The sequence below is a fragment of the Neofelis nebulosa genome, chromosome 6 (genome assembly GCF_028018385.1).
Source record: "Neofelis nebulosa isolate mNeoNeb1 chromosome 6, mNeoNeb1.pri, whole genome shotgun sequence".
NCBI classification, from domain to species: domain Eukaryota; kingdom Metazoa; phylum Chordata; class Mammalia; order Carnivora; family Felidae; genus Neofelis; species Neofelis nebulosa.
Window position 1 is genome coordinate 116,672,380 of NC_080787.1, and position 144,179 is coordinate 116,816,558.

Genomic DNA, 144,179 nt, shown 5'->3' on the forward strand with positions numbered 1-144,179 from the left:
TCTAACAACTCTGTGAAACCGGTATTAGGAGTCTCACTTTACAGATACAGAATCTGAGCTTTATGAAGGGTAAGTAATTTGCCTTCAATTATGCAGCTAGTAAAGAGCAGAACATGGGGGTTAACCCCAGATCCAGTCTTCTCCAATGCCTTCGTTCTCTACCAGCTAAGCTGCCTCTAAGGGTACTCATAATTCTACATTCCCTAACACAGCCAGGTGGCCGAGTCTGATGATTTTCTAAGGTCCCTTACGATGCCCAGCTCTTAGAAAGACATAAAAGTCATAAAAGCATGGGTATTTGTTTTCTGAAAACAATAAAGTATTGCAAAATATGTTAAATATATCAAAGTGAACATATGAAAATCTCCTCTAATTATTTTTATAAGACAGTTGGAAATATATTGAATCACAGAATCTTCACATTTCATAAGATGTTTAACATTCATCTTATTGTTTATTTCTCCTTATCAATTTTGTCCTTTGCAGGCAATTTTCCCTACAGGCAATTTTCCAGCAAAAATATCTCTCTTCACTTGGAATTATTTTGCTCATCTGTAATGCCTCAAGGGTAATGTTGGACATCTTTAATCAACACATCACTTCTCTTGAGGTTTTGAATGGTCACCGTTCAGGAGCAAGGGGGCCAGAGGTGGGGCCTCAGGGACCACCAGAAGAGTAGGAAATCTCACACAGAGGCTTGACCCGTGCTATTAGGCAACTTTGCGACCTTAGTGGTCATTGACATGTTAGCAAACATTGGGCTTGAGAGAAGGGATGACACCAAAGCTGTGTGGGAATGAGAGAGCTGTTGGCAAATGCAGGATCGCTTGGCAGGAAGAACATCAACTGAGATATTGATGGTGCCCCTACATATTTAATTGAATGCAGGGAATTTAATCCTGAGACATCTTGAGTCAGAGCTCACTCTCCTGTTTCCTGTCGGATTTGGCAGTGCCCTGGTCTGTTATTGAGACTGTGCCCCGGGGAAAGGAGAGGCTTCAGGGGGGAGGGGACACATCTGCCTTCACGTTCAGGAGTTGTCATTAGCCTGACAGAGGCCAGACCCAGAGTACGAAAAGCTTTTCTCCCAGTTACCGATGCATCCTCCAAGGCAGGCTTTTTCCTCTTTTTCCTTTCTTTTCCCGGTTTTTACTTTTGTTTTCTTTTTAACATTTGCTTTAGATATGCTACACCGTGTAGTGGTTTTAACCCTAGTCATGCATTAAAATCACTCTTCTGTATTGTTGGACTTTTTTAACCACATGAATTTATTATTTCAAAAAAATCAAGTCACGCCAGGGCACAGAAATTTTAATTTAATTGGTCTGGAATGGGGTCTCAGCACCAGGACTTTCAAGCTCTCCAGTTGGTCCCAATGTAAAGTCTAATGTGATTCTCAGCCTGGGACCCCCAGAGGTCCTCAGGAACTAGTTTGAATATTTCAAAGAGCCCAAAGACAGTCATCTATTTTACCCATAATAAACTTCCTCCAGTTAACACTGAATCTCTTTGCTCTTGGCTGGAACTAAATCAACACCTGATATAATAGCTTATCACTTTCTGATGCCAAACTTTGATAAGCAGAATTTTGTAAAATAAAACTGAAATGGGAAATTAATTATTACTTTATAAATACAGTTTTTATGTGGGTAAAATCTTTCAAAAATTGAGTATATCATGAGAGAAAGTAAATAAAAGGGTAATTTCAGGTGATAAAATTGGGAAGCAATCTGATAAAGTTATCTTTTAAGTTGGTATTAGCCTTCAAACACCCAACAACAAAATAAGTAAAAGGTGTACCAGAAAGGCACTGGCTGGCAGGCCGAAGCCAGCAAGGGGATTTTATATTTGTCCTGGATAATGAGCACTCAGCTATGGAGAGGATGACGTTGGTGATCTTTGTGAATTCACCTGCATTCTCCTGCCGTAGGCAACCTAAGTCTCACAGCATCTCCCAATCGCCCCATCTCGCTCCTATCAATCCCATTAGGACCAGACCCTTCAAGACCTGTCTGAGAAAAATCACAGAAGGAAGCACTAGAGATTATTTCTATTGTCTGCCAAGTTGGTCTCTTGCTATCATCCGGAAATGTTTAACATAAGTGAATCTTTAATTAACTTCAAAAAGTGCCTGTGCTTGGTTTCAGGTATGTAAACATGGCAGGACAAAAGTCACTAATGTTTGGCAAGGGGAGTTCTGAAAACATCAATTAGAACGAGTTGGTATGAACACCCGATGAACACCCACCTCGACAGTAGGAATGAAATTAGTGCTAATTATGAGTATCCCTCTTACTTCACCAAACATTTGTTCGTGATTATACACTGGGAAGTGAAATCAAGTACATTTTTTGCTTGTATTTTATTTATTCATACATTTAACAAATATTTAAAGAGAATATACCATGCACTAGATACTGCTCCCGGCACTAGAAATAAAGAAATGAGCAAAATAAACAAAACTTACTATCCCCATGAAGCTTAGATCTTGAAAGGGACTGTAGATGTTGGAAGTCACTACCAGTCAAGAAGAGTGCATGCAAAACAGCTGTTACTTAAAACTCTGTATTAAAACATTTGTAATTCAGACTTCTAAAAAAAATACCTCCTTTGCATACAGAAAACTAAAGTATTCCCTCCAACCCTTCACAAGAATAGTTTTAATTCACAGCTTCCCATTCCTCGAAATGATTAAATCGAAATCCAACTAAGAGCAAAACATAATTTTAGGTTCTTATGTTCTCCATCCCCAACAGTTTACAACTGAGCATTTACTAGCTGGGAGCTTGGGTCATTCAAGTAGACCTTGCTTCTTTAGCGATGATAAGCGAGACAATGCGCTGTGTTTATGGACTTAGAGGTGAGAAGAGAAAGAAAAGCTCTCTTAGGAAATCTGAAAAGGAGTTTGGAGACCAGTAAAGAAATTCAGAGGACATCAACATTCAAATCAGATACTGCCATGTAATAAATATTTGCTGAATATTTCGTTGGGCAGCTAGATTCCATAGATAGGGTGACATTGTGTCTCTTAAGACGTTAGCACTTTGCATGTACGATTGTACTGTATAGGATACATTTCAGCTCTCATTTCCAATTGGTAATCCCTTGAAAAAAAATCGTATAATGTGTCTGTGGCTGAGTGTAAAATTATCTTGGGTAGAGCCTCTGTGAGAGTATTGAGGCAAAGGCTAATTGTGCCACCTTCTTGGCTTGAGTGTTTTTCAAGGAACAGTTATAAAGCCTTTAAGGCAGAGAAAGTGATCGAGAGTCAGAAAGTATGCTAGCAGTTGAAACCCTACTCTTGAGATAAGAGCTACCTTGCCTAAAATACAGTGAATGGCAGCCTCAGGACAAAGGATTAATGTGAAGAGGTACAGCCACACGTCTTCTGACAGCCCTACACCACTGCCACATTGTTCTGAGTATTTATAAAAAGTAGTTTTCCAGGAGTGGGGACTTGTCAAAGGAAGTTAAATGTTCACTTCATAATGGGGGTTCCATGAAGAATTACCGAGGAAGTGAGAATGCTTTTTCTTAAACAAGCCTCCTTCTGTTTAAAATTTTATTTTAAAGTGAAGAAAAGTATATATGTCTTGATGCTTTAGAAACAGATGTAGTGTAAATAATACAAATTTTAGTCAGATAATAACAGAGGCTTACAAATTTGGCAAAAAATAGGAGACTATCTTTTCTTTGAAGTGTCTTCCCACAGAAATGTCAGACAAATGTAGCAATCAGTTTTACCTGGACACTTTAAAAACACTTAATCTCACTGTCCTTATATTAATTCCACACACGAACATTTAAGTTGGTGTCCTGCAGAATAACAAATTCATAGGATATAATCCCTTACACGAATAAAAAAAGTAGCATTGATCACATTGAAGCATGAAAAGGACTGCCAGAGAAAAAAACAGAACACCATTTTAAATTTTTTTTTTTTTTTTTTGAGAGAGAGACAGGGCGCAAGTGAGGGAGGGGCAGAGAGAGAGAGAGAGAGAGAGAGACAAGCAATGCTTACCTAAAGCGGGGCCCGTGCTCACCCAAGCAGAGCTTGAGCTCACTCCATGCAGAATTTGAACTCACAAACGGTGAGGTCATGATCTGAGCCGAAGTCAGATATTTACTGAGCCATCCAGATACCCCAAGAACACCAAATATTGTAAGAGACACTCTTACACTAACAATTTTTTGGTGTTTATCTGAAATTCAAATATAACTGAACATTCTGTATTTTTATCTTATTTTTTATTTTATTTTAATTTTTTTTAACATTCTCTGTTTTTATTTGCTAAATCTGGCAAGCCTAAAAGGGTACATCCAAATTAAAAAGCAAATTACTAGAACTCCAATTTTTTTAAACATTTGAAAAAAATATTCAACTAGACTCTCTCCTGAAATGCTCCCAAGGTGCTATGGACTGATGTCTGCCCCTCCCAACTTATATGTTGAAGCCTTAACCCCCAATGGGACTGTATTTGAAGATAAGGCTTTTAGGAGACAATTAGGTTAAATGAGGTGGTAAGAGTGTTCCTAATCCAACATAATTAGTGGCCTTATAAAAAGAGAAAAAACATCTCTCTATCGGCACACCTGCACCGAGAAAAGGCCACATGAGCACTGCACAGAAAGGTGGCCATTGAAAGCCAGGGAGAGAACCTTTCCCAGAATCTGACCGTGCTGGCACCCTGATCTCAGATTTCCACTCTCCGGACTGTGAGAAAATAAATTTCTGTTGTTTAGGCCACCAGTCTGTAATATTTTGTCGTGATCACCCAAGCTCACAAAGACACAAGACCCACTGCACTTCCCCTCGTAGTCATCATCACCCCTGGACCTGCTGTACTTCCCAGATTTATTTCCCCAGCAGATCCTGACCTCCATGGCAGCAGGGAGGGCAGAGAGTGGCCTGCCTGGTCTTTTGCTGTGTGCTTAGCTGACTGCACAGTGCCTCTGGCTTGTAATGGGGACTGAGTGAATACCTGTCAGCTAAAGGAATACTGTATGAATTAAGTGACTAGAAGGGCAGACAAAAAAAAAAATGTGTTCACCATTGCCTAATGTATAGAATTGTTGAATTATTATGTTGTACACTTGAAACTAATATAACATTGTATGTCAACTATACTTCAATTATTTAAAAATATGCCCACTGCAATGTTATTTATAATAATAGTTGAAACATTAAGAAAGATCTAAATGTCCAAAATTAGGAGAGTGTTCAAATATATTAATTACATTAATAAAAGTACAATCATATGACAATATATCATGTAGTTGTTAAAAAGAGTCTTACAAATATTACTTTTAATGGCATGATAAAGGTCACAACATAAAGTCACATTAAGAAAAAAATAGGATATATATGTACCTATACACACACACACACACACACACACACAGGAATATTTGGGAGTAAATGCAATTTTTTTTCTTTTCTTTTAGAGAGAGAGGGAGAGAGCCTGTGCCCGCACCTGCTCACCTTGGGAAAAGGCTCAGCCTGGTTGTCCAGAGATTTCCAAAGAGAAATAATATTGGGATTGTCTTCGGTGGAACATGGCAGGATAGGGAGTGAGCATTAATACTACCATTGTTTTGGACTGCCAGCTCACCATGATAATAAAGTGCATACTGACTTTTAGTTGTTCACTTTTAAAGCAATTTTTAAGTTTATTTATCTTGAGAGAAAGAGAAAGAGAAAGAGTGGGGGAGGGACAGAGATAAAGGGAGAGAGAGAATCCCAAGCAGGCTCCATGCTGTCAGCACAGAGCCCCACAGGGAGATATATTTCACAAACCGTGAGATCATGACCCGAGCCTAAATCAAGAGCTGGACACTTAGTCAACTGAGCCACCCAGGTGCTCTGGAGTAAATGTAATTGTTAACGATGGTTATATTCAGATAGTCAGATAAGATTATTTTTTCATTATGTTTTTCTTTACTTTTCAAATTTACTACAAGAATTATGGATGCTTTATAATCAGGAAGAAAATTAGTAGTCATTTGGCATGAGTCATATGGATTGAAAGATTATATTTGCAAAATTTTTATAGCAGGGAAAACAAAGATAAGTTGGTCAAGGTCATTATTCATGCAGGATTCAGAAAAACCTTATAAACTCCACTGAGAAAACACCTCAGTAGTGAGATTAAACTAAGTTACACCATAAAGAAAGCCTTTATGGTCAGGAATAGTCATGTGAACAGATAATGTCATTATTTGTAAGGACTAAGGCAAACCCATGTAGTAGGGATCTGGGGCAGAAAAGAAAGACCTTGAAGTGGATGCCATTGCTGCCCTGTCGATTCCCTTCTTCAGCCTGTTGTATCCAGCTTACAGCTGCTGTGAGTTTGGGCTGCTGGACGTTCACAGCTGCCTTCTTCCCTGGTGAATTTCCTTTCACAATATTGCAGCCTCCCCTCCTGGATGAGAGGGGCACCAGCATTGTCGAGAAGCTGCAGTGGCTGTCCCATGTAGGTGAGGATTAAAAGGATAGGAGATCCTCCTATAGAACTGTGCTCCCTGATAGCAATGGGGATGATAGGACCTCAGAATAGCACAGGCCAGATGGCCAGAAGCAAGGTGGGCATGATTATCAAAGTGCACAGCAGACGGACTAACAGGCTGTGTTCAAAGAGACCTATGGAGCTACCTAATGGAAAATGGTGTTCCCAGAATGAGATTGACGGACAAGTCAATAGGGGTCTTGCTTAATGTATATCAGCAATCAAGATATATCATGAATAGATGAACAGAACGCTAAGGTCTACCCACTCAGTGGAAAATCATGATCCCTTCATCAGTTTACAGACTTGAGCTAGTTCTTAGACCCATAACCTATTGCTTCCTAACTTGCAACACCATGGAAAGTGTATACAGTAGTGTTTCCCTCCTTCTACAATGGGGCCAATGGCCATTTACTCAAATAAAGATACACTGGGGAAAGTGGGCTGTTGAATCAGGAATCTGAGTTGACTATGATACCTAAGGACACAGAGTACCATCATGGATCCTCCTGTTAGAGAAGAGCCATATCTGGGTCCAGAGTTCTAGGCTGGGTCCATCTCATAGTGGGTGCACAGGGTCCATGAATCTACCCTGCGGTTATTTCCTGGCTTGCTAAATTTATAATCAGCATACGTGTACTTAACGTTTGTGAAAACCCTCACGATGATTTGTAGATAAAGAGCTGTTACAGTGGGAAAAACCAAAATGAATACCCCCTGTAATTTCTAAGGTAATACATCAAAAACAATATTATATTCCAGATGCAAAGGCAGAGATTGGTACCATCCTCAAAGACTTAAAAGGTAAATGGATCATGGTCTTCATCAGCTCCATTTAATTCATTAGTCATGAAATGACTGTGGACAGAATGACTCAGCCATTGATGTAAGTCAGCTGCTAACCACCACCTCTAAACATCATAACCAAAGAGCTTGGAAAATCTTTTCCAGGACGGAGTGAATTTCATGTGGGAAACAACTGGATATGAGTGGTGTAAGGGATAGAGTATCATAGATGCTGTTGGTGCCCTGGCAGGATCCCTTTTTTCCAGGCCAGTGCACTTATCCCACAGCTAGTGTGAGTTGATCTGCTAATGGCTCACAGGTACCCCTTTACCTGGAAAACTGCCCTTGATAAATGGAAATTATCACTCCTGAGAGGTATTTTTCAGTTAAGTGCAGTGAAATCTATTTTGTGGGATCATTTCTTAGCATGAAGAGAACAGAAAAGTGGTCATTTCTTTCGGTGAAATAAAAACTAATTCATTTCTCTATTTATTTAGCAATAACTTCCTAAACACAGAATTAGAGCCAATCATTTGTGTTACCTGTTCCAGATCCAAGAGGGAATCAGACTATCTCCTGTCTTCCAGAACTTACACTTTAGGGTCATGTCTGAGTCTCCCTCCATTTGTCTGGAAAGGTGAGAGCAGGGTATGCTTCTGGACACAGACGGGAGAAAACGGTAGCTTTCTGAAGGGAGGGTTAAAGAGTAGTTTTCCCTAGTATAAGCAACAAGTGGGTGCACCATCTGTAGAAAATTTCAAACAGTAATAAAAACCAACTAAAAGGGGGCGCCTGGGTGGCTTAGTCGGTTAAGCTTCCGACTCAGGTTATGATCTCACAGCTGGTGGGATAGAGCCCCATGTCAGGCTCCTCACTGAATAAATAAATAAACTTTAAAAATTGCTTAAAAAAAACAACTAAAAGTCAGTGTGCACTTTATTATCATGGTGAGCTGGCAATCCTAAACAATGGTAGTGTTAATGCTTACTCCCTACCCCCCATACACCACTGAAGAGAATCCTAGTATTATTCCTGTTTGGAAATCTCCGGACAACCAGGCTTAACCTTTCCCCAAGGTGAGAGGTCACAACAGCTTCCATCACCAAGGAAGGAGAGAAGTGGTTAGAAGGAGAGGTTTAGAGCCACCAGTCCCCAAATAACCTTAAGTCTCCACCCCTGAGTGTCTCCAGGAAAGCAGGGGCAGTTCATTATGATTAGACTCTAGCTTTTGTGTTGGGGCAGGGCAGGGAGTGAGGATCGTTGAGGCAGCACACAATGAATTTGCCTCATTATAAGCTTGTATATTTTATCTAGAGTAGGATGCTTGGGGAAAAGTAGAAGAGAATGAACGAAAAGGGAGAGCAGAATCAAACCCCTTCTGCGAGTCAGAGGAGTTTGACTTCAGTGAGCTCTGAGAGAAGAGTTGATCTCTTAACCTGTGCTGGCAAAGATTTAAAGTCACTTATTTTGGCAGGGAGAGTCAAAAGACCAACTGTTCATTCCTAGGGATTTGGAGGTAGTAACCTGCTTAGATTTTGTCAGTAAAAAGAGATAATTAAGGTTCTAAACAACTACAGACCTCTTCCTATTCAGCGAGCTTACAAAACAAGGCTACGAATTTTAAAACCTTTACAACTTACCTGAGGAATTAATATTCTCCCATCCACAATAGTCACCATAATGGGATAGAAAATGAAAAATGACCAAATGCATTACTTTTCAACCTTGAATTTCATCATGCTCTAATTTTGTAGAGTATTTATTATACTTGATTAAGGGAGATTTAAATAATATGGGTTATATTTTATGTGTTGGGTGAATTTTTCATAGATGAAACTTCTCTTCAGAGGCCTAGGAATAAGAACAAAGGAAAATAAAAAGGTTACTTGGCAAAACTTAGTATTGACCTGCATTATCCAATACTGTAGCCAGTGGCCACATTCAGCTATTTAAATTTATAAAAAGCAAACTAAACTAAAATTTCAGTTGATTGGTTGCTCTCGCCACATTTAAAAAATATTTTTGTTTTGAAATAATTTAGGGCTTACACAGAAGTTGCAGAAATAGTACAGAGAGTTCCCATGGATGTTTCTCCCAGTTTGCCTCAGTAATATCTTACATAACCATAGGATAATTATCAAAGCCATCAAATTGACGGTGGTGCGATACTATTAACTAAACTACAGACACTATTTGGGTTGTTACCAGTCTTAATATGCACATTTGGTGGGCGTGGGGGGTGTATGGTTCTATGACATTTTATCATGCATATAGATTTGTAGAACTATGATAATCATCAAGATCATCATCAACCATTTCACCATCCCTTCATAGTCCTGCCCTCCTGCCAACCCAAACCCTTAGCAAACGCTAATCTGTCATTCATCAGTATAATTCTGTCATTTTGAGAAGGTAACGTGAATATAATTGACTTTTCATTATGCAGCATAATGGATATCCAACATGCTGTTGCAGTTTGGTTCTTTTATCACTGAGTAGTATTCCATTGTATGGACATCTTAGTCCATTTGGGCTGCTGTAACAAAATGCCATAGACTGGATGGCTTATTAAAAAGCAGAAATATATTTCTTATAATTCTGGAGACTGGAAATTCTAAGATCAAAGTGTCTACAGATTGGGTGTCTGGCAAGAGCCCACTTCCTGGTCCATAGACAACCATCTTCTTGCCATGTCCTCACATGCTGCAAGGGGTAACAGAGTTCTATGGGTTCTCTTTTATAAGGGCATTACTCCTATTCATGAGAACTCCACCCTCATGACCTAATCACTTTCTAAAGTCTCCACCTTCAAATACCATCACATTGGACATTAGGATTTAACATATGAATTTGAAAGCTGGGGGTTCACATTCATTCTGTAGCAATGGATGTAATATAATTTGTTTATCCGTCCACCTACTGAAAGACATTTAAGTTGTTCTAAGTGTTTTTTTTTTAATTTTTTCAATGTTTATTTATTTCTTTTGAGAGAGAGAGAGAGCACATGTACAGGGGAGGGGCAGAAAGGGAAGGAAAGAAAGAATCCCAAGCAAGCCCTGGACTGTCAGCACACAGCCCGAGGCAGACTCAATCCCATGAACCCATGAGATCATGACCCAAGCCGAAATCAAGAGTTGGATGACCAGCTGACTGAGCCACCCAGGCATCTCTCAGGGTTTTTTTCTTAATATGAAATTTATTGTCAAATTGGTTTCCATACAACACCCAGTGCTCATCCCAACAGGTGCCCTCCTCAATGCCCATCACCCACCCTCCCCTCCCTCCCACCCATCCTCAGTTTTTGATTTACAAATAAAGCTTCTATGAACATTCATTTTCAGGTTTTGTGCTGATTGTCTGGCTGGTGGTTTATCAATTACTAAGAGAAGCCTTAACTCTAGTTACGGGTTTGTCTATTTCCCCTTTCAGTTTTGCAATTTTTCTTTCATGTTTTTTCAGGTTCTGCTGCTTAGAACATACATATTTAGAAGTGTTATGTGTTCTTAGGTAATTGACCCTTTTGATAATTTTGTAATACCACTTTTTGTTAATTTTCTTTGCTCCACAGTCTACTTTGTCTGATATTAATATAGGCACTCCAGCTTTCTTTTGATTAATGTTTGCACAATATATCTTTTTCCATTCTTGTACTTTAAGTTACCTATATCATACCTAGATTTGAAGTGAGCTTCTTCTAGACAGCCCATAGTTGGATCATAATTTTTTGAATCCATTTTGCCATTCTCTGCCTTTTATGGTGAGTTGAAGCCATTTACATTTATTTATTTATTTATTTATTTATTTATTTATTTATAAGAGTTCAGCTTTTTATTGAACAGGTTAAAGAAGAGATTTAGTCAAAAGACTAAAGCCCACATCATCATCAGACTCCTCTGATTCTTCTTTCTTTGCTTCCACTTTCTTCTCCTCAGTTGGGGCAGCAGTGGTGGAGGGGGCAGGCCCAGCTGCTGGGACAGAACCACCAGCCCCCACCTTACGGACAAGGCTCCTGATGTTGACGATGTTGACCTGGGCCAGGGCCTTTGCAAACAAGCCTGGCCAGAAAGATTCAACATTTACACCCGCTGCTTTAATGAGAGCATTGATCTTATCCTCCTTGACCGACACCTCATCATCCTGCACGGTGAGACCCGAGTAGATGCCCGCGAGCTCCCAGACAGAGGCGGAGGTGGGGAGATTGGGCGCTGCTGGATAAAGTGAAGCTTCCTCAGTCGGACCAAGCACTTTAGCAGCAGCTGAGGGAAGGGGCTGAGCCATTTACTTTCAAAGTAATTCACAATGTGTTAGAATTTACGTCTTCTGTTTGATTGTTTTCTATTAGTTCCCATTGCTGTTTGTTTCATTTTCCCTTTCATGCATTTCTTGTTGGAGTATTTTCGTGACAGTTGCTTGACAACCTTGTCATTTAACTCCAACCTCTGTGCGATCGTGGCATTGCATGTCTTTTCTCATTTGAGTTATGGTTTTTCTGGGACTTGGATTGATTCCTTAACATTTTGAGGATTGAGTTAGGAGAATCAGGTTTCTTTTTAAATCATATATTTTAGCAGGCAATCAACCCTGAACGTGTCTTGACTCCATTTTGTGGACTGTGGTTTGAATGTCAATTTAATTTCAAAAGCTTTGTACTGTTATTTTGGTCTCCCTCACCTGTGTGCTTCTCAGAGTCCAATCTGCAGATGTGATATTGCGCACCAACTTCAGTTTCCTAAGTGTTTGCTGTGTTTATTTTGGCAGGTTTCATGCACGTGAGCCATTTTTCAGGGTAAGGAGTAGGGAGCAAGCAATCCGGGACTTTAATCATAGAATTAAAGGAGTCCTTTTTCTACCTTGTTCCTCTCTATAATTCTCTCCCCAGTCTCTGCTGTGTTGTCACTGTTTAGTGCCACCCTACCCACAACTTAAGCCCTCAGTAGCAACATATGGCTAACAAGTTCTGTATTGGACAGTGCAAATACAGAAAATTTCCATCATCTCCAAAAGTTCTATTGTATAGGGCTGATATAGATGAAAACCTTTTGCTTCATGAGTTTAAGCTCTTCTTCAAGATGATTAATTATAGAAAGAAACAAAAGGCATAAAAATAGATGGGGAGGGTGAGAAAAGAAGAATTTTAAGATCCAAAGATTAGAAAAATAAAAGTGGTAACAAGAAAAGACAGCAGAGAGACATTGGAAATACCTACATGGAATAAGTCTTTTTTTTTTTTAAGTTTATTTATTTTGAGAGAGAGAGAGAGCGAGCAGGGGAGGGGCAGAAAGAGAGGGAGAGAGAGAGAATCCCAAGCAGGCTCCTCACTGTCAATGCAGAGCCTGACACAGGGCCTGAACCAACAAACCACAAGATCATGGCCTGAGCTGAAGTCAAGAGTCAGACTCTTAACCGAATGAGCCACCCAGGCGCTCCACCATGTGGAGTAAATCTTAATCGAAAACAGCAGAGCAAGCTCCTAAGCACAGGGTCTCCTAGATATTCCTGATACCTAGTTTCATGTGCCAGAGACCAGGCCATCTTCTCAAAGCTGTGTTTCAAAAGCAGTGGGTTCAAGCTTCAATTGTCATTCTCTTACCTCATTCTCTACAGTGAAAGAGATACTTAGAATCTTAGAGTGCAAAAGACACTTTAAGACTGTGCAATTCAAATGCTACTTCAAAACACTGTGCACGCAAGGACTACACACTTGGGTACGGTAAGGCTAGCCTCCTTGTTGGTTTTAGACTTGTCTAAATTAATGAGTATCAAGCCCCCACAGGGACTTCCAGGTATGGGAGCCTCACTCCTGCCCAGGCCTTGATGAATTGCAACCCAGTGCTCTTTGGTCACCGAAGAAGAAACATTATGGCTCTCTGCCCTTGTTCATCCTTTAGTTTTTCAGATGGAAGAGAGAGACCCCAGATGCTGTCCTGAAAGCAGCTGAAAGTGTGAGTGTCTAGTAAAGAAACAAAGGCAATTCCTAGCCCCAGGCTCCAGGGCAAGAGAGAAGCTACTAGGGAATTGAAACTGAAGATTTGAGAAGAAAGAAGTAACCTAGAGAGCGGTGGAGAGAGGGGAGTAAAGAAAGAATGCCAAGGCACTAGTGGGTCAGGGGACAGTTTTGAACTAATCTCACAAGTTCCTTTCTAGAGACTTTTTGGAGGCAGACACTGAAGGGCACAAACAGTTGGGACAAGAGCTGGTTTCTTCAGAGCAATCCACACACTAGTTTCTCCTCATGGGATTTCCCAGAACTACGGTGTTCCTTTCCTAGTACACAACTTGGAACAAATTTCCTGAAAGAAGTGTTCAAAAAATTGTTTTCTCTTCTTACACCTTTTGCCAAGATTTCTTGAAAATTCTCAAATTCATCTCAATGCCTCTCCACCCTTATCAATAAATCAGGACAGAAGGGAAATACCAATCATGAGACCTGACGTGTGTATTTTCACTACCAATAACATATTTAAAACATAACTCAATATAATTATTGAAAAAACAGGCTTTCAATCCAAATATTGTTGAAAAGGGAATATTGCCACAGAGAGGTGAAAGAGATACACTAAGCCAAGATGGAAACTAACAGTATTTTAGTGTGCTTAGTGACAAATCATAATGAAAAACCTAACAATAGTTTTCAGAATCAACAGAGTTGTTTTCTAAAATGGTGCCAGGATGTGGTATCAACAGTGCGAGTGGGAGTCATATGAAACCAGACAGTTTTCTTATTCTATTATTTAGTACCTGGAAAAATGACCCAAGGTGTCAGCTTCAATAAAAGTAATCGTAATGCCTATCTTGCAAATTCATTATTAGGATTACAAGACACGGTGCACGTAAGGTGCTTAGCGTGATGCCTGGCACACTTGGCACACACTGAATGTCTGGATCTTTCTTCTTTTCTCCCTTTATAACCTGCGATAGATAACATCACTTCTGTTGGGCCTTCAACCTTTCTGCCATCCATCCATGCTGCTGGCCAGGTGCCCTCTTCTCTTCTAGGCTCCCTCTTCTCTTGAATAAACCCTGATTATTACAATTATCATGTGTCTTATAATTAGACATTGTTTCTATTAATTCAAATCATGTATTTAAATGAAGCACCTAGTGAAGTGATGCATTGGGATCATCAATAGCTTTTTGCCTCTTGCAGTTTCCCCACTTGTCCACTAGGTTTGCTGGGGAGCAGCTGATTCAAACCGACTTTATTGGACTCCGTGTTCATGTTTATTTTACAGTGTTTATCTTTATTCCCAATTATTCTAACCCACTGAAAGAAAGCAAGGCCCTTAATAAAATGGAGCATGCAGTTTCAATTTTCACATGAGTCACACTTGCGAGTAGTGCGTTCTTTTGTCTTGGGCTCAGCGTGTGGGGCAAATCAAAAGAGGATGGGAAGAGTTTTGTGCCTGGACACAGCTGGAGCACTGTGTTAAGTTGATGGTATCGAAGAATCTGAAGCTTTTCTTCTGGTCTGTGTAGGGAATAAAATTAGTAAGAATCATTTTACACCCGTGGGAGGGATTTACTGGTTTATAAATATGATAAACCTTTCTTAGTATTAGTGCTTTGAACTTGCTGAGCGCCTTTCAGCGGTGGATTCCAAAGCACTTCTCTGACAGTAAGCCCCACGACCCTCAGTATGGAGGCATTATTTCCATTTTAGAGTTAGGGAAATAAATGCAAGGAGTGACTTGCTCGAGAACACAGAGTAAGTCCTCTTCATGCTTATACCTCAAGAACTCAGACCAAATCTAACCTCTAGGCTACTCTTGCCCCCACATAATTATTTGTAAAAGGAAAACAATGATTTCAAATGTATATTGAGTTAAGCATAAGCATACATCCCTTTCCACCTGTTTTAACACGTTTTTGAAGTTTTGCTTATTTTTACATTGGCAGGATTTTCAGATGATTAGCTCTGAGTGTCTTTTGTTTAAAGTGTCTCATATGAAGGATGAGAGAGACTGGATGATCAAGGATCTTTCCACTGTTTAGTAACTAGCTCATGTTCAGTCGAGCTGTGTGGTGACCAATAGGGACTATTCCAATTCTTTTTCTTTTAAGTTTATTTATTTATTTTCATAGAGACAGATAGGGCAAGTGGGGGAGGGGCAGAGAGAGAGGGAGAGAGAATCCCAAGCAGACTCTGCACTGTTAGTGCAGAGTCTGATGCAGAGCTCAAACTCAGGAAACCATGAGATCATGATCTAAGCTGAACCCAAAAGTCAGATGCTTAACCAGCTGAGCCACCCAGGCACCCTGGGACTATTCTAGTTCTGAGAGAGGTAATCTATTGTTCATCTTAACCTAGTCTTGGAGGCGGGGCATAGTTCCAAAATGAAAAATGACAGAATTTATATGCGGTTATTTGGGTTCTATACACGAGAGTCCTATTGAAAACCTATGGACATGGATGCAAAAGTACAGAAGGGAGTAGTCTTAGAAACAGAAAATGAACAAAAATGTAGAACAAGTCCTAAAGAGCAGTAGAGAAAGCAGTAGAAGGAGCACTAGACAAAGCCAGAGATTGAGAAATGAAAAGTAGCATCAGCAAGGCTGATACCACCAGTGCTAACCTGCAAACAGATTTCAGGAGAGGCATATGACTTGACCTCACTGGACCAAGAGGATCAAAGGAAACAGGAACCAGTATTAAGGAATAGGCAAGTAGGAAGACAGTTTTATCACACTAATGTCCTAGAGAATAAGATAAAACAAAATATATCCCTAGTTCCTAGTTGGAAATTTGCATCTATTTAATTGTCTAGTATAGGTGCAACAGATCAAAAAGTAATTGTAAATCATCACCAATATAAAGGTCAACATTTAAACTATTAAGACTGTAAATGGGGTAATAACTGAACATCATTACCCATGCAGGGCACTACACTAATACAGGCTTTTCTAATACCCTTACCCCACCCCCAAATGCACAAAAGCTTTTCGAGGCAACATATAGCTTCCATCCAATCCTTATTTAAGGGAAGCATCAGCTTCAGCAGCCAACAGGTTGCTCCCTATTTCTTCCTTCCTCTCAGCTTGTAAGATCTGGAAACAGGAAGTGATATTTACTCCTTGGTCTCAATAGAATAACGATGGACACTATGAATGTACACGACTCTAAATATTGACCACAGCAGGGAAACGTTCTCATAGGAATATTTATAAAGCTTGTGATCTTCATTTTTGAATATCCACGTGATGTTTCTTGTGATTTTTAAAGAATTAAGCACGAATTGACATTTCAGTGAAAGGAGAAATAAGCCCTACAGAACCAGAAGAATCCACATGAGCCTTGTCTTGAGAGGATGATATTGTAAAAAACAGTATCATCAGGAATATGTTAGTAATTGTTCATTCCTTCTCATAAATATAAAAGCCAGAAGAGAAGCACTCAAAATTACAACTTAAGAACTGTATCGAACAAGGTAGCTTGTCATTTGTTTTTGCATAGCTGTGTAGTTACATAGTGAACAGAGCAGATTCTGGGCAGATCCCCAGATGGTTCTGAGTCTGGGGGAAGAGATGCATGCAATTTGGTAATGCCTTTACAAAAGGGATGTTATACACAAAATGGGTAAAATATGATTGAGACCATCTCACTCGAACTTTATTCGACATTCACTTGTGTCATAGAACACTTGTGTCTGTGTTACCATGCAAACTACAGGTCTGGGGGTTACATTTACATTTTTCTCCAGAAACAAGGAAAACAGCACTGCCCTAAACGAGCTTCTATACTACTTCTGCTGCTGTCTTGCTATGGCCTTCCTTTTGGAGAAAGTCATACCTCAAGCCATGGTTTCCGTACTTATTTAAGAGCACTTAATACCCCAGCATAGAAACAGGCAAAACATTATTCTACTAGTGTATTTCTTCTATGTAATTAATTTACAACATTGGCTTATTATCAAATCCATCATTAAGCACAACCAGTGTTTTGATTTAGAAAATAATTTGAGGGCGCCTGGGTGGCGCAGTCGGTTAAGCGTCCGACTTCAGCCAGGTCACGATCTCGCGGTCCGTGAGTTCGAGCCCCCCGTCAGGCTCTGGGCTGATGGCTCGGAGCCTGGAGCCTGTTTCCGATTCTGTGTCTCCCTCTCTCTCTGCCCCTCCCCCGTTCATGCTCTGTCTCTCTCTGTCCCAAAAATAAATTAAAAAATGTTGAAAAAAAAAAAAAAAAAAAAAAAAGAAAATAATTTGAAATCAGCCTCAGTATTTCATTTTTTGCTGTACTTTGTTTTGGTTGCACAGTACTGAGAAAAATCCTAATTCAGCTGTAGAAGTCTTTGCAAAGGCCGACACTCTTGCATAGCTCCCCTTGCAATCTCAACATACTCTGAAAAAGTGGATGGAAATATTTATTGTAAAAAACTGTATCATCAGGAATATGTTAGTAACTGTTCATTCCTTCTCAAAAATATAAAAGCCAGAAGAGAAGCACTCAAAATTACAACTTAAGAACTGTTTCGAACAAAGTAGCTTGTCATTTGTTTTTGCATAGCTGTGTAGTTACATAGTGAACAGAGCAGATTCTGGGCAGATCCCCAGGCCTGACCTGGCATTTATCGAGCCCAGTATTCATGTAACCGAACCCAGCATTCATGTAACACAGTCGTGTGCTTGTACAGTTTTACATGAGTACACATGAGTGGGCCTGAATTTTTTAAAGGAACATTTAAGCACCATTACATTCCTAATCAATGGCACATTTAGAAGTAAAAATATTTTCAGAGAAGGCAGGAGAAGCTATATTCTGACTCTACACAAAAACGAGTTAACCTGAGTACACGAGTTACAACACCAGTGCTATCAAGAGTCAGCCTGATATCCAGCATATTGAACATGCATGCCATTTCTATTCTTTTTTTCGAATAAAATTCAGATCAAACATTTGAAGCTTCCTGAATCATTTTCCAGAATTCTTCTAATATCTGACATACCGCCTGGCCTAGAGTCAGTAATAAATATTTGTTGAGTGGGTAACAGACTCTAGTTTGAAAATTCACTGGCGTAATAGAGCAAAAGTCTTTTCAAGACCCCTTGTCCTCTCCGGGGGAGATAGAAAGAAAACCAAGCCATTCTGCAGTTACCTACCTCTGGTACTTAACCAACCACTTTCAAAGCTTATTTCTCATGCCTCCTTTTACAATGGAGGTTTTTACATGAGTACCTGCAGGTCTGTAAGGGAGATGTTATTATCCTAGCATCATAGCTCAAAAATCAAAACAAAATAATATTTACTAGGGTCTATTAATGAGTGAAGTGTGGAACTGAGATTCAGAACCTGAGCCATGGGATCACTAAACCCACTTCTGTCTTTGGTGTTCTCTACCTCTCCCTCAATTTCCTGCCTCTGTCACATGCTGAAAGCACTACATATAATTTAAAGCCTACTTGGGCTTTGGGGTTAGTCAGAGAAAGCCATTGAGTCTCATAGTCGCACTTGTTCACACATAAAAGACTTGAGATAATAATATTTCATAAATATATAAACTGTATATATAAATATGTATATTTAAATATGTGTATTAAATATATAAGTATTTTATATATTTAAATATATATATAAATATATAAACTAAACTATACATAAACTGTATGATAAAAAAGTATAAACACAGAACATATCCACACATCCTATGTATAGAGTAAGTTTCTTAAAGTTTGGCGTAAAGTACATTTCTTACTGTTTCAGGGCATTTCACAGTGAGAGCTTTCTTATTCAGAAATGAACATTTGATTCTTTCCTCTGTTTAAAGAAATTTTTTTGAATGTTTTCTTCCTCTAGATATTGGAGAGTGTACTAACCAAATAAACATATAGAATATTAAAATTTCCCTGCTGATAATTTTGCTAAAATACTGAAAAATCATTTCTTGCATAAACAAGACTAGACACAATAGTCAAGGATCAGGGTTTCTCGGCACACAAAGTAGGCTTTGTTCAGTGGATGTTTTCCTTGGTTTTTTTTTCCTTGATAGAGTGCTAACAAAAGTATAACTTTCCCACTTTGTTGCAGAGATGGGGGATTGAAGTCTAGTAAGGGCAACTTTGTGCCTTATCTAAGCCTCTCATGGTGGGTCACTTAAGAGGGAAAGACCCCATTCATAGGTCCCTGGACAGGAAAGAGGGCCCACAGTGGGGACAAGGAGCAGTTCTGTGCTTAAAGGGATCTTGCAGATTTGCATAACAGAAGATGTTTATCCCTGTTTATGGCATATCCCTTCTCCCTTTATATTTCCCATGGTTGATATTACTTTTTATAGCATATCTGCCTGTTTGAGAAGGAGAGTGTGAGTTCCATGCCTTGGAAAGCAAAGAGGAAGGGACAGAAACCTTCAGTAACACTGTCTGCTGGAGGGTGTCTGGCTTTAGGAATTTACAAAGAAGATGAAGTGTGTGTGTGTGTGTGTGTGTGTGTGTGTGTGTGTGTGTGTGTATTCACTGAAACACATACATATGGTATATATGATGTGGGAGATTTTCAAATGGATAACTTAAATGAAAGAATCAAAAGCTTTTCTTTATATACACTTGCAACTTCTTTAGTATATTGCATACATTGTCAAATTAATATCAATTATTAATAATTAGATTCAAAATTATATTCTAATGTCATTTTTTGTGGAATAGTAAATTGGGAGGATCCCACTGTCTTTGAGTTTTAAACATACCTATGGAAAATACCAAAATTCCTGTGATGTACTTTTACTTTTATCATTGACATTATGATTTTAGTAAGAAAAGAAAGGAAACTTCCAAGGAGAGTTTAATTTTAAAGAGGATGCAGGGTATCTTTTAGAAAGATTTTCTTAATCATCTGGATTAATCCCGACTTTCAACTCCAGATAAGAAATAGGATATCCCATAAGGAGGATTTGCAGCATGTAGGGAATTTTTTGCCAACCAGGAAAGGCTCCCAGGGTCTCAGTTATTAAAGTTAAATTTATTGGTGATTATGTCTATTTCCTGTATAAATGAAACTTCAAAACAAACACTTAAAAAAGCCAAAAGAAGTCAACTAAATGGCATGGTTTTTACAAGTATGAAAGAAGTGGACATTTTCAAAGGGCCTCACGGCTTGGCAGATTGAATAAAATGAATGTGAGAGCTTACTGTTAACCCCCAACAAATGCTGACACAGTTGTAGCCCCCCCCCCACCCCCACACACTGTTCACAAGAAATAATAGACAAACTGCCCAGAGATACACAGCTTTAATCCCATCAAGGGGCTCTTGTGACATTGTAAACCAAGTAACTAGAGTTTGAGTAGATGAGGCTGTCCCTAGACCTTCTGGATGGGATTAATTCCATGTAATTCTCTACAGCCTTTTCTAATTGGTTAAGATGTGTGAGATGCCATGCGTAATGGAATCACTTAGCCATCTGCCTCTCACACAGGCCACTTCAAATGGGGGAAAAAAATTATTGTGAGAAGCCAGCAATTGACTCTATCTTGTAGGAATATAGTACTTACTCTTCAGCCAGACATTATGACAAATCAAAACAATGAACACGAATGTTGCTGCACCAGCAATGCCAACCTTGGTAGAAGGCACAATTGTATTGTAAATGAGCCTGGATGCTGCAGAGCCAGGTGTCTCAATCTGCATGTGGAGTTTTACGTTTTGGTAAAAGTAAATACCAAGCCTTATGCCAGTACACACACTGGTTTTGTATAAAACAGATCTTCAAGAAGTTAAGCTGTAACAAAAATAACATACATCAGATGGAACACTTGCCCAGCACTTGTCTGTCCTTGTCATCCACTAAAATACTTCACTCATTTGGCCAAGTTAGAAAATAATAAAATCATCAATATACGATGAAGGTCACACAATTAGCCCGTTAGTTGAACTTTTTTTTATTTTTCACCTTGTTTGTTACAGTGCTATATAAATACAACCTGAACCCACAAGCCATTATAATCGTAAACACAAGCAAAAGCATGTTCCAGTATTACACAATGACCATGGGCCCACTTAAGGCTTGTTCCTTATTAAGCTGGATACATCTAAATGAACACTGGACACCTATATGCAGTTGAGACCAGGCATGTATCCATGTGCCTCTAAATCAGTGATTTTACACATATGTGTTTATAATGTGCAGAGACTTCAACACAATCTTGGTGGCTTGGGAGACATGCCCATAGAGATCTACACTTTTGAGAGAGCTAAGTGAAGTTAATTATTTGAGTGCTTGTATTCATTAGATGTGATGATTGGAAAAGGTGTGGGAGAAAGTGTGGTTTTCTTGGTAAATAGGATTGGAGGTTACAGAAAAAAAAAATAAGAGTACATAATAAGACAAGGTGATAAAGCAGGCTTAATTTTTGTAGTCAACTATAAGGGACATCGTTATTCGTAAAAATTAGACTTCTAGAATGAATATATTTAAGAGCAATATATTTTTCAGGTATGTTACTTGAGCCACCTCCATCTGAATTATTCAGTGTCCTTATTAAAAATGACCCCCCAATACCTTTTTCACCTGCCATCCTCTTTGCCTGATTGACTCCAAGTAATCCTTGTTACATGCTGGACTTTCCCCTAAACTCATAACTGCTTTAGGATGAGGGTTGTGCTTCATTGATATCTCCAGAGCTTAGCACAGAGTCTAAGAGATATCCATGTTGAATAAATTAATGCTGATTTTAAGAAAGTGGAATTTCATACGATTTCACAACTAAGTCTGAAATAGTTAATATCAGGTGTTCGTGTCAGATGGGTCTGAGAATAATATGCTGCTGTAGGGCCTGAGCACCTGAGCCAATGCCCACACCCTATTCATAGACAAGAGAAAGAAAGCAAACGTGTATCAGGCACTAAGTGCTTGGAATGATGATGGCGGCCTCAAAGAGTGTGTCATGTGAGCCTCACAATCCCAGTAGGAGGAAGAAATTGCCTCACATTATAGAGCTAAGGTAGTAGAAGCTCAAGGAGGTTAGGCTACATATTCAATTTCTCAGAGCTACAAAGTAGCCAAAGAAGGATTGACTACACCCCAAGGATCCTCTGTCCATTGTTGCAAGTTGGGTTCAAGTGGATTTCACCCACACCTAAAATATCTGATTTATCTTGGACCTCCCCCTGCTAGAAATTAAGAAAATTCTCAACTCAGGACAGTTGATTCTATACTCCATCTCCTGGGTTTTACAATTAGGTCAAGCAGATTTTCAAAAGTATTTATTTCCAAAGCATCACCTTAGGGCGGATGGGAAGAGACCCCCTTACTCCCTGGCTCTCATTCATCCCACTTACTTGCAGCTGGGCTCCAACCAGGATACCAAAGGGCCACAGGGTCACCCCAGAGTTCTAAGCTTCAGGCAGATGGCTCCTCAAGTGTAAGGCAGAACCTAGATCTGCACACAGGCTGGAGTTTATGGTCAAGGGTTTGTTGCTCTGTAAGGGAACAAAGAAACCATTAAAGCAGCCCTGGGCCATTTTCCAAGAGATTTGGAGGGGGGAGAAAAAGTTAGTGGTTATAAGCAGAAGAAAAGTGAAATTTATATTTTCTAGAGATTTATGTATGTGTGAAATATATATGTATACATGTATGAATGTTTAATTCCAGGGACCCAATACAGAACAAAAGAAAGTCTCTTTGAAATAGGTTTCCTTTTCTTGTTTAAAACTCCCTGTTTGATGAGCATGTAGCTTAATAATCCATTTATAGTTGACACGTGTGCTGCTATTTGAGTGGTCTTAACATATTCACGGTTAAGATCCTTCAGGGTCCAAAACAGAAAAGCACCACAGCAGCTCAGAAAATGCATTCAAACTCATCTCATTTCCTTAACAAGTGGTCTTTCAGGTAAGATCACACTTGAAGAAATGCCATTACAAGAAAAGAGGAAAAGAATAGAGAAAAGTTTTTATATTCCTTTTAGATTACATCTTTTCCCTTACCTTATGAAAATAAAAGTATTTTAAAAGAATTCTAGTTATAAGAGGAAGCAGCTTCAACCTGAATTAATATTGGCAATTGGCAATGTCTCTTGAATTATTCCTAAGTGTTTCTTTAAAAATTAGGATTTTTTTCTTTTTGTTTTTTTTCTTCATATTTTAGCCCTCAGGAAGTAAGTACTTCTATGGTTCAACTTTCTAGTTTTCAGGAACATATGTATACCAAAATATGTGACTCACTCCACTTACCAATTTTTCCCCACATTTTCTTTCTTTTTATTATACTTGCTTTTTTTTTTTTTAAAGCTTTCCAACTATATTTACATAACATTTAGGGGAGCAGCAGGCAATTGTAGGGTATGGGGAAATATACCAAATTTTGTAGTGTATTAACAGGGATTTCCTCTGCCAAAAAAAACTCTGACACCATTCATTGGTGTGTTGTTGGCTCAAGTGGGCAAGACAGATGGATCTGCCCTTTCACTTCAAAGGAGAAATCTTTTTTGGATTAATAAACAACTGACCTATAAGAAGCACTTTTCCATCCCTAACAATCCACCATCCTCTATAAAATTCACAGTCTCCTTGCAAAAACCAGCTTCAGTGTCATAGAAGCATTCTAAACCACAGTGTTTTCCTAATCCAGCATTGCTCACCAAAATCAGGGCTTATGGAGATATTTTTGGTAAACTTTGTCTGCCTCCATCCTAAGAAGGCTATATTAAACAACACCCAGAATTGCCCAAGGAACAAAACCCCCAGCGGGGCCATGGGATTGTTTCCAGGTCAAGCATGCAGGACTGGCTTTCCCTTACTCATCTCCTCACCTCAGAGAGGAGGTGCCTGTATCCATCATAAGTGGACGTGGCAATGTCCCTCTTCCTTGCATTGACTATAGAACTGACAAATTCCCCCCCCCCCCCAGTTCCCTCTGCCTGGAATGCTTTTCTTTCACTTCAGTCATACTGCTGCCCAAATGTCATTCAGTTACCAGAAGGCCTTCCCTGACCACCCTATGTAAGTTAACCCACCACCACCATCTCTCTCAACATCTTACCCTGCATGAATCTGCCTCCTAACCCTGACTCACTACATTTATTTGTTGGCTGCTTCTCCCCAGTTAGAATATCAGCTCCTTGGGGACAGGACTCTGAGTTTTTTGTTTGGTGCCGCACTCCTAAGGCCTGGAACGATGCCAGGACATTATTAAATTATAAATAAAAATTGTTTTAAATATAAATTAATTATATATTATAAATTATAATTCAATCACAAATTTAAAAAGACACCTCCCTGAGATATTTGTCTTATGAACCAACCAATGATGGTAAGACATCTTTGCCTAGAGTTTCAGAAAGGTTTCTGGCCATTTTTTGACTTTTCATGGTGTAGTGCCCTCATTTTTGTGTGTGGCCCAGAGGCAAGGTGTTAGTTACACCACAGGACCTGGGGACCTTCCTTCAGGCTGTGGAAAAGTCTAGGGTTGGTAAGTGATGGGTTTTCCCCATAGACTGTGGCCTGATCACAGTTTAAGGTCTTAGTCTGCATTCAAAGACTTCTATAGAATAGCCTTCCACTGTTTTCCAGCCTTCCCTCTTGGGGTAAACATATATAGTCTTACCCACAGTGAGCTATTTTCTACCAGATGTGCTCACCCCACCACTGTGCCCTATTAATAATATTTTATTTGCCCCCAAACTGTTCTTTCTACCATTCCCAGTCTCCTTGGCACTTCTTGCCATCACCACACACCTCAATTTCATCTCATCCACACTCAAAGCCTTGTCTAGGAATCGTGACTTCCCTGAGGCTCTTCTTCACATGCCCACCATCACTATCACCGCCATTGGTCTGGCTGGAAGAAGCCACTTCCTCTCTGCTCTCACTGATTTAGATCCACATTTCCCTGATTGTGCAATAACAATCTTTACTGTGTATTGGGAGGCTTTGATTGTTTTTATTGTTGTTTGCTTATTTGATTTTTTGTATGAGTCTTAGCTTTGCAAATTAGGCTAAGAAGGAGTTCCCCTTGTTTTTATTAATCTGCCTCCACCCACTTCAAATGTGCAAAGCATTCCTAGTCCACAGTGATTATCAACTGCAGAGCACAAATCCTGAGGTGGGGACAGTGAGTGTCTGAGTCTATTGTGGGGAAGAATATATCCAGGCTGAAAGAGTACCCCACCTCTTGCTACGCAAATCCACGATTTCCAACGTTCCAAATAACCTCTCCAACACATGAGATTTGCCATATTAGACTGGAAGCAGCATGTGTATTATTCACCATTGCATCTCCTACACTGTCTAGCACAATGCCTTGAATTTTTTTTTTAATGTTTATTTATTTTTGAGAAAGAGAGAGAGAGAGAGAGAGTAGGGGAAGGGCAGAGGGAGAGAGGAGAGGGAGACAAAGAATCTAAAGCGGCTCCAGGCTCTGAGCTGTCAGCACAGAGCCTGAAACAGGCTCGAACTCACAGACTGCTAGATCATGACCTGAGCTGAAGTTGGTTGCTCAATCGACTGAGCCACCCAGGTGCCCCACAATGCCTTGAACTTATTGCGTGCAGAAAAAAATGCCTGGGGAATGAATGAATGCACTCCTGGAAAATCTTTCTGTTCCCTTGTAGTTAGCACCTCCTTGATCCCAGGTTTAAAGCACACATCCTTAAGGCAGGTTATAAAACATCTTCATCTTTAATCCTTATCCCCCTGCACAGCCCCCACCCCCTCTGACCGAGCATTTATCTCAGGGCACAAAATGCCATTTGCGTGCTGATCAAAGGCTGTGGGAATGGGGGCATGAGCAGAATGGCAGCTGCACTCAGATCCTGCCCACACCCTTCCTGTTTGCGGCAGCCCACCCCAGGGGCTATTATGTTTGCAGAAGGCTAAGCCCAGCCCCTCCTTCCCTGGTCCTTACAGACACTCTGTGGGGCTGAAGTGGCAGCCCCTTGCTCATGGAGCCTGTTTTCAGCATTTCATTGTCCCTATGCAAGGCGCAGATAGCAGCCCAGACGCTCCTTTCCCCTTTCCTGGGACACTGATAAGGCAATGAAAACAGTTCTCTATTTTCCTGCACAAAAGCTAACTTAGAAGAATGGGGTGGAGCATAAGTGATAACCAGCCAGAATTTGTTGCTTTGTGAAAAGAAATGTGGCAGGGAGGGACAAGGGAAGACTGAAAGCTTTGAGTTTCTGCTCTGGGTTGTAAAAGTCAGCCACCATTCAACAACAATGTCCCCTTTCCAGCCTTATAGCCTCATTTCACTTCTGTAATGGAAAACGCTGCCCTCAGGTCAGAGGACCACAAGTGTCTCCTCCTGAGGGTGGCTGGGCCACCTGGGAGGCTCTCATGTGACCCACTTAACCACAGTGTAGCTTAGGGGTTGGAATTAAGGGAGAGGGGAGAAGACAAGAATGCCTTCCTGTACATTTAACCCATTCCAACCTAACTTCTTACCCTTTTGAACCCACCAGCTTGGTCAATTTCAGCTCAAGATGTGTGTGTTTGTGTGTGTGTGCATGTGTGTGCGTGTGTGTGTGTGTGTGTGTGTGTGTGTGTGTGTGTGTGTTTATGTGGGGAACTTCATCAACTCCACATGATCTTGGTTTATCCCAAGTGTCTCTGGTCAGGGACTCTTTAAATAAACAACACAGCCTGGAGTTTCCAAGTTATTTTGCAAGAGAAATCCTTCAAAGATGTAGTTGGTGTTTGGTGACCATGGAGGCAAAGAAATGCCATAAAGAAATAGAAGATTACTATTTCCATCTGGAACTGAAGAAAAAAAAAACTGAAATTAAGGAGAGAAATGAGATTTTACCAAAATGTTTCCTGGTGGGAGCTCACTGCCCTGAGGCAGGCACTGGTATCTCTCTGCCACCACTTGCTGTGGAACGTGGTGTAATTAACAGAAACTGCAGTCCTCCTTTTGTTTATCAGAAAAATAAGGTAGTTTCCCTGAGGCCAATTCAAGGAAATTAATTGGTCTGGGGTAGAGTCCCAATATTGCCATTGTTTTTGAAAGCAACCAAGATGGTTCTAACGCACAATCAGGGTAGAAAATCGGTTAACAAGACAATCTCTAAGGCATCTGCTGGTTCTAAAATGTTACATTTCCATAGTTCAGGGTCCAAGTTTCTCCATTTTTTTTTTTTTTATAATTTAGATGTAATTGACATACAATGTATTAGATTCAAGTGTACAACATAATGATTCAATATTTGTGTATATCACAAAAATAATCACAGTAAGTCTGGTTAACATCCATCTCTGTTAATCTTTCTCTCATTTACCTAAAGACTTGATTCACAGCTCCTTACTAGCCTCCACATCATTCTGAAATTGATGGAGAAAGAAATTCAGCAAGTGGCCAACTGTTACTTTTCCCACTCTGCGACATAAATGCAGGTAATTTGAGCGTTGCTCAACACCTAGGGACCAACTTTCACAAGGCGTGTAAATTTGGAGGGCTCTGGGAGGATTAAAGCAGGTGCATATTCATGAGCTGAACCTACCCAAGAAAAACAAAGAACTCCACTGAAATAGCAGCCATGAGGAAAAGAGAACACAGCAGTCAAACAACCCTACTAGGCAGTTTAGACTCTTACTCATTTTCATTGTGAACAAGGCTGTATGGAGCCAACGCAATCCCATTAGTAACTGACTGGGATGTGCCTCTTTCACTTTCTTTGAGAAAACACTTGACTATTTTTACAAATCTCACTCTCTGCTTCCTAAATAGCAATATAAATCATTCTTATTGTCCCTCTGTTCCCTTTTCTGCCTCCTTGCATCAAACTCCCTAAAATGAGTTTCCAGAATCTATAGTCTTGTTTTAACTCCAGACTTGCTCATCTTCCCCCTAGGGAGGCTGTTCCTCCAGTGAGTTGTGTTGGAGGGTGTGGGGAGGGTCTTGGTGACAACTGCCTAAGGCACGACCAGCAAATCTCAAGTGATTTTAAAATCAAGTGTGCAGCTGCATAAATACAAAAGGAACAGGCAGCATAAAATTAAGTAAAATGCCAAATATCTCATACAAATGGAATAGTTACACAATAAATGCAAAAAATAAATATGATTATGTTAACTTAGATCTTTAGAATAAAATCTCAGGAATTGGAAACGATTCTATTAGCCATATAGGCAAATTCCCAAAGGATGCTCTCTTCAGCATCCTCAGCGTACAACCATCGGGGATCTGACCAAACATCCAGCGATGGGCTTTACTCTCTCACAAGGCCTCCCATTCCAGTTTGAATCCATTTTAATTAAAATCCAGTTGAAGTCAAATATTCAATTAGAAGCACTGCGAGTAATAGCACAGCTCTAAAGTAAACATCAGCTCATGGATAAAAGGAAAAGCACAAATTGGGAAGTTTGTAGAGTAGAATGGGTCGCAATGGTCTGAGATGTTTATTTATAATTTTCCCTTAGAATCACTTTTTTTTTTTTTGAGAGTGAGAATGTGTGTGAGTGGGGTAGGACAGAAGGGGGAGAGCGAGAGAGAGAAAGAGAGAATCTTAAACAGGCTCTATGCTCAGTGTGGAGCCCCAGGATCATGGCCTGAGCCAAAATCAAGAGCCCAATGCTCAACCCATGGAGCCACTCAGGTGCTCCCCCCCTTAGAATCACTTCTAAGTTACACATTCACATGGCCTTTGCATGTCCCCATCCAGAGAATGAATATTTTCATTCAGCAGCTTCTGCTGTTAGATAAAAAAAAAAAAAAATGATGGAAATAAAATATTTTGAAGTAAAAAAAAAAATTGATGCAAACCTCTTGTTAAAGTGAGATTTTTTTTTTAAATAAGGAATTTGTTTTTTGAAGCTCCAACTATTTGGTAAAAATTATCTCCTCTTTGTATTCTAGTTATTTAAATGTTATGGGTAAGTTGGAAGTATCATAATTATCTCAGTTCCTCTCAAATTCTGTAGGAAAACTGATGTAAATATGTATAGTGATTATACAAATACCACTGAGTATCCATTCAGATCTGATCCTTAAAAACAAAGTTTTAACCAAGATACTCTAAATAAGTAATGTAGATGAAGAAAGATGAAGACTAATTGAGGGGATAAAATTTGCTCTCTGGGATTAATTCCAGATTTAAATGCATGGATTTTATTCCTTCAACCAGAAAATCTCGCTTTTTTGGCTTGTTGTATTAATCAAGATAAAGATATCCCATCACATATTGTGTTCCATATAAACCCAATACACGTGTATTTTCAAGTGCAACTGGTCCATGTAGTACTCTGAAATGATGATACTTTCTGAGATATTAAAGAAATCATAATAATAATAGCAAACATTTATTGAGCACTCACTACGAGCCTGGGACTATAATGGAGCCTTACATACATCATCTGATTTAAAGAAACAGTCATGATTTGCTTTATCTGAAACCACTTTCCAGGTACTAGAAAATTAAATGAGTGTCCACCCAGCCTTGCCAGAAGCACCTCATTTACATGGCACTTTAAACTTCCATATCTATAATCTCTTTAGAATCGGTGGATATATGGAGTAATAGAGCTAACAATAGAAGCTAACTCTTACTCTGTCTTCTACCTTTCTTTATAAAATGAGAAAAATTTGAAGGTTACTTGCAAGTTTCTTTCTAGTTTCAAAATCCCTGTATGTCTTAGCCCAAGACTAAGAGGTAATCAGCTTTATCAGCTTTCAGAGCATTTTGAAAACAGTGCTGTGTTCATTAGCTTATTGTCAAATCTAGACCCACCTCCACCTTCACATGTCTGGAGACGACAGGTCCAAATTTTAGAAATTCACTTTAATTAAGGGCACCTGGGTGGCTCAGTCAGTTAAGCGTCTGACTTCAGCTCAGGTCATGATCTCACGGTTCGTGGTTCAAGTCCTGTGTCAGGCTCTGTGTTGACAGCCTGGAGCCTGAAGCTGCTTCGGATTCTGTGACTCCCTCTCTCTCTGCTCCTCCCCTACTCGTGTTCTGTCTCTCTCACTCTCAAAAATAAACACTAAAAAAAAAGAAATTCACTTTAATTCAACCAAACTTGCATTGTTGTACATGGGCTGGGAGTTTGAGAGATAAATGAACTAACGTTCCTAAGAATCCTAAGTATCTTTTGGAAAGATGCAAGAAAGAGATAATTCCAATGGAGAGAAACTGAGACATCATCAGTAAGTCCAGTAAATATGAGCAGAATTTCCAGGGGCTGGTTTTTAGCATGATGAAGGAATTAACTTTTTGCAGCGCTGAATTCTGTGGGCAAGCTCTATCCTATGGGGAACCATATCCTGATGGGGAAGCTTCGTTTATTTGTTTGCTTTGCATTACTCCAAGGTGTCTGTCCAGTGCTCAGCTCAGAGACAAGATTCAATGTATTTTGTGAACTTTTCTTTTTTAATGACTGAATGCGTAAATTAGAAACTTCTAAAAAATCAATAGTGTTATAAATGTATCTATTCACCTGCTCAACAAATAGTTATTGCAAATAACTCTGGACACAGTCCCTGCCCACTTGAAGTTTATAATTCAATGAGAGGGACGTACATTGGTTAACTAATCACACAAGTACTTTGTGCCTGCAGTGGTGGTTTTTCCCCTCCATCCTAGGATCACTCCCCTCTGTCTCACACCTGCCTTCAAGTCATCCAGTTGACCACTGTTCCTTGACCTGAGGGCCCCTTCCTACTCTACCATGAGCCATGGGCCATGACTTAATGTGGCTGCTATTTATTGAGAACCCCTGTAAAATTCTCTTCCCCGCCAAGGGCTCATGAGGAAGACAGAAGTGTATGAGGCAGGCCTCACCTCCATTTACTGCCTCATTTCTTCCTTTCTTCATAACTTCACCACACCAAGATGTGGGGGCACGTAGATGTCACTGAATAACTGGATGTCAAACTAAATGCTAAATGTGACTTCATAGCTCAAGGGGAGATGAGCCCCAAAGCGAAGCCCTCTCTAAGAGGGTAAACTTTTTCTGAAACACATCCTCCTGGTCTCTGAGATCACCTCTTAAAGTCTCCATGTACCTTTTAGGAAACTTCAGCTCAAATGGGCATAGATTTTTTAAAATTATTATTTTATTAATACCACATTTAGAAAACTAGCAATAGTCACACAAAAAATAGTGCACATAAAAATGTATTGTCTTACTCATGGTGGCTTAGGAGAGAGGGCAGTGGAGATTATAGGACAGCTCTAGCCATTACCATCCCCCAAGCAACCCTTGGAGCTGCCTCTGGCTGAATCGTTTCCACTGGGGGTTGGGGGATGGGATGGGGACACCTTCCAAAAATAATTCCACAGAGGAATATTAGAAATGGCAGCATTCTCCAGACAGTGGTCCTACTCCTAAATGCTACCCTCAAAATAGTTAGGGAGCAGGCAGAAGGCATTTCCTATTGCTCTGTCAGAACACTCCCTGGCCCCTTTCTGGAAGAAAGTTGTAGAAAAAAAGAGCAAGTAGAATCTGCAAGTGGCCAAGAGGTGTCATCAGGGAGGAGCCAGCATCAGAAGCCCCAGAACAGGAAGATTCTACCTGCGAGCAAGAGTACAGGCAAGGATTCAACTAACTTCATGTCCCATGCCTTTCCTGGGCACCTACTAAGCTTGGGCACTGTGCAGAGGTCACGGATCACAGCGCTGTGCAAGCAACAAGGGATGATAAGGGAGCACACAGGATCTGTTATAAGGATGCCTACCAGGCATTATGGGAATGGAGATGCAGGAGCAACTGAGGCAGGGATCCATCCCAGAGCAACCAGTTCTTTAACCAGGAAGGACAAAGCAAGGGTGCAGCATCAGTTAGAGAGGCCCGGACTTCCATCTTTTGGCAGAAGAGAGCTAGTGAGCGGGCTGTTCCAGAGAGTAGTCCCCATCCCAAGGCAGGAGCTATGCTCACAGCTGTGAATATTCCCCCACTGTGTCGTGTGGGAGGGCAGAGGGAGGGCGGGGACAGAGGGATGAGGCAGCTTGCTCCTGACTCCCACAGGGACAGGGTGAGCCCTTCACCAAGACTCTAAAGCCCAGAGGTCAGTATTTTCTTAGGTTTCTTTCTTGACCCCTCTACTGCCTCAGACTTCAGGAGCCCCTGTAGACTTGGTCACCAAGGTGCCACAGGCGCCAAGGTCCCTGGCTCCACTGCTCTGGCAGAGGCCCTGCCCTGACCACATTCTCCCCGGGGCCCAGTGGCTGCGTTCTCCGGTTTTACCTTTGTTTTGCTAGTCTGTTCCTCCCTGGGCTTGTTTGTGTAAGAAAACCTCTCTCCCTGTTTCCTGTGTCTCTGTCATTTCCTCCCATTGCCATTCTGCACCATGGCACTGAGGCCCATTGTTTTTCTTTCTAACCACATTCTAGTCCCTGGGAATGGACAGTAGGTACGGGACAATGTGGAGGAAGGCAGGTCTGCCTGGGCTGTTTCAGAACCACTCTCAAGCACCACAATATCACAGTAAACTGGCGGGAGTGATGTTCGATTGTCAGCGAGGGAAGGAAGAAACTCAATATCAGGAGACAGCTTCTTGCCAATTAATCCTTAGACACTGTCCAAATGGAGGCAAAGGCAAGTTCCCAGGGGTGAAGACCAGAGATGTCTGATAGCGCTGATAACCATCTTTGGGAAAGGAAGCTATGACTGTCCCATTTGCTTTTGGGTTTTCTGACATGTTCTTACTGCTTTTAAATTAACTGGAAAATCAACTGAGCCTTATTTAAAAGGGGAGCTAAACAGAGGTCTGAAACCAGGAGCAGGACACATGGATGCCCAGTGAAATGCACTTAGGGATGGATTTCTTTGTGGTTCTATTCAGTGCTCTGACCTGTTATCCCTTTTGATCAGCCCACTATTCAGGCAGCCTGCATTGTAGTGTAAGGTAAACGACTTGGTGTTTTCTTGGCAGAGCTTGAATCAAACAGGTTCTCACAGGAGCTCAGATCCTGAGTTGTTTTCCTGAGCCCAGGGAGAGACAACTGTAAAAGTAGCTGGCCTGGGGAAAGAGGAATGTGATGCTTTTTATTTACCATTGAAATGTTCAATGCCTGTGTATGTGTTGATTTCCAAATACAAATGGGAGGAACACTGAGGTCCATATCCCATTAATGACTAAGTGTCACGTTGGCTTAGTTTGGGAACACTGCCTTAGTTTTGAAAACCAAAGCTTTTTTTTTTTTTTTTTTTTTTTTTTTTAGTGAAATTTCAACAAAGTGAACTGAGCAAGATTTGATATAGGATTTCAGCTTGGTTTTCCTAAGAGAAGTATTGAAAAGTACATTTATTTTGTTGACTATCACCTAGCAGAAGTTTGTGGTTCTATTTTGGCAGTATTTGTTTCATAAAACTTTCATGGGTTTTGCCAGCTTCTTTTATTACACTGTTCCCATCAGTTATGACACTGAGATTCCCTCATCAAAGAGGTTTTGTTTATTTCAAGTTTTAAAGGACAACATGGTTGCCAGAAACATGTTAAACCTCCAGATTTCTGTTCGAACAGTAGACAGTTATAAAGCACAAAGGTATCAAATTCCCTTATTTCAAATAAAGTTTGTTGTTTTTCATTAAAGGATTTAACCATGCACTATGCCACGCATGTGCTGCAAAGCTGCTTGGGACACAATTTAAATATCAACCAGTCTTGGGGTGCCTGGGTGGTTCAGTTGGTTGAGCGTTGGACTTTGGCTCACGTCATGATCTCATGGTTCCTGGGTTTGAGCCCTGCGTCGAGCTCTGTGTTCATAGCTCAGAGCCAGGAGCCTGCTTCAGATTCTCTGTCTCCCTCTCTTTCTGCCCCTCCCCCACTCACACTCTGTGTCTCAAAAATAAATAAACATTTAAAATAAATAAATAAATTATATCGACCAGTCTCTGGGTGCTTAAGTGGCTCAGTAGGTTGAGCGTCCAACTTCAGCTCAGGTCATGATCCCAGGGTCGTGAGATCAAGCCCCATGTCTGGCTCCACACTGAAAGTGGAGCCTGCTTGGGATTCTGTGTTTCCCTCTCTCTCTGCCCCTCCCCCACTCGCACTCTGTCTTTCTCAAAATAAATAAATAAACTTAAAAATTTTTTTTAAATAAAACAAAATAAACGCTCAAGCATATTGAAATATCTAAGGATGAGATGCAATGATTTTTGAGTTGTGCTTCGAAATAAAAGGAAAGATGGTTGGTGGAGTTTATATGAAGCTCGACCAATGAGGACTTAGAAATGTCTGTGGGTGACGAGTAAAGGAGGGTTCATCACAGCAATCTGTCTCTTTTACATGCTTCAACTAATCTATGCTTCAACTAAACTAACAATTGGCAAAAAAACAAACAAAAAAAAGAACAACGGGAGTCAAAAATATTTTTTTTTTCTAAAGAGAGTTAACTGGTATTATTTCTTCATTTAAATTCTCTAATCAAGTAACACTTTAGTAGCATGCCACTCTGATGCTGTCTTCTTACAGGGATCAGATGTATTGAAACTGTTGGAAAGCCAGAAATCTGAGTAGGTCCATCATTTTTCAGATGTCCAATGAAAGAAATACAAATTACATGACTGCATGCAAATTACTTGATATTATTAACTCAGAATTCACTTACTCCCTAGAATAAAATTTATAGGGAATATCTGAGAAAAAACAATACTGGTGAATAAATCTGAGAAATGAGCTTTTTCCATCTCTGGCTCTAGAACAAGCAAATATAGACAAGCTTTGCCAGGAGTGTTCCATCATGGGCTTCAGTGGGTGGAGGTCCATTTATGAAAAGGGAAAGCTTCTTTAGCATGTGAACGAGGAAGAGTCATTTTACTTCCAGAGACAATTCTTGATCTATGTAAATCTGTATTTTCTGGGACTGCATCTCAGACTCTTGTCAGTGTTCCTTCTCTGTACTGCTGAGAACAAAGTTTTAAGAATCAAGATTTTTCCATTGCGGGTTTGCCAATCGGATATTACAACATTTCCTTCCTAGGATATTTTATTTTTCTTTTATCTATTTTACCCAAATTACATTTATGTACACATATTCAAAGAATGCACTAAACAATAAATCATTGAGATAATTTTCTCATTTCATGTTGTCCCATGAAAGATTCTATGGCCAGCAAGTAGACCACATAGGCAAAAGTGAGTTAGGATCCTGGCCCAGAGGCAGTTAATCAATTATAATATGTGATCCAGATGAGAAGCAGATAACATGACCCAATATTTTTGTAACTAAACCTGTATGATATTTAGAGTTTGCCCTCCAAGAGGAGATTCAACAATGGGCCCTCAGCCTTGCATGGGGAGATACCTCACTTTGGTGTGCACTGTATTTATATTTTGGGCCATTAGAGACACAAGCTGTCCACTAAACTAGCCAAAATAGAAAAAAATCCCTGCCTCTGTGTGGGTTAAATAAAGACCACAAGTTGCAGCAGTTGGCCTCAAAGAATTGAATAGGCCTCTCCCCAGACACTCATTCTGCTTATCTGGAATCTTAATTCCAGTCTGCACCTTTTGATCAGGCAAGCCCCAGACCATGGACGACTTATCGAAGGGGCTGGAATTTGCACTGTGCCCCATGCACTCCATCTTACTGGCCACTTGTAGGCTGGATTATGGGACTAACACTTCAACACTCACAAGTGGAGGCCTGGGAGTGGCTCCTGGTGTCCATCACAGGCGAGGTGCCACGAGTCAAGTGGGAGGTCAAGCGGAACACGCCAGAAGGCCTCCCACAGCCTCTGTGGCTCTTCCCAGCTCTCCGTGTTAACAGAAACATCCTTCCTCACTACACAGCAACAAGGTTATTTTTCCTTTTGAATGCAGGCATGAAGCTCAGTTTCCTAGTCTTCCTTCTCTGCACATCCTTTCCTTTTCAGGGTGGTCTTATGATGCTGTCTCACTGACTTCCCATCTCACCCCAGGAGGCAGCCCCCACCTGTGCCACAAGCTGGTGAAGGTCTTGCAATCTTCCCGCCTGCCTGGATTTTCTGTTATCAGCCTCTAGGCCTGCCGGCTCCCAGGGTCCACTTTCAGGGACAGCAATAGCTCCAGGCCTTCAACCCATTTCCAAGTTAAGCTGGACAGTTACTAAGATTAATTCCTACTCTGCTCACAATCTGATTTTCCCATCATTTGTGCCTCAAACCCTAATTCAGAGTCACCCTTAACTAAAAATTATAACACCAAGGATATGTAAACCTTTGGTGGCCCCTGTCCCTGACCTGGCCCCTCCGTTCCCCATACCCTCACAGGAACTCAGAGAGTAGGAGAGGCCTCTCACTGTGACCCCTCACCTTGTCCTCCCATTCTTCGGTAGTTTCTTCTCTGAAACCTTTTTTTCACCTTTCAGACCATCAAAATCTACTCTCTTTGCATCGCATTTCTTTCTGTCCCATCCCAGTCACTTGTCCCATGAAAAACAAGTTTCGAATACTAATTAACACAAAGATGTTAACAGATAAACAGGGTTACATGTGTGATCGAGTGATGTAAACATAAGAAATGTTTTTACACCAGAATTCTCAAGTACCCTGGGAGACGACTGGCCCAAGAAAAAATTATTTAGTGATGAATTGTCCTTTCCTGTCACTTATTTCCATATAATACAGCCAGCCCTTGCTCTGTAGGGCTGATTCTGATTTGTTTCCCATCAGCTTTCCCCAAAATTGTACATTGTTCACCCTCATTTCAGATGGAACTCATCATTCCAGATCCAGATAGCTGTCAGTGCTGCTTCTGTCCACTTGGGGTGACAGTATGATGTAATGGAAAGAGCCCCAACTTTAGAATCAGGCAGACTTGAATTCCATGCTCACCTCAACCACCTGCTAGCCTGATGACATTGGCAAGTTATTAAATTCTTTGAGCCCTCAGCTTCCTCATCTGTAAAATGGGAATATATCACTTACTTCCAAGTTGCCGAATAAGGTAAATGAGACAACACACATAGTTGTTTGGTAGTTTGCTTTTAAAGCTAGGTATACCAGTAGTTACTTGAATCACAGCTTTGAACATAAAAGTCATCTGCCTGCAGTAAATATGGGTTAACTTGCTGGTCACTTCTCATTTTCCATTAATAATTGCTTCATTCAACACTGCAGAACTAGCAAAGAGCAGCCTACTTCTTGACTTTAGGTGCTAGGAAACTTAGATACTTAAACCATTTGACAGCCATTTTTTTAGCTTATTCTGGGCTACCTCGTGTGTATCATTAGAAACTTAAAAATAAATGGAAAATATGGAGAAAGTAAAAAAAAATGTCTTAATATCACTCTTCCTGCTGAAGGCAAAAATTGCCTCCACACTAAAATTTTGAATTTAATGGCTAGTATAATTTTTAAATAGCATAAACATTGAACTTTCCAACCAGCCCCTTAAAAATATTCATTATGAAGTGATAAGGCTCACTGTAAAAGAAGTCTCCCCAAGTAACAAACCTAAACTTTCCCTGCTTTTTGACAATTCCAGAGGATCCTAAAATATCCATGAGTGTGTGATCTGGTGAAATGTCCTACTTATATGTAAAAGTAGTTATCTAAGCACACCTTGGGAAAAGATAACATTTATTGATTCTTTAAGCATATCAGGAAGGGAAATCTATTTGACTAAAACCTTGACCTATTCTTATACTGGTGATTGCTCTCTCCTCAAAGATCCAGTCTCTCACAATTTAATTTAACAAATTCTTCTTTTAGTCACCTTGTGCTTTTCATGTAAAAGTCAAAACTTGTCCACTTCCTGGGCTGGAAACCCAGATGCCAATACTTTCTTTATTTCACACTGAGTCACTGTTGTAAATCTGAGACAAGTTGGTCAACTTGGTTAGAAAGCTTAAAATAACAAGAAAAAAGGTGGATATTATTTTTTACTCCCAGTCCAGAATTGAGGCTTCAAAGGCTCCCGGAGATTCTGGATGTGCCCAAGGTTGCCTGGTCATTGGTGGCAGACCTGAAACTCAAGCCCAGGTGGATCTGATAACCACATTGGTATATGGAGGTCGGAAGCATGGACTGGCCTTGTGGGAGCCAGTCACCTTTTGTCATTCATTTCACCTGACGCCTGGCCAGCTGTCCTTCCAGAGTGTGCTGTTGTCACAAATGGTGCCAGCTGGAAAAGTGAGAGGAGAGCAATACACACAGCCCTGCTAGAATCAGTGCCAGAGGGTGCACACTCTGGGAATGAGGCAGCAGGGCTGACTTCTGTTTCTCTGTTCTTTCGGAACCCTGGCTCTCTTCACTGTGCTTCAGTTGCGAAAACTAACCTGCAAACTCTTCCCTCCCATGTGCCTTACTAGGCTCCTCTCCAGGATTTATTCACCTTTGGTAAATGTTCATACTTCTTTCCCCTTGCCCAAGACATCCCAGCCATTTTTCCTTTCAAAGATTTTCATGATCCATTCCCTCATTTCTACTCCTGCTGCCTCCAACCTGGTGCTGTGTTTTATAGTTTCATATCCAAGTTTTTGCAACAAGTTCTGAACTGCTTCCCTAGTTCCCAGAGCCCCACTCTTACCCACCATCCCAACACAGAAAGATTGAATCACAAACACACCTCCCAGGGTATTTCCTATGGTGGATCCAGATTTATCAGCCTAAACTCCTGCTGGTGTAGTGAAAAGAGCAAAGTGCATGGGGTCAAAAGACCTGGTTCTAGTGCTGGCTCTATGGCTGACTCTAGTCCTTTGACTTTGGTTGAGTTATAGAAAAGGTTGAATTGAAAGTCTGAACTAGATTAAGCTGTAAGTTGATGAAGGTGGGGTCCCAGGTTCACATCCAGGTGACCCAATCTGCTACTCATTTTCCCTTAGCCCTATGATCTAAATCTATTCTATGACCTGCCTGTGTCCTGGAATGATGACCCCTATGGAGAATCACTAGATTCTCCTCCAGCTGTCTTCCTCTCCACCAATGGGAGGGAGGCAGAGATGAGAGCAAGAGAGGAGAGAGAAATTGGGGTATTTGTTCCCTACTGTCTCCTTCCTACTGGGCAGACTCTCCTACAAAATCCCATCAGTCACTGGACTCCAGTAACATGATCTTCCCTTGTCGTTTCAGTCCTAATGGTGCTAATTCTTTGAGAGATGCAGTTCTCAAAGTATCGTCCCCAGACCAGCAACATTAGTATCACCTGGGAACTTGTTAGAACATTTGCAGGCCCTGCCTCAGATTTACTGAATGAGAAATTTAGAGGGTGGGATCTAGTCATTTCTATTTTTAACAAGATCTTGGATGATTCTGACACTCAATAAAGTTTGAGAGTCACTGCCAGAGAGGAGATTGCTAGAACTGACCCTAAGTCTCTGGTTCAGTAGGTTAGGTGGTAGGGTCCAACACTGTGCACTTCTAACACGGATGAGGCCTTAGCTCCTCATCGCAAAAGTACAAATTGAAAACTACAGCTCTCTGGGGCACCTGGGTGGCTCAGTTGGATAAGCATCCAACTTTGGCTCAGGTCATGATCTCACAGTTCATGAGTTCAAGCCCCCCATCAGGTTCTGTGCTGACAGCTCAGAGACTGGAGCCTGGAACCTGCTTCGAATTCTGTTTCTCCCTCTCTCTTTGTTCCTCCCCACTCATATTCTGTCTCTCTCTCTCAAAAATAAATTAACATTAAAAAAAAATTAACACACACAAAAAAGGAAAGAAAACCACAGCTCTAGATCAAAAGCCAAGTGTCTCTTTCTCTTGCTAAGAAAAAGGAAGCTTTCCCTCACTTATAGATCTTCCAGTGAGTTCACCCACAGCAGATTCTGTTTGAGGTAATGTCAATTCTCCTCAAAACCTACTCAAATCCCCCCAACACCCAGCACCTCCCCCCCACACACGCATGTGCACACACATGCACACACACACTCCCAACAGACTCACTAGGAGAGTTAAATGCCAGTGTGGTTTAGAAGAATTTCAAGATTTGCTCCTGAAGGAAACCCAACTCATTCTAACTAAAGGAGTTATAAAATCTTGAAAATTTTTACAAAGAGTGTATTAATTTGTTAGGGCTTTCATAACAATTACCACAGACTGAATGGCTTAAACAAAACAAACTTATTTTCTCACAGTTCTAGAGGTGAAAAGTCCAAGATCGAGGTCTTAGCAGGGCTAATTACATTCTGATGTGTTGGCTTCTAGATGGCCATCTTCTCTCTGTGTCTTTATATACTCTCTCCTCTGTGCATGTCTGTGTCTTAATCTTCTCTTATAAGAATTTCAGTCATATTGGTTTAGGACCCACTCATAAGGCTTCATTTTATCTCAGTTATTTCTGTAAATGCCTTATCTCCAAATACAATTGCATTCTGGGGCACTGAGGGTTAGAAATTCAACATATGAATTTTGGGTTGACATGATTCAATCCATAACAAGCAGAATCTTGGGAAACATGGGTAGAAATAGATTGGACCAAGGAAGACAAAATATAGTTGGATAGGATTGAATGTATTGATATGAGTGCACTTACCTGAGCCTAACATAGTAGTTCTCAACCTTGACAGCACATTTGGCAGGCACAACCTTCAAAAAATACTGGTGATGTTGGAGTCCAACCCCAAAGATTCTAATTTAATTTTTCTGGGGTATAGCCTGGGCATCAGAAAAAAAAAAAAATTTAAGTTTATTTATTTTGAGAAAGAGAGTGTGTGAGAGTCAGGGAGGGGCATAGAGAGAGAGGGTGAGAGAGAATCCCAAGCAGTCTCAGTGCTACCAGTACAGAGCTCGATATGGGGCTTGAACTCAAGAACTGTGAGATCATGACCTGAGCTGAGATCAAGAGTCAGATGCTTAACCAACTGAGCACACAGGTGCCTCAAGGGCATCAGGAAGTTTTTAGTTGCCCCAGATAGGTACCAAGGTTGAGAAGCCCTGTAAAGCAGTTTCCTTACCCAGTTAATTGGACCAGTAAATGAGGCTGAAATATCACAGTTGTTCTTGGAAGAATAAGGGGTCCATACACATCAAAAGGTGGAAGTGTTGGAGTGAATTTATTATGTGTAAACCACCCAAGTACCCTCACCCCTGTCATGCCCCACTCCCACTTTAGAAGACCCATATGATGCTCCCCTTATTAAGAAATGCCTTAGGGAAAGAATGCTCTACCTTAGAAAGCTCTACAAAGATGCAGAATGTCTCTATGCTAGAGAGAGAGGGAGGGGGGATGTTATTGCACAGTTGGGTCCTGATTTCAATGGCAGTATGTAATCCTGGTGGACTTGAAAGGAGTAATTACCATAACAGACTGCAGAAACAGGGAGAGCTGATCAGACTGTCAGACCTGGAAAAATCTGGTGGTTACTTACTTATCACAGAGTCCTTGGGAAAGGGAAAGATGGGCAGGTTACCAGGGTATTGGTTGATCCACATATCTCAAAAAAATTCTAGGTTTAATCAGTAAGAACTAGACTAGTTTACCTGGAAAAAACTCTCAGGTGCCATCCCCTCCCCCCCTCCCCCACTGTCCTGATCAGATGTACCAGAGTTTGCAAAGGGAATGTAGTGGACATTTGTGAAAAAGTATCCGAGTGAGGCTGTTATGTGCCTCACATAAAAATGGGGAAAAGGCATTTCCCCAAGGAGAAGATGATAAATAGAAAAAAAAAGTAATAATTGCCTACTACAATGCCCACCCAATAGCTCTTTCTATGTAATTAATTGACTCTTTGATTCACCATTAACATTTCATCTCACTTTATTGTTGACAAAATGTTTTTCACATATACTATCTACTTTAATCTCATTTTAAAACTCCTGACTTCATTTTTTTTATATTTTCCTTTTAGAGAGAAGGCAATTGGGTCTAAGAAAAGGTGTACTTATACAGAACTGAAATCCAGATCCAGTATAAACTTCAATCTCTTTCCATTATATAACATCATTACCTTAAAAATAAGAGTTGTTTTTTTTTTAATATGACATTTTAGTATCAGGCTTGGATCAATTTGGACCAAGCAAATGCAGTATTCTTCCAACATATGTAACTTCTATAATAATACGAGCAAAAAACAAGTAATGGTTACGACTTCAAGATAAATCATATGCCAGACTTTACTCAATTAAGTTAAATTCAATAAATATATTTAAATATATAGGATGCATCCCAGATACTAGGGAATCAAATAAATATAAGATCCAGTCTCTGTGCTCCCATAGTTCAAATTCGGTCATCTAAATAAATAAAGTAGACATCTAAACATGTAAGTACAATAGAGATACTTCAGGAACATTGTATTTTAATTATCTATTTGCTTCTATTCCCTGGACTCCAAGACTCTTGGGTTCAGGGATCAAGTCTTTTTTGTATCCCCAGCACTGATCACAGTGTCTGGGACTGAGTAAATTCTCAATAAATAGTTATAGAATTAATTAATGTATTTATTTATGAAAAAAGATAAGTGTAATGGAGACTCAGTTGAAGGAGGGATTATTTTTATTTCTGTACTAAGAAAAGCTACATTTTGACGTGGTAGGATGAGTTTCGAAAGAATCCATGAAAACAACTAATCTGCACACTGGAGTTGTGCTGTGTACGTGTGCGCTCTTTGTCGTGCTCATGACTAGAAAGGCCTCGTCACAATAAGGAGGGCATTCTGTCCTATAGAAGGTACTTTTGCATTGTTGTGTTGCAACCAATAGATACTTCTGTTCCGACAGATACTGCAAACAGTAGACTTAGCTTTGCTCCTTTAAGACGTGCTTCCAATCTCCTCACTACTGCTGCGTGTAAATCTAGCCCTATTTCAAACACGTCTACAGTCTTAATTTTCTCAAACTGTCCATTTGTACTATGTATATTGCCCACACAGACACTATGTCATCAATTTTTTTTTCTCATGGAAAGTACACTTATTCATTTATTTACTCATTATTCTGCTGAGCATAGAACCCTCTACTGGGTCCACTGTGATTCTGAGACCTACATCCCTCTAACTCAAATGTAAAAGGCCTCCATCATTTCTCTCTAAGCTCATTCCCCCTGGAATGAATACATTGTTCATTAGACATTCAGCAAAGTATTTGCCATCTGACAGGCTAAATGAAAGCATCTCCTCTCCTAGAAGAAGTTCACTACAAGGACAACCACTGTCTTTGTTCCAGTCTAGCACAGACCCCCAATGATACACGCACTCTAACACAGTTAAATTCAAAGGGGCCACACCTAGGGAAGCTACAGAATAGTTGAGAGTCACTTAAAATACTCTGACATGTCACGTCAGGTCACCAATTGGAAAAGAGGATTTTTGAAATACCTGGATCAGGAAAGCTCGGAGGTCCTGCCTATGGGATCCAGAAACGTGCCAAAATTAAGCTGCTGTTTTGGACACGCTTTGAAGGAAAACATTTTTGGTGGCCAGTTTCAGCGTTTGTCTTCGATTCAGAACTCATATTTGATCCTAGACCAAAATATGTATCCAAAATTGCAAACAAAGCTGTTAAAATATCAGAAGGACCATGGGGGCTAGTCTTTAGAGACAGATCCAAAGGCACATGTATAAGGAAAGCCCCGTGGCCACTTCACAAAACCTTTAAAGTACCAACTTCAACTCAAAACATATGGCAGCACAGGGTATGAAAAGGAGCCTTTCACTTCCTGGAGAGATGCCAGTCTTCTGTTGGTAGCACTGAGAAGCTCTGCCACAGAAGAGGCTCCTGGGGAAAACGCAGTGGACTGTGTGAAACACATTGGTGGTCTGTCTCCTTTCTCACTGCCAACGTATTAATGGTGGAAGTTGTTCCTTCAGTTGGCATGAATTGGTATTTTTATGTTGCCTAAAGAAACTTGGAAACTACTGTATTCTCATCATTTAGATGTAGACTTTCTCATGTGGGAGACTATTTGAGGCCATGTGAGATCCATTAATTAATTATTAATGAAAATGAATTCTTTAAGTCAATAAAGCTTGCGGCCACAAGATTTTAAGCCCCAGATTATCCATAAAGAAGGCAGAATGCAGTGTTATGTTAATTGGATCTTCTACTTACACAGAGTTGTGTATATCCCATACACAGACCACCAATTCCAAAAAATGGAGGGCAACATGTTCATCTAGTATGAAAACTATACTGACTAAAACCATTCTTGGTTCCGAAGTGCCTTAGAATGTAATGGGGCTTAGGGTCACCATTAAACATGTCATTTTTAAGAGCTATAGAAGAATAAACTGACGCCCCACAGACCTACCCTGGGATGTACACTTTTAAACAAATTCTTCACATTCACTTAGTTACTTGTGATTTATTTCTTTCTTGTAAAATGAAGCTCGGTGTATGAAAAAAGAAGTCCTATTGGTTTGAACGTGGGAATCTAGATGTAGAAACCTGGATTCCCATGTCCAGATATAATCAGCTTTTTTTATGTACATATTTTGACATGGTTGAGATGATGCTACACTCAAAAATTATACTCTTCTCTTTTCACTCAACAGTCTGTGCATCATGAGACTTTTTACATGTCATTGAAATCCTTTATTAACAGGTTATAATTGCTATATAATATTATGTCAAATAGGTTAGTTTGTAATATATAACTTCTCATGTTTGTACATTAAAAAAACTGTTTCTATCATTTAGCTCTTCTAAATATTGTTGTGATAATTTTAATGTGTTAATCTTTGTCTACTCATTTCCTTAAAATAATTCACTAGAAATGGAATTGCAATTAAAGTGTTTGGTTCTTGGATATTAACTAAACTGATTGTGGTAATCATTTCACACAATATACATATATTAAATTTTGAGATTGTACACCTTAAACTTATACAATGTTATATGTCAGTTATAGCCCAATAAAACTGGAAAAAAAGGCCAAAATATTTGGTTCTGGATATAATATCTCCACAAGTTTACCTATTTATTCTTTTATATATATATATATATATATATATATATATATATATGATACAAATATATCAGTAACATATATCAATAAGTGCTATGTATGTATAATTTCCCCCACAAGTTTACCAATTTATTCTCCATTAGTAGTATTTTTATTTTAATATTTTTAATGTTTATTTTTGAGAGATAGATAGAGAGAATGAGCAGAAGACAAGCAGAGGGAGAGACAGAAAATCTGAAGCAGGCTCCGTGCTGTCAGCACAAAGTCTGAGGGGGAATTGAACCCACAAACCATGAAATCATGACCTGAGCCAAAGTGGGACGCTCAACCAACTGAGCCACGCAGGTGCCCCCCATTAGTAATATTTCTAAATGTCCATTTTACCACCATCGACAGCACTGAAAGTTCACTTTAATTTTTAAGCTATTTTAAGATTTAGTCATTCCTTTCATACATTGCTCCTGGTAGGTTGCCTTGTCTAATCACTCATATGATTGATTATCTGGCAAGTTCTTCTGAATGCCAACATTTTTTTATAAACATATTATAAACCTACAACATATTATGAGGCTACATTGTCTTCTACAATAAAACAGGGTTATTTTCACAATTCTATATAATTGGGAATGAGGTTGTCACATAGATGGAACACAACAGCCTTCAGCTACTCTCTGACAGATTTAAAATGTGACAAGTAAAGACTGTTACACTTTAGTATTTTCTGCAGAAGGGATGTATCTGAGTCCTCATAATGCTTAAAAAACTTATCTGAAAATCCACTCTCCTTTTCAAGTTATTATGTTCAAATACTGTAAGACGAAAAAGAGGACATGAAAAGCTCAATAAAAAAAATTAAAGTCCGGGACGCCTGGGTGGCTCAGTCGGTTATGCATCCGACTTCGGCTCAGGTCATGATCTCATGGTCCCTGAGTTTGAGCCCTGTGTCGGGCTCTGTGCTGACAGCTCAGAGCCTGGAGCCTGTTTCAGATTCTGTGTCTCCCTCTCTCTCTGACCCTCCCCCATTCATGCTCTGTCTCTGTCTCAGAAATAAATAAACGTTAAATAAATAAACAAATAAATAAATAAATAACGTCCATGTTTTCTCTCTTTATTTGAGCAGGTGTCTGAAGGGAAAAAAAATAAATCTTTCTCAAACTGAAAAGGACAGAACTATATGTATATTTTGCTCAACTCTCAATCTCCAGGTCCCCCAAGTGGGGTAGTGCTTCCTCAAAAAGCAATAGAGAAAAAGTTCTGGAGATGAATGTGGTGATGGTTGTACAAAAATGTGAATATATCTAATGCCACAGAACATTTGTAGTTAAAAAAGTTAAAATGGTAAAATTTTATATATATTATATATATATTATATATTTTATATTATATTATATTATATTATATTATATTATATTATATTATATTTTATACCCCTCATACCCACCCCCTCCAAAAACAGCAATGGAGGCTTTTCTGGTTTTTCCTTGACTTTTCTGAGCCTCCTGCTATCTGTTAACCAACCTGTAATGAATCTGCCATAGTCCCCTAGCTGCTGGGAACTTCAAATTATCTGAGAACTCATAAACTCTGCCCCAGATCTTCTTTTAAATTAGCAGCAATGTGAGTACAGATCTTCCTCAGTTTATGATGGGGTGTTGTCCCAACAAACCCATCATAAGTTGAAAATGCATTTAATTCACTTAACCTACTGAATATCATAGCTTGTCTGGCCTACCTTGAATGTGATCAGAACACTTACGTTAGCCTCAAGTTGGGCAAAATCATCTAACACAAATACCATTTTATAATAAAGTGTTGCATATCTCATGTAACTTACCGAATCCTGTACTGAAAGTGAGAAACAATGGTTGGATGGGGACAGAATCGTGGTAAGCATATTGGTTGTTCATCCTCGCGATCGGGTGGCTACTGGGACCTGCCGCTGCCACCGCTTCTGCCCAGCGTCACCAGAGAGGGTCTTACCATATCTCTCTAGCCGGGAAAAGATCCAAATTCAAAATCTGAAGTATAGTTTCTATTGAATGCGTATCACTTTCACAGGATCGCAAAGTCAAAAAACCATAAGGGGACCCATTGTAACCCAGGGGCCGTCTGTCCAGGCATGAACATAATATATTTGAAAAAAGAAAACCAGAAGAATAGCAGCTGCGGTTTCACTACTGTCTGGTGACTGAGAGACTTGGTTCAAACTCTGACTACAGGCAAAGTTACTGCACATGTACCCTGCATTCTGTCATCAGCGTATTTCTGGAAATGTAGTATGTAAATTAATTTTTTTTAAGTTTATTCATTTTTAGAGAGAGAGGGAGAGAGAGAGAGAGAGAAAAAGAGAGCTCAAGTGGGATTGAGGCAGAGAAAGAAGACACAGAATCCAAAGCAGGCTCCAGTCTCTGAGCTGTCATCACAGAGCCTGTGATGGGACTTGAACTTACAGACGGAGCTGAAGTCAGACGCTTAACCAACTGAGCCACCCAGGCGCCCCATGTAGTATATAAATTAAAATTAAGAAAATGAATTGTTTACATAGAGATGAAAATAGCAATTGTATTTCAATTCTATAAATAAAGCAAATGGTGCAAAAGAGTCTAAAATACAGAACTCAACCTTTTGGAACTACCTTTGAAACATAAAATCTTGCTTTGTTTATAAAATCAATTCCTGTCCCCACCCCTACCCCCACAAGAAGCCCACAAAACTCAACTTGCTTCTTGGCAGAAATTAAATGAAAACACAAACAAGTGTAAATAAAATGTTATAACAGCTATAAGAATATGTTAAAGAATTGGAGAAACCATCTTAAACACACAAAAAATTAAAATAGTATATGTATAATATTAATATAAATATATTAACATCTAAGAGCAGCTAAAATGTCTGGACCACTTACTCTGAGCCAGGCACTGTCCCAAGTGCTTACTTGTACTTGCCTCGAGTTGGGCAAAATCATCTAACACAAATACCATTTCATTCTTAACATACCCTTCATTCTTAACATAGTCCTTACCAGGTAAGGCACTATTTATTACTGCCCCATTTTACAGACATGGAAAGCCATTACAGAGAGCCAGAGAGTTTGGTAATTTACCCAAGGCTTTCAATTAGCTGCAATGCTCTTAAGATGTACACAGTAATGCTTTTTCAGAATCCATCTGGGATCTTACCCTGTACCTAAGATGACCACAACTGGAAAGGAGAAAGGCCATAACTGTAAATAAAAGCATCTACTGGCTTTTGCAAGCCCTACAAGCATCTCTTTGAAAAATGACCATAATTCGTATCTAAATAAAATTGAAGAGAGAAGTAGTTTATCTTCTCCTGACCCTCAAGTTTAGGCGGTTAAACTACTGCTATGCCTCCAGATTTTCCTGTGATCATAATTGTTTCCTAGAGGCATCAGCTGGGGCTTGACTGAGGAGTGATGAAGAAAAGCATACTTTACAAAAGCTTAGTCCAGTGTGGAGTCTTTCCCTGCATACTCGAATTCTGGACACGGTTACTTCCTATCATGACAGACCCCTACTAGGACGATAGTGGGGACAGAGTACTGGTTCACATGGAAACTCATCGTCTTCAGATCCTCCACATTAGAAAGGCCAGAGCCCTTTGCAGACCCTTTTTCCTCTATCTTGAAAGACTTTGTTCTTTACCTCTAACTACCCTTGACCCCCACCACCAGCCCCAGGCTTCCTACCCCTGGTACAATCTAAGAGAGGAATCAATGAGATTTTCCTCATTTACTGAGTTCAACAAAGGCAAGCCCACAATCTTGGGGGTGGGGTTAGAGGTGATGAAAATAAATTCCAACTAGCCCATCCTGCAAACACTTGGAGGTCCAGATCACATCTGGCTGGGGAGAGGGCTTGGAGTGCTGGTAACTTATCAGTGCTCGGGTTACTCAATTACACCAAAGAGTATCCTCTGGGAAAGCAGCCGGTATCCCCTCTTATCACCTCAGACAGAAAGCACATCTCAACAAAGCTGGTGACTGAAGGGTTGCCATTAGTGACAAATTCATTTATTTATTTCCTGAGTTTCCATCTTTAGGAGTACTTCCACATCCATAAAACAAAGAATCTTTATGCTATATTTATTTCCAAGAAAGTGTTCCAGTGTCAATATGGAAATTATGACTACAGAAGTGGACAGAGTATGGTCAACTACCATGCATTTAGGTTCTTTCTACATATGAAAGGATTAGCAGCAGAAAGAACACCAGAACTAATTTTAATCTCTCTTTTACCTTGTGACTAGAAGCAAATCATTGAATTCCCAGAGATGCACATTCTCATCTGGAAAACATAGATAATATTCCTAGGTCTTCTTTTTGCATCTGGATGTGCAAAAATTAAATGGAGTGATGTAAAGAACAATGTAATTGAAAGTGCTGTGTATACTATCCATTAAAGATTATATGAGTAATAAGCTATTACCATATAAGGTGATAAAGGAGATGTTCTGCCTATGAACACACTAGGCAATGACTTCTGAAGGGTGTCTTTAAATCTCATGTTCAATAGTTTAGTAAATGAAGAAAACTTTGCCATTTAATGCAATAAGACAGTCACATTTAATGTGTCCACAGTAGCTTAGGCCAGTCCACAGAGTTCATACCCCCTCTCCAAACATTGCATATGTTGTTTATATGATTCACTTGTTTATATGGAAATTAATCACATGCTGTTTAATGGTGTCATGTATTATTATTTGCCTCTTTTTAAATTTAATTTTTTATATGCAAATATATGTCTAATTTCTTCAACTAGACTGTAAATCACTTCAGGACTATTTAAGAGCTTGTTAAATGAGATGATATGTATTAAAGACATAGTATAGTATCTAGCACATGGTAAGAGCTCAATAAATAGTAATTATTTTTTTTTCAGAGGGCCTAACATAGATTTTGGTCCAGAGTATATACAACAAGTTATCAATTAGCTATTTCAAGTAGGAAACACCACAGTGTGGGATATTATTTGAAGACTCCCTTGAGCAATAATCATATAGGACTTCAAAAGAATATTTCAAGCCCCATGCAAAATGACATTTCCAAGTAAGCAACAATATTTAAGAGTCAAGAGTGGGCAGTGATGATGAACACAGGTTTTGGAGTCAGACAGACCTTGGTTTGGATGTCTACTCCACCTCTTACAAGATGTGTGGCCTTGGCCAAATTACATCACTCTATTAACTCCAAATGAGAATAATAATACCTGCTCCAGTGTTGTGGTAATGAAAGGAATCAATACAGGCAAAAACTTACACTGAACCAAATGGTAGTTGTTACTCCTTCTAAGAGTCCAACAATTTTGTGTTCTAGGATTGAGTAGGCCACTATATGAGAAGGATAGATTAAAATGTCCACAAAGAAAGAGAAATGAGAATTTAGCTTGACAGTCTCCTAGTCCACCAACCCAATCTTCACATTTTGAAAATTAAGTAGAACATATAGCCCAAATAGCCCATATAAGAACATATTTAATGCATATATTTTTCTGATAAAAAATGTTTAAAATTCTAGAAAACATATGTTTAGTTTGTTGAAACGCATGCCTTTCTGGTTTAGACTAAAATCGGATAAGTTACCATCAGGGAAATGCAAATCAAAACCACCATGAGAGGGCCGCCTGGGTGGCGCAGTCGGTTAAGCGTCCGACTTCAGCCAGGTCACGATCTCGCGGTCCGTGAGTTCGAGCCCCGCGTCAGGCTCTGGGCTGATGGCTCGGAGCCTGGAGCCTGTTTCCGATTCTGTGTCTCCCTTTCTCTCTGCCCCTCCCCGGTTCATGCTTTGTCTCTCTCTGTCCCAAAAATAAATAAAAAAACGTTTAAAAAAAAAAAAAAACCACCATGAGGTAACACCATATCTACTGGGATGACTGTAATCAAAAAGACAGACAATAATCAGTCTTGGTGAGGCAGTAGAGGAAATCTGGAATCCTCATTCACCACCGGTGGGAATGTAAAATGGAGCAGTCACTTTGGAAAACAGACTAGAAAGTCCTCAAAATTTTAAGAGTTAGCATTAGAATTAGCATCAAAGCTACCATATGAGCCAGCAATTCCACTCTTGGGAACATACCCCAGGAAATGCAAACATATGTCCACATAAAAGCTTGTACACAGATGTTCATAGCAGCAGTATTAATAATAGCCAAAAAGTGGAAATAACACAAATGTTCCTCAAATGATGCATGGTTAAACAAAATGCGATATAGCTAACAATAATTATTCAGCAGTGGAAAAAATAAAGTACTGATAAATGCAATAGTATGAATGAATCTTGAAAATATGTCAGGTGAAAGAAGCCAGTCACAAAAAGCCACGTATTATGTGATTCCATTTATATGAAGTGTTCCGAATAGGCAAATTCATAGAAACAGAAAGCAAATTCATGGTTGCTTAGGGCTGGGAAGACTAGGGGGGAAATAGGAAGTGGTCAATGGGTACAGGGTTCCTTTTTGGAGTGATGAGAATGTCTTAAAAAACTGATTGCGGCGATGGTCGCCCAGTTCTGTGAATATGCTAAAAACCATTGAATTGTACACTTTAAACAAATGAATTATATGGTATGTGAATTATATCTCAATATAGCTGTTTATTTTTTTAATGTTTATTTCTTTATCTTGAGAGTGAGAGAGCACAAGCAGGGTGAGGGGCAGAAAGGGAGGGAGAGAGAATCTCAAGCAGGCTCTGTTCTTGGCTCAGCGGAGGGGTTTGATTTCACGAAACTGTTGAGATCAGGACCTGAGCCAAAATCAGGAGTCAAACGCTGAACTGACTGAGCCACCCAGGCACCCCAAGCTGTTAATTCAAAAGATTGGATTAGTGCTGTATCGACTAGAAAGGCCTCGTTAGTTTACAGAAAGACAAAGACATCAAACCAACAAAAATATCACTAACAAAATAGTAAAGATTACTTGAAGAGTTTTTAATGATATAAATACATCACAAAAATGTAACTGTAGTTCACAGCTAAATTTTTTTTGGACAATTGCATTTTTAAATGTGCTACAATACACTTAACTTAGAAACACTGGAGTTCTTATCAGTGATATGTTTTAGTAAGCTACATAGCTATTAGGTTTATAATAGACTATAAAACCACTTTAAAAGAAGGCAATTAAGGGGCCTGAGTGGCTCAGTGGGTTAAGTGGCTGACTTCAGCTCAGGTCATGATCACACAGCTTGTGGGTTCGAGCCCTGCACTGTGCTGACAGCTCAGAGCCTGGAACCTGCTTCAGATTCTGTGTCTCCCTCTCTCTCTGCCCCTCCCCTGCTCACACTCTGTCTCAAAAATTAATGTAAACATTAAAAAAAATTTTTTTTAATAAAAATTTTTTTTTAAAAAATAAAAGAAAGGTAATTAATTTTAAATTGCACTTTATTTCCATGTGTTCCATTTTGTTCCAACTATTAATATCATCAAAATCTTGAAGTATGGTATTGTTAGAACTTTTAGGCTTTTTCTAATCAATCAATAGAAATGTTATAAAAATTATGGAGAGCAAAGGGCTACCAAAATATGTAGTTAAGAAACTGAAAAGATAAAGTGTGCACCAATTATAATCTGATACATGATACAGTCTAATAATTATAATCAAATAGTCAAAGTGTCTTTTTACCATTTTGGTGAAAATAATAGTAACTTTACAGAGTACTCTTTTGGAGGGGGATTCTTATACACACTTTCATTAACTTATGTATTGGTAATTATATTCAGGCTTTACAGCATCAATATTTAACATTTAAATTTGAAAATATCTTCCTTTGAAAACCATATAATCCCATGTCTTCTAAAATTAAATTATTATATTATTGCCCAAAATAAACTTCACTCAGTAAATGTGTCTAATACATAAATAAAACATTCTTATGATTTCTAACATGCCAAAATTTAGAAAATACACTTACAAAAGAAATAGATGTTGTGTAGTAAATAATGCTACTTAATTCTAACATCAAAAGAAGATGATTGTGGTAACTTAAAACTTTCAAAAAACTGTATCTATAAGTCTTTGCTCAAGAGAAACATTTTGAGATTAAAATGTCATCAAGATACACATTTATTTCACTCACAGGGCCTTTCTTTTTTAAATTTATATTTGATATTATTTTAGAGGATGTTACATGCATCTTAATTTTAGAATTTGGTTTTTGTTTTATCTTTATAAAAAAAATTTAATATGATTAGAAAATATTTAGCAGCAGTTGAAACAATATGTAAAAACATTTAAGGTTGGAGGTAGATTTAAAATTAAATTAATGTTAGGGGCACCTGGGTGGCTCAGTTGGTTTAGCGTCCAAGTTTGGCTCAGGTCATGATCTCACAGTTTGTGGGTTCAAGTCCCGCGTCAGGCTCTGTGCTGACAGCTCAGAGCATGGAGCCTGGAGCCTGCTTCTGATTCTCTGTCTCCCTTTCTCTCTGCCCCTCCCCTGCTCCTGCTGTCTCTTTCTGTCTCTCAAAAATAAATAAATGTAAAAAAAATTTTTTAATTAAATTAATGTTATGTTAATCATACTACAATAGAGTGGTTTAAAAAATAAAATTAAAACAAGGGTGCCTGGGTGGCTCAGTCAGTTAAGTGTCTGACTTCAGCTCAGGTCATGATCTCATGGTTTGTGAGTTCAAGCCCTGGATCGGCCTCTGTGCTGACAGCTCAGAGCCTGGAACCTGCTTTGGGTTCTGTCTCTCTCTCTCTCTCTCTCTCTCTCTCTCTCTCTCTCAGAAATAAATAAATAAACTTTTTTTTTAATTAAAACAATTTTCAGAGCAGACACCATTATAATAAATGAAGAAAACTTCAAATTTAAAAATTTTGCCAAAATACAATACTTGTTTGAATGACCTCATTTTTTTTGTGTTTCAAATTCCTTCATATTTCTTCCACCTGTCTGTTGTCACCTTGTTATATTCCAGAAAACAAATTAGAGGAAATATAACATTCAAGCAAATTACACAATTAATATTAAGAAGTACATGTATCTCATTGTATAACTTCATAAAAAATAGAGGATTCGATTTTCTAAATTTCTCTGAGAATTGTGTGAACTGAACACATTGCTTATATATTCATTGTGTTTTCTTTTGTCACCTTATTTACAAAGTTGGGTTGGGGCAGGAAAAATTTACATTTTCATGTGAAGAATTTTCCTAACACTTGCTTCTGATTAAGTACCCTGGATCACAGTGAATCAGCAAACATTGATTTACACAGAGCTTTAGAAAATAGCTCGACTTTCAAAGAAGTGATACTTTCTCAAGTGAATCCTAAAGTCTTCAAAGGTCAACAAAAAGAGAAATTTCAGATTTTGCTCCCACCACAATAATTTGGTATATTTAAAAGTATTTTTGTAGTCAGACTACTATAGAAATCTGGAAGTAATTCTGATTTTAAAGGTAACATTTTCTGAAGCTTGAAGTTTCTAAGTGTTAATTAAAAGCCATAGTTAATGTTTCATTTAGTTGGAGCTGTGAACGTTAACACTCATATCACTGAATATGCATTTATATAATGAAAATACGTCAAATATATGCAACATATTTAAAAACTACCATAATGCTATCCACACATTTTTCAAAGGCAAAAAAACAACTTTTCAAAAATCTAACTGAAACTGCCTTTTACTCCAATACAAATTGGAGTTCTCAAGTTGTTTAAGTGAACTGATTTATAATGGAAATAAGTGGAGTTTAGATGAGTTTCCTGTAAATGTGTAATAAAACCCACAGTTGTATATGTAGATTCTTAATTTTTGAACAATAAATTTAGGGCCGGGCAATGTCACTGGAGTAAATTCCTTTAAGAGATGTAAAGGTCTTGATGACAGTTATTTTCCAGGTCTACTTTCCCACAATCACATCTCTGAAAGATTTTCTGCATGAAGTGTCTGAAGAAGAGTGGTGGACATGTCAATGATCCCTGAGGTCCATTCCAGGTCCCCTTTAAGGTGGAGGTGGGGCAAATAGGAGAGAAGAAAAGGTAATGCTGATAAGGGAATCTGAACCAAATGTTGTCGCATGCTAGAAATGATTAGATGCCCTTGTCATGGAGCTGCTACAGAAGTCCGGGGTGAAAGAGGGAAACAAGAGGTCAAGTGTGGGCACATGAGTTAAAAAAAAAAAAAAAAAAAAGTTTGTGTGGTATAGTGGAAGGAAAATGAATCCTTAATCTACTCCTAAATCCTCTCTCCTTTTCTTTTTTAAATATCCTTTGGTCCTGTGATGGAAAGAACGGAGGTGGGTCTTGATGCTATTTATTAACACGTATCAGGTTAAGCTACACAATATGTTTGTAATTAAAATAAAAGCTTTAGCAAGAATATTCTGCTCTCGTGCTTAGAGGTGTTCACAAAGCAAAAGCAAGCTACTGAACTGACCTTCATCATGGAATGCCTATTTTTTTTTTTTTTTATGTTTATTTCTTTCTGAGGGAGAGAGAGAGCTCAAGCAGGGGAGGGACAGAAAGAGGGGGGGAGGGGCAGAGGATCCAAAGCAAGTTCCGTGCTGACAGCAGACAGCCCTCATCAGGACTGGAACTCACGAACTGTGAGATCATGACCTGAGATGAAGCCAGGCACTTAACCGACTGAGTCACCCAGGCACCCTGCAATGCCTATTTCTAAATGTCCATGTCTTATCACTGTACTTATGTTTTGGTGGGAGTCATGTCTTATATTCATTCAATAGCTATACATTGAGGACCTGCTAGGTGCCAAGCCCTGTTTTAGACAGTGAATAAACAGAGTGAAATCCTTGCTCTCATGGAGTTTACAAAATAGTAACAAAATAGTCATTAAACAAAGTTAAATGAGAAAATTGGGTATTACGTTTCATTAGTTTTTAACATATACCTTTCCCATATTTTGATGTATGTAAATTGGGATGCATTTTTAAATTGATGGTAAATAATATTTTAATTGGTGATCTTTTTTCTTTGTGGCAGGCCATGAAACAGTGATATAAGCCTTAAGTGATAACATTCAGAATTCAACAAAATATAGTAGAGTGGTAGAAAGTAACAAACACTTTCAAAAAGAAGAATGGAGAGGAGAGGAATTGTAACAGTGTGGTCAGGGGCAGCCTCACTGAGAAGGCATCTTTCCAGCCCAGGCATAAAAAAGGAACCAACCCATCATGCAGGGCTTCCCAGGTAGAGGAAAGTACAAATGCCTGAAGATAGGAGGGTGCCTGGTCACAGTCCTGGAAATACAAGACCAATGTAGCTGGAACTGAATGGGAGTGAGGACAGCAGTAGAAAAGGGCGAAAGATGAGAAGTAACAAAGAAGCCAGCCTATATAAGGCCTTGTGGACCATTGTAAGGACTCTGACATTTACTCTGAGTGAAATGGCAAGTTATTGGGAGTGTGTGGAGCAGAAACCATGATATGAATTCTATGTGAAGGGTAAAAAGGCACCTCTGGCTGCTGTGTTGAGAATGGATGGACTAAAGGAGAACAAGGCAGAAAAGAAGAGAGCAATTTGGAATCTTCTATTCAATGCCAAGTAAAAGGTGATGGTGCCTATCACCAGCGTGTTAGCTGTAGAGGTGATTCTGTAACCAGATTCTGAATAGATAAAACCTACAAGATTGGTTCATTTTGGATGTGGGGTTCAAGAAGAGGTGTGTCATGATAACCCCAAGACTTCTGGCCTGAAACACTGTAACTAAGATGGATTATCATGAATTATTCTGATTATAAACCAGGGATGCCTCATACTAAATCAACAAGTTTCCAACCGAATAAAGCTTGTGTATTCAAAGCTAAAAATTTCAAATAGTGGTGACTGTAGGAGTTCTGGCACTAGTATACAAAAGTGCTGTTTACCAAAGGAGGGGAAAGATAGAGAAAGGCAAGAAAGGCAAGAGAAAGAAGAATTAGGTTTATTGTACCAAGTGGTTCATGTATATTCTCATTTAATCCCAACAACCACTACACAATGTCATGATTACTCTCCCCATTTCACAAGTAGAGAAATTAGGCTTTAGGTTGGTTAAGCAGGTTACCGAGGTCACATAGCTATAGATAATCCTTTAGAGTTCTCCCCTTGGAACTGGTTGCAATTTTTTAACTAGGCTTCCAAATCAGGTGTCCCACTCTTTCAGTTTTCTTACAGCATCCAGTTCTGCTCTATTTCCCTCTCCTAAAGGAATTGAGGGGGATATTTTTCCCCTTGAAGATCAGTGGAAGGATATTTCAGTGGATACCATATAGTGTTCTTCCAAAAAGCATCCTTCAGCCAATATACTTCAGTCTCCGGGAATGTCTTCTATTTCACCAGCAGAGCTACCTGCCTACGCAGGGCACAAGCCTTTATCCAACATCCAACCCCATTCCACACCTTCACTTTTTCCCCCAAAACTCTTCATTCTGGGAGTCAGACCTTAGAACCTACAGATTTTCTAACTGCCTTTGCTCACATCACCATATCAGATCCTCACATCAATATGGTACTGTGTCCCCTCGGGCAGTGATTACACAAGAGATCCACAAGCTGTGATGCTTGCCCTTAGATGGCAAGCCTTCCCCAAACATGAAGAGTGCAGCATAGAGTGAGAGCTTTGCAATCAGTTAGGACTAAGTTCAACTCTGAGTTTCTGACACTTTCTGGATCCACAACCTATGACAAGGTACCCAGCTTTTTAAACTTCAATTTCTTTATCATTAAAAAGCAGAAAATGGTAATTATGTTACAGTATTGTGAGAATTAAATGGGACAGTGTTTGTAAGCCCCTAGGGTAGGGTGTGATACTAGTAAATGCTTCTTAAAGGTACTCTATTACTATTTCCTGGCTCTTCTCCCATGTGAAGCACTAATAGAGGGTGTATACCATGTTCAGTGAGCTCCCAGATTGCAATGGAAGTTCTGCACTTAGAATCTCACATCTAGGGGCACCTGGGCAGCTCAATCAGTTAAGCATCTGGCTCTTGATTCGGCTCAGGTCATGATCTCACAGTTCCTGAGATCAAGCCCTGCGTTGGGCTCTGCACTGAGTGTGGAGCCTCTTTGAGATTCTTTCTCCCTTTCTCTCTGCCACTTCCCCACATCTCAAAATAAATAAGTAAACATTGAGAAAATAAATCCTACATTTATTTTTCTAATGCTACCTTTACTCCTAAAAAGCCAAGGCTGCATGTTTTTTGTTTGTTTTTTCCTATATCTATGGCCAACCAGCCCAGCTGGTGAACTGTAACTAAGAGGAGGCAGAGTCAAGAGCAAAGCAGCAGGCAGTGCTGGAAACACTGGCACAGCTGGACATCAGGAGAAGTGCCCCACACAGGGACAGGCACACAACCTCTTCTTTCTCAGCAGCTCTGTGACTCATGGGCTGGGAAAAGCTTTGAGAAATGAACTAGTCCTCTCTGTTGCTCGAAACAACTATTGTCAGTTACCTGAGCATCTATCTTGCACTTAAAGACTTTAAAAAAGGAAATAGATTCCCATCTCGGTCCATGTCATCATGTGGTCGATTTATCGTTGTTGCTGTTGTTTCATGAAAGTGGCATTTCAGGAGTCAATTCTTTTATTCCATGCCTCCTGGGTAATTGGTACTAAACCAAGGACATGTAGAGAAGTGACCCAGTGACAGAGTCACCTCTCAGCCATGTCTGTGCAGACCTGTGGGAGAAGCACTAATTATCTCTTTCTGTCCAGGGTCTTAGTTCACAAGATATCCTATGGGCACCTCAGTCTCAATTTGTCTAAAACAAACATCTCTCTTACCCTCACCTGCTCTTGCTCTAGTGCTCACAGCACTGATTGAAAATATGCTCATACCAGAACTGTAGCCAACACCACAGAAAATCAGTTTCCGAATCTTGTGGATTCAGGTAATTCTCCCTTTGAAATATTCCTCCAAACTATTCTCTTGTTGTCATCTTCACTGCTTGGTCTCCTCTCACCTGGCCTATTGCAACTGCCTAGCCTAAATCTCCCCATGTCCAGTCTCTCCAAGTCCAACCACCTCAGTGACATAGAAATTATGATTCTAGGGCACTTGAGTAGCTCAGTCATTAAGCATCTGACTTTGGCTCAGGTCATGATCTCATGGTTCATGAGTTCGAGTCCCACATTGGGTGAGCTCAAGCCCCGCTTCGGGTGAGGATAAGACCCACTTCAGGCAAGCCCCGCTTTTCTCTCTCTCTCTGTCTCCCTCTCTGCCCCTCCTGGGATTCTCTCTCTCTCTCTCTCTCTGCCCCTTGCTCACTTGCACCTGCTCTTCTCTCAAAAGAAAGAAAGAAAGAAAGAAAGAAAGAAAGAAAGAAAGAAAGAAAGAAAGACTGTACCCCTGATTTGAGCTTAAACTTTCCACATCCATCACTCAGCTGAGATCTATTATACCCTAGAACTCTGCTGTCCAATCCAATAGCCACTAGAGACATGTGACTCTTGAGCACTTCAAACATGGCTAGTCCAAATTTCGACGTGCTACAGTGCATAAGACATGCCAGATTTCAAAGACTTGGTATGAAAACAAGAATATAAAATATTTCATTAATCTTTTAGGCTCATCACATGTTGAAATGATAACATTGGGGGACAGCTGAGGTTAAATAAAATGTATCTTTTAAAATTAACTTCAATTAACTTCATTTGTTCCCTCCCTCCCTTTTTTCTTATTGTGGCTACTAGACAATTTAAAATTGTGCATGCTCCTTGTATTAAAGTTTTCTTTGACAGTGCTACCTTGGTGCCAGGTCCTTCTCAATTTGTGACCTTTGCACCAGCTATTCTTTCCTTCTCCCTGGAACTTCCTTCAGCAAGTGAACTCCCATTCATTCAAGGTTTAATTAAAATTCACTTTCTGATATTTGTCTTTCTCTGACTGACTTATATTGCTTAGCATAATACACTCTAGTTTCATCCACATTGTTGCAAATGGCAAGATTTCATTCTTTGTGATCACTGGGTAGTATTCCATTGTATATATATACCACATCTTCTTTATCCATTCATCAGCCGATGGACATTTGGTTTCTTTCCATAATTTGGCCATTTTTGATAATGTTGTTATAAACATCGGGAGGGTTGCTGGAGGGGAGGTGGGAGGGATGGGTTAAATGTGTGATAGGCATAAAGGAGGGCACTTTTAGGGAAGAGTACTGGGTGTTATATGTAAGACATGGAACCAAGACTACACTGTATGTTAACTAACTTGAAGTTAAATAAAATAAATAAATAAAAATAAAATTCACTTTCTCTATTAAGACATCTCTACTTTTTCCTTTGTAAGTCCTTTTTGGCACTTTTCCTGATTTAAATATTTATTTAGAAATTTATTTCTTTAATGTCTATCTCCCTCACTAGACTGCAAGGTCCACAAAGGAAGAGAACCAACCTTCTCTTGGTTCCTCACTGACCTTATGAATCTTCTTTAATGTCTGGAAGACATAATATGTGTTTAATAAACTCTACTTGAATAAGTGAATGAATGAGACATTCTGATTCCCCTCCCAGGTAGTGTTGGTGGGGCTGAGCAATAAACTAAACCAGCTGGCATAATTGACACAGAAGAAGATAGCGCAAAGCAAGGCTGGTCCACTGTCTAGCTCCCCATTTCTCCCTCTATCAGTTGGTTCCCTGAGAGGCTAAGCCTCTACGCCCCAGTCAGCACCAATGAGGTGGTAACAGGTATCAAAAGGAGTCCTTTCCCACTCAACCCTCCACTCTCTTCTTTGTTGTTAACAGGGCACAGGGAGCTAAGCTTACACCTTGACTCAAAAACAAAAATGCCATGCCCCACTTTCTCTTGGAAGGTGTTAGTGGGATGAGGGGTAACTGAAGTACCATCCCATTTGTCTGCAACAAGGCAGTGTGAACAAGTGTTCCACTTTGGTGGGTGGTGTCAATGGGACCCAGCATGAAGCTCAACACAGGCACTTACCCAGCCCTCAAGCTACACCTCAACAAGAGACTACCTGCTAAATAAGAAAGATTAAATAGGAGCTTCATAATATAATACTTCAAGTTCCATGACTCCAATGAATAAATAAATAAGAAAGAAAGAAATCAATCTTGGATCACACCAAGAAAAATCACAACTTGAATGACAAAACACAGTCAACAGATGCCAACACTAAGATGAATCAGAAGGAATTATCTGACAAGAATTTTAAAGAAGCCATCATAAAAATGTTTCAACTAGCAATTATGAATTCTCTTGAAACAAATGAAAAATACAGAAAATATCAGCAACATAATAGAAATTACAAAGAATAGAAATAACTTCAATAGCAGAAATTAAAAATTCCCTGGATATGTTCTATTATAGAGTGGAGATGACAGGATAAAATCATTGAACTTGAGGACAGGTCAAAATGATTTACCTATTCTGAACAATATGAAGAAAAATGGAATAGGGTAAAAAATTAACAGAGTCTCAGGAATCTGTAAAATATATATTTTTTAAAGCTAATAGTTGGATCATTTAAGTCCCAGAAGGAAAGGAGAGAGTGAGGCTGGAAAGTTTTCAAATACATAATGACTGAAAACTTGCCAAATTTGGAGACAGACATAAACTTACACATTCAGGAGGGTGAACCCCAAATAGAATAAACCCAAAGAAATCTACACTAAGACATACCATAATTAAACTTCTGAAAACTAAAAACGAAAAAAAGTCTTGAAAGTATCCAGAAAAAAAAATGACACATTACAAGGGATTCCTCATCTAAAACCACAAAGGACACAACAATATTTTTCAAGCCCTGGAAGAAAAGAACTGTCAACCTTCTTTTCTATATCTGGTGAAAATATGGTTCAGCAACAAAGGAAAAATAAAGACATTTTCAGATGAAGAAAAACAAGAAAATCCAACCATAAAGCATGGCTAAAGAATGTTCTCTATACATAAAGGAAATGATAACAGAAGAAGGCTTGGAATTCCAGAAAGGAAAAATAGAACATGAGAATGGGTAAAAACAGGTAATAGGCAAAATGGGCAAGTATAATAGACTATCCTTCTTTTCATGAGTTTCCTATATCATATTTGATGCTTAAAACAAAAATAATAAAGCCATCTTTGTGGTGGTCAATGTATATAAAGGGAATTGTATCTTAAAAGTAGGTAGTAAAACATAAGTTGATACCAATAGACTGTTGTAAATGACATATGCACATGTAATCAGAGAACAACCACTAAGAAAAGTATACAAAGCTAAACACTCCAAAACACTATAAATAAATCAAGATGGAATGAATTAATAAATTAATAAATAAATGAAAATTGGTTCTCAGAAATATCTCATTTCCAAAAAAAAGAAAAAAATTGCTTTCAACAAAAAATTATTGCATAATACTGCATGTTGCATGTTTAAACCATCACAATTACAAGTGATAATGATCAAAAGAGTTTTTTGTAAATCACTGAATTAGGTATTAAAATTTTTAATCATGAAAATGTGTAAAATCAGTGTAAATGAAAGATGAAATTAATGTGACAAAAACAAAAAGTGTAGTCATTTCATCATTAAGATCATGTCCTGATCCTATCATTTCATTCATGTTACTTTGTTTTTAATTTACTGCTTCTAACTTGATCCAAAGCAGCTGTTCCCCTATGAGTCTTATCTTTTTCAGCCTGGAGAATAAAATGGAGTTAAAGATGCAACCAGATATAGCCCATCTCCATGAAGCTACAGGTCGGAAGAGGGTATGTGCAGTGCCAGAAGCTCATAAAGTTGGTTTAAAAGCAGGTTTATCTTATTCTCTCAAGACCAAAGTCATTAGAACAAGGTGGATGGCCACTGCACATAGACATCTCCACAGCAAGTGGATGCCAGACCTCATTCAGTGTCCTTGACTGTGGTAAACTCTTCAAAGAGAGGTCAGCTGTGCTGCTGCTCGCCCAGTGACCCCTGGTCCAAACAGACAGAAAAAGGGACACTGCCTCTTAGAAGATCAAAGCCCTAGCTTTACTCACTGCTTCTCTTGACTCTCCTGCTGTGGAGGCTGAAGGGGTGGTTAATGAGGGAGGGGGTAGGGGAGAAAAAAGGAAGGGCATTTTAGCACAATGTAAATCATTACTAGCTCCACAAGAAACTTTGCTGAGGGATCACTGGTCACTGGTCATGAGATGAGCAGAAATGAAGTCTGGAGAGTGGCTCTGACAGACAGAACTGCTCTCCTAAGGCCTCTCCTTCCAGCAGAAGCCTGTGACTCATCACAGCTGTCAAAGCAGAGGTCAAAAGGAGAAGAAGGGGCACCTGGGGACAACCCACCTTTTCTCAGAGACATTTGCTTTCTGGTGCTTTGACATCGACATTGTTTAACAATGACTTCCAAGCCTCCAGGATGGGGATATTGGTCATTCAGGCTCTTTGTTCTGTTATAGGGTAACCAACCATCCTAGTCTCCCTGGGATGCGCCTTCCTCTGCTTCAGCACGGAAGTCTCACTTCCAGAAAAATCCGTCATGCAGGGAAAACCAGGACAATTGGTCACCTCAGCTGTGGGACAGCAAGACTGAACAGTTGACTGTGCTATTTGTAGAAAGATAAGTATAGTGGATTGAATGGTGTCCCCCCAACACCGCCCTGCCCCTCGCCAAAAAATTCCCACACCCTAATCCCCAGAACCTGTGAATGTGACCTTACTTGGGGAAAAAAGGCCTTTGCAAATGTAATTAAAGACCTGAGCTCATCCCAGATTTAGGGTGGGCCCTCTGTCCAATGGCCCTCTGTCTTTATGAGAGACAGAGAGCACACAGAGACACATAGGAGAAGGTGATGTGAAAACGGAGGCGGAGATTGGAGTGATGCTAACACTCACCAGAAAGTGAAAGAAGAAAGAAACAGAATCCACTGAGAGCCTTTGGAGGGAACATAGCCCTGCCAACATGTTGAGTTTTGGACTTCTGGTCTCCAGAACTGTGGCAGAATAAATCGCTGTTGTTTTTAGCCACCCAGTTTTGTAGTATTCGTTATGGCAACCAAGGACACTATGAGAGTCTGGTGCTTGCGCATCTCCCCTGAGGCTACAAAGATTTTTCGCTGAAGACACTGGGTGACTAGAAGGTAGAACAGATAAAATTATGCAGTCAATTAGTCTAAGGAAGAGTTTTAAGATGGATTGGATTCTTAGGAATCACCAATGAGTTTGGCAGACTAACTTTTTTCATAAACTGATGACATACAAATTTTCCTTCAAGGAAAAAGCACAGACTTCCCTCAGATACATATATGCCCCTTCAGAACAACAAAACATCCTTAGGTCTCTTTTTTCTTTTGCCCAGTGTAAGATATAAGATATTTTTTTTCCATTTTTTCAAAATTTCACTCATGAATTAAGTCTCCCAAGATAGTTTCCCAAATTAAAAAAAAAAAAAAAAGTTTGTGTCTATTACTAGAGGGTTCTAGCCTTCTAATGATGTGATGTGTTTAAAAAGGGAATTAACTGTGACATACATAACTGGTGATCTGTGCAAGTCACTTTGCTTCTCCAGTCCCTGTTTTTATCACCTATAAAATCAAGAGGTTCAACTAAATTATGTCAAAAAGATTTTCTTATTTTAGCATTCAGAGGTGTGTGTCAATAACCAGATTTCAATAATAATAATAAATATCTTATTTCCAGGGTGCCTCAGTGGCTTAGTCAGTTAAGCATCTGACTCGATTTCAGCTCAGGTCACGATCTCATAGTTTTGTGAGTTTGACCCCCACATAGGGCTCTGTGCTGACAGTGTGGAGTCGGCTTGGGATTCTGTCTCTCTCTCTTCCCCTCCCTTGTGCTCTCTCTCTCTCAAAAATAAATGAACTTAAAAAAAAATCTTATTTCCACATTAAAAGAAAACCAATCTCTCTATATTAATAACCACATATGAACTTCTCTTAGTGAACTTACTTTCATTTCAAGATAAAAGCACCCCCTAGTTTTACTTCCTTTTGTATATAAATAAATTTCTTTATGTTTTTTTTTTTTTCAACAGACTTAGGAGGGCCAGGACATTTTAGCTAACAAAACATTATGCTGAAAACATTACAGTTTCTTGTTCTTGAAATTCTATAGAAGCTAAAAATGAGAAGGCAGAAAGCAAATGCATGAAGTATGATAGCAACAATAATCTAAGAGATGCTAGAATTAGCATCTTAGCTCATTATAATCATTTGAAATCACTACAGGGCACATTTCCAAATAATGTGACAAGGAGGAAAAACAACTATCAACATCCCCAGAGAGACAGTAAAGGAGGTTTGTGTTTTCACTCTCCATAGACTGTGCCAAACAAGATTATTACTGATCTGAGTGACTATCTGCCACAACCCACCAAGAGCAGCTAACTACAATTTATCAATTTATCCATCTTTTCTTCATGATGCCTTCTCTAGCCCCTAAAGTGCAGAACATATGCCTCTTCGATGTGTGCCCACGCACCCTCACCTCCCTGTTTTCTTACCTAGCTATCTTTTTCTCTCCCATTGACCACAGTCCTTGGCGTCAGTGGCTTCTTACTCACTGTATGTCCAGGATTTTGTAAACTTGGCTGCACCTAGCACACTGCTTTGCCCACTACAAGCCAACTGAGTTACAGCAAACCACACCAAATGCTTTATTTTCTCTGATGGGCTCTCCTGGGTGCATAGTGGTGACTGTAATCACTACATAAACTAACTTCACATGAAGACATGCCATTGTGACACCCAGGAGTTTTCCTCAAGAGCCTCTATTTTTCTGGCATATTTTTGTTTTCTTGACCACACTGAGAGAGGGATGGATGGGTGCCTCCAGAACAGCATTTTTTTAAACAAGTGTCTCTATTACCTAGAAGGAGAATTAGGGAATTCTAAACAGATGCCTCTATCCAGAAACTCCTAACCTCAACAGTGTTCTGTGCTGTACAGGTATGTTTAGCATCATTCCTGCTCTCTAACCACTCAATGCCAGTAGTGACCTTAGCTGTAGCAAATAAAACTGTCCCTGGATATTACTTCCCCATGGGGGGCACAATTGCCCTGGGGTTTAGAGCTAATGCTGTAATATTTTCTTATTAGCACATTGGAGGAAGGGGAAAAATAGTTTATCAGTTTACTGTCACCTTGACAGGTACCAAGTGTCTTCTCTGAAGTGGGTAGCCTACTATAGAGCCAGGATAAATGGAAGCTGTACACTAGAACAAAAACCCCAACTGTTTCTCCAACTCATCCAACACCTACCTGAACCTGTCCGCCATCTTGCCGCCCCTCCACGTGGCCCCACCCGACTCCCAGAATGCAGTGGTGTGGCCAGCTGGCCCACCTCTATGGTCTGAGCTCTGTCTGATTGGACAGACTTTTCGGGATCCCGGAAGTGACACAACGCCCTTCTCCCAAGAGAACTGGTACGTTTTATGACTGACTAGCCAATTGTATTCCCAGCTCGAGCTGTTTTCGTTTTCCTCTCTGGACACCTCATTACAGATTATCAGTGTGGTGCTTGTCTTATAGAAAGAAATCCATCTTTGTCCTGTATTAGATTCATAATGATTCTCAATACCACTATAAACCCACTTATCCCACCAAACTACTTATTTGAAGTAACAGACAATAAATACATCATTGAATTACATAACTAAAAGTAAAGTCTAATTTTAGTCCTAAACTTCAGCGTTCTCTCTGCTACTACCATTAGCCAGAACAATGAACAAGAACAATATGTAACTGGTTTTCCTTTTGTCATTTTTCTTTCCACATGCATTATTCTGATGACTGTTGGCGGTCATCTGTAAAATGCCAAAACACAAAGATAAATAAAAAATAAAAAGGAGATAGGAGATGAGGAGGAAGAGAAATAAAGTGTCTAGATAATTTGCGATGTAATGAATCAGCCCCTGAATAATCAAGATCTAAAGCTACAGGAAGCTCAAGGTAATAGCAGTTCAAAGAGGAAAAATGAGCCAGTCACAATGGAACTGTGGAGGCCACCAAGTTCTCTGTAGGGGACCTTCTCAGCACTGCAGAATGACCGTTCTGGTTTGACACCTACCATGCATCATGGAGTCTGAGAAATAAAATTTACATTAGGAAAGTAAATGGAGGACTAAGAAACAATCCTTTCCTCAGGTAACTGGCTGTCCAAAATTACAGACATCACTGAAGAGAGGAAATAAAACTGAAAATTACCACAGAATTTGCCAAGACCCCAGCCAGAATAAAACAAAGTCAGATGGCATGGAAGCCTTACATGCCTGAATGAAAAATGACTAAATAAAACCAAATTTTGTCCCACAAGAAGAATGGGTAAAACTTTTAACTAATTAGAGAAACTCCATCATGATCAAATATGAGCCACATAATTATTACATGGAACAGTAAACATTTTAATTATATAATTAGAAACAAATGTAAGGGCTTTTTTTCTTCTTTATTTTTTGTGTGCTTGTATTTTTCTGCTTTCATGGTCAGCAGCCTAATGTAGTGATTTAATTACCTCAGAGTCAGTCAGTTAAGCTCACTGTCTGAGAGCTGCCTTTTCACAATGCCCTGAACTGACCTGAAGTGAAACTCAAACTCACCCTTTGTGCCCAGGGCTTTCCTGACAACAAAAGAGGTATTGGTTCTCCTTTCCCCAGATACCAGCCCTAGGCTTACTTCCCAGTGCCTCCTCCTCCTCCTTAAGTCTCCTTCCTCTACCCATTCCTTGCCTTCACTCCACTCTCCACCTCATTCCCACACCAAACCCTCCCCCCAACACACACACACACAATGGACAGGAATCCTGCATCTGCCATCTTGTTTGTCTCGTTATCACGGAAACAAGAGCATGGAGATTGTTCTATATTTCTAGGCACATGAAATCCCTCAGTCTCTAAGCACTCTGACCTTCGCTGCTACAACCATGTAAGTGCTTCAGAAGAAGATCTCATGGTCACGTCTCAGAGACATATGTAAGAAGAAGAAGCAGACACACAGCTTGATGGAATGAGCTGGGCAATCACATGGCTTATTAGAACAGCAAGAATTACACCAACAAGTCTTCAGATTCTGCTCCTTTGATCCAGATCCTATTTTAACTAAGGAGAAATACCTTCTCTGGAAAAAGGCTTTAATGGATAGAGATGGATTCTCTGGTGGGGCTTCATTGGCTTTTCCTCTGCAGACCACACCACATATGATACCCAACAAGGTTAGAGCACATTTGAGACATACCTGCTAGTTTGAGGGGGAAGAACAATGCTCAGGACCTCCTGCCTCCATTTTTCACACAGGACCCATCCCGTTGTTCTCTTACCTCACTCTCCATTACCATGCTGGTGCTTTCAAAATCTCTATTAGGAGTTCTGGGTACAAATATAGGGTAATTATACTTTTCAAAACATAGCAATATATCATAATCTTGAGAAACAAATGAGAACGAGTACCACAGGGCATTGGTATAAAGGGGAAGGAAAGGCAGCATCAAGACTTTTTCTTGAATTATTTAAATACGTGATAGGATATGTGCTATTCCTCTGAATTTTTTGTATTTTGGGGGGTTTTTCTCGTTTTCTCGTTTTTCTTGTTTCTCATTTTCTCGTTTTTTTTTAGTTCAATCAATATATTTTCTGTTTCTGTGGCCTAGAGTCTAAGAAAATAACATGACGGAACTTTTAACAAATTGATTTTGAAATCTTCATAGTTAAGATCCTTCCATGTTAAGAAAAGAACATACTGCATAATGGTTCAAGAGTGTCTCTTGATTGCCCTGAAACACGACTACACAAACAGAAGCTTTTCCACGGATGATAGTCTGGGAACAAATTCTGTAGCAGTTTGGCCTTGCAATAGTTTTAAAATACACCAGCACTGGGGCGCCTGGGTGGCGCAGTCGGTTAAGCGTCCGACTTCAGCCAGGTCACGATCTCGCGGTCCGTGAGTTCGAGCCCCGCGTCGGGTTCTGGGCTGATGGCTCGGAGCCTGGAGCCTGTTTCCCATTCTGTGTCTCCCTCTCTCTCCGCCCCTTCCCCGTTCATGCTCTGTCTCTCTCTGTCCCAAAAATAAATAAAAAACGTTGAAAAAAAAAAAATTAAAATACACCAGCACTAACAGAATTCCATAGTCTACCTCTACCATTGCTCCTTCTGTAACTTCTACACATTCCTTCTACAACTTACCTCATAGAGAAAGCAGTCAGCAGGGAGACTTGTTTATTATTCCATAGTCTGAGATTCTCAGGGGCTGCTAACGTAGGGGTCGATCTGCTTAGATACTAAAGACACAATTTTTTGTTCTTTGAAGAGATTTGCAAGATTGGCTGGTGTAAATGGACCTACTGTGGTGGCTTAGTTTCTTCACCTGTGGAAAGGATACTCGTGTGTGTGTCATTCTCAAAGTGAGATGGTTAGAAGTGGACGTTACAATTAAGCATTGTCCATGAGCACTGGTGTTCTTTTGCATGAGGGAAGACGGGTAGTAGTAACAAACAGATACAGTGATCTTGTTACAGAGGATCCAAACCAATATACTCAGTCCCTATTAAGATTTGATTAAAAGATGTAAGAGATCTCAGCTATAGCATAGCACAGTTGGGTGAAGTGAAATAAATGCTTATATCTGTGGAGATTATTTAAGAGACTTGTGAAAGACATAGAATCTATTTCCCTGTAGTTGTAACTGGATGCTTATTCCATTAATGAGGATGTAACCAAATAATAGTAGGAGGAATTCCTAGGGATACTTCCAACTTTATTTCTTTATTACTTTCCTTTACTTCAGTAAAATGGTTTAAAATGTTAAAAATAATTCAAGGGGAACCTGGGTGGCTCAGTCGGTTGAGCACCCGACTTCAGCTCAGGTCATGATCTCACAGCTCGAGAGCTCAAGCCCCCGCATCAGGCTCACTGATGTCAGCCTATAAGTGCAGAGCCTGCTTTGGATCCTTTGTTCCCCTCTCTCTGCCCCTTTCCCACTTGCACTCTCCCAACAATAATAAAATATTTTTTTAATGTTAAAAATAACTCAAGACTATATTCATATTCAAATAATTTCAAACAAATACGGTTGTTTCCCATTGCATAGGAATTGTTATTGCAGTACTAGAGAATATTTATGTTGCACTTAATCACTTATAAACTGCTATTTAACTGTTTTTATTAGCTATTTAAGGCAGTGCAATGGCTCTCTGATAAGAACTTACTTGCAAACATTTGGCAATTCCTTTCTACCAACCAAATGCTGCTTAGCATTCATCTGTTGTCTCTACCATTTCAGTTAGATAAGGTATAAGGATTTCTCTGAGAGGTGGAAATGTGCATATTTCTGGGTTAAAGCAGCTAATCAGGGCTGCACTGACCTAAGCAGATAGAACTATGAGAACTGCAACCTTTGGGTCTTTGACCACCTTTACCTTACAGAACAAGTAAGCTTAAAGGAAATAGCGATTTTTACAGATAGCAAACATCACTTTTGTAAAAATCAATGATTAAATAAATAAATGTGTAAAATAGATTTAAATAGTATTGAAATGATCAGCAATCAGACTCTATTGGCTCATCTACCTTTTCAGTCTCATTTCCTTCTCTTCCACCTCCACATACCCTCCCAGCTATTCAGGTCTCACTCACCTTCCCTGTAAGGAACTTGCTGGCCTTTCTTGATTACACCAGGACCCTCACACCTGCCTGACAGTACTCACATTGGCTCCTCTGCCTGGAAGACCATCCCATACTTTTCCTAGTGAAATCACATTCATCCTCTAACACCCAGCCGACATCACATGCTCTGTAAAGTTGCCCCTGACCTCTCCTGTGGTGGCCAGCCGACCTGAGACCAATACAGCATGTCACCCCTGCCCCATGCCCCCAGGTTCTGGGATCCTATTTCTCTTGTAGTACTTTTCCCATGCCAAACTCCTTAAAAATAAGTCCACTTTTAATTTCCATCTCTTTCTCAGGAACTCCCCTAAAGGCTAGAACATGGGAGAGCCTAAAAATATGGTTTAAATGTGATAAAAAGCATCTACCTTACCTCTTTCAGTCACTACCCAAGAAAGTACCACAGAACATTTTTGCCATAAATATCAAAGCATTGTTGCTGTTACTAAAATTTTAATGCTTTCTTAATTAGAAATTATATACACACACACACACACACACACACAAATAGTAAAAACAACTATTTGATAACACTGAAAATAAAAACAAGGACAACTTTGGGGGGAAAAAGGAATACGAATGAGTTGCTAATCTGCCTATAAAAAGTAAGTAAAATTTTCACCCCAGAAATTCACATATGATAAAGTTAGTAGTTGCCTGCCTTTGAAAGAGAATTGCTATGGAAGATCAGGAAAATAGGTAAGATATATACAGTTTCTTATAAGGCACAATTACACAGCAAACTGGGAAGGATACCTAAGGCTTCCACTTTCTAATTCAGTCCTCTTTTTCACAAAGATTTTGCAATTACTTCCTGTACAAATGAAAAGTTTGTGGCTGGTCAGTCTCATTTCTATGGATAAGAGTAGGAAACAATGTCACACATTAACCAATTAAAGGCAAGGAAAGAGAAGAATAGTAGAATTCAGTAAAATTAATCAGATTCTAATTACTACTTGAATGCAATGGTTTTTGAAACTTGTCTGTATGGAACTGCCTTCAGTCCATTCATCAGGAATAATGACAATCTACTGCCTAAGTTGGGTTTTTAAGTAGACCACTTAGTGTCATGAGGGCCTCTTGTTTTCCCAGATGTGTGTATTAGTTTCTGCTACTCCCCACACTAATAATGCCTTCACTTCCTAACTCCCAACCCTCAAACACTATATTATGTCTGAGGACTTCCTTGTTTTTCCTTCAAAACATAGTTTTCCCACTATGATGCTTAATTTTATGTGTCACTTGGCTAGGCCATGGTACCCTCATGATTCATCAAACACCACTCTAAATGTCCCTATGAAGGTATGTTTCAGATGGAATAACATTAAGTCAATAGACTTGAGTAAAGCAGATTACCCTCCAAACTGTGAGTGGACCTCATCCAATCAGTTGAAGGCCTAAAGAAGAAAAAGACTGATTTCCTCCAAGAGACAGAGAATTCTGTCTTCAGACAGTCTTCAAACTTAAGCTTCAGCATCAATCCTTTCCTAAGTCCCCAGCCTACCCTATAGCCTGTACAGGTGCATGGACCAATTCCTTAAAGTCAGTCTCTCTCTCTCTCTCTCTCTCTCTCTCTCTCTCTCTCTCTCTCTCTTTCTGTCTCTCTCTCTCTGGGTGTGTGTGTATATATATATATATATATACACACACACACACACACACACACAAACACACACATATCATAAATATATAGATATATCACATATATGTCATATATATTATATGCATGCAGCAGACATACAAATTGGTTCTGGAAAACCCTGATGGATACACTCGTCTTAAAAGCTCAACATTTTTTGTATTTTTTTATTAAACTAATTTTGACACCTGGATTTATAATTATAGATGTACTATTAATGTTTGAGCTTCCAGAATGCAGCACCTGTGTTTTGGTCCCCTTTGCCTCTCCTGCAGCACTAGGGTAGTATCCTGCATGCAGCAGGTACTCAAAAATGCAAGTTTGTTTAAATTTACTAGAATGGAAATAAATAAGTCATTTATATTTGGTCAATTGATAACCTGATATTTCTGCTTTCCTGTACCATAAGAGGTACAAACACAGTAAAATAAAATCAGCATTCAGACTAATGTTATGGAACTCTCTAATATCTGTGATCCTCAAATACTTCTCTATAAAATAAATGCATTGGAATAGATTAATAATTCTCAGACTACACTACCGGGGTTCCCTAATGCTTCCTCAAAGGAGGAAGCATGAGGAGATCCCAAATAGCCTATATGTCTGATTGTAATTCCTACCCCTAATCCCTCCTCCAAGCAGATATATTTTGATTAATTGCATGTGAATTTACATGTAATATTCCACTTAAAAAAAAGAAAAGAAACTTTACATTTTTAATGCTTATTAATTTGAGAGAAAGAGAGAGATAGAGGGTCAGAGAGAGACAGAGCTGAGCTGTCAGCACAGAGCCTGACGCCAGGCTCCAACTCACGAACCATGAGATCATGACCTGAGCTAAAGTCAGATGCCTAGCCAACTGAGCCACCCAGATGCCCCAGAAGAAAAGAAACTTTAAAAGCCACCAGCCTAGACCATCTCTAAGGAGTCTTCCAGTTCTAAAATTCTAAGATTGTTTTGCAGCTAGTTTACAAACTTAATTTAGCTTTCCTTCTCAAGGATTATTCTTGTTTGAACTATTTTAATCCAGCCTTGCTCAAACTTGAGGGATGCTGGGGTTTTATCAATAAAAGTAAGTGGTAAGAGGGAGGGACCTAGAATTCTGTTGATTAAGAGCAGAAGGGTAGCCCCATGAGGGCAGCTGAATGTTCTAAGACTTCAGGTCCACAGGGATTGATTCAGGCTAGTGTGGGCCATCCAAAGAGTTCTGCCCCTGGGGGCTAAAAAGAGGGCAGTCTCCTGTCAAGTGGGTGTTAGAGTCACAATTTAGTACAAAAGTTTATTCTCAGCAGGATCCCAAATTATGGATGGAGCTGGCAAGAATGTTGTGGGACACTAGTACCCAACCATTTCAACTAGGGCCTTAAGGAATGACTACAGTACAAACAAAGAATCAGATAGCTAGAAAGGGAATACAAAACAAGGTTAAGATTATGCTAGAAATAAGGGAAAAGCAAACAGACAGGAGGCCCTTTGGAAATCACCCCAATAGCTCTGAATTGCTAGACAAGACCTATTTCAGATCTTACTGGCTAGGGAAATAAAGCTTTAGTTGAACTTTCTTCCTCAATAAGATTGGCTCAGCCTTAGTCTGAACCTACAGAGGGAGGCATCAGGGATTTATACCCAGAGAGAAACTCACGGAGACTATTTTAAAATAATATGTGGATGATAGTGTCCAGAATATGGCAGACATTATCCTACCATATACTGAGTCAGTCAGTTCACTTTTTGAAGTGAGTGTTCAGTCCTGGTTTATTGTTAGGAGTTATTCCAGCAGGACTGGAGTTGGCCTGGGATGTTTTGCTTGAAGTAAGTGATGTATCCACACAGATCTGACCCCTGGCCAAGATGTGAAATGTGCTGAATAATAGTGTTGCTTGGTAACTATGAGTTCAAGGCAAATTTCAGTGTGGTTCTTCCAGTTTGTCAACATTGTTTACTGATAACACTGAGATTGATGATGTGTACCTGGTCTTGACGAGAGCCTAGTAGGCTTTGTCCTTGCATCTGGTTACACAGCAAGAAACATGCCTATGTGACCAGCAATGTATAACTGTAACTGAGTCCAGTCAGGAGTCCATTCTGAGCTCCCTGGTTCCAAGGTGTTCTGTGCCCACATTGTTGGTTCCAGCTTTAAAAAGAAAGCATGTCTAAAATGGTCTTTACAGAAGGAGGATAATTAGAGCCTGGGCCAGACTTTCCAGACTCTTTACTGTGGGGTAACTTTTGGGTATGATGGGTATCTTTATTTTAATGTTCTTGCTGTATTGTATTGCTATTTGGGGTCCTGTGAATCTTCCTTAGCAGTCAAAGTCTGTGACTGTCACCATAATCACCCCTGGGCACCAAATTTTAATAGGAATTGAACCCAAAGGTACAGACCAAAATGTAGAACAATCAGAAACCATGTCACATAATGAAGAGTTGAAAGAAGTAGAGAGGCTTCACATGGGGAGGGGGGGAACATTTGAAGAATTGTAATATGCAATAGGGTTTTCTCTATGTCTCTTTCAACTCTAAGATTGAATTGATTTTTACTAATATCTAGAAGGCAAAACAATGCAGTAGAATGATATTACAGGGAGGCATTTAAATATGAGAATGAATGAATCTAACAATGTTGGGCTGTTTTAACTGGAATGGGCTTCTTTGTAAGTTTGAAAGTTTCTAGAAGGTTTAAGAGTCTGGATGACAACAGTTCAAGTGTGTATAGATAGTTACTGTTGTATTCATTTTTAGATTAGACACACTATTTTCTACATTCCATTTCAATGCTAACATGATTCTAAGTATAGATAATTGTGAGTATAGATAAGAAGAGTCCCTATTACAATAACATCAACATTCATTAGTTTTATTCATGATACCTTTAAAGTCTTCTTCTTTCTATAGTCTCAATTCATTGTGCACTGAGTGTACCACAACCCCGTTCTCACCTTTCAGCAAAAGTGAGTATCCAAGATTCAACTTAAAATCTTTTTTAAAAAATCAGAACTTTATTTTCTCACAGATTTCCTTGTGATTAAAATGAGAATGCAAAAAAAGAAACTGTAACTGAGAATTAGCACTACCTCTGGGCTGGCTGCTGAGAGCCACAATGATGCATCCAGGAAACAAATATAACGGGAGAGTGTTGGGCACATGCCTAGGGCATCTAGGGGAAAAAAAACAAGGTGCCTGCCAGAAAAAAACAAAAAAACAAAACAAAAAAAAAAACAAACAAACAAAAAACCCCAAAACACCTTTGCATATCCAAGCATCTAGGGCGCCAAGAGCACATCTTGGTCCCTTGTGGAGCACACCAGATATATAGCCCATTGGGTCCAAGCACAGACAAACAGATAAGAGGTTCAAAAACAGACAACAGTAATGCAGAGTGATGCTTCCTAAAGGGGTGAGGTGCTCTAACCTCAGGCCAAGTGCAATGGTCCAGGCTGGTGTTGATGGGGTGGCAGGGGCCGGAGGTCCCTGATCAGCCAGCAGTTCCTCATCCGGAACTTTACAGGGTGGTGGGTGGAGAAGCAAACAGCATCCCGAGTCTGAGTCACTGCCAACTGAGGGCATTTTGAAAAGCAGACTCCAAAGCAGAGCCAGAGAGGATTATGGGACTTAAAATAAGGCCAAGACGCAGGAACATTCCACGCAGAGGAATGGATCTGGGGAGGGACAAGACTCTTGGAAAGGGGAAAGCAGCCCTCTACTGCAGGCGGATGCTGGGACGCGTGGGAGGGAGGGCCCAGGTGCCAAGCGAGATCTGGCAGCAGCAGCGAACGCCCACATTCCCGCTAATAACCCCGGAAAGTCTTGGACTTTTCTCCTCAAAACGACTTCTGAATAAAACACGGGAGGCCCAATACGTTTCCATTTCACCCAAAAAGGTAGCATCTTGTCCAGGTGCCTATCTGAAAAGCCTCTCTGCCCCAGCTCCAGGGCAGGTAATGCATGTGTTTTCAAGAAGCCTGGGAAGAAGTAGCCAGCCCCCTTGACTCAGGCATCGCAATCCATCCTGGTCTCACACTTCATAAATAACCAGAGAGGAAAACTTTCCTCATCTCATTTAAGCCAGTGAGGTGTATATAGCTTTAACAGACCCAGGACACTTATCTCAAGCTGAGACTGTAATTTCATGGCAATAATTTGTTTAAAGTGTTGCTGATTGCTTCCTATTTCTCCCTGTTAATGACTTTTGCACCTTTCCACTGTTCCTTTTATATGGGCTGCTCTGGCAATTACCCTACAGGAGGCTGTTTAGACAACACGGGGCCTTTCAACAGGCTGCTGGGAACTCAACCGGACACTCCCTAGATCTGAAAAGTCTCTTTCATGCAGATTCTTCCTTTTTTGGAGAAAACGGATTTTGTTTTGTTTTTTAACCTTCTGTCCCTGCATTGCTGCCTCACAATTACTGCTATTCCTGTAGTGTACATTTTCAGAAGACAACTGAGCAAAGCTAATTTGCGGTTCATAAATTTCCTGATGACTGAAACCAGCTTAAGAAAGGTGGTGCGGAGTGCCTGGGGTTGAACATGTAAAAGAATACATCTCCTTTAGGTTAGAAGTCTAATATGGAATGCCTTGGAAAGCGTGTTAGTGGTCAGAGGGTCATTTGAGAGCCTTTTAATCTTCACATTTTAGAGCAACTCGTGCTTGCAAACTTTGGAAAAGTATATTCTTCCCTATTGGCAGTGATTTCAAATTTGAATGATGAAGTAGCTTTTTCCATATTTCATGGAGCAAAGTAAATAGTGTGTTCCTCATGTCACCAGAGAGCATAATGCACGAAAAAGCCAGAGAGTAAGGGGCACACACAGCAACGTAACAACACGGTGGTCAGCCTATTTTCTTCTCTTTTGTCTTCAACCCATCTGTTCTTCCCATTTATTCACCTTCTTCCAGCCATTGCTTTTCTATGTTCCTTGCCCTTCCCCCCTCGCTTTAATGCTACCAGAGGCAGGGCAGTCCTGGGACCAGAGAAGTGGACAGACAGCAAACACCCTGGGCTACTCAGGTTCGGGTATTTGGTTCCATGAACCAAGTTTGCTGTTTCAGCCCAAAGGTGAATGTGATTGAGGAACAGAATAGAGATCCAAGATACTGCACGTGCGTCAGCACTGCTGTGGCAGTCCAAGCTCTGAATCGCAAGCACTTTAATCCCTCAATGGTAAAGCCACCCAAGGAAAGAGATACCCTGAAACCAGACCAGGAAATATTTGTGCAGGAGGCGGGGAACTCGATCCACACCGCTTTTCTCCATCACTAAGATTCTTATTAACAGCAGGCCAAGTCCTAACTCCAAAAACAGTGTTCTCAACCTCCCGGGTCAATCATCCCAAAATCTTACCTAGGAGAGTTTACCAGGGCTGCCATCTCAAGATTCCTTTCTATACTTTTTGGTTCATGTTCAGGAAAGTCTTGTCCTCAGGGTCCAATGCTTTCCTGCCACCACATCCTTGCTGTTAGGAATGAAAGTAATCTCTGTAGCCTCAGTCTCTAGGGAAGTTGATGACCTCAGTTGACTTCACAGTCATCCAGGAATCAACTTCACCATGTGTATGTTTCATTCATTAATTCTTTCACCAAACAAATAGAAAGTCCTTACTAAGTGCCACAGTGTTATAGGTGCAGGGAAGTATATCAGTGAATCTTGCCTTCAGGGAGTTTATGTTCTAGTAGTGAGTGGGAGGGACAATAAGCACAGTAAGTAAATTACTTCATTGTGTTAGAAGGCAAGAAGTGATATCAAACAATTAAAAAGGTTGAGTTGGTGGAGAAGGAAGTGGCAGTACAAATGGGTCATCAGAGTGGATCTTATGAAGGAGGAGATGCTTGAGCCAAGTCTTAAGGAAGGTGAGAGAGTTTCCAAGCAGACATTCAGGACAGAGCATTAAGAAAGAGCTAGAGCAAGGGCGCCTGGGTGGCTCAGTCAGCTAAGTGTCCAACTTCTGCTCAGGTCATGATCTCACGGTTCACGAGTTTGAGCCCCACGTCAGGCTCTATGCTGACAGCTCAGAGCCTGGAGCCTGCTTTGGACTCTGTGTTTCCCTCTCTCTCTGCCCCTCCCCCATTCATACTCTATCTCTCTCTCTTTCAAAAATTAAATTAATTTTTTTTTTAATTTTAATAAAAAAGAGAATGACCTAGAGCAAATGCCCTATGACAAGAGCATGACTATTGTGATCCAGAAACAACAAGGAAGTCACCAGGGTGAGATCTAAGAGGAGGAGAGTAGTAGGCAATGTAGTCAGAAAGGTAACAAAGGCTTTTTTGACTCTTTCATGGACTTGGAATTTTATTCAGAGCAAAGTGGAGAATCATCTAAAAGTTTTTGAATAGATGAATTCAATGACCTAACTTCCATTTTCAAAAGATCTCTCTGGCTGCTCTGTTGAGAATAGACTGTGTGTGTGTGTGTGTGTGTGTGTGTGTGTGTGTGTGTGTGTTGGAGGGTGAGTGGAGGAGGCAGTGAGAGGGGTTAGGAGGGCACTTAATCCAAGCAAGAGATATTGGCAGCTCCACCAGACTGGTAGCAGTGGACATGGTACAAAGGAATAAGACTCTGGAAAGATTCTGAAAGTAGAGCTGGCAAGAGCTCAGATGGATTGGTTGTGAGATGAGAATAAAAGGAGTCAAAGATGGCAGGGGTTGTTAACCTGAAACTGTAAAGATGGAGTTACCACCACCTGAGATGGGTGAAGGCAGAGGGTAGCAGAAGTCAGATTAGAAAGATCAGAAGTTTATTTTAATATACATTGAGTTTAATAGATTTCTATCATTTAATAATGATTACAATACAATTACAATAATATTATATGTTATCCTATGATTTTACAGATTGTAAACGTTGAGATTTGCACTTTGTACCTGTCTAGTTGGGAAGAATAAAGCTGAAAAGTAGCCTAGGGATCTGCAGACAGTGATTCTATGCACTAATCTTATCAGTAAGTTAAGAAAGTACACTATCTTTTTCGGAGGAAACCACTGGATGTTAGACAAGCTCCTTACTTAGGGAAATTGACCAGCTTGTTCTGATGAATGTGATTTCTTTATCCCCTCTGTCCTCCTGCCAGCCTCACACAGGATTTCCTGTGCACAGAGCATAGTAGAGATAAGACAACACGTCAAGGCTCACAGTTGTGGCTCTTTGGGAAAGCCTAGAGGACCTGCCAGAATTAGAGCATAGATCAGAGAAATAGGGCTTTCCCCCCAAACTGATAGTTTCCATTCCAAAATAGTCCATGCTTACGCTTGAAGTAGTAGGAGCAAAAAGGCTTCATGGTTGGATGAAACACAGTCTTTCATGGTAAAACACACAGGAAATGTCTGGAAGCTCAAGGAAGCAACTCTATGGGGTAGGTAGTTTTTGTGGGACTACAAGAAGGGTGGAACAAAGAAAATATCTAGCTGCTCTGCCCCTTCAGCCCTTGAGTTTAATCTTAGCCAATTCTGGAAATTAGGTCTGAGTTGGTATTGCCCAAGGGGTGAACTCACGGAAGATTCTGAAAATTGAACTCTGAAAATTCTGTCCTAGTTACTCCTAGGACAAAGGAATGTTTTCCTCTGTTCTTCTTTTTGGAACAGTGGCTCCAATAAAATAGATAATTAATTCTTGTTGAATATAGAAGAAACTACTGACTGCTTTGTCTCCAGAAATTAAATGGAATTTCAAAGCTGCATTAAATAAAGCAGGTGGATAAGTAAGTGGCTTTATGAGAACTACATGAGCATAGCATAAGTTATGCTATGAATAATTGCCAATCATTATTGTGTTGAATCACTGTGTTGTACACTGAAAACTAGTGTAACATCGTGTGTCAACTATATCAAATAAAATAATTAAAATTTTAAAAAAGAAGAGACCTAACAATCATGTGACTCAAAGAGCAAATAAATTTACTCCTTTCTTATGTAACAACTCCAAGGTCAGAATTTCATGCCTGCAGGCAACTCTGATCCTTGTAGCCATTCAGAAACCCAGGCTGATGGTAGCTCTGCCATCTTGCAAATAAGGTATTCAAAGTCACAATTCCTGGAGAAAGGGGGGAAAATTAGAAGTTCAAGGTCAGGGAATTCCTCTAAAACAAGTGAAGCAGAAATTGTGCACTTCCTTTCTCTTCACATTTCATTGGCAAGAGCCAAGATACATACCCAACTTTTGCTACAGAGGATGCTGAGGAATGCAGTCCTGACTGGGTAGGCACATGCCAGCTACAGTTCTGTTATTATGGAAGAAGACAAGAACACAGTTTGGAAGGCAATTAGCTGTTTCCACCTCAACAGCATTCTTTACTTTGAGGTGGACTGGGAAATATGCCCTGAGCTACAGGGAAGGTAAGACATTTGTCTGAAGAAAGCTGTGCTCTGTAAAACCACTCTCCTAACCTAAGAAGAACTATACAAAGGGCAGACATTCCCTGAAGTTCTCTAAGGAGACCTTTCAGATTATCAGGGAGTTAAGTTAAAGAACCTGACCTTGAGCCCCACCTCAGACACTAGTATCCCAGGATCCCAATTTATTTGGACACTTGACTATCAATGTGTATAGCCTGGGTAGACAAAATAAATTAGTTAGATATAGCTGGAGAAACTAAACACACACACACACACACACACACACACACACACACACACACACATACCACCACCACACCACACCACACCCACAATAGCAAATTTAACATCTCTCTTGAAAAGTTGCTATTTTTGTACCACTTAACCATAGGACAGGTCACTTGCCCATGTGCTATGGACCAGAGAAGGCTCTAGTTTAACCAACACTCTGAGAATAACTCAGGTTAGCAAAACACTTAGCCCCTTTACCAGAGAAAATATTACCTTGGAATAATTGCTGATCATTGTTGTATGCTTACTACCTGCTAGCATTTGATATTACCATCTCACATAACTGTCAGAGCTGTCCTATAAGTCTTTATGAAGATGTGGAAACTGACCCTCAGAGAAGTTAAGTAACTTGCCTGTGATCTCGTAAGTAATGAGTGATTGAGCCAGAATGTGAACAGACATTCTGACTGTAAAATCTATATTCTTTCCTTTGTACTATGCTGCCTCCAGCTAGGCCAGGGATAATTTACCTTACAGTCATATGGGGAAACCAAAGTGTACATGATAAGTGGGGATCATCTTGTGGAGCAGAGATTATATTATTTTGTGTGGTTCTAAAAGAGCCAGAAAAAGTGGAAGGAAGGCACTAGAAAGTAGATTTATTTTGAGAAGGAACAGAAGTTTTCCACCAGCCCCAGCTGTCTGATAATAGTGTCAGTTTACCACACATGGTAGTAAGTTCCACAGCATTGAGGGTATTCATGCAGAGGCTTGGCAAACATTCATCTGAATTTCTTGCAATGAAAAGTAAATTCAGTGACTTCTTTTTTTTTTAACTTTATTTATTTACTTTGAGAGAGAGAGAGAAAGAGAGAGAGAGAGAGAGGGAGAGAACAAGTGGGGGAAAGTGGAAGAAAGAGAGGGAGAGAGAGAGAAAATCCCAAGCAGGTTTTGCACTGTCAGCATGGGGGCAATGCTGGACTTGAACCCACAAACCATGAGATCATGACCTGAGCTGAAATCAAGAGTCAGATGCTTAATCGACTAAGTCACCCAGGAGCCCCAAATTAAGTGACTTCTAAGGTCCTTTCCAACTCTGTGATTCTTCTACTTCAAATATGTATCATTTTATTTCCTTTGAAAACTTTTTACTAACTTAGGATAATTGCAGTTTGGGTTATAGAGACTTAGATAACTGATTATCTGCTTTCTGAACCTATTTTGAATCCTGTCGGTGATCGTAGAATATAATTTAGGAACACTGGAGCATATAGGTTGAGGGTCTATTTTTGGAGTCAGAGAATTGGTCCAATGACTCTAAAACTTACTAGCTGTGTCACTTAAGCTCTGGCACCTTCAGTTTCCTCAAGGGTAAATGGGAGTAATCAAGTCTCTCTTACTATGTTACTATATTACATGACATGTTATTTACAAAAATTCCTAGCATAGCCCCTAGGACACAGTAAGGGCTCAATAATCATCAATATTTACTATTTTCTGGTTTTTGATTGTAGCCATCCTAATGGTATGAGATGGTATTTCGGTGTGGTTTTGATTTGCATTTCCCTAATGATTAGTGATGGCGAGCATCTTTTCATGTGCTTCGTGGTCATCCACATATCTTCTTTGGAGAAATATCTATTCAAGTCCTTTATTCATTTTTAATCAGATTGGGGTTTTTGTTGTTGTTGTTGTTGTTGTTGTTTGTTGTTTTTGCTGTTTACTTGTAGGAGTTCTTTATAAAATAACATCGTATCAGGTATAGGATTTGCAATTATTTTCCCCCAATATATGGGTTGCCTTTTCTCTCTGTTGATTATGCCCTTTGTTCCACAGAGTCTTTCATTTTGATGTAGCCCAATTTATCTACTTTTTTTGTTGCCTGCTTTTTTGGTGTCATATCCATGCATAAACTGAAATTTTACGCATAGGGCTAATAAGGCAAGAATCACTACTTCTTTCACAGACTGTCTGGGAATCCAAAACCTTTGCCTCAGACATTCCCAAGGGAGCTCTGCGGAACTGTGAGTAAATAAACAGAGCAAACCCTGCTGCAGGAACACCACCAAGGCTACTAGGCATAAAATTGGAACCCTTTGTTTGTTTATTTGGCAGCCCGTGCATGGAATCCAGAGGGCACTGAGATTCTGGGATTGTGCTTGAGAAGTGCCTGCGTTCAGCCCTGTTTGCTGTCACAAGCAAGTGGGACAAGGAGCCCATGTAGAGGGTCATGTGGCAGTGAGTAATCACTAAGAAAAGCAACTCTCTGAAGGACTGATCAACACATCAGGGTCAGGATGCATCACATGGACATGTGGATGCCTTTGTGTGTGTGCGTGTTTTAAGGACCTATTAAGATCTGTCAAACATGATCAAGTGTCTTTAATTAAGTGCCTGGGCCAGTCTGTATGCACATATATGCAACTGTTCATTTCTATACACTTGCAACTTAATAAATATTTTCTATGGAACTTCATGTTACCTTATTTACCTAAGCCAGTAAATAAAATAAATGCTGAAAGATTTTTTTTCTCTTTTGCCCGCTTTTGGTATTCTAGTAAACATTTTTATATTCATACACATAAAACTCTCTCCAACTATTTATGTTCCCAGATTAGAATTCAGAGTCTAGAGGTAGACAATCACTTAATTGTCAAATGGCTTTAGTGAATTTTGTTTATTCATTGCAAATGCTCCGATTCTCATTTTAAACGCTTGTGTCTAGCACTGCTTCCCTTAATTTTTAATCCTGTGTATATTTCAAGAGGAATTTAATCCATCTGGTTCTGATTCATTTACTCTTAACTCATCAAAGTGGTACTTGGTAATTGATGTTTGATGTCCAGAATGCCTTGTGGGTTTTTAGGTCGTTATGAAGATTCTCCCCACCCCTCCCCCACCTGCCTATCTACCCCTCCACAGCACTGGTCATAATCAAGAGGCTGTATTTTATTTACCTGACATAGTTTCAAATCATCAGAAATGAGTACTTGACCAAATGTCAAAGCCCTCAGCCCTCTGTAGTCACGATTTTGGAGTGTGATAAAGTGTAAGGCCCTGGGTGGCAGGTTACTGGGGGCTGTATGTGCTCAGCAGGGCCTTGCTGCTCAGCAGGCAAGGCCACACACTCTGTGCTGTCCCCTGACTTGGAGTCTGTGTGTGCAGCGGATGTCCCTAGGCACCAGGAGCAGCGTTCTGAAACCTCTTTCATCTAGTGCTCACACACATGATGCCACAACACTCCCATGCCTGTAGCACACGCAGGGTCCCAAGACGAAGCTTTTTCATCATGCACGCAGTCTTTATGATTACTTCGAAACAAGCCATTAACTCAGTAAAGCCCTGCTGTATCAGGAAAACAACATTCTCTATTGTTCTTGCTCTTCCAAATTCTACCAATAGAAAATTTTCTACAGTCTTCTCAAGGCTTGGCACTTCTTGAAGTCTTTCAAGGAGGGTAACAGAATATCTTTTTTTCTTCCCCATAGAATGTCTTCAATAGTAGAGCTTAAATAGCTCTCATGATAAGAAAACTCAATCTATTGTTTCACAAAATGTTGCAGAATTTTAGCCCTGGAAGTGGTCTTTAAAATCACGTAATCTTTATTTTTATTTTTATTTTTTTTAACGTTTATTTATTTTTGAGACAGAGAGAGACAGAGCATGAACAGGGGAGGGTCAGAGAGAGGGAGACACAGAATCCGAAACAGGCTCCAGGCTCCGAGCTGTCAGCACAGAGCCCGACGCGGGGCTCGAACTCACGGACGGCGAGATCGTGACCTGAGCCGAAGTCGGCCGCTCAACCGACTGAGCCACCCAGGCACCCCAAAAATCACGTAATCTTTAAAATGTCAACTATCCATAAATCTCTGTACAGTAACTTGTCCATTTTGTTTCTGCATTTGTTCTTTATTTTAAATATGTAGTGACATGTGGTCATGGCCTTAGTTGGCTCCTCCATTCACCAGTCACTTGAAAACACTTATTGACCACCTACATTGCGCTGGGCAATCTGCTAGACGCTGAGGTTTTCTCTTCAAGCAAACGACCCTACCCTTGCAAAAGCTACACATGCATTCTCTGCCTACTGAAAGCTAACAGCTCAGAGTCCTTTCTCCACTGTGTCTTTGAGAACCAGCTTTATGTGTATGCACACTGGGACAAAGCAGATAGGAGGTAAAGGGCTGGCTCAGTGACAAATGCCTCTTGCTTTTTCTTAAAGATGGCCTTGGAGAACAAACTGAGAGTTACTGGAGGGCTTGTGGGAGGGGAATGGGCTAAATGGGTAAGGGGCACTAAGGAATCTACTCCTGAAATCATTGTTGCACTATATGCTAACTAATTTGGATGTAAATTTTAAAAAATAAAAAATAAATTTAAAGAAAAAAAATGAAATAAAATCAACAGAAAAAAAATGGCCTCCTAAGTTTAAAATCATTCTTCTTTTGCAACATCAAAGACCAAATGCATGAACATTTACATAAACTCTAGTAGTACAGATATCACAGTGCACCATTATGTCTCAACATTCTATATGTTGAAGATTTTGCTGGTGCTTTTACCTCTTCATGTGAATGTGGAATTCTTAGAGGTGAGAAGGTAGTAATCCGTTACCAGCAACTTTGCCAATGTGATATTTACTTTTATCAGTTAATCGAAATAGAAAGTTTCTTCTTTTTGAATTGCCTTTTGCTAGCTTTTCCACCACCCTGTGTTTTACTATCATACCACAAAGGAAAAGTTTTTGGGCTACCGATTCATATTGCAGTGAGGTCATCTGAATTTTTAGGACTTTGAATAGGAATCATATTGTGAAAAGAACGAGCCTAGCTCAAACCAGACAAGCTGAGAGCTTATCTTACGAGGACATAGGCTCGCCAGTGGGTGGAGGAGATGACCATTGCTGCCTTTTGTTTCCTTCTCCACTAGAGTTAAACAGATGTGGTTAGTCACCGTGCAAGGAAGCGTGTGGAAATGTGTAAATATTCATGTTTATGTGTGGTCACCAGATCTAAGTCAGCAAGGCAGTAAATTCTGTGGGAGCCCAATGTAGGCACTAAATTTTGCACTCACCCACCAAATGGGTACACATGCCCCTTAATCTTTCTTCCTGCAGGAGGGCTTCCCTGGCACCATCCAGCCTGAATTTGGGGCCAACCTTTCTCTAGAGCCCCTTCCCGTGAGTTACAGCCTGCAGTGTGGGGGCTGAATAGAAAACAGTCTTCAGAAACTCAACTGGAAGGGCTGACCGGAATTCAATCTAATGTTGAGAATGGCAGGAAAGCTTCTATTATTCTACTTCATTCTATCTGCTGTGAGGCAGCACGGCGCCTGGAGTCTGACTGAGCTTAACTCATTTCCCTGGATTTCCGAGTCTTGGCCACAGTGCCTATGAAAGCCAAATATCTCACTCCTGAGGCTCACTACACTTCCTGATATAGGATGCACTTGCCTGTCTCCTGGTGACCTTAAACACTAATAAAGGAGTCATAATATGACCTAGACAAGACTTGGAAGCCAACTGGAATGCAGATGATTGACGGGAGTGCTTTCAGTTATCTACTAATGCTTGTACTGGCACACTGGTGTGGCTCTTTTCATTCTGGTGTGGGAGTGTGAGGCTTAACAATATAGCACAGTATGCTCTGCACACTGGTAAGGCTTAATGCTCAGGTGTGGCAAAAAGAAACTCTGCTACAGACTGGAAGCCTGCAGGCACCAGCTACAATTTTTGCTGTCTTTCCCCCAGCTGGCTGGAAGGATAGCAATGGCACTTTGGAGACAATTCTCAAGTGTGAATTGTCTCCAGTTCTGGGTATGGAGTTAGAGGAGGGAATTCTCTTGCTGACTTTTTGCACCCCTGGCTGCTTTGGTTATATCTCTGCTTGCCTTCTCTCAAATGTTACCAAAGTAATGAGCATTTCTGCAGAAAGATCACGAATTCACAATCCCATCCTTTCTTCTTTTAGTATCTTTATAGTTCTTCTATACTAAGATAAATGTGTGATCTGATGCATAGTGTGGATCTGTGATGAAGGTATCTGCTCAAATAACAAAACAGGCCTCGGGAGACTGTTAAGAGTCATTTCTTATGTTTACTGGTTGTCGTGTTTCTGTGTCTTTAAGCTTGAATTCCTCATTTTTGAGAAAGGCTTTTTATACTTACATTATTCTGCTTTCTACTTAATACATCTAGATTCAGAAGGTGAACTTACATCAAACTGGACAGAGAAGCAGGCTGCCTACCCTTTTGTATTTGGGAAGTGTCCACTAAGTAATCAACATGCAAAGAGTTCTTGTGAAACTTGCCCTGAAAGTTTCAGTCTGCCATCCTCAAGGACCAATGGCCTAAGGTGATCTGTCACAGCCATGACCAGGAATTGCCAGTCTATGTGCCATCCTTGGCCATCCAGTGTACCAGGGTCAGACTACAATGACATGGTTATTCTCCTTGAGAGCAGCCTCCAGCAGGAGATGGTGGCTTCTGTGTTAGCCTGTCATGAGTCTGTGACTTGCTGAGCCCTCCCTGAAACTATTTATAAGTTTATCCTCTACTGTATCTTGGAGTAATGAGCATTCAGTTTTAATATATACTATGTGTAAGTTTTCTTTTATTAATTTTATCATTGTCTCTTTCCATTTTTCAATATACATCTCAATTTGGCAATTTGACGGTAAGTTATTCCAAATGTTCTCTTCAAGATTTTATACATTTCTAATGTATTTCACTTAATACTTAAATATCTATACCTATGTTGCAGAATCCCACCACTTCTTTTTAATATGTCCTATTAGATGCAGCTTTAACTAATGTTTTTGAGTTCCCACTATATTCTGGGAACTGAGTTAGATTCTTTATCATCACCATCATCACCATAACCTTCATCATCATCATCATTGTACCTAACACTTATGTGCTTACTGCACGCTAGGCATTGTTGAAATACTTGATGAAATTTATTATAATTATCCTATGAGACATTTTCTTTCACTTACCAAGAATAACTTCATAGATTTATATTGTGATCCTTACTATACAGATGATAATTCTAAGGTTCAGAAAGTTTTAAGCACCTCGCTTAAGGCCAAGGACCAAAAACCAAGATTCACATATCCATATGTGGAAGACCCATATCCGTATATAGCAACCCATTCAGCTACATTGCATAAATCCATAGAAAAGTAGCTTTGATTCTGTTGGATACTTGCCTCATCTAGCCAGTCCTTAAAGCTGGGTTATTTCTAAACTGTTATACAGATTTTTAAAAATAAATTTTTGCATTCTCCTTCCAGTGATCTGTTGTAGATTGATACTGACACATAGGGAAGTTAACCTGATATGGTCTCTGAACACAACATAATTTTAGAAAAGCAGATCCAACAACAAATTCACAACATGGTATAAACATACTTTCTCATCAAATAGAAGTTGGCAAATTCCATGTTCTACACAAATAAAAATTATAAAACCATGGTAGATACTGCTGGAACTTAGTTTAATTTCTTTGCTGTGTTTGGTTACTCTTACTTTGGTTATGGAAATGTTATAACATATTAGTGATCTTCTATTGAAAGGAAATTCTCCATAAAATAATCTGGAGCTAGAAACGAAAATGAATTCTTTAAAATTATTCAAATATGTGCATGTTCAAAGGGCTTTTTCTTTTACTTTCCTTTAAATTCATGCCCATTTCTTTAATCCTTTCTTCCAAAGGCTTATTTTCCATCCTTTTAATCACCTTTGAAGACCCTCCAAGTTCTCTGTTTCTCTCAAGTTTGTGAAGCCAGAAGTGGGCACAACTTAACCATCACTGAGTAAGACATGGAGGCTAAGGATTCTACATCATCTTCTTGTATTCTGAATTCTCCATGTTGTGCTCAACAAAGCACCATACTCTAAGATGTTTCCTCTTTAGCACAAAAAATAATTCCCAGATTTTTGTTTTTGAACACATTGGTTAAAATTTGCAAGTGCACAGTCTGGTTTTCTTTTTGAATCAGATCATTTTGCCTTGCCCCCTTAATCTCAAACCGAGGTAGGTTTTGTTTTTGCCTGACACTCAGTTCAAAGGCATCTGAATACTTTGTATTTGCTCTGTTCCCTTAGTCCAGACTTTCACTTTAAGCATGATCCCAGAATCATAACCTATAGAATAAATATTTCCCCAGGATAACACAGTGATCTAGTAATGATGTTTGTTGTAGCCCAGTCCCCAAATGTAGCTGGTGTGGATTTTAGTATGGAAATAAATGCAAAATGCTATCCCACTTGTTTTCTAGATCAACAAACTCCTAGCAAATTTGGTGTCATTTGCAAATAAGAAAGCTGGGCTTGATGAAGTTGATTGCGTCAATCACACACCAGCCTTGCCTCAACTCTGCTCTATCTAGAGGGAGGAAGGCAGAGATTGTAAACACACACAATTCCCACAGCTTCTAAGTGCAGAGGAGGAGAAAGGTAGGGGCTCTTGGCTTCACGCAGGGTTTCTTTCTGTTGCAGTATCAGTGACACTCACCCTTGAATCTTCAAGAACTTGTCATCTTCTGGGGCTCTGAGGTGGCTCAATCAGTTAGGCATCCAACTCTTGATTTTGATCTCATGGTTCGTGGAGTCTGCTTAGGATTCTCTCTCTCCCTCTCTATCTTCCCCTCCCCCAAACGCTCTCTCTTTCTCTCTCTCTCAAAATAAATTTTTTTTAAAAAAAGAGCTCGTCTTCTTCAGACACAAATTTCAGTCTTGTTTATCTTTTAAAAAATACACACATCAGGTAGAAAGCCCTAAGGTCTCTTATAAACATGTCACTGAAATGTTTCCTGATGGTTTCTAGCAGCTACTGGTTCTCCAGATATATTTTTTCATTAGCATTTAACCAGATGTTTTTGAAATGCTAAGCTACATTTTTAGCTATCCTTGCATTCACTGATAATTAATAACTTAATTTCTACTTTTGACTTCATAAATCTACATGAAATATTTACCTGTTTCTGGTCTTGGTTATATGAATCATAGAGATGAAAGACTATTAAACCATGATAAAGTACAATTATTTCAGTTTGGACCATAAAGATTACTCCAAGGATAAATAGGGATTTATTATAGGTTGTTAATCTTGTCTACATATGAAATAAAAATCATTTTTGATTTTCAAATATGTTACTAAAGCCAAAATTGGGTCTGTCATTTGTAGTTTTTATAAACGCTTGATTTTTATGGCATTTGTTTGAGACTGTGCTTCATGAAAAATGTAAAAAAAATTTTCCAGGTAGAGAGGGGCTTGATTATATTTTACTTACCCCAATGCATATTAAGGCTCAGCAATAAGAGTTCTATATATTTTCCAGAAAAATCTAAGATGTTTTCTCAGATTGTGCTTTGAGGAGCTCTAGGGGTTCCTCCCCACACCTGAGGACAGGGGCAAGAAAAAAAGTCAAGGGTAGGCTGGGATGGGGGAGGGTGGACCTGGTTGTACACCCAACCAGAGCAGCTCCACTTCCGATTTGCTTTACACATTGGACTTCTGTGTAAGGTTTCATTTGAAGAAATATCCATGTGTTACCAGGAATATGAAAAATATTTCTAATAATAAAAAAGATGTGAAATCCAATGGTCCTAAATTTTATAAGCAGGGAAACAAGTTCAGAGAGAAGAAATGATTTGCTCAAAGTAACATAGCTAGTAAAAAAAAAAAAAAATGGCTCCATTAATGATTTGTAAAACTTAAAAGGCTATGTTCAATTTAATCAACATTTATTAGAGGCCAACAAAACCATAAGGCACTATGCTAGACCTCCAGGGAATAAAGAAAATAGCATATAACCCTAAGTAGAAACCTCATATAAAATGCTAAAACAAAAAACACTGAAGATCATCCAATCTAGCCTACTTGTTTTAGAGTTTAATAGTCTTCTTAAAGCCACATTTCAAGTAAATGGCAGAATCAGGACATGAATCTGAGTCTTCTTGCCTCAGTTATAATATATTTTCCTCTATATTAGTATGCCCCAAATTTAGTTCATGAATACCTACTCTCTTGGGAAAGATTCCACTTGAAAAATCCAACTAAACATTTGCATTTTAAAGGTTCTAAAAAGTGTTATAGTGAAAGAAAAAATGTGTTTAGATGACAGTTCCAGAAATTACCATAGGATACTATTCAAGTCATACATGTTTACACCCCAAAGAACACAACTGGCTTGGGGCGCCTGGATAGCTCAGTTGGTTGAGGGTCCTACTTTGGCTCAGGTCATAATCTCACAGTTTGTGGGTTTGAGCCCCATGTCAGGCTCTGTGCTGACAGCTCAGAGCCTGGAGCCTGCTTCAGATTCTGTGTCTCCCTCTCTCTCTGCCCCTCCCCTGCTCACGCTCTGTCTCTGTCTCTGTCTCTCTCTTAAAAATAAATAAACATGAAAAAAAATTAAAAAAAAAAAAGAACACAACTGGCGAAATTCTTTCCTATACCTCTCCTCCCCAAAACTTTACTAGATTTGAAACTGAACTGTAGTAGAATCTTCTTTACAACCAACGTTTCCATGGTTTATTTAAGATGGAGCTTGAGAAAATGTGATCTCTGTGATGTATTAAATCAGATGTACTCTATCTATACACATATTGTGTTTGCATGTTATAGAAAATATTATGCACATATGTCCAAATAAGTGTGAATTAAAAGCAATATACAAAGTGCTGACAAAGTGTTGTTTTAGTTTTAATATCAGTTCACATTTGTTCATATCCATCATGAGAAATTCAATGTGTATTTATTTTCTTCCTAAATATAGCATATGTGTATAATTCATTGGAAATGTTGAATTAATTTTAGTAAGATAAGGATTGGTGGATACATTCTTGTCCTATTTTCAGAGATAAAGTGACTTTTGTGCAAAATTAAAATCAATTTGTTTCCCTTATAAAACACATATATCTCGGTACATTTTTTTTCCTGGTCAGAATGGTAAAAATAAAAAGGTATAAATAGGAAAATTTCCCTAAAAATTACCACATAAGGTACACCAAACCAAAATCATACTGTAAATCCTGGGAGAGACCTGTTCTTGTAAGATTTACAGACCAATTTTTCAAGATCAAAAGTGTTTATATAGGCTTACAAAATCTTGGATCTTTTCCCAGACTAAAGCTCTAACACTTCTGAGACTGGCCCATCACTAATATGTACAATATTTTTGACATTTCATGGGATGGACTCAGGGGTCTTTGTGATAGGCAGGCTTCCTAACATAATGGAGTGCCAGAAATCGTGTACTGTGTGTGAAAGGTAGTCAGATGGCACTGGCATTTTGCACAAGGAAGGAAATGATTTGTAGATTCTATGAGTCTGTTGTATTTTGTCAGCTTTGTTAGTTGAGAAACATCATTGGGGACCCATTAGTACTTAGAGGGCCATGCTGCCCCCCTGACAGACGCTCCTTTCCAAGTGATTTGAGTCCTGTGTTTAGGTGATGTTCCTTCCTGTAGTATGGCATTTCCTCACAGAAAACTTTTAGAAACAGCCTCTCAAGTATGTTGACTCTCTTAATCCTTAATAATAAGACCTAGCAGAGTGCTTTACACTTAGTAGGCCTTTATAATATGAATTTTCAACAAATTCATGCATTTACCAAGCCGGAATATGTAAGATAAAGTAAATCGTGAGCTCTCTGGTAACATATCTCTAATGATCCATTTACCCACTATGATTTATTATTGTTTTCCAAAGTCCGGCCATTACGCATCTCCAGTTTGCATAATTGTTGTACTTTCATTGCCAACAGCAGTAATGGGATAAAGCCATAGGCGGTCTTTTACCCACCTGGATTATGAGGAATCTTACTTGCAGTGTTTATGTTGAAGGTTCTCTAATCACAAAAGTTTTCATGTGTGATCAGGTGTAGGAAAATCAAGTGTTAGGTATAGCGGAGAGGGATGAGATATGGATCCTGTTCTCAAAGAGCTTCACTCTCATTGTAGAGTCAAGACAAACACAAATACAGGCAGTAGCACTTATCAATGACAGTTAGTGGTATTTGAAAGCACTATTGCTGGAATAGAGGTTTGACTGTCCATATTGACAAAAAAAAAAAAAAAAAGAGGATTGATAATTGTGTCTTTTCATCCACTCTTTCGTTTTAAATTTTTTAATGTTTATTTATTTTTGAGAGAGAGAGAGAGAGAGAGAGAGAGAGAGAGAGAGAGAGAAAGAGTGCGAATGGGGGAGGGGCAGAGAGAGAGGGAGACACAGAATCTGAAGCAGGCTCCAGGCTCTGAGCTGTCAGCACAGAGCCTGACATGGGGCTTGAACTCACCAACTGTGAAATCACGACCTGAGCCGAAGTCGGATGCTTAACAGACTGAGCCACCCAGGTGCCCCTCATCCACTCTTTAGATAACAGAGACTATATACAAAAAGATTAGCTCATCCAATACAAGATTTATAGCCAAAATTGAGGCTCAGCATCCATCCCCCAGCTTCTTCCAACTCTGGTATCACTATCTTCTTTCTCCTGCATCACCCTCAGCAGTGCCCAAGGCTTTACCCCTTTCCTTTTTTCCTATCCTGGCCTTGCCGAACTCTCTACAGGAGCTTGGTATTTCACTTCCCAGAGTTCTGTAGCAGCATTAGAAAGAGGCCAATTAATGGGAGAATACAAGTGAGCACACCCATAGCGATAACCCCATTGGGGTTCTCAGCCCCCAAGTTGGCCAACATGTCTCTTAATGTGGTTGATAATTTACAACTTGCAGTCCTGTGACATGGGCTTAGGCTATTTGCAAGGCAGCTTGCAAGCAACCTGGGCAGAGCTCTCAGCGGTGAAACATTTAAGGTGGTAACCAAGAGCAACTTGTCTGGGAGTCCAGCCCTATCAGAATATGTTCTGTGAGGCAAGGTTGCCAGTTGAAGGGAATAATTACAAGGGGCTGCCTAACCACCATGACAATAGAAACTTAACCCAAGTGTTTTCAGGTAACTGCTAGCCTTGGGCCTGGCTGCCTTCCATGGGCCCCACAGCACACAGCACCGTGTGAAGTGGATGTTTTACAGCAAGTTACAGCAACGCAGCTGTTTGCACTAGAATTTAACCCAGGTATGCCAGACAGCTGTGCCAAAGCACGCCTTCCTGTTTCATTAATTCAACAACACATATAAAAAAGCCATTTGACCATGACTGCTGGTTTCAGTTCCTTGTCAAGAACTGGTTATTTAATTCAATTTAATAAAATGTTTCTGAGTACCGACTATGTGTTTGACACCTGGAAATAAAGAAGATACATACCTTGATGGAGGGACATCACCCAAACCTTAGGCAACATCTTAACTAGTATGAACCCCCCCCCCACACACACACACATACACCAATGTTATAATTCTATGGTAGGTGAAAGACTAGAAATAAATATGAACTATATGGTGATACAGAAAAGAAAATGGTTACATCCGAGAAGGGCAGTCAGGAATGACTTCCCAGAGGTGACGTTACTTGGACTTTGTAGGATAAATCGAAATTCTCTAGGCAGAAGAGAGGGGGGAAATCCTAACAGTCAGAGGAAACATCCTACGCTAAAGTATGAAAATGCGAAAAATGATGGGAGAGAAATTAATACATTAGATTTATTGAGGGTAAATCTTGTGTAGGTGAGTTCGGTTCTTGCTTATAGAACCTTGGGTGCCAAGCTCAGAATGGTATCCCATACGGCATGCCTGGGGAGCCATGAAACAGTTGTCATGTAGGGTGTGACATGATCAAGTTTTCTAAAATCTCACTCTGGCAGCTCTTCAAGGAGGAGACTCAAGGAAGCTGACAGACTATCGTAATAGTCCAGGCAAAAGGAAGTGAGAGCTGGCCTGAGGATGCTGAAGAAGGAACATTCTGCTTGCTGGGCTCATAGAAATTACAACGGTTCACTCATTCCTTCTGCAGCCAGACTTTTGGGTTTTGGTGTACATAGATTTGTAAGCGAGTAAAGAGAACCTTCATGTTTCTAGAAAGAAATGCTAATGCTAGGATTACAGGACATTAAAATTGAAAAGCATCCTTAGATCTATTCCAACTCCCTCATTTTACCTATAAGTTATTGGCTACTTAATAGCAAATTTGAGGCTGGCAGCCAGGTCCCCAGTCAGTGAGACACTGGGTTGTTTTGTAGGATATTGTTACCAGTTGAATTGTATCCACAAAAAAGACATGTTTAAGTCCTAACCCCTAGTGCCCACAAATGTGACCTTATTTAGAAATAGAGTCTGTACAAATATAATCAAGATGAGGTCATTAGAATGGGCCCAATCCAACATGACTGGTGTCCTTACAAGAAGAAGGAGATAACCATGGGAAGACATAAAGATACAGGGAGAAAGCCATGTGAACATGGAGACAGAGATTGAAGTTATTCAACTGCAAGCTGATGAAGGCCAAAGACTGATGGCTACCAGCAGAAGTTAGGAATGAGTCAGGAAGATTCTACCCAGAATCTCAGGGGGAGCATGATCCTGCTGGCACCTTGATCTCAGACCTTAGCCTTAACAACTACAAGAGAACACATTCCTGTTGCTTTAAGCTACCTGTTTGTAGTATTTTGTATGGCAACCCAAGGAAACTAATTCAGATATTGTTAAAGTTTAAATGTTTTGTGTCTGTGTGTGCAAAGCCCCCTCTGAAATAGCTTCAAAGCAATTGCCTAATGCAGAGCTACACTTAAAAAAACAATAAAACTCGCTAAGCATTACACACTGTAAATCAATTTGGTTCAGTGGCAAATCTCATTTTCACAGTTTTTACACAATGATAAGACTTCAGCAACTAAAATTTAACTACACTTTATATGGCATTCTTACCCATTATCTCATTTAATCCTCACATCAGTTCTGAGAAGTAGGAACAGTGAGAAAGTGGTTGGTTGTCCCAAAGTTTCCAAGTGATGGAGCCACAGTCAAATTACAAGATTTCAAGCACCAGATCCTGTGCTCTTGCCTGCATTCTGCTCTGTTAGTGGCTTTGACAGCTCCTCTCTGGTGAGAACCTTTCAGGATCAGCTGGGGATATGGACAAGGAAGATCCCTGCACTGAGATTGCTTACATATGTCGACTCAGGAAGAGTCGACATGACATGCTACTGCAAATGCCAGCAAGCAGTTTTACTTCAAGGAAAGAAATGCTACTGATACAATGTAATAATGTAAATAGTCTAACTCATCCTCACAAACATTTATTCTCAGAGTGTTTGGGAGTAGTAAAAAAGCCTGTAAGAGGATATGATGTTGCATTTCCTCCCTACTTGTATCCTGAGTCCAAAGAAATAAGCTTTCCTTACAAAAGGGACCTTTACAGCCTTGAAAACCAGAACCAATTCAGCTTCTGGTATTCAATTTCTATTCAAATTCAAATTCTTCTAGAATTCAAATTCTCTAATTTGTCTAGTAGACAGACTAGATCTACTCTTGTCCCTAGCATCATACTATGATTTTCTACCTCAATTCTCATTGTGAGATTTTTATGGTTGGTAAGAAAAATCATGTCTTGGGCAAGTGATACAATTCAGTTTTTGATTTGGAGTTTGGCTCACTTATTTGTTTTTGAGACACTGGGCATCCTGTATAGATATTTGCAGGGAGACAAGTAATTGGCCAACAGTCAAACTTCTGGAAAACGGATGTGATGTGTGGACCTCAAAAATACAATTTATCAGAAATTGGCTAACAGCATTATGGTTAATTACAGCCATCATGCCTCTGGCCTCATGTGGAAGAAGCGGGGGGTGGGGGGGGAGGAAGAGGAAGGAAGCCTCTTCACTTGTATAGGTCAATAAAAGACATTGGTTTTCTACTAGCAGTCTTGTGGCTCTTTATTAAAGTAGCAGGAAAGTGACATCCAGCTTCAACCAGGAGGAAACCTTTGCACAGCACCAGTGAATCTCTGCATTCTAAGAACTCACAATGCTTAGGGTCATTCTCTATTTGTTTTATGTCCTAAAAGTACTTAAAGTCAAGGATAGTGACTCAAAAGTAAACCTCAGCCTTTCATCTTTCTGAGTGGGCTGAAAGCAAGTTCATGACCAGTCCCCCATCCAGACCATAAATGTACATAATGCTTGGTCTCAGGACAGATACCAGAAACACAGCAAATAATGTCTGTCTCCACATCTGCATTAAAGTCCTTCTCCACTGTGGCTGTGACTCTGGGTGTGTGGAAGGGCTCTCCAGCTTCATGATAGGTGTGCAATCTGTGAACAGTTAGAGTTACAGCTTTGAGTGTACTGACACACGCTCACATAGCCTCACATAGCCCCTTCATCCGCTCACGCTCTTAATAAAAGCCAGACCAATTATGTTACAATATAATCCAGAGGAACAAATTCTTCAGTTATCCTGAAATATCACGTACCCTTCGCTATTTAAAATAAAGAAGAAGTCACAAGCTGCATATTGGATGTCTTTTTCCTTCTTTTTTTATTTTTGTAACAGAACTTTCATTTTAGTATTTATTATAATAGGACTTGGATTTGCCCAATAGCTTTTAAAGTAAAAATTATCATTCCCCACCCAGTATCCCCACATACCTGCAAATGTTTATAAAAGATCTTATTCAAAAGTTCCAAAGACGGTTGAGAAGCGTTTCCTATGGATAATTGAGACTCAACCACTAAATCCAACAGGTTTGATGCAGATAGATTTTTGTGGCTTTCAGAGTTAAAACACCAGGACCCCCACCTCCACCAGGAGCCCCACCTCTTTACATCTGTCCCCACTTTACAGATGAGAAACTCAGAGCCCCTAACCAACCTCAGGGCTGTGAAGAGCTGTCCTGGAATGCATGCCCACAGCTGACCCAGCAGCACCACACACAGCTTTTGACTTTTCGTCCTGTTAGTTACTTTGCCCAGTTTTCCAGGAGACAGGAAAGCTCTGCCCGCCTCCCCACTGCCCCAGAGCTGGGAGTGACCTCCCAGAAGCACAAAACAACTTGGCAGGGCAGTTGCTGTGAGGTCTGGGACTCCCCCAGCACTGAAGCAGTTAACTTGTAGGAAGACCTAGAGAAAGAAAAACAGACTAAGAACTGCCTTGTGGGGAGGAGGGCTAGAAAACGAGGCTGTTGCTGTTGTTTTCATTGTGTGCACTCTAATCAGGGAGGGTAAGAACAATGATGCATGTAATGCTGATTTTGGAACGTGTCCACGCAGCTTTTCCCAGGCTAGACAGCCTTGGGAACCAGTGATAGAGTGGCACACCAGGGGCACAGCCTCAATCACCAAGCCCAGGGCAGGGCAGCCTTTTCTGTGGATAAAATATGTGAGGGATGACAAGAATCTTCCCAGCATGGGAAGTGGCAGTAACAAAAACAATACACAACAGGGAAAACGGTGAAGGTTTTGCATCTCACAGCCTGGCCACGGGAGGTGATAATTGAAAGATAGGAGACTTCTCCTTCTACTCACCCCATTCCATTTTTCTTTTTTGTTTGTTTGTTTCCTTTTTTGCATTCAACTTGCCCTCCCTTTTCTTCCCCACTCCCCTCCCCCAAACTCCCTCCACCACACTTTGAAGCCAAGATGAAAACCCTGTGTTGTGGCTGCTGGCACCAGGCTAGCACAGGGGGAACGGCTGAAGTGTGCTTTAGTTTAAGATGCTGTACTTTTCTCCCAAGGAAAAGGGGGGAAATCAGCTTGAAGCAATACATTGCATTTTGCTGGCAAGCATACTTTATGTATCTAGGACCCAAACATGGTCCTAATTTTTCAAAGCTTTTGTCTTCAAGGATAAGGGAATAGCTAAAATGTGGCATCCTCCCTCAAAGTGAATGCATTGGGCTTTGGAGTGGTATTGTTTAATAAAATAAAACAAGGGGGAGGCAAAAGTCAGGCACATGAGCTTTTTGGTATTGACACAACTGCAGATCGTAACTTTCTCGAGTGTTGATGAAACAGCTCCTTTACTTTGAAATAGCACATTCGAGTTATGCTGTACTAAATAATTTTGAAGGAATGGCTTCCATATATTTACTTAGCTATTGCTTACCGGGCTTAGCAAATAAAGATTCAGGACACCCAGTTAAATTCGAATGTCAGCTAAACAATGATGAATTTTTAGTGTAAGTATATGCCATGCAATATTTGGGATAAACTTATGCTAAAAATTTATTTGCTGTTTATTTGAAATTCAAATTTAGCTAGGTGTGCTACATTGTATCTGACAACTGTTCAAGTCATGAAAGTTTTTAAATCAACTCAACCTCCTAAAATTATGTTAAAATGTTAAGAGCCTTGTTACGACATGAATTTATTTGAGATTCACCAATTTGAACTTAGGAATATTCAATATATTGCTGTCACCACAACAAAGACTGCCTATACTAGGGTCCTCTCATGCCCCCCCCAATCTACCCCTTAAATATACACACATATACACAGTACCCCTCACTTCTCTGTTCCCACCACACACACACACACACACACGCACACGCACACGCACATACACGCACATACACACACATACCCCATAGGGGTTTTAAAAGGATTTTATGTACGTATTTTTCCATCAAAGGAAGGATTGGCTAATATGTTACTTAAAGCAAAAGGTCGTTATTTATAATCAACTCCTACCATAGAATGTGTATATAGCTCCCACTTGGCCATTACTTAAAACTGCAGCTGCTTTGTCAAATAGTAATAGCTCGTGAGATCTAAATGAGGCATAATTATTTTTGGTTAAACATTTTTCTTCAATTTATCTACTTAATGCCCTGAAACGTGGTTTTATTATTTTATGTTTACTTAAACAAAAACAACCCATGTGCTCCTAGACATAAAATCAACCTAAAGGAACTACTTGGAAAGTTCCGCTAACCTGGTCCTGTATGCTATGTCTGCAAACACCTCATGTCCACTCTTGTTCATGTGATCTTGTGTTCACTTGAACTTGGACCAAGTTGAAGGCCTGGTATTTTTGCCTCCCATAGCTGCTGTCTCTGAACATGACCTACAAGGTTGGTAAGCTTCGAAGACATAGGGACTGAATAGGGGGCTAAAGAAAGACTAAGAAGGTTTGGAGGACCGTGTTGGAGAAGAAGATTCAGAATGGTTTGAAGTCTCCATGCATGTGAAATTTAAATTGTGCACTTAAAACCACTGCCTTTTAAATGATTGTTGAAATGTGCATTTAAATGTGTAGCTGGAAGATGGTCAGGTATCATCTAGAGATTCATGCCTCTTTTGATAACCATTTTCCTCCCTGCCAAAACTATTTTTTTTATTAGATAAAAGGTTACTTTGTTAGAAAAGTGGTTGCTTTGAATCAGTTTTTCAGTGTAAGCTCAGCCTGGCTTCCTCTTACATCAACACCAGGAAATGAATTATTAGAAAACTTCTTGAACATCTGTCCACTTTTCAAAAAAACTAACAAACAAGATTTTAAATTTGAAGAGAGACTTGAACCTACATAACTTTCACACAAACCTTAACAGGGCCCATGATGTTTCATCATCCAATTTTCCAAACATAGTCAAGACGATCCCTTTGAGTTTGAAAATTTCATTATACAAAAAAAAGAATGGGGAAAAAATATAGTTACTTACTTCCTTACACACCTATTCATAACTCACCTGATCTGCTTATACAGAACGATCACATGTTTACCAAATGAATCCATGTATCTGTGTAACCAGTGAAGTAGGATGATGACTGAAGAGTCTGGAGAAATTGGCCTAATTTCAGCTCTGATACCAATAACTCTATAAACTTGGACAAATCTATTCTCCATTACTAGCCAAGAGACTGAGAAATAACAAGACACTATTTCTTCAAAGAACAAGAATGTAAGACCAGATGCTCAAAAATGTCTTCTTGTTCTGAAATTCTGATTCTATGTCAATTTCCATTAATGAGGCTTACTTTCTCCTCTATGTATCAGAGGTCAATGAATTTGCCAGTTAGTTACACTTAATTAAACATATTTTTATGCACTTAATTAAACCTTTTTCATGGTAATGGCTTATTTTTTGGAAAACTTACACCCAAACAGAATACACTTTTGAACAGAAACACAAAGAAGCACATGTAGAGGAGTGAAACCGTCAACTATTACGTCCACAAATCCCTTACTTTGGGAATTAGAATTTGTAAGTATTGCATTTTAGCCATTGAATTTTCAAATGAGGATAACACAAGGATATAAATGAGTATCTATTCTTTCCAGTGGGTGTGCCCATTTGCGGCATCACAAATTCAAGGATTTTAGCTGCATTGGAGTTCAGACAGACATCCAGAGAAAATAACTTTTTAAGAGAGCAAATGACACTCTCATTGCTTTCAGAAGACTAATCAAATATAAAAGGACTTGGATCAATTATAGGATTGATATGGCATGTGGCAGATGCTGTTCTTTTAGAAAAAAAAATGCAAAATATGGAGACTAGGAACCAGGAACCAATCAAAGGAATATCTGAAAAATGAAACAAACAACCAGTTTGCTGATCAGAGCCAGGACCCAAGGATTATTGTGAAGAAATCATTGAAATCATCATTTGAATCTAGGGAGAGTAGAAATGACAACCTGGATAAAGGGATTGAGAGAGAAACTGCACAACAAAAGAGTCTGGAGGGAACTGGGAGAGCCCTGATGCCCTTTCTTCAGAACTACAAGCCTCCAGGGTCGTCTTGCTTCTCCCAGCAGATCCATGGCAAATGGAAGCAGCCAGGGTCCTTCTTCCCACATTCAGACTTCAGTGATCTGGAGCACTGTGATATCCACATGGGGAACTTACTGCTTTCTCTGTTCCTGTACATCTCCTCTTTTCCTGACATGTCATTCCCAAGGCCTTTTAGACTAAGATCACTTAAAATGTTACATACCAAGTTATGATGCATGATGTCAATGCTGCCAGAACTTCACTGGAATTAAAGCTTTCCGTTATCTGTGTATTTTACCTGAATATATGTCTGGGGGGAAAAGCAAGTTTTAGCACATGTGGTTTATTTTATGCAAGTTTTATTACTTTGTTCATTATTTTAAGAATTAATCATGTCCTCTAAAATATAAATATAGACCTAGAGCCTGTTTATAACAGGTTCTCTCTCCAACATGAAGTTTCCTACACTGAGAGCTAAAACTACTTTTTTTTTTCCATACATCCTTCTTTAATTGGACTGAATTATTATTCAAGTTAGCTTCCTGTTGCAAATCATCTCTCAATATATAGAAAATGTAGTCAATATTTTATCTAAGATGGCTCTATGGCTATATGGCTAAAGTCCTTTTTGGAGCTTACTTCCCCACTGATTTCCACGTTAGAAACTTACATCTCTGTTTTGAACAGGGGATCCCTTAGCTAGGTAGGAGTACAGCAGAAGCGAATGGCCTCCCAGGAGCTTATAATATGGAGCCTCATAGTCAGTCTCCTAAAAATGGTACTGAACACCCTGGGTTACCTACCCTCAACTCAGATGAAAAAAATCCCTTTTTTTCTCCAAGAAGCTGAAAGGCACTTTCCTCACTCTGACTGTAACATGGACATGCTAGATGCTTTATCCCACCCCTCTTCTTCCACTTCATGGAAAGAACTGGGAGGACTTAGAGATTCTTGGAGCACACAAGCCACCAGCACTGTCCTCTTCCCCCTATGAGGCTAAAAGGCATATAGGTGTTGTGTCTAACTTGCCTCCTTCTCAGACTGTAATCACAGGAGAGCAAGAATTTGTTCACTCACTTAATAATTTTTTAACAACTATGTACATGAGCATGTGTTATGTGCCAGAAACCATGCCAGGCAGATACAATGGTAAGCAAAGCAGGTGTGGTCCGTGCCATCAAGAAGTTTGCAGTCCAGTGGCTCAGTCAGTTAAGCATCCGACTTCGGCCCAGGTCATGATCTCATGATGTGTGAGTTCAAGCCCCACATCAGGCGTCGTGCTGACGGGTCAGAACCTAGAGCCTGTTTTAGATTCTGTCTCCCTTTCTCTCCGTCTGCCCCTCCTCCACTCATGCTCTCTCTCTCTTGTTCTCTCTCTCTCTCTCTCTCTTTCTCTCTCAATAATAAATAAATAAACTTAAAAAAAAAAGAGGGGCACCTGGGTGGCTCAGTCGGTTGAGTGTCAGACCGGCTCAGGTCATGATCTCACAGTTTGTGGGTTTGAGCCCCATGTGGGGCTCTGTGCAGACAGCTTGGAGCCTGGAGCCTGCTTCAGATTCTGTGTCTCCTCTCTCTCTGCCCCTCCCCTGCTGGAATGTGTCTTTCTGTGTCTCATAAATAAATAAATAAATAAATAAATAAATAAATAAATAAATAAAACATTTTCAAAAAACAGAAGTTTGCAGTCCAGAGAGAGAGCTCACCATTCGTCAATTGATCATTGAAATAAATGGACAACTTTAAAACTGGCAAGTGCTGTGAAGAGATGTTATAGAATGTCATGAGGATATAAGGATTTCCAAATATATATCTCAGAAGTGCTCTCATACAGTGCATAACACAGATTTGCAGGGGGGGGTGGATAACTTGAATGCATAATACATATCAATTCATTGAGAAAAGCTTCCCCAGTACTATGCCCCTCTTGAATTTGATAAAGATTATATACTCGCCATTTATAAACTTCTGTTACAATCCAGTAATACAATATTAATTTCTTTCATTTCTATATGTAAGAGGAATTAATACATTTGTACGGTATTAATTTCTATCTGATCTGAACTTGCCAGCTCCCACACACAATGATGTCCACAATAATAGCATTGTCCATCCCAGCTTCTGAAATACACTTTATTGGAAGGTTACCTTCAGCCTTAGGAAGTTGTCTTCTGTATTTGTATCTGAATGGGATGACTGGAGGTAAATCTTCTAAATGGCCACTTTCCAATGCCTGTACATGAAATAATATACACTTATGAAATCTGTAAACTAGTAAAATTTCTAACGATCATTCTAAAAATTAATTAATAGCAAAAGTACCCATTCACTCCAGAAGATGAAAGATCAAAGTAACAAATTTTGGAAATTCATGTATGTAATAAACAAAACTTTTCTCTCTTTACCAACTGGAAAAAAATGGGTGATAGTAGATGTCAAAATACTTGATTCTTCAAGAGACTGTAGAAGTTCGGGTGACTTTACAGTTCTTAGTCTCCATTTCACATCTTTTAAAAGCTGTCAAAGAATTAAGTTACACCATATTCCCATGTGTATAATAGACTTTTTTCAAAATGTATTGATGATAATGATGGAAGTTCTTCCATTTACTTTTTCCAAATTCTAGCACAAAGCTTTAACAACTAAAGAAAAATTATTGCTGCTGCTGGTTAGAACGATAATAAACTCTGCCACTTACTTGTGGCTGTGTGATCTTGGGCAGACAACTTATTCTCTCGTCTGTAAAATGAGTGAATTAAGACCTATTTCACAAAATTATTATCAAAATTAAAGATAACATATGAAAAGTGTCTGGGACACTCTCTGAATTGCCATGGGACGATGGTGATTATTGTAAGATTTTGGTGGTTTAATTTAACATTCAAATAACAGAAAAAAACATAGAATCCCATATGTAAATCATATCAGGAAATTAAGAAAGCCTCAACAAAATAATCCCCTCTCATGAAGTGTGTAGAGCCTGCAAACACATAGTTAACAAAGTTAAAAAAAATTCCAAGATGAAGCTGTGCCGTTCAGGTAGAATGAAAGTACTGGGCTCTGGGAATGAGACAAAAGGAAATAGACTTAAAATATTAACCAGAAAGATCACTGGATGTGAGACATCAGAGTCAGGATAAAACAAAACTGAGGTAGTTCCTTGGGTGGTTCAGTGAGTGGAAGTTCTGGTTCTGGTTAGCTGACAGCCGCCCAGAAGAGGGAGGATGAACTAGGGGATCCGTCAAGGTGCCACTGACCTGCTGGAGATTGTCCATTAAGTCTAAAAATGAAATTAAGCTCAAATTACAAGGACTAGTATTGTATGCTCCAATGCTGCATGGGGTATCATTTGATCCAATAGAATAATCTTTTCTCACAGCTTAGGGAGTTGCTGCTACCAACTTGCACATAAGTCAACCTGAGAAGAAGGCAGAACTACTTTGAGAGGTTTAATATGTTATTCGTATTCACTTTTCAAATGACATTTATCCCAAAGGACATTGTGCTTTGTAGATAATTCAGTTTAGGTTGCCAATTGGTCTGAACTTATTAAAGTTATTTTCAGAAACCATGGCTCTGCCCCTTGGCAATATAACTGACTAACACATTCTGCATTTGGTAAACAGACACTAGTTTCTTTAAAATTGTTTATTTATTATTTAAAATTATCTACAAAGACAGTCCGCTGGAAATATTAAACTGGTACTCCAAGCAGGTTGCTAATAATTTAGAAGGAAATGCTTCCTGATTTCACCACCTGGGTGAAACTACCAAATTTTCATTCTCTAACAAAACCTTAAAAGTACTTCTTCTGTTGCAAATTCTATAACATATGCTATGCATACAGAACTCTTTAAATAGGATTAGGTTAATCCAAAGGCTTAATGTTAAAAAGTATTTGACTCTGGGTAGCATGGTCTCCAAATGTGTCACAGAGACATGTGGACTGGTCCTCACCACCATGAAATGCTTAAGAAGTATCGATCAAGTACTTGAATCTCAAATGGATGCCACATATTTACATATTATAATGTGTCTCTGTTCTCAAGGAACTCCTCTGTTCTAAGGAATTTACAAGTTGCCAAGGAGACATTATCAAAATTCAAAAGTATATATATTATGTATAAACATATGTAATGAATATATGTGTGTGTTCAAAAGTCAATACTGAGGGTGGGTGAGGGGTATTGAGGAGGGCACCTTTTGGGATGAGCACTGGGTGTTGTGTGGAAACCAATTTGACAATAAATTTCATATTTAAAAAAAAGTCAATACTGAGAAAACAACCTAATTTTTTAAATGGGCAAAAGATTGGAATAAACACTTTACCAAAGATTTATGAATAGCAAGCAAGCAGAAGAAAAGATGCTTAACATCACTGATCATTAGGGAAATACAAATTAAAATCATATGGGAGGGGCACCTGGGTGGCTCAGTTGGTTAAGCGTCTGACTCACATCAAGATCTCCTGGTTTGTGAGTTCGAGCCCCACACTGGGCTCCGCACTGACAGTGGGGAGCCTGCTTGAGATTTTTTTTCTCTCTCCCTCTCTCTCTGCCTCTCCCATGTTCGCTCTCTCACTCTCTCTCTCAAAATAAATACATACATACATTCATAAACTTTTTTTAAAAATTTAAAACCATATTGGGATACCACTATATACCTATTAGAAGAGCTAAAATTAGAAAACCTAATTATACAAGTATTAGAATGTGGAGAAACTGGAACTCTCATATGCCTATATTGGTGAGAATGTAAAATGGTGCAACCACTTTGGAAAACAAGGGCTCTTAATAAATCCATGAGAATAAGCCTGGAGGCATACTAAAGGCACACCATTATATGGTTATACAGCAGTCACAGCAAACTACTAGGGAGCACCATTCACATCCTGGTCTGTGTTCATGGTTGGCTCCCAGAAACGCAAAAAAAACCATAATCTGGGTAACCTCATGTGGCAAACCTTCCTAAGAAAGTTGGTGTTGAGACGAAGAAAAGGATGTAACTGGGGTGCAGGCAGGAGCTGGTGAGAATAACATATCTGAAAACTGAACAAGATATGCCATTATGGAGACCAAGAAATCAGTGTTGCCAGCTGACTGCTGTATAAAAATCTAGAAATGAAAACGGGGACAAGTGTGATTCACACTTGCAGATCCCAGCGATATTGGCCAAACTGGTAAAGAATGGAAAAACCCAGTCAACAATACAAACAAACATTGGGTTTTAAATAGAGCAAAATGAGGGGTCAAGTAAGTAAAATTGCTATAATGGGCAGTTTTACTATTAAGCAACATTGACCTTCAGAAGAAACAGAGCCATATTAAATAATGGCAGAAATTTGTTAGGGTTGGAGAGACGGTTGGTGTACATGGAGAGATCCTGTTTGGGGTTTCTTAAAGAGAAGTCAGGTGGGGAAGAGGACTAGGAGAAACCAAGATGGTGGGGCATCAGGTGGGGATGATATATGTTTATTTACTGTAATGAGAAAGCTCACAATTCATAGGAGAGTAGTAATAGCTGTTCCTTATTGATACTTCATTAAATGCAAGTCTCCCTACTCAGGGTTATACAGTCTTCATACAAAATTTAATCTAACCTTCACAAGAACCAAATGATATAAATATTGCCATCCCCATTTTATAGATGAGGACATTGGCAACTAGAGACGTAAAGAATTTGCCTGTTGACACACAGCATGGAAGAGGAACAGTTGGGACTTTAACTCAGGTCTTTCTTAATCGGTCACTTATCCAAAACTGGACCAAGAATATAAAGCTCCATTCTACAAAAATGGCAAATACTATGAGTCCCAAACTCCTACTTAGCATTTAAAGTCTCCAGTTGGGGCCCCTGGGTGGCTCAGTAATTAAGTGACCGACTTCAGCTCACGTCATGATCTCACATTCCTGGGTTCAAGCCCCGAGTCAGGCTCTGTGCTGACAGCTCAGAGCCTGGAGCCTGCTTCCGATTCTGTGTCTCCCTTTCTCTCTTCCCCTCCCCCACTCACGCTTAGTGTCTCTCTCTCTCTCTCTCTCTCTCTCTCTCTCTCTCTCTCTCTCTCTCAAAAATAAACATAAAAAAATAATAAAATAAATCCCCCAGTTAACAGAGAGAAACTGAGTATGAGAGGGGAACAGAGAGAGGGAAGAGTAAAATGTGCTCCAGGGGTGAGGGGGTTACCCCTTCTCAGTATTTTTTATTCAAATGGGCCTCCTCCCAAAGCATTAAAAGTAGTGTTGCAAGTTTTTAAAAAGTGGGGAACAGCTGGTGAGCAGTCTCCACTTCACAATGCTTGTCCTGCCTCACAGTTCTCCAGGGTCATTTCAAGACAGCAGGGCCAATTATCTCCTGTGTCATCTGCCTTCCAAATGCATTTGCAGACGTAAATAAGAAAGCCATTTATCCTCTTTTTAAACTTCAAATTGCACTTCTAAGATGAAGTTTGAGTTTCCCAGAAAACCAGAAAATTGTATATGGATGAGAGGAATGACATGAACTTAAAACTTCACTTTACACTGCCTCTTAACTCAGGTCTCACATGAGGATCACCTGAGACACCAGTGCCAGGATCTCACCCTAGATCAGTGAAATCAGAATCTCTGTGTGATAGACCTTGGCATCCCCATATTTTAAAAAATACCTTCTACCGCAGGTGTTTCTCTTTTTTTTTTAATGTATATTTATTTTGAGAGAGAGAGAGAGACAGAGAGAGAGAGCGTGCATGAGGGGGAGGGGCAGAAAGAGAGGGGGATAGAGAATCCCAAGCAAGATCCTCACTGTCAGCACAGAGCCAGATGCGGGGCTCGATCTCATGGCAGTGAGATTATGACCTGAGCCAAAACCAAGAGTCAGGTGGACGCTTAACCAACTGAGCCACCCAGGCGCCTTTACCTCAGGTGTTTCTAATGTCCAGCCAGGCTTGGGCACAGTGTTTGGAACTGACTCATATTTATCAAAAACATAAATTATTTTTTTAAAGAAATGTTACCTCTCCCTTGCATTCTGCATTGTCCCACAAGCCATAGGGACATTAAAAAGCAGTGTGATGGCCTCATTTTTGTATTTGAAAACTTGGAAATATCTCATCCTTTTGTGCCAAAATGTCTCACTCAAGGGGAGGCTAACTTCTCTCAGTTCTTGCACACAGCCTACCTAAAGAGAGTCAAGGGGACACTGGATCCCAATTCAAGTTCCCTGTCTTACATATAGGTAACAGAGGCCCAGGTAAGTAGGAGTGGGTAAGCTCTGCCAAAAGCAGGCCAAGTGACAATTTCTCAGCTGCTTGGTCTTCACATTAGGGGCTTTTGTGAAAGCTGAGAAAAGAACATATATGTGTATTATCAGCATCAATATAAGGTCCAGAAATTTTCAAGTTTCCAGAGGTTAAGTCAGAGTACTGGAAGGTCCTTCCACTTACAGTTTACCAGAAAAAGGAACTGTTTAAATGCTAGGAAATATCTGACATCATTCAATTGTAAAAATGACTTGAGGTCTTGCTTTCTCCGTCTCTCACAGCTCCAGGCACCCACATTACATGTATTTCACAGGCAGTGTCTGGGTGCAATGGGACTAGTTGACAATCAGAGCATGGATTCAAATCCGGGCTCATGCACCAGTAACCATGCAACCAGGGGCAAGTCATTGTCCACAGTGATCTGTAGAATGGGGGACAAAGAATACAAATGCTACCTACCTCTAGACACCAAGTCAAAGGGAGAAATAACACATATCAAGGCATTTTCTAGGAAGCCCTATACATATAAATTGTCTTTCATTATTTTTTTCATTTGCATTACATGAGTTTTAGCACCCTGCCAGTAGTCAGAAATGAGGCTAAACCTCTAGCTAACCTCAGACTAATTGGAACCAACCTTTGACAGCTTCCCATTGGCTTGCTTCCATGTGTGATGGAGTCCTCAGACTTGCCTTGTTACCCCCTCAGGCTGGTAGAATGGCTATAGTAAAGTAGGCGATCTTGTCTTCCCCTGGTACACTGGATTGACTCAAAATTTGCAATTATTGGGAAGCATTGTGTCCTTAATGACAAAGGGCTCCTGACTCATTTATCAAAATCATAAATTTATTTTGAAAAATGCCACTTCTCCCTTGCATTCTGTAGGTAAACACACTCAGAGACTCTTTGGTATCCTCAGCAGACTTTGTGGACCTCTTATTATTACTGCACATTGTTAAGACCTTAAAGAGCAGATTTCTACCTACCAAATGAAAATTGGATAATTTAGACAACAAAAGAGAGAAATCACACTTTTTCTTGAATTAACCAGATCACAAGTTAAATAATTCTGGCAAAAGCAGACCATATTCTGCACTGTTCAGTATAGTAGCCACTACCTATGGGTGGATATTAAGCATTTGAAAAGTGGCTAGTAAAAAATTGTGACGCACAATACACCCGACTTCTAAGAGCTAGTTTCAAAAAGAAAGAATACAAAATAAATTACTAATTTTATACATGTTAAAATGGTAATATTTTGGTTTCTTGTATTAAATAAATACATTTTTAAGCTAATTTCACCATTTTCTTTTTTCTTTCTTTCTCTCTTTAAAATGCTTATTTGTTTTGAGAGAGAGAGAAAAAGAGAGTGCACGTGAACAGGGGAAGGGCAGAGAGAGAGGGAGAAAGAGAATCCCAAGCAGGATCCATATTCAGTGCAGAGCCCAATATGGGGCTCAATCCCATAACTCTGGGATCAAGGCCTGAGCCAAAATCAAGAGACCGATGCTCAACCAACTGAGCCACCCAGGTGCCCTTTTTAAAAAATTTTTTTAGGGGCGCCTGGGTGGCGCAGTCGGTTAAGCGTCCGACTTCAGCCAGGTCACGATCTCGTGGTCCGTGAGTTCGAGCCCCGCGTCAGGCTCTGGGCTGATGGCTCGGAGCCTGGAGCCTGTTTCCGAGTCTGTGTCTCCCTCTCTCTCTGCCCCTCCCCCGTTCATGCTCTGTCTCTCTCTGTCCCAAAAATAAATAAAAAACGTTGAAAAAAAAAAAAAAACTTGGTAACATGCAACAGTATGGAATGAATCTCAAAACACTGTGTTAAGTGAAATAAAAACAAACATAAAAGGGTATATACTTGTGAATCCATTTATATGATGTTCTAGGGGGGGGTGGAGACTGAAACCCAGGTTTTGAAAAGCCCTCTAGGTGATTTTGATGCATGCTAAAATTTACAAACCATTGTCCTCGATAAATTGAAGCCTAAGGCAGGGATTTCTCAGATAGAATATGCACGATTTTACCAAAGCACACCAGCCTCTTTTAATACTTATTGCTTTTGTCAGCACAGCACACAGCCCAGAGAGACCAAAAGATGACTTAAAATGAGATCGTTAACTTTGAACAGTTTAACAAATGATAGTCATACTTCTACTAAGAGGTCATTTTTATTAAAGTTAAAATGTCTTGCACATAATAGACTCTCAATATGTATTTGATCATTTATTGACTTTCAAAATTTTCAGAGACATATTATAGTTAAACACAGAAAGAATTAAATGTTGTTAGCGGGTGCTGTTGGTGACTCTCCCAAATTGCCGTTACCGGCCAGGGTGCCCATTCCCTCAGCTGCTGCCAGTGGTGAGGTAAAAACTGACCTCTGTTATAGTCTCCAGACACTTGCCTTGGGCTCTCTGGTGCCACTTCACTAGGAAGCGTAGGGAGGTCACATCACCCCCATCACCATGTCACTGCCTACATCGCCTTCACCACAGCCACCATCATTGCCATCACCGCCTTCACCGCAGCCACAATTCTTACCGCCATCACCTCCTTCACAATGGCCACCATCGTCACTGCCATCACAGCCATCACCACCTTCCCCACTATTATTACACCCACAACCTTCCTCCTCATTCCCAGCAGATGACCAATACTGATAGGAAGATGAGAAAGGCTGGTCCCTTTGTGTCAAGGTGGGGCAACCCTGCATTGAGATTTAAACTTCCCACAGTCAGATCAAGGATCACCTCCTTGCCTGGCTTTTTTCTCCTTCCCCTTCCTTAACTTGCTCCACACTCTCCCTCACAAGAGTTTCCCTAAGACTGGATTCACATAGGAATGAAACCCTGTCTGAGGAGCTCCATTTGGGCAACTTCACTGAGACAACTGAATTAGAGTTTCTTCCTTTATGTTTTATCTACTGAAAATTTTAAATAGAGTCTTATCATTACCCAATCAAGTGCAGAATGCTTCTCTCCATCATCAAGCCACTGATTAGGAAGTAATGCAAAATAACTTAATAATATCCCAAATAAAACATATATAACAGGGTAAATCTGTACATATTCAGCTATTCTAAAACAATGTTAACCAAGTAGCCAGAGAAATGGAACTAACATCAAATCTTCCAGAGAACCAGGGGAGAGGCGTGTTCATCTGTTGAGGTTAGAACAATGGTTTTTAATCATTTGGAATTCTGGAAGTTTCTAAGAATTTGGTGAAAGTTAAGGATCCTCTCCCATAAATAGGTACAAAAACACATGTACACAAAATTTTGCATGAATTTTCAAAAATTTTGTTAGTTTTCTGAAGTAAATTCTAAATTCTAGGTAAAGAATTGTTAGATCATAGTAACAAAACCCCATAATATGAAGGATTGAAAATTGCTTCTATTTAGTGCCAATAAGCTAGTTCTAATGATAGTTTTAATTTTTATTTAATCTTCTATATTTAAAATATGGGGCAAAATCTAGTAACATTCAATCCAAAGACAGGCTTCTCAGTCTTTCCTCCCAGGCACCGTGGGCCCACCTGTCCTCAGAGTCTGCCTGCACAGACCCTGCCTCAAGCTGTGACTCAGACACCAGGAGGCCAAGACTGCTGGCTCACAGCCATCTCAGCCCACCCCAGCCCCAAACGAGGCTGACTCTATTGCTTATAGGCCCAGAAAAAAAGCCATTTGGAATTAATACCACCTCTTCCCTGTCATGCCTTGTTACTACTCCAAACATAACACCCCCTCGAAATCTCTTCTCTTCAAAGTCCCATCTCCATACTGTCCTCTGCTTCCCCTCCTGTCTTCTATCTTCTCTCTAATCTTCCAGACCTTCCCATTCTTCCTGCTGGATCCTCCATGCCAAGATGAACAAACCTCTTTATACTCTTTACCTCTTTACTGAATGCTCATTTCCTTTACTCCCTTGCCTTAACTAACCTGGGCTTTTCTTCCAGACACAGCTAGGGCAGATGCTTCTATGCAGTCTCCCATGCTCCATGGATCAGGTGAAGGGGTTCAGTAGAAGACTTGGATTATTTTTTTTTGCACAGATCAACACCACCCTTGTCTTCTGGCATATTCCTATCCCAACCTTATCATTCGAAAAGAGGCTTCATCTTCATCATTTATTTTAGGAAATTTCATTATGTACCTACTTATTGAGTAGAAGGCCTTACTTTAAAATTTTGAGTTGAGGGGTGCCTGAGTGGCTCAGTCAGTTGAGCATCCGACTCTTGATTTTGGTTCAGGCCATGATTCCAGAGTCCTGGCATTGAGCCCTGCATGGGAGTCCGCACTGAGCATGGAGCCTGCTTGGGATTCTCTCTCTCTCTCTCTCTCTCTCTCTCTCTCTGTCTCTCCCGCCCCACCTCTCTCCCTTGTTTGCATTCTCTCTCTCTAAAATAAAACAAAATTTAAAAAAATGTAGTTGATTATATATATAACAGGTAACTTTAATATAGATGTATTAAGTAAAGTTTCCTATAAGTAGGACCTGAGCCAGAGACTCCATTATACCTGACTTATTGTGGGGACATTCTCAGGAAACTCTTATAAGGGAAGGAATGAAACAGGCCAGAGAAGGGGGTTTGCTGAACAAGGGTGTGGTACTTGCCTGACTGTGGGCAGATAAGCTCTGCTGTTTAAATCTTGCTAGAGAGTTCTCCCACTTTGAGGCAGAGGGGATCAGGCAGCATTCAAGGTGCTGAATATACAGAAATAAACCAAACAGACAAAAATCTTTACTCCTATGGGCTGCTGTTCTCTCTGGGGAGGCAAAATGAACAAACACTTAAGATGTCAGGAGGTAACAAATGTTAGGAGAAGCTAGAGAGTAGATGGACAGGGAGCACTGTTTTGGATAGAGTGGTCAAGGAAGGCCTCTCCGGGAGGTGATATGCAAATTGAGACCTGAATGTAGTGGGGAATTTAATCACACAGGCATCTGGAAAGAAAGCATTTCTGTGGAACATCAGAGGCAGAGATGTTGATCCAGAAGCACATTCGATGTCATCAAAGAAGGGCAAGAGATTTGTGTGGCACAAATGGGGACACAGTTGAAGGTCTAGCAGAACATCTGATGAGTAAGGCCTACAGGTCATAGTAAGAACCTGTTTTATTCTGAAAACAGTACTTCAGGTCCCACCTCCGTAGGCACAGTGATTGGTCCGGAGCTGGACTCTTGATCCCAAATGGACCAATCACAGCCTCCCACATTACTGGCCATAGTATTAGAGCCAACAATGCATACCTAACTGGGCTGTGCCAGAGTTCTCTGAAAATTTTCATATTAGAGCTGAGGGATAAAGGAGTGTTCTTACATGGCAAAGCTGAACAATATGAGCTGTCACATTTTTCAGAATGGAAGTCTAAAGGTGAAGAGATGCAAAATAAGTGGCAAAATGAGTAGCAGAGTGGCAAAAAGGACAGTGCCATTGGTGGGGACATCCTTAACTCTAGTCACCCATTTATTTATTTACCAATAAATTTTTCTTGGTCTGAAATAATTGGCTTTGGATTTCCATCACGTGAAAGTGAGTAGGGCTTCTCCTAAGTCCTAGTGCCTCCCCAATTATAGTCCTTGTCTTCACTGGGAGGAAAATAACTATCTGCTTTAAACCATCTATTTATAGTATTTACCTTTATTTTTTCTCTTGTTACTGTCATCTAGAAACTTCCCAGTCACTCCCTTTCATTCATGGAAAAGTGGCATGTAGTTCAAAGTGGTCCTTCTTACCCAACCCCAACATCATCTTGAATGTGTCTTTGTGAGGATTCCCTAGCCCTGGCCACATTCTTCCCTGGTTTCCTCCATACGCAATACATCCATCTCTACCTTACTGGAATAGTTTGCATGGCCACACTGTGTAATATGGTATCCTTCAGAAGTGTCCCATATCAGAAGTTTTAAATAAATTCCAGCATCTCAAGCTCAATCTCATCTTTCCAAAAAGAATAAAAGTGTGGATCTGCTGATACCACACCGAACCACCTTCTTTAGGGTAAAGCAACTGAGAAGGGGAAAGAGTCTGAAAATTTCTGAGGACACTGTTTGATGTCTAACCATGTAGACTAATAAATATGCTTTGTTTTTTTTTCTCAAGCCTCGGTTGGCTTTTTTGCCACTTGCAAATGAAATCACTGCAAATGTCTAATTCAAGACATTTTACCAGTGCTGGGACAGTAAACCCTTTCTTCCCTGAGCAAATATACCATGTATGTTTTATCCCATATCAATATATATTTACTACTGACTATTCTCCTCAAGATTTCTCATATTTCAAGTGTGCTCATATTTCTAATTATTGGCCAACCACATTGTCTACAACTTGAGAAAATGAAAGCATATAACCTCATACATACATAAGCATCCATCTTAAAAACTGTAAACTTGGTCTACTAATCTTCACAAGTGAGCTTACTCACCTCTCACCTATGATTGCCTAGCTATAATAAGCTGGTAACTCACAAATTTTTATCCATCCCAGATCTCTCCCCACATCTTTGGAATCATAAGTCCAATACCTCCTTATATTTCAATATCTCAACTTACATGTCAGAATCAACACATCTATAGTGGAGTTCACCATCTCTCTCTTCTTCCCATATTCCTTTTCTCACTCACTATCGCTACCAACCCCCAAGTGATCCAAGCTAGCCAATCATTCTCCAGTCCTGCCAATTGACTTTTGAAATATTTCTTGAATCTATGCCTGCCTTTCCACCTCATCACCTAGACCACTGCAGTAACTATCTAAAGCAGGCTTCCTTCAGTTCTGTCTTCCACTACTGTAGCAACCTCCTAACCAAAAAGCAAGCACAAGCACACCACTCTCTGACAAAAATGTGTCAAAGTTTTATAGCTCTAACTGAAACTAAATAAATGTTTCTGGCCATGTTGAGTTTTATGGACTACTAGAGACACTAGTTGTTCTCAAACCAAATTGAATTCTTTTTTTCCTTTTGGCCAGTTTGAATTGCTCACTTTTATTCTCCATACAATGCCATCAAAGACTGACTATGTCTAGCTTTTGTCCATCAAAGGTTGATGATATTTTTTCTTCTTTTCGAGTTTCAGTTATTTGTCCCTCTCTCTATGAAGAAATGGGTTGGCATCACAACAGAACTCATGAATATAGGCTATGAGATTTAGGTCAATATGAAATATTTTGGAATGAGAGGGTGCATTACATCTAGTATGCTTGATCTTAGCAAAACACAGATTTTCATGAAAACCCCAGAAACACTTGAAATGTTTCCATAAAATGGATTGAAAAGGCTCTGAAGTCTTCAAAGGGCTGCTTAAAATGTTTTGATGAGTTACGTGTAAATGAACATGCAGATTAAATTTCCATCCTAAATCCACATGCTTTTAAATCATTGAGAAGAAAGTACTTTGCCAAACATGGTCTCGGTTTTTCTGAACTCAAAGCAATTTGCAATATTCAATAAACCTAAATGTGACAGGGTTCACCATTCCTTCATCAATCTCCTTACTAATTCAAAGCATCATCACTAACCAGCAAGTTTAAGTAAGAAAAGAAAACTGATGCAGAGTATGAGAATAAATGGAGACTGAATCTCCGCTCATCTAAAGGAAATGATGACTGTCTGAGATCTATGGGAGTTAGTTTCTTTCTCTGTATTTCATTTAATCAAATATTGATTTAATCAGCAGGTATATTTTTGAGCACCTACTACATGCCAGGCACCATTAGGGAATCAAAGAGTTGTATGGATCTCCCCTTTCCTGGGAGGTAGAAAAATATATTTATTTTGGAAGCCTAAGTACAGCATCACTACCTGGAGGACAGTAATCAAGTGGACACAAGCCATGGAAAAGTGAAGTAGGAGGTAGAGAAAACATGTACATTCATATGTTCTCTGGCCTACAGAGCAGGAAACTGATGTACTGTGGTTTATGTACTACTGAGGTAGCTGAAGGGCTAAGAACCACATCCTCAACCTAGTGTCCTCCTCAGCACCTGCTAGTCCTGAATGTCCTGGATCTTAGTATCCCAGCTTCCTGGCTGACGCATCCCAGCATATCACTGGAGTTATGGAAAGTTCAGGTTGCTAAACACTGTTGACTGTCCACTGTGGAGAACCACCTGGCTTAGAAATCCACTTTATCAGCATACAGTCTAGTGACAAAACTAAGAGAAGCTTAATTTGGGGTTTTCTAGCTTAAAATAAGTTACCAGCTCTCCCTTATTGACCATGCTGGTCAAAATTCCCTACTATCCAAACTCTCAGTCCCAAGAGCATTTGAGATTCTGCCTAATTCATGCATGGCTGCTGCTAATTAATATTTTAAATGTTTCTGAGTTCTTCCACATTTTCCTGAAATGAAATAATGTGATCATCTCACTGTCCCCCAATGCAGACCCACAAAACAGAGGAGGAAAGTTGAGAGACTATCCTTAAAATCTTTAAAAGAGAAAGATTAAAGGATATGGAACACCTTTGTTTATGGGCATTCTAAGAGCAAGGACCTCACATTCTGTATCTTTTCATACTTTCTTATAATGCATAATGCACACACACACACACACACACACACACACACACACACACACAAAACCACCATCTCTTAACTAACAAAACCCTGCAATACTAAAATCAAGGCTAACCAAGTAAGGAGTTGGGTAATGGAGGAGATTAGAGTGGGGGGGGCCAGAGAGAAGACTCCCTGGTGACAAAATACAACTTTTTCATCTTCTATTGGTTTGTCCTTTGTTAGTCATTTTGGCAAGGTAAGAAATGAGAATATTCCCCACTTGTGTGATAATACGCATGTAACTCCAAATCTCTAACATTTCCTGGACAAATTGAAAAGAAACATGACAAGAGAATAAATGTAGGGAAAGAGACATGCTGTAGAAGTAAAAGAGGTTTTTGGTGTGGGTCATTTTTATCAGTCCTTTCTTCAGCAACTGTCACACGGCGATTGAGTTACATTAGATATTGTGGGAATGAATTGTTACACTGGCAGCAGCCTCGTGTTAGAGAAGCTCTTCCCTAGATCAAGGGTTGCAAAACTGAACAAGAAGAAATATGCACCAAAAAATCTCTTCCAGAATGTGGAGGCTTTATTATTTCCATTGTGAGTGGTATTGCATCTTTACCACAAATTCCAAGGTCATATGCTGAATTCTCAATTTTTGACCTGCTTTTGAGCTTCACAGAACAAAGACTCACCAAATTAGATTTTCCTGGTACATAAACTACATCTTGGGAGCAAATCAGGCACCTCTGGAATCAGCATTGACTTTTTTAGGCCACCAGGACAACTACAACTGAATTACTGCCTCTGAGGAATAAGTAGACTCTTGTCTTGATCTGAAAGAGCTATTTCAGTTTCTGAAAGAACCAGATCTAGTATTTTTTTTTTTTAATATGCTGGAAGACTGTATTCAACAGCATGTGTCAGAGAGTGATACCTGGGATTACATTCATGTCAGATCACAGCTGGACAGTTTGGCGGCCAAAGAATGTGAGAAAAAAAAGACCTGTAGTAGAGTCAATGACTTCATTGATGGATATATCCTTGAAAGATTAGTCCTATCTCTCTTCTCATACCCATTTACTTATCTGTTAAAAGTAGTGGTTTTGAGTGGGACATGAGGGACATTAGCAGGTGCACAAAAGCTCCAATCCTCATGCAGTAAGGCTACTATCAGTGGTAAAAACAACATGAGACTCTTGACCTATAGATCAAGGGATAAGAGTTGTTTCTTTTCCCCCATCTTTATCACAGAAATGTGTGGTTAGTTTGCTGGTGGAAACATTGTTAAATACCATGTATATGCTCAGCTAGATATTAAACAAGTCAAGAAAAAATGATTTATTTAAACATACATTTAATTATTTGTTAAGTAATTAAAGTTTCTAGAGAAAAAAATTTAATTTAACTAATACTTTTAAATCAGTAAACATCTTCAAACATCATAACAATAAAAAAGAATATGGGGTGCCTGGGTGGCTCAGTTGGTTAAGCATCTGACTTCAGCTCAGGTCATGATCTCATGGTTCATGGGTTCGAGCCCCATGTTGTGCCCGTGTGCTGAGAGCTCAGAGCCTGGATCCTGCTTCAGATTCTGTGTCTCCCTCTCTCTCTGCCCCTCCCCATCTCACACTCTGTCTCTCTCTCTGTCTCTCTCTCTCTCTCAAAAATAAACATTAAAACATTTTTTTACAAAGAATATAAAAAAATAATAGGATACTCTAAATGTTACAATTACATTTTTGGATAAGAGTTGCATGTTATAAGTGCTTAATATAGTCCAGAAATTATTTTAAGCACTTTATGGTTTTAAAATATTATTTGTTCCTCACATTGAGATACATATTTTCAGAATAATAAAACTTGAAAATATTCATAAAATATCTAACCTGCTTCCTTCATTTTATCAGTTGTCTTCATATTATACTATATTTAAAAATGTTTTTACTTAAAAAAAGACATTCATAATTCCACAACTTAATCATTGCACAAAAAAATTATATAAAGTAAGATATTAAGTCACACTTCTCCCACTCCTCCACTTAGAAGCAGTTTGAGGCCTTCCTTTTCTGATTTTTTCCTGTTTATCAAGATATCTCTATATTCCGAAAGAGAAAAGGAGACACGTTTTTTTTATCATATTCTCCTTTTTTATTCAGAAAGTGTTTTTTCAGTTTACAATAAATCATTGACATTATTTGAGATAAGCAGAGAGGATCTTCATTGTTTTTAGTGGTTGCATATTACAGACCATAATCTAGTCAGTCATCCCTGTATTGACAGACAGTTAAATTCTCTTCTACTTTTTTCTACCACAAACTGAACTAAAATGAACAATCTTCCAAATATATATTTTTTATTTTATTTTATTTTATTTTTCTAGGCTCTGGGTTAGATGTTGAAAGAAGAGATTCTAGATCAAAGACCTGCCTTTTTGCTCACAGAGGAACTGATGTCCCTAGCACAGAGCCATAGAGATTAGTTTGATGTAAGCTGGAGGTCCCAGAAATGGAGAAAGAAAAATGAACAGAGGAAATGTCAAGTGAGGAATTAGAAATCAAGGACTCACGTTTCACTCTGAGAGTAAGGAACCTGCTTATGGGTGGCTTACATGTTTCTACCAAAACCTAACCAGGGAAGAGGGGCTTTGGGACTCATCAGAGTCCCAGATCCAATGAAAGACAGGCCATGGTGAAAGCAGGGAGCCTAAGCCTAATGTTGGATTGCAGCACTTGAGGATAGAGGAGTCGAGAGGAACTGCAATTCAGACCAGGAACAAGAAGAAGAAGAGGGCATTACAAGAATTCACGGCAGAAAAGGTCCAGCCCTATAGCAGTGGGCAAAGGTCCCAGACAAGAGCATGCTCTGAGGTGTTTCAAGATATTGCCTATTTTGTGCCCTCTCTCCTTTTCCCCCAGACTTTCCACGAAAGCTGCTACACACAAAGCCTTGTAGCAGCAACACCATGGGGAACAAAGCAAGAGAGGGATTGTCCCAAGTTTCAGGAGTGGCAAAGGCAGCAAAAGTCAGGGGTTCATTGACAAGATGGAGGCAGAGTGGAGGCAGAAGTGACCGGACCATCTTATCCACATGTACCAGAGGAAGATGAGCTGGAAAAGGGAGGTGGGCTCCAGACCCTTCTGCTTTACTGAAAACAGAGCTGTCCATGCAGCAGACACATGACATGGACCACAAATGTATGGCCCTATAATATGAAATCTTTTTTCATTTTAGCAAAGGTACCAAAACACATTCATCTCAAAATCCAATAGCAGTTTCAAGAGGATTTTCAGTAACTCATTCTTTACCATACAGATATTAAACTTTGATTGCCAAGTCTCTGTGCTAGCTCCAACAATCTGCCTCCAGTACTTTCCACCTCCGCCAGCTCCTCACCCATGCTCAGACCCCCGTCTGCCACACAGCCAGCCTCCCGCTGGCCTGGAGCCACAGCTCTCTTGCTGTTGTTGCTGACTGTGCCAGTCTGCCAAATGCTCCTAGCAGCCGCACATACCCATTTGGCATGGGAGAGAGAAGGAGAGGACTTCATTTTCCCTCTACTGGATCTCTTTTTCTCTCCCTCCCCTTCCCTCAGTTGCCTTCCCCTCCCTGCACTCTCTCTCTGTCATCTCTGTCTCTCTCTCTTTCTGCAGTTCCTTGATGACTGCTGTAAGTCACAAAACAAAACACATTTATATCTTCCAGTGGCTCTCTAGACTCCTATTACTGAGGGAAATATTGCCCATCCGACTTTGATGTAGTGAAAAGACAGGAAGAAACTGGTAAATTCTCTAGGGAAGACCATGTTGAAACAAACTAAGATTCTTGCAGTTAATCCTTCCATATGTCCTTGCTAACAACTGTTGCTATAAGTAATTACACCATTCCTTTAGGTTCAGCCAAAAAAACTTAGAAAATATTAATTCCAAACCCTCACTCCATCCCCTACCAAAAAATGTTTGATTATCTGATATCATGGTTGTCTTTATTAAAGTTAGATATTAAGAAGAACAGCTCACTCTCTTGCTTTTCTGTTCTATGTTAGGAGTTTGGATTCAGGGTGCAGTACTGTGTACCTCCTCTTTGAAGATCACTAAACATTATGGAGCAGGATATCTGGACTGTTCACTGTAGGTGGTGGGTTACTGGGCAATGACTTACTGCCAGGAAAATAGCATTATTGTGAAATGAGAGGACTTTGAGGAGGCAAAATGGCATACTGGAAAGTGGACAGATTCTTTCTTCTTGAGCATCAGTTTCTTTATCACAAGGGAAGAATCATACCCACATTAGAGGATCAAATAGGCAATGTATGCAATGTGAATAGTAAAATACCTGCCCCATGAAGGGTGCTCAGGACTATGGTTCTTCACTGCTGTGGCCTGTGAGACTCTGGAATTTGTGATAGCTTACCACATTCCTATCCTTCCCTCATACCAGGATCCATTACACTATGACTATTTGATAAATGTTTATAAGATTACCGACAATGGGCTGTGGTTTCAAGTAAAAAATAAATCATGGAATAAAATGTAGACACACGCTTATTGTGTGTCCTCTATGCACCAACAGAGTGCTGAGAGCTTTCTGTATTGTCTTCATTTGGGTTCCTTGGAAACAGATTTTGAGATGGAGAATTGCACGCAAAAGGTTTACTGGGGAGTGTTTTCAGAAGATACACCTATAAGGAAGAAAGGAGACTGGGATCATACAGAGAGAGAAGCTGATCCACAATGAAGTAACAGTTGAGACTTTAGCTTCTCATCTGAGAAACTTTGGAGCAAAAATTCCTTCACAGTTATCCTAAACTGAGGCAAGGGGCTGGATTTTCGATGTCCACTTAAGCCAGACCACCCTCTAAGAGGGAATATAACCTTGACTGGGCAGTTCCATGCTACCAAGGGCAACTCCTATAGGAGTAGGAGATCTCAAAGTTCACAGTTGCATTTACCAAGATATCCTCAGCCCAAGTTTCAGGAACCCATTCCTTTCCTAGGCCCTGACATTGGCTTAGGAGGACTGCCAGGATGGGAGTTCCACCTTCTCTGAAGCTCCACAACTCTTACAATTAAGTTCTGAACCTGGTCCTCCTCTCTGTCTTCGCTTCAACTGCAAGAGATTAATTTCCTTAAATGGTGCCAAAGGGGCCCTCTAATTTTCACATTCTGCCTTGAATTGGTAATTAATCACTCTAAGCCTCTCATTATCCCTCTTTGATGAATCAGTGGTGCTCAGCAACACTCATCCAATTCCAAAGTCCCTAGACTTCCAGCATATTTCCCATTACCAGGAATATATCTCCTCCCAACACATCTCAATTCAGTTTACCTCTAGTGAAAGTTTTAACAGTTACACCAGTATATCATTGTAGGGAATATATATTATATTATGTTATGTTATGTTATGTTATGTTATGTTATGTTATGTTATGTTATGTTATGTTATATTATATTATATTCCTGCAAAAGTAATGGAGGCCTCTTGCCATTCAACCAAAAAATGATTCTTTTCTTCTCTTAGAGTATATTTCTTATGATCATTCCTGGTACCAACTATCTTCAACTGAGTTCCCTTAGAAACAGACTTTGGAAATGAAATGTTGCATGCAGAAGACTTTTTGAGAAATATTCTTAGAAAAGACACCTGTCAGGAAGTGAAAAAGGTAGGATTGAACACAAGGAGAAGCCTATCAAGGTAAGGTTGCAACTGAGTTTCAGCAGATTCTACTGAGAGCTCTAAAGATGGGATGGCCTTTCAGAGTTGTTCCAAAATGAGGCATGGGGGACAGGCTTACAGACACCTTCAGAAGCCAAGCATTGGTTTTAGGTCACACATTGAAAGGAGATATCACCTTAGACGAGATAGTTCTCTACTGCTGAGGGCCATTCCTGGTGAGGAGAGCAGCTTCAAGCCATCAGCTTATTCCCATGAGCTTGGGTTCAGTACATCAGCCCTGAAAAGGGGATCTTGGCAGACTACTCAGTATGCATATTATTTTATCTATGCTACAACCATGTACAACTAAAAGCTTCAATCCTGATTGCTTTCCCTGCCTCCTGAAGGACAGTCTTTTTTTCCCATGAGTTACAGAGAAATTAAGCCTTTGCCTGTGGTCAAATGAACTAGTGATGATAGACATAGCAGGATCAGGCAAGTGAGTTGGGTAGGTCACTATGAATATCAAGGAAATAGTGGAGTCACAGTCTTCAGGTGAAGAATCTGAGCCAAATACAGGAAGTCTCTAGAAGAGCTTCAGCATTTAGAGTCCAAAAGTCTTACGAAACTCATTGTCAGAGCCACAATGGAAGGGCTATGATACAATTTCTCAGACACCTGCAAGAGGGCATCTGCTTGCTTTTAAGAGGAAGCAACTCAGGACAAGCTACCTAACCCATCTTTCCAGAGCAGAATTATCATCATTAAAGGGACCCTGCTGGTCTCTTCCTAAAACCATCCATTGCCCATATTCTGACAATATTATATTGCCTCATGGCTTGCAGTGTAGCAAGGGAGAGTGCCAAATATCTAGGAATCTCCAGTGTCAGACCCCATCTTGTTTTCTCCTCATTTTCTCAGCATTGGGCAGACATCATGTTCACTCTCAAAGTCAGTGAAATCAGTCACAGTTCTTACTCTAGGAAAACGTGTTTGTGACATTACTTTCTCCTTCACTATCGTCTAGTGAGATATCTTTGAGAAAAGATCCACATATATTGTCACAACGACTACCAGATACTCCTTCAAAGCATATTAAAATGTAAATTAGCCCCAGAGTTTGCCAGAGACCAAGTTTGGTGGCCAAGCTCCACTTCCAAATCAACGTGGTCAGTTCACTTAGTTGGTGCTAAAGAAGCTCAGAACCACTGATTTTGTTGTGATATGGACCAGTTAGCTTTCTTTTCTTCTCTAACTATTGGCCATATTCCCAAATCCAGGTAGCTTGGTCCCAGATGCAGATTGGGTCATGGGGGAACAGACCAGGCATGCGAATGGGCCACAAGAGAAGATCACAGCTCAAACCTCACTCCCCTGATAGCAAGTCAACAATTTTAACCTCCATAGGGAAATAAAATCACTGTGAGTAACTAAGAGTACTTAATAATTATTTGTGAAACTAATGGGCAAAATTAAATGGAGTAATTGTTCTGTGCATTTCACATGTCTGCCTACGGCTTGTCTGTTTCCGTGTTGCATCAGATACTGAGGCTGAGCAGAGTTTTCCCTCCACCTCATTCACTGGCAAAAACATATCATGTCTCAGCACACCAGGGGATACCCGGTGACCTGCTGGGGAGCGTGAGCTGGAGCAGTTCCTATGACAGCATGTGCCACTTTGCCTTAATAAAAATCACCAAACTGAAAACAGATGACAGCCACAGATGCTGAGAAACTGAAACATATAAACAGTCTCCTTTGCTTGGTATAGTTTTTTTCTCATACAGTCGCTCTTTTTTGACCAATTGGTGTGTGTGTGCTGCCCGTGTGTTAATGAAGACTGTGGGAGGCTCTTGGCCCAGTGCTGTGCACGAGGCTGTAGCCTGAAGAAAAGGCTCCCTGGGACACTGACCAGATTTGATTAAATGGCAGGGTGGTCTGCTCTAGAAGAATCCACTTCACACAGGGGGTCTCCTTTGATTATTTCCACTTTTGTCATCAGAAAGAAACATGGGAATCTGGCCTATTTTCCTGAATCTTCTTGTGTTATACCAGTTCCCCCCATCTTACACTCTCTTTCTCCTTTAGGTCACCCTATCAGTCAACAGTATTTATTAAAACCCCATTGTAGGCAGACACCAGCATCAGATCCCACAGAATACAATGAAATAAGAAAACAATCCCTACCACTGAGGAACATATATACTAGTACATAGAAACCACACACAAGCATGAGGCAACCTGACATTTTGTGAAAGCCTCAGCATACTGCAGTGTAAAAAGTCATTATAAATTTGAAAGTAGAAAGCAATAAAGCACAGGCAAAAACAACAACAACAACAACAACAACAACAACAACAAACAGAGTTAAGCAACACTTATGTAAACAGGCCTCCTAGAAGAGTTAAATTTTGAAGAAACCATTGCTAACATCTCCATGGACTATATCCCAAGTTGCGAATAATTCAAATTATCAAGTTCCTTTGATTCTGCCTCCGAGTTTCCTTTTGTGTTATTTTTCAAGCCTGCTTTTCCTACTACCACCACCAGGCCATAAAGCATTTTGCTCCTATAACTATTTTAAGGGCCCTTCCTATATCTAGCCATCTCTCCCATTACATCTCTTTAATGTACAATTGTCAGATTTTTTTTTTGTAAAATATAATGACTTCCTTAAATAATTGGCTTGCTTAAGAACCAATAATGGCTCCAAGTTGCTTCTCAAAAGAGAGTGGAGGGACCACACTTATAGAATCCAGGTTATAATCTATATAGAAGTCAGCATGTATCAGCTAAGCAGTATTGAATGCTATTATTAAATTACTGTTATTGTTATTTAGGTAAATGTTTATTAAATTGCATGTACTTCTTTTCATAGAGTTGGTTTCATCATTTGCAGAGAATTGAGTCCTGAATTAAAATAATCCCCTCAAACCATGAATCTAAATCAAGGAGAAGTAAACAAAATTTAGAATCATTAGCCTAATGTCCAGAGTGAGAAAAAAAGTAAGATATACTTTTCAAATCCAGATGTACCACCCTTATCCAGATCCCCACCACACAGATGGTAAATTGATGAGGCAACAACCAGGAAATATCTTGGGCTAAAAATAGCTGATACATAAATTAACATTATGTTTCATAACTTCTCCAGCAAAGCCAGTGACACCATGATCCTTTCACCCTGGAAATTTTTTCTGTTGAGTTTTTCAGAGATAGAAGTGAATCCTTCCAAGAATTCCTACTATCACATGAATTAACCAAATCAGGAAGAGTGGATAAAGTAAGATTAAGGTCAGAAACTTTTTTGAAAAGTGTAATTCACAAGAACACCAAAATAATGAAAACAATATGCTAAGGCATAAGTAGGCAATCAGATTAATGAAGCAAAATACATGAAGTCCAAATTAGATTTTAATTACCCATGAGAATTAAGTATATATGTTATTTTAAACTAGGGATGAAAAGACTGTGCTCAGATGGATAGGTGGCCATCTTGGGGAAAAGAAATAACTTATTTTCTTATTTCACCTCTAGTTCCAAAACAAAATTCAGATAAATATAAGATTTAAACATATTTTTTAAGTGAAACAATAAAAGTCCAAAAAGAAAATATGCAAAAAAAAATTTTATAAAACAGAATGGAAGGGTAGCTGTTTGGGAAAACTGTTGCTAATTCCTCAAAAAACTAAGCACAGGTACCATATGATCCCAGGGATATTTCCAAGAGAATTGAAAATACATGTTCACACAAAAACATTTATGTGTGAGAATGCTTATAGCAGATATTATTCATGATGGGCAAAGGGTGGAAAAGACTCAAATGTCCATCAACTGATTAATATATAAACAAAATGTGGTATATCCATACAACAGAATCTTATTTGGTCAAAAGAAGTAATGAAGCACTGATACATGTTGCAACATGGATAAACTTTGAAAATAATATGTTAACTGAAAGGAGCCAGACCCAAAAAGGCCACAGATTGTATGATTCTGTTTACATGAAATGTCCAGAACAGGCAAATCCATAGAGACAGAAAGAAGATCAGTGATTGCCAGGGTCTGAGGGGAGGAGGAATGAGCAATGGCTGCTAAGTAGGGTTTGGTTTTGTTTGTTTGTTTGTTTGTTTGTTTGTTTGTTTGTTTTTTGTTTGTTTTTTGTTTGTTTTTTGTTTTTTGGGTTTTGTTTTTGGGTGGTTTTTTTTTTTGGATAATGTAGATGGTCTCAGATTAGATAGTGGTGATGTTTGCATAACCTTGTAAATACACTAAAAGCCACTGAATTGTGCATTAAAAAAAACAAAACAAAACAAAACACGAAATGGGGATAGACCAAAGAGGATGTCTCAAGAGAAATCAAAACATACATTCAAGTGAGTGACAATAAAGATTCACCATATCCAAATGTGAGGGGCACAGTTAAAACAGTGCTGAGAAGGACATTTATAGCCCTGAATGGTGACACTAGAAAAGAGGAAAAGTCTCAAATCAATCATCTAAACTCCCATCGAAAGACTCTAGACAAGGAGGACAACATAAATCCAAAGCAATCAGAAGGAAAGAAATAATAAAGGTAAGGACCTAAATCGATGAAATTAAAAACAGAAAAATAAGGGAGAAAATCAGCCAAACAGAAAGTTGGTTCTTAGAAAAGAACAATAAAATTCACAAAGCATTAGCAAGGCTGACAACGAAAAGAGGGAAGGCACAAATTACCAATGTCAGGAATGAGATAGGGCATAGCACTACAGACCCTGCAGACATCAAAAAGATAAGAGAATACTATGAATAACTGTACACAAAGCTGATGACTTAGATGGAATGAACCAATTCTCTGAAAAGCACAAACTTCTGTTACCAACCCAATATGAAATAGTTAATTTGAATAGCTTTAAAACTATTAAGGAAATAGAGTTCCTAATTTTAAAACTCTTAAAAAAATAAATCTCCAGGTTTATATGGTTTCACTGGACATTCTGCCAAAGGTTTAAAGAAAAATTAATAGTAATTCTACATAATCTCTTACAGAAAATAAAAGAGGAGAGAATATTTTCCAATTCATCTAATAAAGCTAGTATTTCCCTGATATCAAAACCATACAAAGGCAATATAAAAAAAGAAAACTACAGACCACCATCTCTTAAAAATATAGACACAAAATTCCTTAACAAAATATAATCAAGTAGAATTCAACAATATCTAGAAAGAATTACACACCGTGAGCAAATGGATTTGTTCCAAAGATGTAAGGAAGGTTTTCTCAATATTTGAAAATCAATGTAAAAAAAAATCACATAATCATATCTATCAGTGTCAAAAAAGCAGTTGATAAAATTCAACACTTACTAATGGTAAAAATTTTGAGAGAACTAGGAATAGAAGAGAACTTCCTAAACAGTACAGAACATCTACAAAACCTACAGCCAATGTTATTTAGTAAGGATAGACTGAATCCTTTCCCACTTAAAGAAGGTAAAGATATCCACTCACATTCAACATGGCACTAGAAGTTCTAGCCACTAAATAAGGTAAGAAAAGTAAATGAAAGGCATACAGATTGGAAAGGAATAAATAAAACTATACCTATTTGCAGAGGACATGATTTTCTGTATATAAAGACCCAGGAAATAAAAAAAAAAATCCTAAAACTAATAAGGATACAAGGTAAACATAAAAATTAATCATATTGCATATACTAGCAATGAACACATGGATGATGAAGTTAAAAATACAATACTATTTATAACCACTCAAAATATAAGATATTTAAATCTAAATCTAGGGGCGTCTGGGTGGCTCAGTCGGTTAAGCGTCCAACTTCAGCTCAGGTCATGATCTCACGGTTCGTGAGTTTGAGCCCCACATCAGGCTCTGTGATGACAGCTCAGAGTCTGGAGCCTGTTTCAGATTCTGTGTCCCCCTCTCTCTCTGCCCTTCCCCCATTCTCTCTCTCTCTCTCTCTCTCTGTCTCAAAAATAAATAAACATTAAACAAAATTAAACGTAAATCTAACAAAACATGTACAGAAGTTGTATGTTAAAGACTACACAATGATAGTCAGTGTGGAGAAGATCCAAATAAAAGGAAAGACATATGTGTTCATGGATTAGAAAACTCAATATAGTAAAAATGCCAATTCTCCCAAAATCAACCCAAAGGTTAGTTTCTATCAGAAGCCAAGCAAGAAATTTTTGTTATTATAAGTTAGATTATTCTAAATTATATATGAGAAGGCAAAGAACTAAGATAACTAAAAACAATTTTTAGAAAGAAGTATGGCTGGGGTGCCTGGGTGGCTCAGTCGGTTGAGCGTCCAACTTGGGCTCAGGTCATGATCTCACAGTCTGTGAGTTTGAGCCCCGCATTGGGCTCTGTGCTGACAGCTCAGAGCCTGGAGCCTGCTTTGGATTCTGTGTCTCCCTCTCTCTCTGCCTCTCCCCCGCTCATGCTCTCACTCTTTGTCAAAAATAAATAAACATTAAAAAATTTTTTTAAGAAGTATGACTAATCAGTCTACCCAATTTGAAGATGATTATGTAGCTAATCAAGACAATGTGGTCTTGGTGGAGTGAAAGACATAGACCAATGGAACAGAAGAGACAACCTGGAAAAACCTTACACAAATATATCCAACTAATTACTTAGAAAGGTACAAAAGCAATTCCATGGAAGAAGGATTGTTTTTTCAACAAATGGTGGAGGAACAGCTGGATATCCATAGGTAAAAAGATGAACCTCAACCCAATCTTATACCTCATGCAAAAATGTACATAATATGGATCACAGACTTAAATTTAAAGCATAAAACTTTCATTGAAAAACACAGGAGAAAATCTTTCGTATCTAGAAAGATATCTAAAGAGTTCTTAAACTTGCCACAAAAAGCAAGATCCTTAAAAGCAAAAATTAAAATCAAACTTCATCAAAAATTAAACACTTTTGCTCCATGAAATATCCTGTTGAAAGGATAAAAATATAAGCTATGGGCTGGGTGAAAAGATTTGCAACCCACATACCAAAGGACTAGTATATAAAATAAAGAGCTCTCACAAATCAACATTTTTTTTAAATGGCCCAATTAAAAAATGAGCAATAGACAGAAACAAATATTTTATCAAAAGAAGATAGACACAGACGCCTGGGTGGCTCAGTTGGTTGAGCTTCTAACTCTTAATTTCAGTTTAGGTCATGATCTCACCGTCATGAGATCGAGCCCTTCATCTGTCTCTGAATTGACAGCACAGAATCTGCTTGGGATTATCTCTCTCTCTCTCTTCTCTCTCTCTCTCTCTCTCTCTCTCTCTCTCTCTCTCTCTCTCAAAATAAATAAATAAATTTAAAGGCACCCAGGTTGCTCGGTTGGTTAGGTATCCAACTCTTGGTTTTGGTTCAGGTCATGATTTTACAGTTTGTGAGACCAAGCCCCACATTGGGCTCCATGTTGACAGTGTGGAGCCTGTTTGGGATCTTCTCTCTCCCTCTCTCTCTGCTCTTCCCCTGCTCCTGCTCTCACTCTCTGTCTCTCAAAAGTAAATAAACTTAAAAAATTTTAATAAAGACAAATAAACTTAAAAAATTTTAATAAAAATAATTTTTAAAAAGAAGATAAATGCAAATAAATACACAAGAAGTTCACCATACTAGCTATCAGGGAACTGCAAATTAAAACTATCTAAGATATCACTATACACCTATCAGAATGACTAAAATAAAAAGTAGTGACAACATCAAATGCTGGCAAGGGTGCAGAGAAACTGGACCACTCATACATTTTTTTTTAATTTTTTTAAATGTTTATTTATTTTTGGGAGACAGAGAGAGACAGAGCACAAGCAGGAGAAGGGGAATGGCAGGGAGAGAGGGAGACACAGAGTCCGAAGCAGGCTCCAGGCTGTGAGCTGTCAGCATAGAGCACAACGCGGGTCTGGAACTCGAACCGCGAGACCATGACCCAAACGAAGTTGGCGTTCAACCAACGGAGCCACCTGGGAGCCCCTGAACCACTCATACATTCTTGATGGAATGTAAAATGGTCCAGCCACTCGGAAAAACAGTTTGACATTTTGAAAAACCCTAAAAATGCACTTATAATACAAATTATCTGTTGCACTCTTAGGTCTTTATCCCAGAGAAATGAAAACTTACATTCACAGAAAAACTGCACATAAATGTTCATTGTAGCTTTATTGGTAATACTCCAACACTGGAAACAATCCAGATGTCTTTCAATGGATGAACCATTAAATAAACTGTGCTATCTCCATACCATGGAGATGTAAAAAGGAACAAACTGTTGATACATGCAACAACTTGGAAGAATCTTCATAGACTTATGTGGAGTAAAAAAAAAAAAATTGAAATCAATCTCTAAAGATTATATGCTGTATGATTCCATTTATGAGTGTTTATTTTTGAGAGACAGAGTGCAAGCGGGGGAGGTGCAGAGTGAGAGAGGGACAGAGGATCCCAAGCAGGCTCCATGCTGACAGCAGAGAGCCCGATGTGGGGCTCAGATTCACAGACCATGAGACAATGACATGAGCTGAAGTCAGAAGCTCAACCGACTGAGCCACCCAGGTGCCCCTGTATCATTCCATTTACATACCATTCTTCAAATGACAAAATTGTAGAAATGGACAACAGATTTGTGGTTGCCAGAGGTTAAGGAGGAACTAGAAGTAGGAGAGAAGTAGTATGACTATAAAACAGCAACATGAGAAATCTTCTATGGTGATAGAACTATTTCATATATAGGCTGTATCAATGTCAATACCTTAGTTGTGGTACTAGCATTTTGCAAGATGCTACCACCAGGGAAAGAGTGAAGGGTACATGGAATCTCAGTGCTATTTCCTATAACTGCATGCAAATCTATACTTATCTCAAAGTAAAAAGTTTAATTTAAAAAAAAATTGAGAAGTCACTCCAAGTATGCGGTGAAACAGAAGCCATAAAAGAAAAGATTGATGGATTTGACTTCATAAAAAGAAAAAAAATGTTTTAATCTACATGGCAAGCATCATGTAGGCAGAGTAACAAACAAACCAAACCTGGGGGAAATTTTGGCAAGTCATATCAATGATAAACTGTGCCTTCCTAATTATTAAATTTCCTTTAATTCCATGCTAAAAGAATACCAATTTGTTTGAGCAAGCCATGTTTGGGGGAACCAATGTATAGCCTACTTTGCATTTGGAGTGAGCATAAAACTCTCTAGCCAATAAAACATACCAAAGTCTCTTGAAAGCCTCTCTCTCATAAAAAGACAAAGTCTGACCCAAAAGAGTTCTTTCTACTTTCTTCCTCCCTGGAACTTGTTCTTAATGCCTGGAGGTGTATGACCATCTTGTGATGTAAGGACAAAGACCATTTGCTGAAATAGAAAAAGATCTCACCAGTATAGTTGATTTTCCTCGGTCTGTAGAAAAGAAAGAGACTAAGAAGCTGTTTTGGTAATCCAGTTGGGGTTATCTCAGCACTGGAAAGGAGAGGAACATTACCCATTAAAATATGGTGAAATGCAATAACCAGGCATAAAAGCCATTCCTACTGTAAAGTGGGCAGAAGTAGAATAGGCTCTACTCAAAAGGGAAACAGGCCAGATGAGAGAAAAGTACACGTTGATCTAGAACACTGAAGCCTCAACTCTGACTCTTCCCTGAAAGCCTCATCAAGCCATCTGATTGACAAATACTTGACTTCATTTCTTTCCTGCTAATAAAATTGATATATTTCTCTTTTTTAATGTTTATTTATTCACTTATTTATTTATTTTGAAAGAGAGAGAGCAGGGGAGGGGCAGAAGGAGAGGGAGACAGATAATCCCAAGCAGGCTCCACACGGTCAGCACAGAGCCCAATGTGGGGCTCAAACTCAAGAACCTGAGATCATGACCTGAGCCGAAACCAAGAGTTGGACACTTAACTGACCGAGCCACCCAGGAGCCCCAAAATTGATATATTTCTATACTCCATGACATATTAGCATAGTCTAGATATAATGGCAAGATTTAAAAGATGATATATACTATTTGGAGAAAGGTTTCAAGAAATATATAATTTTTTTTTCATCCTTTCATTGTTCTCCATTACTGCCTAGTCTTTTTGCTTTTGGCTGCCAGTTTAAAGTAATTTAAGTCAGGGCACCTGGGTGGCTCGGGTGGTTAAGTGTCTGACTTTGGCTCAGGTCATGACGTCACTACGAGTTCAAGCCCCACTTTAGGCTCTGTGATGACAGCTCAGAGCCTGGAGCCTGTTTCAGATTCTGTCTCCCTTTTTCTTTGCCCCTCCCCTGCTCGCACCCTGTCTCTCACTCTCAAAAATAAATAAACATTTTTAAAAAAATTTTTTAATAAAAAAAAAGTAAAGTAATTTAAGGCATACATTTTCTTGAGCTTGCCTTAGGCCAGTCATGTCTCTCCTACATCTTGAGGACCCTTTAGCACATTTTCCAGATACTAAAACCTCTTAGCCTTTGTTCTAGGTTCTAACAACCTTGGAAAATTAGCTATATAGATGTATTTGTTTTCTGATCATTCCAAGAAAAGCTTTAAGCCTTTCTGAAACACTTAGCACCCATCTAAATCAGTCTTTTTTCAACTTTTCCTTTTACATTCAGGGGCCCCAAAAGAAAGAACATAACTAGCCTTAGTGTTTGGCAGGTGACCCACCTCTCTGCCAGCTCTTTCCCCGCAAGGCACACATCTCTTCCTATCCCTGCCTTTCTTAGTGCTCTGGGCACTGATCCTTGGAAAAGCTTCTGTGTGCCTATAGAATACTCATACCTCCCTGAGCAGTACAGCTCATTTATTTGCATGGTCACATTAAAGAGATTTGTTGTTTCTAAAATCCTAGCCAGATCAAGACTGCTTAGTTTTTGGTTAGCCAGAACATAATATACTTTTAAAATGGAAATATGAAAAAATAGATTTATAGATTTAAATCTAGAGAGAAATTAGAAGCAATCTATCATTCTTAAAGAGGGTAATCTAGCCTGATCAAAATCACTCGGAGAGTTTGCAACACTGTCAAAAGAACGATTGTTATCTGCACTACTTTCTATTGTATTCAAATGTGTATCTTCACTTTGGAATCATAGCAAAATCACTTTCACACATCAGCTGAATCCCAAAGAACAACTTCTGGATTTTTGAGAAATATACTAAGTATATTTTTTATTTTTTAATTTATTTTAATTCATCTCACGACATTAAATGCCTCCTTTAATTATAGGATTTTTATAAGTATGTTATTTTAAGTTATTGGTATTGTAAAATGAAACCAAAGCTGTTTATATAGTCGTGTATATCCTATATGGGTAGTATCTATGGTTTTCTAGTATCTTTGGGACCTAGGGTAATCTATAGAGAAATATAATTTACATTGAAAAATTCTTTTTGTAACCAACTTTTCAGAAAGCTGAAAGAGGCAAAAGTAGAAAACTTATAAATGAACACAAATCTATATCATTACTGTGAACTATTGATTATTTTAATAATCTATGTAAATGGAAAATCCAATGTCAGCTCAAAGAACCAGATACAGGGGTGCCTGACTAGCTCAGTCAGTAGAAAATGTGACTCTTGATCTTAGGACTGTGAATTAGAGCTCCATGTTGTGTGTAGAGATTACTTAAAAAATAAAATCTTTAGGGGCACCTGGGTGGCTCAGTCTGTTAAGCGACCAACACTTGGTTTCAGCTCAGGACATAATCTCACAGTTGGTGAGTTCAAGCCACACAACGAACTTGGCAGCTGACAGCCCAGAGCCTGCTTGGGATTCTCCTTCTCTCCCTCTCTCTCTCTGTCCCTGCCCCACTCATGCTATCTCTGTCTCTCTCAAAATAAATAAATAAACTTTAAAAAAAAAATAAATAATTAAAATTAAAAAAAATCTTAAAAAAAATAAAACCTGCATACAAACATTATAGTCCATAATCCCTTAGGTGAAATCTACATAGCCAGATGTATTTCAAACTTTGGAATTTGGGGATCTTACAGAGGTAATACAGCATACCTACTGTGTGTTACATAACAAGACAGCAGAGTCTGGCACCATTCCTTTAATCAAACCATTAATATATCTGTAGCAAAAGGCATGAATATTCACAGTAAGGGAAGTAAATAAGACCATAAGTAGACTCACATCAGTTCAGGCGAGGTTTTCTACCAAATTTGTTTAGGTCAGCTCAACTTTTGTCATTGAATAAAGCTAAGAAAATAATAATAATAATTTTCTAAGCTTTTCATATTTCAGAGTTATATCTAAGAGATTATGGATCTAGTATGTTGTTGTTAAAGATAATTTTGTCTCGAGACTCTATATAATCAATTTACTAAGCAATTGCATATTTTAGCATCTTTGAGTTTTGAAGAGGTTCCTTTGCGTTTACATGATTTGTTTGTTTCTTTTGTTTGTTTGCTTGATTTGGGGGTTCTTCAATAAGACATCCTTATACACTTCACTTTAAGCAGTAAATGTGTTAGGAAAATTAAATCATAGTTTCTATTTGCTTACCAGGCTGGCTGTGCAAAATAACCTTGTCAAAGAAGTGACTGTTCCAGAATTAATGTGTTTTGTTAAGTAGGGATTTTTCACAGATCAGATTCTTGAGTTGGGCCTATCTGTATGCTAAAAATCAGCAAAAGGCAAACCAAAGTTTGTATCTGTAACACTAAGAAGTAACGATAATACAGGTGTGGTTACTAATTCTCTTTTTGTCTTGAGGGGAGGAGTGGTCACACATACAGGCACACATACAAATGCACATATACACGCAAATCACCGGACTCAAGGTCTGAGAATATAAAACTACTGTAATCATTTTTACCTCTCATGGGAGATTTTGACTCTTCTGACTTAACTGGGTTTTTTAATTCCTTTTCTTTCTCTATGGTTGTGATAACATGCACCTCATTTTATTTGTGTTAACATTATATATTAATAGCTTATTCGATCATTGTAGATATGCGTTATAAATATTTCATTTTCTGGCATTTAAAACACAATGTTGTTTTCAAATAGAATGACTCAGGGCTTGAATGCCAGTGTGAGCTAAAAATATGAATCCAAAGAGTTTCTCATCTTCCAGAGTAAAGATTGCTAAACACTTTAGGAGACTGACCTTCTTTCACTATAAAATTCTCAGAAGTAATTCCTTATGTAGTAGAAGACATGGATTTTGAAAAATTATTACATATATATAGTAAATTTCTAACAATTTCATCATTATTTAAAAGACTGCATGTTATAATGTAATTATAGAAAGCACAAGTCAGAGATAGAAGGGACTCTGGAGATCAAACTCCCATTGCACAAGGAAGGGAACTGCAGACCAGTGAGAGTGGTGAACTTTCCACTGAGATCACTAACTCCAGGACTAGTGCTCTTCAACCCACCAATCTAATCTTTTATTGCCTTAGGTGTGATTATAGTGTATCCCCATTAGAACCACAAGCAACCTGCTCAGAGGAGCTTTGCATGATTCTTCTCTTTCATTTCTCCTGTGAAAGGCAAAGCTATCATTATCCCCCCCCCCATACTTGACATTACCACTAATCAATCTTTCACTGTGATTTTAACTTACAACATCCAAGACTCTGCTCTAATTTTTCCAGGCATTGCATGTATTTTCAAAGAATTCCAATCTTGACATAGGCTGCCAGCTGCATGTCCCTATGCACAGTGACATGCAAATAAGAACTCAATGCACAGCAACAAGTAGCAGGGCTTATGTCCAATGGAAATTATTGATTTTATTCTCACAATATATGTTCCCAAAGGTGGAAAAATCAGGCCATTAGACCATTTTGGGGAAGCCCTCTTCATGCAAAGCCTCAAATGTGGGTTGAAATTTGCTCGGGAAGCTTTGCTGCGGCAAAAGTCAGTGGAGCATGGAGAGGCTCCTTTGCCTCTTCCCAGCACAAAGGCACAGTTAACTTTAACTTAGGTGAAGAAAGTGGCTTGCTTTCAGAGTTGTTACAACATTGCGTTCTATGGGAGAGGAAGCACTAGAATGATTCGTTTAGGCTTCCCAACTGGATGATCTGTAAAATAAGGATAATCCCTGTAGCTGGTTTAAAATGATCATGATGTCACCATAAAGAGTTCACTGGGCATTGAAATGCCAGAATCTCGACATATTCTATGTTCTTTTTCCATGTTCCATTCCCAAATTAGGCTTAATATTGAATGCCAGAATATACTACTGTTAATAGATATTTTATCTTGCCTGTTGACAGGGAAGCAAATCTTTAGCAGTGACTACATGGGTTGGGGGGGGGAGGGGGAATACCTTCTAGATTGAAACATCAGTCCTAAAAATATCTCACCATTTTAGGTGAAGAGTTCTTTGGTTACTTTTGAAAATTTTTTACTCTGATATAATTTTAAGTGTACAGAAAAGCTGTAAGAGTAGGTAGAACAAGGAATTCCCATATATCCTTTACCTAGATACACTAATTGTTGAAATTGTTTATATTTTTCCCATTTGTTGTCTTCCTCTCTCTCTCTCTCTCTCTCTCTCTCTCTCTCTCTCTGTGTGTGTGTGTGTGTGTGTGTGTGTCTCTTTCAACCATTTGAGGATAGGTTGGAGACATCATATCTTTTTACCCCTAAGCTCTTCATTGTGCATTTCCCAAAAGCAAGTATATGCTTTATATAACTATAGTTTACTTAATAAATTCAGGAAATTTAATATTGATACCATGTATAAAGTAATTATATTCACATTTTTTAAAATAAAATGTAAATTTTATATCTTTTCTTGAAGTCTGCTAATTTTAAAATGAGGAGGTTTTGAATGTAAATTTTCAGTTGACTGGTCCTTAACATAAGCCAGTCACTTTTCTTTTTTTTTTTTTTTAATTTTTTTTTAACATTTATTTATTTTTGAGACAGAGAGAGACAGAGCATGAACGGGGGACGGTCAGAGAGAGAGGGAGACACAGAATCTGAAACAGGCTCCAGGCTCTGAGCAGTCAGCACAGAGCCCGACGCGGGGCTCGAACTCACATACCGCGAGATCGTGACCTGAGCCGAAGTCGGACGCTTAACCGACTGAGCCACCCAGGCGCCCCAAGCCAGTCACTTTTCGAAATAGCGTGCCTAACAAGTTGTAATTTAAATAGGATCTAGAAGTAGTGCCTGTGCAGACTCATACATAACTACACACTCAGAAAGCATTATTTGTCCTGGACCAATCACTATAGCTAATATCTATTAACAGACCCCATAATTGTGGGCAAAGTTGAATAATAATGTGTGAGTCAAATCTTGTTAACTCACTGGCTATCTCTTGGCATAATGACATATTTGACTTTCCTACTCACATTTTTAAAAGTAGGGAAAATTAAATAAGAAGGGTAGAAATTGAATAAGAACTGGGGAATATATAAAGGAACTAATTTATACCAAGGAGGAGAGGTACCAACTAAGAGAAAAATTTCAATTTAGAAACTCAGCAATTCTCTCTTTTTCAAATTCCAACATTCAATGGCTCCAGATTTTCATTCTATTACTGTGTTTTTGAATTTTAAATGGTGCAGTTACCTGAGGTGACCTGTATATCAAATACTTTACCCTTCAGATTATTACTTAGAGTATGTCTAGAATTAGGCATAAACATAAACTCACCAGCAATATTTTTATTTATATCCTCCTTATTTCAAAAAGAATTTATGAATGCTTAGGTAAATAGATAAAATATAACAAGAAAAGATAAGCTTAAAACTATTGGATTAGTCAGACAAGAAAGAGAAATAAAAGGCATCCAACTTGGTAAGGACGCAGTAAAACTTTCACTAATCACAGATGACAACATACTATATATAGAAAACACTAAAGACTCCACCAAATAACTACTAAAACTGATAAATGAATTCAGGAAGGACGCAGGATACAAAATCAACTTACAGAAATCTTTTGAATTTCTACACACTAATAATGAAGCAGCAGAAAGAGAAATTAAGAAAACAATCCCATTTACAGTTTCACCAAAGATAATAAAATACCTACGAATAAACTTAACCAAGGAGATGAAAGGTCTGTACTCTGAAAACTATAAAACATTGATGAAAGAAATTCAAGATGACACAAACAAATGGAAGGATAGTCCTTGCTCATGAATTAAAGGAACAAATATGTTAAAATGTCCATACTACCAAAAGCAATCTACAGATGTAATGCAATCCCTATTAAAATACCAATAGCATTTTTCACAGCAAAAGAACAAATAATCTTAGAATGTTTATAGAACCACAAAAGACCCCAAATAGTCAAATCAATCTTGAAAAAGAAGAGCAGAACTAGAAGTATCACAATCCCAGATTTCAAGATATGCTACAAATCCGTAGTAACCAGAACAGTATGGTATTGGCACAAAAATAGACACATAGATCAATGAAACAGAATAGAGAGACCAGAAATAAACCCATGATTATATTGTCAATTAATCTTTGACAAAGAAGGTAAGAATATACAATGGGAAAAAGACAGTCTCTTCAACAAATGGTGCTGGGAAAATTGGACAGCAACACACAAAAGAATATAAAACTGGACCACCTACTTACAGGATACACAAAAATAAACTCAAAATGGATTAAAGGCCTAAATTTGAGACCTGAAACCATACAAATTCGAGAAGAGAGCAGAGGCAGTAATTTCTCTGACATCAGCCATAGCAACCTTTTTCTAATATATCTCCTGAGGCAAGAAAAACAATAAAAAAACTATTGGTACTACATCAAAATAAAAATATTCTGCACAGCAAAGAAAACAATCAACAAAACTAAAAGACAACCTACTAAATGAGAGAAGATATTTGCAAATGACATATCTGATAAAGGGTTAGTATCCAAAGTATATAAAGAATTTATACAACTCAACACCAATACAAAACAAAACAAAAACAAAAATGAAACAAAACAAAACAAATAATCCAATTAAAAAATGGGCAGAAGACATGAACAGATATTTCCCCAAAGACGACATCTAGATGACCAACAGACACATGAAAAGATGCTCAACATCACTCATGATGAGGCAAATGCAGATCAAACCCACAATGAGATATCACCTCACACCTGTCAGAATGGCTAAAATCAAAAGCACAAGAAACAACAAATGTTGGCGAGGATGTGGAGAAAAAAGAACCCTCATGCACTGTTGGTAGGAATGCCAATTGGTGCAACCACTGTGGAAAACACGGTAGACATTCCTCCAAAAATTAAAAATAGAATTACCACATAATCTAGTAATTCCACTACTGGGTATTTACCCAAAAAATATGAAAACACTAATTCAAAAAGATATATGCACCCCTATGTTTATTGCAGCATTATTTACAGTAGCCAAATTATGGAAATAGCCCAAGTGTCCATTGACAGATGAATGGATAAAGAAGATGTGGTATGTATCTACATGTATATATGGTGTGTGTGTATATGTATATGTGGTATGTATATAATATGTATATATTATATGTGTATGTATAATATATAAAATGTATATATATAACACACACATATATAATGGAATATTACTCATCCTTAAAAAGGAGTGAAATCTTGCCATTTGCTAAAACATGGCTGAATCTAGAGAGTATAATGCTAAGTGAAATAAGTCAGTCAGAGAAAGACAAATACCATATGATTTCATTCATATGCAGAATTTAAGAAACAAAATAAACAAATGAAGAAAAGAGACAAACCAAAACTCAGACTCTTAATTGTAGAGAACAAACTGATGGCTAACAGAGGGGAAGTGAGTGTGTGGGGCGGGGGGCGGTGAGTGAAATTGGTGGAGATTAGGGATACATTTGTCCTGATGAGCACTGAGTAATGTATATAATTGTTGAACCATTATATTGTACACTTGAAACTAATATAACACTGTGTGAACTCTATTGGAATTTTAAAAAATAAAGAAAGACAAGGAGGATAGCAGGGAAAAAAATATTGGATTAGAAAAAAATATGACAAGTTAAGATATAATTCAAAGTGAAGGAAGCAAGGACACCAATGAAAGCTTCCTTCTCAGCCTAGCATTTTGGCATGTAGTAGGTACTCAATAATTACTGATTGATAATAAAAGCAAAACTTTACTGAGTGCTTTTCATGTACTAGATCTAGTCTCTAAGAGCAAAAAAAGCATTATGTTATTTAATCCACACATTCACCTCTGAGGTGAGTTCTATTATCATCCCCATTGTACAGATGCTTACACTGAGTTTCAAAAAAGCTAATTTGTCAATAATGGCAAATCTGGGCTGCAAGCCCAGATAGTCTAACACCTGGAATTTTAACCAGTGCACCATATAACCTCCAAAATTGACTTTCTAAGGATTCCTGCTCATGAAACACGTGGTGAAGGACCAAAAGAGAAGTCCATCTCAGCACCACCTCAGCTCTGCTGAGTGAATGAAAGAATAAATGGTCATGGTAGGCCATACATTTAATCCTAAGTTTTCTAACATCCAAAACAAAAAAGGAAACAAATTTAATTCCATGATTCATGGTGTCTTTCATAAAAAAGCAAACCAATTTATTGAGAGAAGCATAAATAGAAACATAGTTTGCTTGTACACACAAGACTAGAAAACAAAATGAAAAGCTCAACAGTGGAAACACCAAGTGCATATAGATATATAACCAATCAGGGGCACCTGGGTGGCTCAGTCAGTGGAGCAGCTGACTTCAGCTCAGGTCATGATCTCGTGGTTCGTGGGTTTGAGCTCCGCATCAGGCTCTGTGCTGACAGCTCAGAGCCTGGAGCCTGCTTCCATTCTGTATCTCCCTCTCACTCTGTTCCTCCCCTGCTTGTGCTCTGTCTCTCTCTAAATAAATAAACATTAAAATAAAATTTTTAAAAAAGAAATATAACCAATCATATATTTTTCTTTAATTGTAGGCAATTTCAAACAAAATATTAAAATAAAGTAATATAATCAACCCATCACCCAACTCAACCTTTATCAACTCATGGAAAATTTTGTTTCTTCTGGATCCACTCCATCCCTCACTTTCTATCCCCACTCTATGATTTGAAGCGAATCCTAGACATAACATTTCATTCATTAATGTCAGTATGGATCTCTTAAGATAAGCTCTGTATTTTTTTTTACCATAACCACAGTACCATGACCACATCTAAAAGCATAAAAATAATTCTTTCATATCTGTTCAACGTTTAAATTCTCAAACACTTCTTGAATCTTGTCTTTTTTTAAGTTTATTTATCTTGAGAGAGAGAGAGAGAGAATAAGCAGGGGACAGGCAGAGAGAGAGGAGGGGAGAGAAAATCCCAAGAGAGCTCCCCATTGTCAGTGCAGAGCCCAAGATAAGACTCGATCTCACAAACTGTGAGATCAGGACCTGTTCCGAAATCAAGAGTAAGTTGCTAAACTGTCTGAACCGCCAGGCACCCTGAATCCCACCATTTTTTAAAAAGTTGCTTGTTTGAATCAGAATCCAGTTAAGGTCCACACATTACAACTTATAACCACTTCTTTTTAATACTTTGATTTCACTGCAATATGTAACGGAAAGTGCATTAGTGGAGGAGTAAGAAGGCATGTGTTAAAGGGCATGTGAGTTCAGGTCCGGTTTCATCTGCTTGACCTTGAACAAGTCACATTCCCCCAGTCTGTAAAATGAAGGAGGTGGCAAGACAATATTCAGAGTCTCCTCCAATGACATTATGACTGGTCTGACCATTCTATTATGGATGAAGGGCTCATGATCAGAAAGTTAAATGGATCACGAATTTAAATTTACAATAGAAAAATTAATTATTTGATATAATTAGTCAACTCTCATAAATAATATCTTAAAAATCTTCAAGCAACATCTTTTATATTCCTTGGAGCCCTGCAATTTGTTTCTCTTCAGTCACTAATCTCACCTATAAGTTTTACAGACCCAATTCTGTACCACCCTAATTTTAATCAGAATCAGTTTAAAAAGTCTACAACTGTGGTTATTCAATATATAAACACTGTTAAGCTTCAGCTTTACAATCAATCTCTTCCTCTAAAGCTAACCTATTCAGCTGTAAAGATGGGATGGAGAGGAAAAGGCAAGAGAAATATTTATTGAATTGTTGTTGTTATTGTTTTATTTATTATTATTATTATTATTATTATTATTATTATTATTTAGAAGGTTGTCTTGTCTTGCTTAATCCCCAGGAAGGTTAGGTAAAATAGCAGAACAAGAATTGGAACCCAGCATCATTCCTCCAAAACTTGTGCTCTATTGTTGTTCAGAAAATAGAAATATTAGACTCAACTTCAGAACAATGTTATAAGGATTAAATGAAAAAAAATAGAAATGTTTTTTTAGAAAGTGCCTTGTAAATCATAAAGTGCTATGTTCACAGAGGTCTTCTAAGGAATATTTTACTTATAACTTTTAAAATGTCCAGAATCAACATTAGCATACAAGACACACATACCTGGTTGCTTCTGTCGGCTCTCAAATAGAGTCCGCCAAAATACTTAATCCCTTTCACACACCTCTCTATCCACAAGCAACTGTCCTGAACCACATTTGTCTTGTCTCGACTTTCCCCAGGACTGTCCGATGCTACAGGGAAAGAGGACCCACATCAACTGTTTCACGCAGCCAGCTGAGCATATAGCAGGAGACAGTCAGGAAGTACTTTTCAAGACATTTGATTGCATTAAAATCATCACCCTTCTATTTCCCTATAAATTGAATTTCCTACACAAACAGCAAGTAAGCTGCCATAAAATTTCAGTCTCCATCTGGCAAAGTCAGCATTATGCATGGATTTCTATACCATAAGTGAAGGGTATTGTCAGATTTGAACCTTCCCCAGAGAAACTGGGACACCAAGCACAATTGGAGACAGGAGCAGCACATGCCAACCTGTGGTGTTCATTCTAAATGGATGACACATGAACTTCAAAGAGCATTTTACAATGCACTGCATAAAAGAATTCAAGTCAGGGGTGGCTGGAATTGAAAGACAAAACAAACATTTCCATTTGCTAGGTAGGGAGTGAACCAATTGCAGTGAGCCCCCCTTGTTAAATTCAGGGCCTGGAGTAAAAAGTGTAGTGAACATGCAGAGCTCATTATTGTGCTTCGTAGTAAAGAGGACAAAAAGCATATTTCTGAAATGATGTTTATTACCATATCGTGTATTCTCTTAAGAGGCTGAACAGCTGCTGTCTAACCACTATCCTAATGGAAAGCAAATTTAGGACTTTGGAAGCTTTTGGTGGTGTTGAGGACTGGCTGGGGGGCTAGTAGGGAGAAAAGGTTTTGTTCCTTCCTTTCTCTCTCTCTTCCTCCTTCTTTCTTTCGTTTTCTCTTTCTTTCTCTCTCTCTCTCTTTTTTTATTTCTTTCCCTTCTTTCTTTCTTTCTTTCTTTCTTTCTTTCTTTCTTTCTTTCTTTCTTTCTTTCTTTCTT

General features: G+C 39.3%; 1 protein-coding gene and 1 long non-coding RNA gene across 3 annotated transcripts; both read right to left on the minus strand.

The window, feature by feature from the left end:
* Positions 1 to 11,105: 11,105 nt before the first annotated feature.
* LOC131515473 (large ribosomal subunit protein P1-like) lies at positions 11,106 to 11,570 on the minus strand. The gene has a single exon (XM_058736168.1). It carries the CDS (start codon positions 11,568 to 11,570, stop codon positions 11,133 to 11,135), a length of 438 nt encoding a protein of 145 aa, XP_058592151.1. The 3' UTR covers positions 11,106 to 11,132.
* Positions 11,571 to 13,891: 2,321 nt separating this feature from the next.
* LOC131514802 (uncharacterized) lies at positions 13,892 to 63,457 on the minus strand. Of its 2 annotated transcripts, XR_009263286.1 has the most exons (5): positions 63,215 to 63,457; positions 40,609 to 40,730; positions 22,557 to 22,697; positions 20,838 to 20,997; positions 13,892 to 14,760 (listed from the first exon to the last, which is right to left on the minus strand). It is a non-coding gene; the product is annotated as an uncharacterized LOC131514802 (long non-coding RNA). The 2 variants fall into 2 exon arrangements; XR_009263285.1 differs by lacking the exons at positions 13,892 to 14,760; positions 20,838 to 20,997; positions 22,557 to 22,697 and adding an exon at positions 40,118 to 40,455.
* Positions 63,458 to 144,179: the final 80,722 nt, after the last annotated feature.

Excerpts from the sequence above, each read along its gene's own strand:
- LOC131515473 (XM_058736168.1), bottom strand. The coding sequence starts at position 11,570 with ATGGCTCAGCCCCTTCCCTCAGCTGCTGCTAAAGTGCTTGGTCCGACT.